Genomic DNA, 111,460 nt, shown 5'->3' with positions numbered 1-111,460 from the left:
AAAGCCTGAGAGCTGACTCTTAGCTTTTTCACTCAAGGCTAGCCACAGTACCACTTCTAGCTTTTTGCTGGCTAATTGGAGATAAGAGACTATGAACTTTCCTTCCCAGGCTGGGTTTGAACCACAGTCCTTAGAACTCTGCCTCCTGAGTAGTTAGGATTATAGTCATGAACCACAGGTGCCTGACCAAGTTGATTTTATTTTAGAAGATTTTTTAAAAAGTGGAAATGCTAAAATGCATTTGTAGAGTCCAGTAGGAGAATGTTGGCTGGAGAGTAAGATTTGGGAGTTACTAGCATATGGGGAATGGAGCAATGAGAAGGTTTCTCATCCAAAGTGCTGCTGCCATTTCAAGCCAGATCACTCTTTGTGGAGAAGCCCCCTCTGTCCACTGGATAACATTCAGCTACATGTTGGGCTCTACCCAGTTGATGCCAGGAGCAGCTCTCTCTCCCCCTCTGTAACAATCTCAAAGGCATCTAGGCAGTGGCAAAACCACACCAGATGAGAACCACCATTGTTGGTCATTTGGAAGGATTAAAAAAGGATTAGGTCTCTCAACTTTTTGAAGTACATTCTCAGCGCATTCAAACATAAAATATCTTCATCTTTCTTCTTGCACTTTAAATTTATCTTAAATTTCAAAACCGATTTGTCAAATTATACTATAGTACCTTTTCTCTCTCTTCCTGGGCTGATACACTCTACATATAAACAATCATTTCTAGCATAGGAGGTACACAGAAGACAGAAAGCTGAATAAACCTAAGTATTTGGTGGGTAAGGAAGATTGAGAAGGGAATAACTAGAGTCTTAGAAGGGTGGCAAGAGGGGAACTCTGAAAAGTCATTTATTAATTAATTTATTATTATTATTATTTTTTTTTGGTCAGTAATGGAGCTTGAACTCTGGGCCTGGGCACTGTCCCTTAGCTCTTCACCTCAAGGCTAGTGCCCTACCACTTGAGCCATAGCACCACTTCCAGCTTTTTTTCTGCTTATATGGTGCTGAGGAATCGAACCCAGGGCCTCATGCTTGTGAGGCAAGCACTCTACCACTGAGCCAACTTCCCAACCCTGAAAAGTCTTTTTTTTTTTTGTCGGTCGTGGGGCTTGAACTCTGGGCTTGGGCGCTGTCCCTCAGCTCAAGGTGAGCGCTCTACCACTTGAGCTACAGTGCCACTTCTGGTTTTCTGGTGGTTTATTGGAGATAGGAGTCTCACGGTCTCTCCTGCCCGGGCTGGCTTTGAACCACGATCCTCAGATCTCAGCTTCCTGAGTAGTTAGGATTCCAGGTGTTAGCCACCAGCGCCCGGCTCTGAAAAGTCTTTTATATATATGTATTTTGTTGTGAAAGTACTGTACAAAGGAGTTACCCTGAAAAGTCTTGATGAGACAGATGATAGAAAATATGTGCCTTTTGTCTCTTCGAGCTTGCCTTACCTCACGTAACATGATTCATTCTAGGTGCATCTATTTTCCTGAAAATGACATAATATTATTCTTTCTAATGGATAAGTAAAATTCCATTGTATATAAATACCACATGTATCACATGTATTAATCCATTTATCCATTGTAGGCCATCTAGGCTGTTTCCACAACTTGGCTATTGTAAATAGTGTAGCAAGGAACATAGATATTCAAAGTTTTTTTTTTTTTTTACTATTTCCTGACTTTCCCAGGAATGAGTGGCATGGCTGGGTCATAGGACAGTTCTATGTTCAGTTTTTTAAGAAAACTTCAGACTGTCATCAGGCTACTAGTTTACATTCCTACCAACAGTGCAATAGGGCTCCTTTCTCCCCATATTTCTATCAACATTTGTGGTTGTTCGATTTCTCACTATTGGTCAATCTGGCTGGGGTGAAATGGAGTCTCAGAGTTGTTTTTATTTGCATTTCATTTATGGCCAGGAATGTAGAACATTTCCTCAAGTGTTTATTTGCCATTCTGACTTCTGAGAGGTCTCTCTTTAAGCTTTTTTGCCCATTTATTGATTGTCTTAATAATTTGGAGGGAGATTAATTTCTTGATCTCCTTGCATATTTTGGGTTTTAGAGCTTTATCAGATGTATTGCTGGTAAAGATCTTCTCCCAGTCTTCTGGATGTCTTTCTAGTTTAGTAACTATGTCTTTTGCTGTGCAGAAACTTTTTATTTGGATGTAATCCCATTTGTCGAATCTTTTTGCTATTTGCTGTGCCTTTGGGATTCTTTTCCAAAAGTTCCTGCCTATGTCTGTAATTTCTATTTCTCTTACTCCCTCTTGAAGTCGTTTCAAAATTCAGGTCTGATGTTGAGATCGCTCATCTACTTTGAGTTGATATTTATGCAACAAACAGGGATCCATTTTTAGTTTTCATACAGATGCCCAGTTTTCCCAAGACCAATTATTGAAGAGGCTATCTTTTCCCACCATCTATTTTTGGCTCCTTTGTCAAAGATCAGATAACTGTAAGTATATGGCTTTATTTCTTGGTCTTCTAATCTGTTCCATTGAGCTTTGGGCCTTTACTAAGCTGTTTTTGTCATTACAGCTCTGTACTAGACTTTGAGCTCTGGGATTATAATATCACCAGCACTGTTTTTGTTTATTTGTTGTTGTTGTTGTTGTTGGTTTTGGATTTTTTTGGCCTTGGATTAAAAAAAAATCTTCAGAGGCTGGGGAGGTGGTTCAGTGGTAGAGTGCTTGCCTTGCATGCATGAGGCTGTGGGTTCGATTCCTCAGCATCACATAAACAGAAAAAAGCTGGAAGTGGCTCTGTGGCTCAAGTGGTAGAGTGCTAGCCTTGAGCTGAAGAGTTGAGGGACAATGCCCAGGCCCAGAGTTTAGGCCCATGACCGACCAAAAAAAAAAATCTTCAAAATTCTTTTTCAGTTAATTATCTGGACTATTTTGTTACAGCAATGGAAAGCTGACTGGCATATGTCCCTCCAGTGATCCAAATAACCTAGCTTTCCTTTTTTTTATTGTGAAAATACTGTACAAAGGGGTTACAATTAAATGGGTAAGATAATGAGCACATTTCTTATCAAGCATTGTAGCCTCCTCCTTTGTTTCCCCTTCCCATCCCTTCCCCTCTCCCCCATCCCCCCCACCAAAGTTGTAAAGTTCATTTTTCGACATAATGACTTTTACATATCATTGTTGCAGTGGGTCCTCCTGTATCCCTGTTTTAACAATTTGTTTTTTCCCTTCCCCTCCACATATATCAACATCATATATAGTGAAAGCAGGGGTTATACCATAGGGTAGGGACATACAAGGCAACAAAGACATAATCTTATAAATATATTAGAAACCATCGTAAGAAAGATCTCTTTTTTTTTTTTGTCAGTCGTAGGGCCTGAGCTCTTGGCCTGGAAGCTGTCCCTGAACAATTCTGCTCAAGGCTCATGCTCTACCACTTGAGCCATAGCGCCACTTCTAGATTTCTGGTGTTTTTTTTTTTTTTTAATTGTGATTAAGTGATTACATAATTTCCGGAATTTCACAGTATTGTGGAATAATGATGTTCATTTAAAGTCACAAGTTCATTCTAACTTTCCTGGAGCAAATTGTCTATCACAGTCTGTAACATATAATGGTGTACACATGCTATACACCATACATGTGATCAGCAGCATGGGGATATTTAGTAGTGGTTCGACCAGATGAGTAGGAGTTCTTTGTTTCTTAAGTCCTGTTAGTTTTGTCGTATCACCTAACATTTTGGATTTAGCATCCACTTATCAGGGAGACCATTACCATTTGTCTCTTCGTTCTTGACTTACCTCGCTCAACATTATTCCTTCTAGCTCCATCCATTTCCCTGCAAATGCCATTATTTTCTCATTTCTAATGGCTGCATAAAATATTCCATTGTGTATAGATACCACAATTTTTGGATCCATTCATCTGTGGTGGGGCATCTGAGTTGTTTCCATATCCCAGCTATTATGAACAGTGCTGCAATAAACATGGAGGTACATGTGTCCTTGTATATTGCTTCCTGTTGTTCAGGGTAGATGCCTAGAAGTGGTATGGCTGGGTCATAAGGGAGGTCAATCTTTAGCTTTATGAGGACACTCCAGACTGCTTTCCAAAGTGGTTGTGTAAGTGTACATTCCCACCAGCAGTGTAATAGGGTTCCTCTTTCTCTGCATCCCCTCCTGCATTTGTCATTGGCTGACTTTAGGATGTGGCCCATTCTGACTGGGGTAAGGTGGTATCTCAGGGTTGTCTTTATTTGCATTTCCTTCACAACCAGGGATGGTGAACATTTCCTCATGTGTTTCTTTGCCATTTTTATTTCTTCATCTGAGAAGTCCCTCTGTAGTTCCCTTGCCCATTTAGTAATTGGTTTGTTAGGTTTGGGAGGGATTAGTTTCTTGAGTTCCCTGTTTATACTGGATGTTAACCCCTTGTCTGATATTTGCTGGTAAATACTTTTTCACAATTAGTTGGTTGTCTTTCTAGCTTGGTTGCTATAACTTTAGCTGTGCAGAAGCTTTTTATTTTAAGGTAGTCCCATTTGTCGAGTCTCTCTCCAATTTGTTGTGACCCTGGGACTCTGTTCAGGAAGTTCCATCCTGTGCCTATAAGTTCAAGTGTCTCTCCTACTCTGTCCTGCAGTAGTTTCAGAGATTCAGGTTTAATGTTAAGGCCTTTAATCCATTTTGAGTTGATGTTGGTGCATGGTGATAGGCTGAGGTCCACTTTTAGTTTTCTGCATGTGGCCTCCCAGTTTTCCCAGCACCAGTGGTTGAAGAGGCTGTGTTTCTTCCACTGTATGTTTTTGGATCCTTTGTCAAATATCAGCTGACTGTAGGCATGAGTTTTTAATTTCTGGATCTTCTATTCTTTTCCTTTGGTCTTTGGGTCTGTTTTTGTGCCAGTACCATGCTGTCTTTGTTATTATAGCTCTATAGTAGAGTTTGAAGTTCGACATAGATATCCCTCCCATGTTGTCTTTATTCCCTAGAATTGTTTTGTCTGTTCTAGGTCTTTTGTTGTTCCATATGAATTTTTGGACTGTTTTCTGTATTTCAGTGATGTACGTCATTGGGATTTTAATAGGAATTGCATTGAATTTGTATATTAATTTTGGCAGTATTACCATTTTCACTATATTAAGTCTGCCTGTCCAAGAGCATTGGAGGTCTTTCCATTTCCTAGTGTCTTCTGCAATTTCTTTCTTTAACTTTTTTTTTTTTTTTTTTGGTCCAGTTGTGGCACCTGAACTCTGGGCCTGTGTGCTGTCCCTCAGCTCTTCAGCTCAAGGCTAACGCTGTACCACTTGAGCCACAGCGCCACTTCTGGCTTTTTTCTTTTTGCTTATGTGGTGCTGGGGAATCGAACCCAGGCCTCATGCATTGCAAGGCAAGCGCTCTACCACTGAGCCACCTTCCCAGTCCCTCTTTAACTTTTTATAGTTTTCATTAAATAGTTCTCTTAGGTTAATTCCTAAATATTTTATTTTTTCGGTGGTTATTGTGAATGGGGTTGCTCCCTTTATTTCCCTCTCTTCTTGTACACTGTCAGTGTACAGGAAGGCAACGGATTTTTGTGGGTTGATTTTGTATCCTGCTACTTTGCCGAAGTGACTTATGATTTCTAAGAGTTTGGGGATGGAGTTTTTGGGATCATTAAGGTATAGTATCATGTCATCTGCAAAAAGGGATAGTTTAACTTCTTCCTTCCGTATGCAGATCCCTTTAATGTCTTTTTCTTGCCTTATTGCATTGGCTAAGGGTTCCAGGACTATATTGAAGAGGAGTGGAAACAGTGGGCATCCTTGCCTTGTTCCTGATTTTAGGAGGATTGGTTGTAGCTTTTCCCCATTAAGTATAATATTGGCTATTGGTCTGTCATAAATGGCTTTTATTGTTTTAAGAAATGTTCCTTCTATTCCTATTTTCCCCAGAGCTTTTAGCATGAATGAATGTTGAATTTTATCAAAGGCCTTTTCTGCATCTGTGGCAATAATCATGTGATTCTTGACCTTGGATCTGTTGATGCGTTGGATTACATTTATTGACTTACATATGTTAAACCATCCATGCATCTCTGGGATGAAGCCTACCTGGTCATAGTGTATGATTTTTTTAAATGTGTTTCTGGATTCTGTTAGCTAAAATCTTGTTAAGGATCTTTGCATCTGTATTCATCAAGGAAATTGGCCTGTAATTCTCTTTTTTGGTTGGGTCTTTGCCTGGTTTGGGGATGAGTGTGATATTGGCTTTGTAGAATGTGTTTGGGATATCTCCCTCCTTCTCTGTTTCTCTGAAGAGCTTGAGGAGTATGGGTATTAGTTCTTCTTTAAAAGTCTTGTAGAATTCTGCTGTGAATCCATCTGGTCCTGGGCTTTTTATTTGTTGGAAGACTTCTGATTGCTTCCTGTATCTCGCTGTAGGATATTGGCTTATTTAATTGATTTACTTCGTCTTTGCTCAGTTTGGGCAACTTGTATTTCTCTCAAAATACATCCATTTCTGCCAGGTTTTCTTCCTTTAGAGAGTATAACTTTTGAAAGTAGTCCGTTAAGATTGTTTGGATATCTTGGGTAGGTGTTGTGATGTTTCCGGTGGCATCCCTAATCCTATTAATATGGGTTTCCTCTCTTCTTTTTTTAATTAATCTTGCCAATGGTCCATCAATTTTATTTATTTTTTCAAAGAATCAGCTTTTTGTTTGGTTAATTTTGGCTATAATTTTCTGATTTTCTAATTGATTAATCTCTGCTCTTAATTTGGTTATCTGGGTCCATCTAGTAACTTTAGGTTCCATTTTTTCTTGTTTTTCTAGCTGTTTTAATTGCAACATGAGATTATTTACTTGGTCTGTCTCTATTTTCTTGATGGGGGCACTGAGGGCAATAAATTTGTCCCTCTGGACTGCTTTTGCTGTGTCCCACAAGTTTCTTTGTGAGGTGTTTTCATTTTCATTGAGTTGTAGGAAATTTTTTATTTCTTCTTTGATCTCTTCTGTTACCCAAGCATTGCTAAGAAGTGTGCTGTTCAATTTCCATGTATTAGAGAAATTTCTGCGGTATGCTTTGTTATTGAGAACTAGCACTTGATTCCACTGTGGTCAGATAGAATACAGGGGATTATGTCGATCCCTTTGTATTTGCTTAAGTTCCTTGCATGAACTATGATATGGTCTATTTTGAAGAAAGTCCCATGAGTTGCTGAGAAGAATGTGTACTGTGTTGTTTTAGGGTGAAATACTTGGTAGATGTCAGTTAATTCCACTTGAAGTATGGCCTCACTTAATTTGGTAGCTTCTTTGCCAATCCTTTGGTTGGTAGATCTGTCCTTTGGTGAGATTGGGGTGTTAAGGTCTCCTAGTATTATCGTATTGGGACCTATTTTATTCTGTAAGTTTGAGAGTATTTGCTTAACTTATCTGGGTGCACCAATGTTTGGGGAATATAAGTTGATGATGGTAATAGCCTCCTCTTGGATTGTTCCCTGTATTAATATGTAGTGTCCGTCATCTTTATTTTTATAACTGTAGCCCCCAAGGTCATTCTTGTATGTCCTCCTGTGCTGGATCTTTATCAGAGTAAACTCTTCTCCTGGGACCTCTACTGGGCGGTGGCAGAGGAGAGAGGTAAAGGGGAAGGAAGAGATGCTAGCCAGGGAGGGAGTCATTCTGTTCTTTTGCACAAAATAACTCTTCTGAGGGTCTAGATTGATAACCTGAGGCCCCTTAGAGGAACTTTTCATAAGGTGAATTACCAGCAACATAACTTCATATGTGCAACTTACTCAACTGCTATAATCAGAGCAGAGTTCCTTATTTATTATAGTCTAGTCATTTTTAGAATCTGTCCTACCCTAAGAATCTGCCAATCAGTGTGCAAGGAGAAATGAATGAGAACTTCAAAATGAATGAATGACAATTTATTGACAAAATTTGTTTCAGACAGACCCTAGATTTTTTCCATATGCTTTGGGATCTTTGCTGTCAGCCCTTCTGCTCTGGAATGTATGATTAATGAGCTTCTGCTCTTGATCCTTTGGTTTTTGTTTTTGTTTTCCATTGATGCCATTCTTTTAACTTCCTGGCTCAGCATCTGTTTATGGTGGCAAGCTTTCTCTTTGGCCCCACCTTTCTGTGTGTCATCCAAAGAACAGTTTGGCCAGGTATGGCCCAAGATCTTAGCTTCTCCTACTCGCAATGAGATCTCAGCTCCCTATATTCCCAACAGACTGTGAAAGACTGGACACTCTCATTTTAGGAATTGCCACGGAAGAGAAAGTAGAATCTGCAGTCTTCCCTGAGTAAAACTGGAAATGAGATAAATCTTTAGACATGTAACAACTTGGAGGCTAGAGACAGGAAGAGTTCTTTTATGGTTGTTGTCTTTTTGGGTCATGGCATGTGGCAACACACCCAGCTCCCTCTCTCCATATTGTGGTGCTGAGGATACAACCTAGGGCCTTTCATATTGCTAGGCAAATGCTCTACCACTGAGCTACCTCAGCTCTCCAGGAAGAATTCTTAAATATTGACAAAACAAAAAGATATATCTATGGAATGGAAGAGAGAGTCAAGAAATAAAGTATTTTTGACAATAAACTATTGTCAACTGGTTTTTGACAAAGAAGAAAACAATACAATGGAGAAAAGATAGATGACTTTTCAAAAATATGACAAAAGAAGAGCCAGTACCAGTGGCTTAGGCCTGTAATTCTAGCTACCTAGGAGGTTGAGCTCTGAGGTTCATGGTTGGAGGCCAGCCTAGGTAGGAAAGTCTGTGAGACTATTATCTCCAATTAAGCACCAAAAAACAAAAACAAAAACCCACAAGTGGATCTGTGGCTCAAGTGGTAGAGTTTTAGCCTTGAAAAGAAAAGCTCAGAGAGAGTACCCAGGCCCTGAGTTCAAGTCCCAGAACAGATACCAACCCCCCCCCCCAAACCCAGAAACCAAAACCCTAAAACAAAACCCCAGAACAACAACAACAAAAAAAAACCCGCTAGAACAACTGGACATCCATATGTAGAAAAATGAATCTAGACACTTTGGTTATACCCTTCAAAAAATTTAACTCAAGATTGTGTCAGATTAGATATCAAAATACAAAGCTATATGACTCCTAAGAGATAGCATAGAAAAACAGGAATAATGATACCTGTTTAGATCTAACACTAGAGGTACAATCTAGGAAAGAAACAAGCTACAGCTCATTAAAATGAAAACTTCTTTTTGTGCCAGTTCTGGGGCTTGAACTCAGGACCTAGGTACTGTCCATGAGCCTTTGTGATGTAGGCTAGTACTCTACCACTTAGGCCTCAGCTCCATTTCCAGCTTTTTAGTGGTAAATTAGGGATAATATTCTCATGGACTTTCCTGTCCAGGCTGGCTTCAAACCATGATCTTCAGAATTCAGCTAGAATTATAGGCAGGAACCACTAGCATCAGGCCCATCATTCCTTTTCTAACTGAAATCTTTAGAGATAAATATCCTTTTTTTTTTTGTCTAAATCCCTCACTCACATGACAGGTCTTGGCTTCCTTAGACCTTTCCTCCTTCCACATTAACTCTTTCTCCTTTCATCAATCTCTTCTCTTTGCTGCTGTTCTGAAGAAAAAAGACTAACAAAAGATTAACATTCTGGGACTAATGATCCACAAAGCATGAAACATTTGCATTCTAAAAGGTAGATAGAGATAACAACTGAGTTCCTTGGAAGAACTTTCCCAGATAGCTGTGGCTTAGATCTAGTTGTATTCCTCAACCCAAGCTATCCTTAATGCAATTATTCTTCCTTTTTTCTTTGCCTTCCTTCCCAGACAGACTACTTCTCTGGGATCAGCAGTTGTATATAATATCTGTGGGTGGTCTAGGTCACAGTGGCTGTCTCAGGAAATCCTAGAGAGGACAGAGAAAGTAATCACAAAGATCCATGGAAAGGGGTAGCTGGGGTATTAAATCTAGCCAAGCAAAGTAGAGAGGAAAAAAGTGTACTCCAAATTAAGTGGCTGCAATCTGAGTGTCTAGAGTTGGAATCATGTAAGTTTATAACACTTATCTACCCCTATTATCTATAAAGACTAATCCCTACTAGAAGCCTCTAAGTAGACTTTTCTAGTCTTTAATAATAATAATATTAATATAATATACATAATAATATTAATATTAAGAATAATACAAAACAGTTTAGCAGGTTCTGAATAAAACTTTATTCAAGGATTTTTACACTTAATCTTTACAAAGCTCTATAAAGGTGACTACGAATGCAATCTGCATTTAACAGCCAAAGCAACAGAGCTTAGAAAAGAGGACAACTAGTTAGTAGTTCATGTTTGTAATCCTCGCTACTCAGAAGACTGAGATCTATGAGGATTATGGTTGGAAGCTGTTAGGTTTTTAAAAAGAGGTAGCCGAGTAAGAACAGCACCATGCATGTGGTATTCAGGTAAGGGGTAGCTTTATTTAGTAGACCTGCTGGGACCAGGCAAAGTTGGCACTCCACGCGGCTGGCAAAAGAGAGCATCTGGCCCTGGGTTAGGCCTTATATAGGGCAGGGGCGGGGAAAGGTGTGTCCAGGTAAAGGGAAGTGGGACCAGGTAAAAGGTGGGACCAGGTGGGAGAAAGGTGTGGCCACATCAGATTCAGATGTGACCTCAGCGGATGCAGATGTGACCTCTTCCAGGTGTCCCAGATGCCTAGGTAAGGCAGGTCAGCTCACCATCCAGGAATGGACCTTACAGAAGCCAGCAAGATGATACTGTCTTGGGCTTTCCTTTTTCTACCAAATAAAGAATTGTAAAGCCAGAAAAGTAGGCACAGAATCAAAATTGATTGGAAAGTAAGAGTAAAGTGCCAGGGATAGTGAGGAAAGCTTCTTAGTTATTAGCAGGTTGGAACAAGGACCTATCCATGACTCCTGACTGGGAGGGCTGCCTTATGTTGTCAGAGGTCTGGTCCACTCACTTCCCAGGTAAGGAGAATAAGAGGAGGAGAAGGAGAGTACAGACTTCTTGGTATAAGACAAGAAGAAGTGGGGCCCAGAAATTGGTAGCCCAATGTAGGCTTGTTGGGGTTTTCTTTCATAGCCTGTTTAGTGAGTTTCAGCTGCTCTGTTATCTGGTTGGGTCACTATCCCCCTCTCCCCAAAGGAAGGAGTGCCTGTCCCCTGGCTGTGATGAATAAATGAAAGCAGAGCCTTGTCTATTTTTCATATACAAATCCCTTACTGTTACAAATGGTTCTGTTCTTGCAATATCCAAAATTTCAAGCATACACTATTGTGCAGCTACTTCAACTTGTTTCTATAAGAATCTTCTATTGACTATCTAAAAAACTCCAGCATAAAAGAACTAGCCACCATATAAGGAATGAGAGTTTGCAGAGGAGGCAGACAGACTGAACTGGTTTTGGAGGGATTTACAGAATAGTAATTAAGTATAGCAGCAAGAACAGGGCATCCCCATGATTTGGACCAAAGAAAAAGTGCTTATATACTGTTCCTGGAAAGGTTATTTTATCCAAGCCTGAATGTACCTGTTTAATCTCAATATCAAAGATATCGGACTTGTCCTTGGTGCTTATTGCACCAAGGTCTATTTGTAAGGTCTGAACAGGGACACCTTCCTTCCTCTTGGCTAAGTTTCTGCCCAGTATCTGTTACCTAGGTAACTGGCAGACCTGGAAGCAGTCACCTTCCCCCCTCCTGCAAAGTTACATCCTGGGCCACCTTTGGTCAAAAGCCTCCCATCTGACCTTAGGGGGGTCCTAGACCCTGAGGTCACATCCAGATCCAGTGTGGCCACACCTTTTCCCCACTGGCCACACCTCTTCCTGTCCCTGGCCTTCCCCCCCCCACTTCCTTTTCAGCCATGCTTCTCCACCATGTATGGTGGGGGCAGCAGTTCAATAAATAAACTTCTTTTCCTGCCTGAATAGCACGTGGTATTCTCCTCATTGGGTACCTAATGAAACCTACCTATTTATCTTACATATGGTGCCGTGACTTGGATAGGGTTTTTGAGTTGGAAATGTTAGAATTTCCTAACCACCGAACTGTGAACCGAACTGCCTTGAGACACCACGCGAAACTTTTCACCAATACAATTGCTGGCCTTCACATCCACATCCACACCACTTCTCTACTCTGGTGAGTGAAACTACTCTCTATGGCTCTCTGTTGCTCAGTCTCTGTTCAGATGTGGCTGTCATGCCAGAGAGCTCCTATGGCCTTTAGCTGAAAGGCCAGTCACCTCTGAAGCCGAGGACACTTGGTTTTGGCGTTTGGCCATTTCTCTCTAGAGAGCTCTGGGGGAAGTTGGGACGCCACTTCTGCCTGGTCAGCTCTCCACTCACCAGACTGACTCCCCTACTCATTTAATGGGGTGCTGTGAGTCACGGCCGAGCCATGAAACCCCTTTGAAATGCCTCCTGCGCTCCCTGGAAAGCCAGAGTGCCTAATTTTTATGCCATTCTCAGATGTAGACAGTTTTTGCTACTGCAATGGTCAATGGTCAGAAGTCTGTTTATTTCAGGCTCTCTTTGCGCTCTCTCTCTCTGCCAATCATGTCTAACTTTCCCTATCTCTCCCTTTCTCTTTTCTACAACATTTTTGTAAGGTCCGCTCCTGGATGGTGAGCAGACTCCACCCTCCTCGCAGCAAAGTCTCCACCCAGTACCTGCGTTACCTAGGCAACTGAGACACCTGGAAGAGGTCACATCTGCATCCGCTGAGGTCACATCTGAATTTGATGTGGCCACACCTTTCTCCGCCCATACCCTACATAAGGCCTAGCCCAGGCCCAGACGCTCTCTTTTTCTCACTCTGTTCATTTCTAGCTCTTGCTCTTGCTCTTGCTCTTCTTTTCTAGCTCTCTCTCTGCTCTAGCTCTCTCTTTCCTCTCTCTTTCCCAGCCACGTGGAGTGCCAACCTTGCCTGGTCCCAGCAGGTCTACTGAATAAACCTACCCCTTACCTGAATACCACGTGCGTGCTGCAGTTCTTACTCAGCCACCTCTTTTTAAAAACCTAACATAAATGGTGCCGTGACTCGGATAAAGGCTTATAGTCAGGAAAGCTGGGATTTCTGTTTTTTTCCTCTTTTTTCTTTTTTTGTTCTTCCCTTTTTGCTCTGAGGAATACCCACAGTTCTGACGGCCTTTTGCGAACCAGTCTGTCTGCAGCGGAATCAGCGCATCGATACCATTGCTGCCTTCGCATCCACGTCCACACCACTTCTCTACTCTGGTGAGTGAAACTACCCTACGGCTCTCTGTTACTCAGTCTCTGTCCAGACGTGGTGCCACGCCAGAGAGCTCCTACGGCCTTTAGCTGAAAGGCCGGTCACCTCTGAAGCCGAGGACGCTTGGTTTTGGGGGCTTGGCCATTTCTCTCTAGAGGGCTCTGAGGGAAGTCGGGACGCCGCTTCTGCCTGGTCAGCTCTCCTTCACTCACCAGACTGACTCTACTCATTTAATGGGGTGCTACGAATCACACCTGAGCCGTGAAACCCCTTTGAAATGTCTCCTGCGCTCCCTGGAAAGCCAGAGAGCCTCATTTTTATGCCATTCTCAGAAGTACAGTTTTTGCTACTGCAATGGTAAATGATCAGAAGTCTGTTTACTTTCGGGCTCTCTTTGCTCTCTCTCTGCCGTTCATGTCCAACTTTCCCTATCTCTCCCTTTCTCTTTTCTACATTTTGGCTTGTGCCCTGAAGAGTGCGACGCAGGCTGGGTCCCAGGGACCCCCCTCTAGGTTCCCTCTCAAAGGCTAGCCAATGTAGGCTTGATCTATTTGTTCAGGCTTTCTTTGCATTTTTTCAGAAATTCGCCATCTTGAGTTCACCATCTTGGCCACATGGTAGGTTAAGGGTTTGGCCCCATCTGACCCTTAACCTTCCACTAAGTTTACTACTCCATCTATTCTAAGGTGCCTTGCTAACAAGTTGCTCTTTTCACAGGCCCTGGTAACGGAGGCCCAACCATCTGATATGCTTTGTTAGCAAAGATGTCTAAATGTTGTCGAAATTTTAGGTTTTGAGTTTTGCCTTTTTTGTTTTGTGTTGTATATTCTACTACTGACTACATGGTTCTAAAATACTGGGCATATCTATGCTAAAATTCTCATCACATCTAATGAGTTTTGTTACTTCAGAGTATTTGTTGGTCAATTCTTGATAAGAACCAGGTAAGCGCTACTTATTCTACTTGATCTCCTTGTTGCTTTAATTGGAAATAATAAAGGGCTTTTGTGGCAAAGATTTCGGTTCAAAGCCAGCCCAGGCTGAAAAATCCCTAAGACTCCATCTCCCAACTAACCTGCAAAGAGCCAGGCTGGAAGCATGGCTCAAGACTCTTATCTCTAACCAGCCAAATACTGGAAGTGCTATTGTAACTCAATGTGGTAGAGCACTAGCCTTGAGCAGAAGTGCTCAGGGACAGTGCCCAGGCCTTGAGTTCAAACCTCCTTGAATATTAGTGGTACTGTAACTCAAAGTGGTTCAGTGCTAGCCTTGAGCAGAAGTGCTCAGGGACAGTACCCAGGCCTTGAGTTCAAATCTTGAATACCAACTGGGACAAGCCATCCCAGCAACGAGCACCTAGACTCAGCCAGTCTGGGGAACAAGGGAACGTGGAGAAGAGTAAGAGGAGATAATGTCACATCAGTAACTTTGTGCCTGCCCTTTCAAAATTAACCAGAGCCGGGAGGTCAGTGGAAGTAAGAAGCCTACCCAGCCAATGTCTATACCTGTCTACCTATTAATGGAACAGGAATTTATATTCTTGCCTTTGTCCCCTGACTTCTCTACCTAGTCGCCAGATGTCAGAAGTATCTAGGGACATTTCTACCAACATTTTCAGCCCCAAGTCCTTCCTCTTGTCATTTATTTGCTGCTTAGTATTTTTTTTTCCAGCCCCTCAATGCTCATGAGACTTCTCCAGACTTCACCTAAGGACTCACACCACCAAGGGACAGCTGCTGCTCACTGCCTTCTCAGGGAGGAGACCAAATTCCAGCCTTTTACCCCTATTGTCGACGCCCCTTTTCAGCAGGAAGTAGCCAGAGAGAATCCTCGCCTTATTTCATGATTATTAAAAGGCTGGAATGTAAGGTCCGCTCCTGGATGGTGAGCAGACTCCACCCTCCTCGCAGCAAAGTCTCCACCCAGTACCTGCGTTACCTAGGCAACTGAGACACCTGGAAGAGGTCACATCTGCATCCGCTGAGGTCACATCTGAATTTGATGTGGCCACACCTTTCTCCGCCCATACCCTACATAAGGCCTAGCCCAGGCCCAGATGCTCTCTTTTTCTCACTCTGTTCTTTTCTAGCTCTTGCTCTTGCTCTTCTTTTCTAGCTCTCTCTCTGCTCTAGCTCTTTCCTCTCTCTTTCCCAGCCACGTGGAGTGCCAACCTTGCCTGGTCCCAGCAGGTCTACTGAATAAACCTACCCCTTACCTGAATACCACGTGAGTGCTGCAGTTCTTACTCAGCTACCTCTTTTTAAAAACCTAACAATTTTGGCTTGTGCCCTGAAGAATGCAATGCAGGCTGGGTCCCAGGGACCCCCCCCCCCCCAGGTTCCCTCTCAAAGGCTAGCCATTCTAGGTTTGAAAATGGTCAGAGTTTCCATTAGTTTAGGTTTTCTTGGCGTTTTTTTTTTTCAGAAATTTGCCATCTTGAGTTTGCCATCTTGGCCATGTGCTGGGTTAAGGATTGGGTCTCATCTGACTCTTAACCTTCCACCAAGCTTACTACTCCACCTACTTCTGCAGCCTCCCCAGTGAGGCCTCCTGTGTTTTGTGGCCTCCCCCATGAAGTGTCCCCTCTTGCGGCCTCCCTTGCAAGGTACCCCCTCTGTGACTTCCCCTGAGAGGGTCCCCCTCTCAGGCCTCTCCTGCAAGGACCCCTCCCCTGTGGGACTCCTTCTCTGCCTTTGTAGTGGGGGTAGAACCTGAAGCTCCATGTGTGTTAGAAGCAATGGACCCTCACTGTCAAAATCTTTAGCTTTCTCTAGCATTGACCAAGTGGCAGATGTGCCATCTTGGCATCATGGGAGTTCAGCTGCTATTTCGTGCTAACTCGATTTCGCATCAACCTCAACTTGATTCTGTGTGTGCACCCCTATAATTGTATATGTGTGTCTGTGTAAACTTGTTATCTGGCATTGTAATGAAGTTATTTGGCTTAAATTGTCTGAGATTCCTGAAGTTTGCTCAGTTTGGATTTGTAGTTCAGTGCCAGCCAGTCTACATGCAGTCCAAATACAGTCCATCTCTTTCTTTTTTTTTTTTTTTTTTGTCGGTCGTGAGGCTTGAACTCTGGGCCTGGGCGCTGTCCCTCAGCTCTTCAGCTCAAGGCGAGCGCTCTACCACTTGAGCTACAGCGCCACTTCCGGTTTTCTGGTGGTTTATTGGAGATAGGAGTCTCACGGTCTCTCCTGCCCGGGCTGGCTTTGAACCGCGATCCTCAGATCTCAGCCTCCTGAGTAGCTAGGATTACAGGCGTGAGCCACCAGCGCCCGGCCAGTCCATCTCTTTCAACCTGGAAAACAGGCCTTACTCCTGCCTAGACCATCCTGACTACCTACACCTTGGTAAAAGTAGATTGGAGTCTCGCTTGGCTCCATCACACACAGCTGATTTCCTGGTGAAAGATTGCTTTGGATTTGTAAAAGCTAAGGCTCTTTCTGTAACTTTGGTTATAAGGACCAGGTGAGCTCTATTTATTCTATTTGATCTCCTTGTTGCTTTAATTGGAAATAACAAAGGGTTTTTGTGGCAAAGATTGCAGTTCAAAGCCAGCCCAGGCCAAAAAATCCCTAAGACTCCATCTCCCAGCTAACCTGCAAAGAACCAGGCTGGAAGCCTGGCTCAAGACTCTTACCTCTAATTAACCAGCATACACTGCAAGTGTAACTCAATGTGGTAGAGCACTAGCTTTGAGCATAAGTGCTCAGGGACGTGCCCAGGCCTTGAGTTCAAACCTCCTTGAATACCAACTGGGACAAGCCATTCCATCAATGAGCACCTAGACTCAGCCAGTCTGGGGAACAAGGGACCATGGAGAGGAGTAAGAGGACATGATGTCACATCAGTAACTTTGTGCCTGCCCTTTCAAAATTAACCAGAGCTGGGAGGTCAATAGAAGTAAGAAGCCTGCCCATCTAATGTCCATACCGGTCTACCTACTAACTGGACAGGAATTTATATTCTTGCCTTTGTTACCTGACTTGTCCTCTACCCAGTCGCCAGATGTCAGAAGTAGCTAGGGACATTTCTAACCAACATTTTCAGCCCCAAGTCCTTCCTCTTGCCATTTATTTGCTCTCTAGTATTTTTTTTTCAGTCCCTTCAATGCCTTGTGAGACTTCTCCAAACTTTGTCCAAGAGACTTCATGTGAGACTCCTCCAGACTTCATCTAATGATGAAGTGACAACTGCTGCTTGCTGCCTTCTCCCAGAGGGGACCACATCCCAGCCAAAAAAGAAATGTATTTATGGGCTGGGAAGGTGGCTCAGTGGTAGAGCACTTGCCTTAGATGCATGAGGCCCTGGGTTCGATTCCTCAGCACCACATAAGCAAAAAGAAAAAAGCCAGAAGTGGCGCTGTGGCTCAAGTGGTAGAGCGCTAGCCTTGAGCTGAAGAGCTGAGGGACAGTGCCCAGGCCCAGAGTTCAGGCCCCACGACCGGACCCCCCCCCCCCCAAAAAAAAAGACCAATCCAGGACTTCGTCCATTCATGTACTGACATTTACTAGGAATTTTGATTTCTTAGTAGGCTAACTATATATTGTCCTTACACTTTCATTTCTAATGATATTCAAAAAGTGTGTGTGTGTGTGTGTGTGTGTGTGTGTGTGTGTATGTGCTGGCACTAGGGCTTGAACTCAGGACCTGGGCTCTGTCCTGGAAGGTCCGCTCCTTGAGGGTGAGCAGACTCCACCCTTCTAACAAAGTGTCCGCCCAGTACCTGCATTACCTAGGCAACCCACACACCTGGAAGAGGTCACATCCGCATCCACTGATGTCACATCAGGATCTGATGTGGCCACACCTTTCTCCCACCTGGTCCCACTTCCTCTTACCTGGTCCCACCTCCCTTTACCTGGCCACACCTTTCCCTGCCCCTACCCTAGATAAGGCCTAGCTCAGGGCCAGATGTCCTCTTTGTTAGCAGCATGGAGTGCCAGCCGGTCTACTGAACAAACCTGCCCCTTACCTGAATACCATGTGCGTGGTGCTGTTCTTACTCAACCTCTTCTTTAAAAACCTAACCCGTCCCTCCTTACCTTTTTCTGCTCAAGGTTAACAGTCTACCACTTAAGCCATAGTTCTACCTGCAGCCTTTTGCTGGTTAATTGGAGCTTGGAGTCTAAAGGACTTTCCTGCCCATACTGGCTTCAAACTATGATCCTCAGATTTCAGTCTCCTTTTTTTTTCTTTTTTTCTTTTTTTTTTTGCCTGTCGTGGGGCTTGAACTCTGGGCTTGGGCATTGTCCTTGTGCTCTTCAGTTCAAGGCGAGCGCTCTACCGCTTGAGCCACAGCACCACTTCTGGTCTTCTGGTTTTCTAGCAGTTTATTGGAGATAAGAGTCTCACGAACTTTCCTGCCCGGACTGGCTTTGAACCGCGATCCTCAGATCTCAGCCTCCTGCAGCCTCCTGAGTAGCTAGGATTACAAGCATGAGCCACCAGCACCCAGCTGTAACCAGAGGGGTTACAAGTACATGGGCAAGATAATGAGTACATTTCTTTTTTTTTTCTTTTCTTTTTTTCTGTTGGGTCCGGTCATGGGGCCTGAACTCTGGACCTGGGCGCTGTCCCTCAGCTCTTCAGCTCAAGGCTAGTGTTCTACCACTTGAGCCACAGCGCCATTTCTGGCTTTTTTTTTCCTGCTTATGTGGTGCTGAGGAATCAAACCCCAGGGCCTCATGCATACAAGGCAAGTGCTCTACCACTGAGCCACCTTCCCAGCCCCAATGAGTACATTTCTTATCAAGCATTGTTGCCTCCTCCTTTGTTTCCCCCTCCCATCCCTTCCCATCTTCCCCCCTCTGCCCCCAGCTTACAAATTTTGATGTGAATATATTGCCCTCTTATTACTGGCAAAAACTAGACAACTGGACAAGGGATAGGAGGGGCTTGTGGTTGGTAAGATGGTATCAATAGTAGAAGTCTGTGCTGTTGAAAGTTTCTGAAGACCACAGAGTATAAGTTTTACAATGTCATTTCCTTGAGTAAAACAGCTTGCTTCCTGAAAGGGCACTTGGGAAAGAGGCCCCAGGAGAAGATTCAAGACAGATCCCAGAATAGCTTATGCTCTGGAGATGTTGAGATTGAGCAGAAGTTGGTGAGGATGATGACAGAAAGTAAGGATAAAAAACCCTAGCATTTATGTTGTATGTCTATTTTGTAGTAAGTACTTTGTTAGCACTCACAGTCTTTTCTTTTTTTTAATTCAGGGCCTCTAGCTCTCTCTCTCTTGGCTGGTGTTCTACTACTTGAGCCACACATCCACTTTCATCTTTTATTTTACAAGAAAAAACCCTCACATACAGTGGTCCTCAACCAGGGTTAATTTTCCCCTCTTTAACATTCCCCTCTGGGGAACGTTTGCCAATATCTGCAGGAATTTGTGTTTTTCACAATGAAGGATATCACTGACATTTAAAGGATAGAGGCAAGGGATGCCCCAGAGCCCATGATTTTCATCATGGCATGGTGGTAAAAAGAGCAATATGAAAATAAAGATTCAGAAATCAATAAAACGTATTGAGATACTCATTAAATTAATGAATACATAAAACAAGAAATAGAGGAAAATAATGAGGATAAACGTGGTCACTTTAATGCTGCTCTGGCATAGATCCTTGCTTTTGTTCCACAAGTGTGCTAGAGATTGTGATAATAGGAAATCATATGACAGTGGGTAGTTTCAAGCTCCTTTGCTCAGTTTTAGGAGGAGTCAGATTCCAGTGACAGCTCTCCAAATGCAAATAGTAATAGCCAGGCACTGGTGGCTCACACTTGTAATCCAAGCTACTCAGGGGGCTGAGATTTGAGAAGCTGTAAGACTCTTATTTCCAATTAACACCAACAATACACAGAAGTAGAGCTGTGGGTCAAATGGTGAAAAAGCTAAGGGACAGTGCCAAACCCTGAGTTCAGGACCTAGTACCTGCATGAGAGACAGAGACAGAGACAAAGAGTGAGAGGGAGAGAGGGGGAGAGAGAGAGAGAGAGAGAGAGAGAGAGAGAGAGAGAGGAGGTACCAGAAGATTGCCAGTGCACCAACCTCCATCATTTTTTCCTTTCTTTCTTTCTTTCTTTCTTTCTTTCTTTCTTTCTTTCTTTCTTTCTTTCTTTCTTTCTTTCCTTCCTTCCTTCCTTCTTTCTTTCTTTTCTTCTTTCTTTCTTTCTTTCTTTCTTCCTTTCTTTCTTTCTGATGGAGATGGAGGTCAGAATTGCTGAACTGAGTTTAGGTGATCATTCCCTCTTTCTACCAGAGGTTTAGGTCAACTATGGTCCCAAAAGAAGAAGAGGGAAGTTGCTTTCCAGTGTCTAAAATTTCAATGATTTGAGTTGAGCCTCATAGATGAGAAGCCCTGAATTTTCTAGGCAGGAACATGATGAAAGGAAAGAGGGTAGAAAGGGAGGAGCCTATAATTAAACAGACCTTTTCACTTCCTCATTTGGACTCCAGAATTTCTCCTCTGAGTTGACTCTGCCAAGTCTGGACAGAAGCCTGTGCCTGTGAGCATCTAGAGCCACATCGCTTCAGGGGTGAATCCCAGCATTTCTATCTCTACTTGCCATTGAGAGTGACTGGGCTGTTTGCAAGCCCTTGCAGATTTGGGATCACATGCTACTGTGGACAGCTGTGTTATTCCTGGGTGAGTCAGGACCCCCTGTGAGGAGTATGGAAACCTGGGTTGAGGTCCAACTTGGGTGGGGATGAGGGTCACTTGGGAAGACTGTCAAGAAAATATCAGGAGTGTTGTGCATGTTGATAGACTGACAGTTCTGCTGGCCTTCAAAACTCAAGGTTGGTAGAATTTGTTGGTTATGCTTTCTTTGGCTGGGCATTCAGGAACTCAGTACTCTGCCACTCTTCATTCCCACCCCCAAACACCAGGACCTGCTCAGAGGAAAATCTAGTGATCTAAGTTGGAGTAATAAACAAGTGGCCAGAATGTTTCCCTTTGATGATTCATGTGGGCATAATTTTACGTAAGATAGCTACTTCTGCTCCAGACAAAGATGTACTTCAGGGGGTGGCATTTACCATTCTCTGTGCCCCCCCAAGCCACAATGCAGCATCTTTATGTGTAAGGAGATTCTTCTGGGTAGAAGCACAGAAGGGTCTGGATCTTGTAGGGATCTGAGGCTCAGAGAATTTACATACTTGGACAATTCTGTAGCTGTCAATTGCAGGACCACAGAAATCACTTGCTACACCCACACCCCCATTCACTGGTCACGGGTCTAACTAGTGACAAAGGCAGGGTCTTTAATTTTCTAGTTAAGTTCTCAGCTGGATAGTTGGAAGAGACTGGAGGCGATCCCTACTATCAGAATCCTGGGACTTTGAGTGTGCCTCTCAAAGCAAGAAATATGAGCTCTGGGGGATCTTTTCCCTTAATACTGGATTGACATGTTGCTATTAGAGGCAGAGGTAAGGAGCAGGAAGATTTCCCTATGTGTGGGTTGAAGTAGAATAGAGTGTAAAGTGGATTGATCTGCCTCAGTTTTCATGTGGAAAGGCTCAGCCCTAGAGAGGTGATGTGCGTCTCTGTGGATGCCAATAGTGCTATCACTGTCATCTGGGCAAGACTCCTAAGTTCTGCTGTTTACTAAATCTCCAGGAATCTATCCCATTTCCCCCCTCCTATATTTAAGTCTTCACCACTTCACCACTGGAATTTGGGGTGTGTGTGTGTGTGTGTGTTGATGGTACTATAGTTTGAATTCAGGGTTAGGCAGACAGGTGCTTTACTGCTTGAGCCATGACTCCATCCATGATTGCATCTTCCTTCCTTCCTTCCTTCCTTCCTTCCTTCCTTCCTTCCTCCCTCCCTCCCTCCCTCCCTCCCTCCCTTCCTTCCTTCCTTTCTTTCTCCATTTTTATATGTGTTGGCAACAGGGTTTGAACTCAGGGCCTTGTGCTCTTGCTTACTTGCACTCTACTACTTGAGTTGGACCTCCAGTTTGGCATTTTGTTGGTCAATTGGAGATAGAATCTCATAGACTTTTCTGGTGGGTTAGCTTCGAACTAAGAGTAGGTAGGATTATAAGCATGAACCAACAATGCCTGGTTCTGATTGTCTTGATTGCTCCTGACTCCCTCTGTGTCCACTATGCACACCAAAGCCAGGGTGTTTTCAAGTAGAACTGTGCTGAGTTACTGTACATCATAAATTCTTCTGGGACAAGTCCACTGCCTACTGAAAAAACTCCAGTTCTCCCCTTCTAACCATGTTCTCAACACATCAACAATGAATCTTTATAATCAGACAGGGCATATACTATGTTTTGTTTTTAACATCTCTGCTTCTGTTTATGCTAAAGGTATTTTAGCACAGTGTCTTTGTTTCTGTATATTCTACCATGTCTTAAACCTTAAGCAAGCTCTATTGCAAGGCACTGTTCTAGAACTTGAGAATTTATCAGTGAACACATAGATGGTTTCTTTAACCTAAAACACAAGATCTTTATTTACTTCACAGTGAGAACACTAGGTGTAAAATAATTAGTTCTTACTACTATTTGTGGTTTTTTTTGTTTTTTTTTTTGGGTCTGGTCATGGGGCCTGAACTCTGGGCCTGGGCGCTGTCCCTCAGCTCTTCAGCTCAAGGCTATCACTCTACCACTTGAGCCACAGCACCACTTTGGGGTTTGTTCTTTTTGCTTATGTGGTGCTGAGGAATCAAACCCAGGGCCTCAGGCATGCAAGGCAAGTGCTCTACCACTGAGCCATCTTTCCGGCATTACTACTATTTGTTAAATGTGATAGTACATGATTGGTAATGTCTCTCCTTTCCTCATCTCTTTCTTTTATTTTTAATTTTTTGTCTTCTTTATCCTCTTCACCCACTTTCCCACTGAGCTGTCCCTCTTCCCATTTCTACTCCCATTGTTTGCTATTATTGTGTCTATATCAATAACCCAAAGCTATTTCCTTGCTTACTCTATATACTTACATATTTCTGCCTGTTGGTTGAACAGCTCCAAGTTGCCAGCTCAGAAACAACATGTATTAAAAATCTAACTTATTATCTTTCCCTTACAAATGTTCTTGTCCTTATAATATTTGTATTTTCATGGGTGCAGTCACCTTTTTCCTATTAATACAGATACCTGAGAAAAAGCATGGAGAAAACAGATGCATTTCATATAGAGAGCAGGGCAAAGAAGTTAAGGGGATTGTGATGAGGTGGTTATAATGGATCATTGAATCCAAGCCAAGAGTGGCCAAAACTGGTAAGCAGATGAAATGGAAAAAGACGAAGCTGTGACCGAAGAATGAGCTGTTTGATTTTGTGACTTTAGTTAGTATGGTTTTGGTGATGATAAACATGAAAATGTGTGACTTAAGTTGTAGCAAAGAAAATTCACTGGAATTGGGTGCATGTGACTCACATATATAATCTTAATTACTCAGATTTAAGTATTGTGGTTTGAGGCAAGCCCTGGCAGGAAAATCGATGAGACTCTCATATCCAATTAATCACCAAAAAAGCTGGAAACAGAGCAGTGGCTCAAATGGTAGCGTGCTAGTCTTGAGCACAAAAAACTCAGGGACATCACCCAAGCCCTGAGTTTTAGCCCCAGGACTAGTGTAGGAAGAAAGTAAAAAAGTAAGAGAGGGGAGAGTGGGAAGGATGGAAGGAAGAAAGGAAGACAGGACGAAAGAAAGCAAGCTCAATGGAGATGAGCAGGTCAAGGAAGGAAGCAGCTGGATGCTGGACAGATCATTCACATGTATTCCGGATCACTGTAGTCATCTTTTTCTTAACTAATCTATGATACTTCCCTTGTTCTAAATTATTCTGACATGGCACTTTCAATCCAGTATGAACATCTTAAGTGACTTCCCACTATTCTTAAAATAAATTTTATTTTTGTCCATTGTGGGGTTTGAACTCAGGGCCTGGGCACTGTCCCTGAGCTCTTTTGCTCAAGCCTAGTGTTGTACCACTTTGAGCCATAGTTCCACTTCCAATTTTTGAGTGGTTAATTGGAGATGAGGGTCTCAGGGGGACTTTCCTGCCCTGGGTAGCTCTGAATGATGATCCTCAGATCTCAGCCGCCTGAGTAGCTAGGATTACAAGTGTAAGCCACTGGCTCTCAGATCACTTCCCAATATTCATTGGACAAAAGAGCAAACATAAAATTTAAATATATTTAAAATTTATCATATGTCAGATAGAACAAAAGTGCCTATGTATAGTATCTCACTTATTCCTTGCTCCAACCACATCAAGTGGGCATTGCTGTCATCATATTTATAAGCAAAGGAAACTGAAGCGGAGAAGTTAAGCAGCGTCTGCAAGGTCGCTTAGCAATGGTGAATCAGCGTTTAATTAAATTCTGTTCTCCTATGCGCATTCCCATCATTCAGCTTGAGGAGCCCTTCAGTTTTCAACTTTGCTCCTAATTACTTTGCTTTACCAAAGGTCAGCAATCAGAAGACAAAAACTGGGCTGCCATTTGCTGGGAATATTGAATGCCTGCCAGCCCTTCCCATGAATATCTCTTCCAACTCTGCCAAAGTTTTATCAGACCTTGAAGCTTCATGATAAACACTCTCTCCATGGGGTTTCCTCTTTACCACCCTAAACTTTGCCAAACATGGGATCCTAGGATCTTTTTCTCCTCTGAACCTCCAAGACTGTCTCTCTTATGTAAGATGGCATGTTTATTTATCTATATTGTTAGACTGTTGGGTAGAGACTTGCAGCTTTTGCTTTAGGATTGCCAATAGGAAGTTGATGCAGCTTTGATGATTAAAGTTGGATTGTAAAAGGACAGATTTGCCTAAGTGTACTGGTGAGATGTGGTAGTATCAGGACTAGAATCTTGCTCTACAAACTTCCAGATCAACATTCTCTATAGTGTCTCCTAATCATTCTTTGTTCTTATTCTAATTTTCTTTCTTTTTGTTTTGTTTTTTGAGCAAGCCTTGAGGCTTGAACTCAGAGCCTGTCCCTGAGCTTTTTTGATCAAGGTTAGTACTCTACCATGTGAGCCACAGCTCCATTTTTGTGTGTGTGTGTGTGGTTAATTGGAGATAAGGAGTTTCACAGACTTTCCTGCCTAGGCTGAACCGTGATCTCAGATCTCAGTCCCCTGAATAGTCAGGATTATAGGCATGAGCCACCAGCATCTGGCCCTGCCATACTTTTGTCCCTGAAAATATACACAGATTTGGGAGACTTTTGACACTTTCTCTGCCCTAATATAAGAGAAAATCTACCAACAGCCACACATAACACGAACATATACATCTAAGGAACTGCTTTGATTCTTTGGCCAATTAAAGTGCCTATACATCTTCACCCTTTTGATTAGCTTTCCTGGGTCTTCCTGCCTTACACTTAGCCTTTTTGCAGTCCCCTGTTCCTATCAGATTTGCCTTATAACAAAAATCTGGGGCTGGGAAGGTGGCTCAGTGGTAGAATGCTTGCCTCGCATGCATGAGGCCCTGGGTTCAATTCTTCAGCACCACTAAGCAGAAAAAACCAGAAGTGGGTGCTGTGGCTCAAGTGGTAGAGCACTAGCCTTGAGCTGAAGAGCTGAGGGACAGTGCCCAGGCCCAGAGTTCAGACCCCACGATCGACTAAAACAACAAACAAACAAAAATCTGGAAGACCTAAATATCAAGAAATAGAGATGTGAAGTAAACCATAGGAGAACCAAATAATGGAATAGAATGTAGGTGTTAAAACTGACAATATAGAAGCTGGGAAGGTGGCTCAGTGGTAGAGTGCTTGCCTTGCATGCCTGAGGCCCTGGGTTTGATTTCTCAGCACCACATAAACAGAAAAAGCTGGAAGTGGTGCTATGGCTCAAGTGGTAGAGTGCTAGGAGTTCAGGCCCCATGACTGACAAAAACAAAAACATAAACAAAAAAACCCAAACAACTACAAAATCCTGATAATATAGGCTGGAAGTATGTTCAAATAGTAGAGTGCCTGTCTAGTAAGTATGAGGCCCTGAGTTCAATCCTGAGTACTATCCTCCTCAAAAGAAAAAGGCATAGAAAAACAGATTAATATACTAAAGAATGTTTGTATGGTACAAAAGATATTTTCCATCCTGATTAAATTGGTACAGTATAGACTCTTTGCCAGTTGTTTATGTCTGTGTTTAAACATTATGTGAATATATTTTCATGGAGAAAGTCCAACAGGACATATGCCAAGATGGTATTATTTTTGTCACATGTATTTTCTATTTTTCTATAAGGATCTCTCATGTATCTTGTCCTCCCAAAAGACAAAATCTTGTTCTCAGGATAGACATAAGAAAAATCTAGAGTTCTATTAGGGAACTTTCCAGGAGTATTTTAATTTTAATCAGTCAAAGGTGTTAGGCCAAATGAAAGTGTCACAACACAGATGTAATAAAGTTTTTTTGTTTTTTGTTTTGGTTAGCCATGAGGCTTGAACTTAGAGACTGGGGGCTGTCCCCAAGCTCTTTTTTGTTCAAAGCTAGCACTCTACCACTTTGAGCCATAGTGCCACTTCTGGTTTTCTGGTGGTTAATTGTAGGTAAGAGAAACTCAGACTTTCCTGCTAGGCTGACTTTGAACCTTGATCCTCAGCTCTTAGCCATCTGAGTAGCTAGGATTACAGGGGTGGGCCTCTGGCACCTGGCTGGAAGAGAGTTTTATATTATTTTATTTTCTTCTGTTAGTGGGAAGGAATTCTGAGCACATTTGAAAATGATCTCTTCCAGATAGTCCAAGGGAATTGTATTTGGGTGAGAGCTGGGACATGAGTAAGGGGACTGTGAGTCTGGGCAAGTATGTCTCAGTATGAGGATCAGGCCCAGGTTAATCTTTGTTTTTTTTGTGTTTCAGCTCTAGTAGCCGGCACACCTGGTAAGTACTGTACCTATATCCTCTCCTTTCTCCATCTCTCATCTCCCTCCTCTCCCAGTGTCCTTTCTGGAGATGATGTGAATGTACCAGTATCAAAGCTCAGTACTAGCAAGGGGTCATTGCTCCCATAAGATCCCCTGCTCCTTTTCCTCCTTCCCAGGAAGGCAGGTGGAGAGTAGTCATAGTGCACAGGTACTTCAAACTTTCTGGTTCTGTTATGGTGAGATGTTACTAGCCTTCTCCCGCCCCCCCCCCCCCCCACACACAGGAGCATTCTGACTTTTCTTAATTGCCTTTCACTGTAGATAAAACCAAGAGCTTCTAAAAAGGTGTCACATGTATTTTCTATTTTTCTATAAGATTTTTCATGTATCTTGTCCTCCCAAAAGACAAAATCTTGTTCTCAGGATAGTTGTAAGAAAAAAATCTAGAGTGAGGATAGAGTAGTAGAATTAGAAAGAAGGGGAGAATAGAGAGAGGGTAGTTAACAGACATATAGACATACAGTTAAATAGTAGGAATATAACTTCTAATGTCCTGTAGCACAGAAAAGTAAATGTAACTGACAACAATTACTCATACAGTTGAAAATAGCTAATAGAGAGGGTTTCAGTGTTCCTAGCACCAATAAATAATATTTGATGTGATAGATAGATCTGTCAGTTCCTTTATTCTGATCATTATACAATAGGTATTGATGTCTTACTGCTCTCCATAAAGACATATAGCTAAGTGTCAGTTTTAGAAAAATTATTTGAAAACAATAAGTACTTCCTCTCTCCAAAGAATGTCTAAACATATAAAAATTACATGATCTTGTTAGATAAATAAATCCTCCACTTTTTGCATAGGGCTGAGGGCTTCAAGGCCTGTTCTCCTGACTGGGCTATCCCATAACCCTACAGCAGCTTTGGCAGTGTGAGCTTTGCCAGCACTTCTGTGTCCATTCATTCTTCCTCCACCCCCAAGACTGGCTCCTCACCTTTTCTCCATCATTTCTTAACCTTCGGAGGCCACAGAGGCTCCGTTATGCTTGGGTGTGAGGACAGGCATCTGACCTCCTTTGTAAGAGATAACGAATGACATTAGATATGAACAGAAACTTGATATCTAATTCCCATGCCTGACATTTCCACCATATGCCTCCACTTACCTTCTCTGGGAGAGTTTACCGACTAGTGACCAAACACATTAACTTACAAATGAATTTAGAAAAGGAGAAGGGAAGAGAGAAAGATATTGAACTGCTAGAATATACTTACTTATCAAGGTAGATATATATAGTTCTGTGAGTTTCCTGTGCTATCTCCCCCTTTGTTTTCTTTGTCTTGTCCTGCTAAGGATCAGTTATATCTCCTGGAAGTTCCCTGTGCCCTTGTGGTAGGATGTATAAGGCAGAAATCCACCTCAGTTGAAAAAGTGTTTTGGACCTGGTTACAATCTTAGTGTCCCAAGTAAGAACATAGATACTTCTTTGTCAGAAATTCTTAGCCTTCTTAGGCTCTTGAGTTTTTCTCTTCTCACATAGACTTCTCTCTCTGACCCTTTCAACAGATCTCCCCAAGGCTGTGATGAGACTTGAACCCCCATGGATCCAAGTGCTCCAGGAAGACAATGTGACACTAACCTGCCAGGGGTCCCACAACCCTGGGAACCACTCCACACAATGGTTCCACAATGGGAAATCCATCCCAGCCCAGGTCCAGCCCAACTACAACTTTAAAGCCAAGAGAAATGACAGTGGGGAGTACAGGTGCCAGATGAGCCAGACCAGCCTCAGTGACCCTGTGCATCTGGTTGTGATAGCCGGTAAGTAGAGGGGTGCCCAGGAAGGGGCTGGGAGGCCAGCAGGGGACAAATGTGATTACAAGGCACAGGTTTGCCTGTTCTTGGCAAGCCTAGTCCTGAGCTGCTAGAAGTGCTTTTCCTCATGCATTGCCCTTTTCACTCATTCCTTTGCTTAGTGTATGAGTTGGTGATGGGGGGGGGGGGGGTCTGTGCAAATTCCTAAGAAATACCTCAGTGCATGTGAATGGTTATTCTTGCTTCAGCCCTGATTGAGCAAGAAGGTTCTAAGGCAACAGACAGGCAGCTGAGTGTGAGAGAAAAGGAAGTCCCCATTTCACAGAAGCCCGTTCACGTTCATGTAGAGCCAAAACACACAGAGTGACCATAACTGAAGTTCAGTCCTGTAAGCAGCCAACCATGTAAATACGATGAATTCATTTACTCCTTCTCGGTTGGTTCCCTTGCCTGCTTCCCAGGGATAGTAACGCCTTCCTCACTCACTGAGCTCTGGGAAGAAGTGACATTTCCCTAACCTTTATATCCCTTCTCCACACTCAGTGCTGGGTGTCCTGCTCTGTCTTTTTCCATCATCCTGTAGGCAGTTTGGATTGAAAATTGTGTCTCATCCATTTCTGTATTTGCAGCACCTGAGGCAATGCAGGACTTTGTAAATGTTTGCTGAACACATCAACAATTTTACAAAGTTCCTGTTAAAATAATAGACTCTCCATAAAGAAGAGCTGTCATGTGACTATGATGACTACTGTTGTAGCTCTTCACTTACTCCCCTCCCCTCAGATTTCCTTCAAAACTATACAGCCAGCTAATGATTTACCTCTGACTGCTGATATTTATCAAGAAAACCAACATTTATTGGAGGTTCAAGCCTTCCCAACATACATCTTTGTTGGGTCCCCCGACAGAGCCTTTCCTGGGTGAGACCAAAGTTCTCCTTCCCCACCTCCAGGAGTGGACTTATCTCAGGGTTTCTAGTGTCCTTCCTGACAGGACAGGCTGCGGCTGCCTTCTCCCAGGAGTGGAAAGAGAAGATGAGCAAGTCCTGAATACCTGAGATGTGCCTGGAGCTATTGTAGATGGATGGTCTTATCATTCCCATCTTCACAGATGAAGCAGCTGAAGACTAGAAAATGTTAAAATTCCTTCCCCATGATTTCAGAGTACATAAATGAGTGGAGCCAGAATTAGGGCTCAAAACTGTTTGATTCCGAACTTAAGTTCTTTCTCTGCACATGAGGTCCCACCAATAAGGATAGTCGAGGTCTCAGAGTGAGCCAAAAGACTTTGAGGGGGGTCTGTGTCCTTTCCTGTCTTTCAGACTGGCTGCTGCTTCAGACCCCTCAACTGGTGTTCCAGGAGGGGGACACCATTGTGATGAGGTGCCACAGCTGGAAAGACAGCTTTCTGAACAAGATCACTTTCTACCAGAATGGGACATCCAAGAAGTTCTCCCATTTCAGTGGCAACTTCTCCATCCCCAATGCCAATCTTAGTCACAGTGGTGATTACTACTGCACAGGAAATATAGGAAGGATGTCCTATTCATCCAAGTCTGTGGCCATCACTGTCCAAAGTAAGTGAATTGTGTCAAGATGTAAGGAGGGAAGAAGTTGAATGAGAAATATCACCACAGCAATAGTGGGCATCGCAGCAAAGAAGAGCATTTTAGAGGCCTTGCCAAGTATTGATTAGTGGGCAGAACTAGGGGCCAGAGCTCAGATCATTCAGTTTTCATGTGATGGGTGCATAGGCTGTTCACTTAGAAATGCAGGCTTAAACTAAACACATTGGTAAAACAGAGCTTCCTCGTTAGTGCAGAGGGTTCCCTTAGGTCCTGTACAGTCCTAAGAGTTGAGGTTTGCCTTGTTTGTTCTCATGTCTCATGTTCACTCAGGAAGGCCTAGCAGATTCTGGCTAGTACCAATACCTCAAACTATAGGAGGTATTAGTCTTACCCTCTCTGCTAGAGCATCACCCCTCTGCTCCTACATACCCATCAATGTGCATTCATTAATTTGGTGGAGACATTTGGCTATGGGGGAGGCACAAGTTCAGCCACTTAAGCTTTGCACAGATGCTGCTGCAGGATGAAGTGAGTATTACATTTGTGAACAATCCAGATTACAGAGCAGCTCCAGGTGACAAGAACAAGGGCATGGAATTGGAGGAGGTGGGATAGTGGAAGTGAGACTATTACTAACCTCATATGTCTTCCCTAGGGCCTGAGTCAAGTGACTCAGTGGTGATGGTGATTGTGGCTGTGGTCACTGGGATTGTTGTAGCAGTCATTGTTGTTGCCATAGCAATTTTGAGCTACCTCAAGCGAAAACAGAAAGCAGGTTTGTGGCTTGTTTTTGACTCCTGTTGTTATCAAATCCTATTTGGCTGAGGCCCTAGCCTCGGATTTGCTAGAAGCCTTATCTTTGGACTGCAGCATATTTAACATTTGATATAGTTCCACCACTCATTTATTGACTCATTTATTAACTAATCCATTCAATAAGACTTGAACTAACTTGCTTATATGTCAGGCACTGTTATAGACACTGTAAGTGATAGTAAGATAAATGAGTCTAGTTTCTGCCCCCTTAGAGTTCTCAGCATTGTTAGAAAGATAGAAGTTTAAAAAAAAGAAAAAGAATTAACCAGCCCTTAAGAGGTTGGAGGCATGGCTTCGTTGGCAAATCGCCAATGAGCAACGTGTCAGGTACTGAGTCTGAGCCTCTGTCTCACAAAAAAGAAAAGAAAGACAGAAGTAAAAGCATATAATTATATTATGGGATACAAGCAATGGTAGAGAAATGAAAGGCTGTGATAATGATAAACAAGAGGCTTCATAATACAGTTGTATCAGTCAGTTTTCTGTCACTATAACAAAATACTTCTGATAATCAGCTTGTAAAGAGAAAGTCTTTTTTTTGGGGGGGGGGGTGTCTGGTCATGGGGCCTGAACTCTGGGCCTGGGCGCTGTCCCTCAGCTCTTCAGCTCAAGGCTAGCACTCTACCACTTGAGCCACAGCGCCACTTCCGGGTTTTTCTGTTTGCTTATGTGGTGCTGAGGAATCGAACCCAGGGCCTCATGCATGCAAGGCAAGCGCTCTACCACTGAGCCACCTTCCCAGCCCCAAGAGAAAAGTCTTATGGGGATCTGTTTATGATTGGTTGGCCCTGTTGCTATGGCCTTATGACAAGGTAGCATATACTGATGGGATCAGAGAACTAGGCAAAATTGCTCATCTTATTGCCAAGAACCAAAGAGAACAAGGAAGTAACAAGAAGTCCCAACAGTTCCCTTCAAGAACAAACCTCAGCTGGACCCTGCCACATAAGATTGCACAACCTTCCGATACTATCACCCTGGTGACCAAGTGTCTCACACATGGGCCTTTAGGGCATACTCAAACTAGGGCACCAAACTAGGGTACTCAGCCTGTCCTGGACCAGATAAAGTTTCATGGGGAAGATGTATAGTGCAGTGATTGAAACACACGTAGAGCCAGACTTCCTAGATTCAAATCTCAGCTCATAATTTATATGACTTGGATGAGTTCCTCAACCTCTCTGTGCCCCAGTTTCCTCATCTGGAAAATAGGGACACTTACCAGGGTTGTTATGACAATGAATAGAGCTGAAGTTCTTATTCAGTCCCTAGTAAATAATAAACAGCCCACAAATACGAGCTGTTGGCACTGTGGATTAGGTAGCCGTTAACTAGGCAAAGAAGGCTGACAGAACATTCCAGATGCATGAATCAAGGCATGGAAGTGAGAAATGTTATATATAGGATGGGAATTGAGGAAGAGAAAAGAGAGTGCCATGGGCCACTGAGAAAGAGAGAATAATTTTCTTGTTTCTCTCCCTCCCTCCTTTCTGTTCCCTCCCTCCCTGCCTCCCTCCCTCCCTCCCTTCCTACCTCCCTTCCTTCCTCCCTCCTCTCTCCCTTCCTTCCTTCCTTCCTTCCTTCCTTCCTTCCTTCCTTCCTCTCTCTCTCTCTCTCTCTCTCTCTCTCTCTCTCTCTCTCTCTCTCTCTCTCTCTCTCTCTTTCTTTCTTTCTTTGGATGCTGGGTCTTAAACTCAGGGCCTGGGTGCTATCCCTGAGATTCTTTTTTGTCCAAAACTAGCACTCTACCACTTGAACCATAGTTCCACTTCTGGATTTTGGGTGGTTAATTGAAGAGTCACAAAATTTTCTGCCCTGGCTGGCTTTGAACTAGGATCCTCATACCTCTGCTTCCTGGGTAGCTAGGATTTATAGTTGTGAGCCACTGGTACCTGGCAAATAATACTGTTAATATCTCACAAAACATGTTGCAATTGGTTGAGAGATAGGAACTCAGTTATTGATAATAAATAGTGAGAGTTTGGAATACCGAGAGAAAGAGGTTACACTTTTAGAAGGCAGAACAGCCTAAGAAATGGAGTGGCCTTTCTGACTGTCCTAGAAGTCCCATGGGTTAGCTGTCTTATGTCTCTCTGGACCAGCCCTTTAATACACTATAGTGGTTTCTGGGCTAGCGAGTTGGGAAATGGAGAGGAGAGAAAACGTCTGTGGGAGTGAAGGGTCTGAGGGTTGGAATTTAATCCTACCCTTCCACCCGGAAGAGTCAGGCCCAAGCTGTCATCCTATTAACCTCCTATGTGCCCCTCACAGTTCTCTCAGGAAGTATTGAGCACAGGGAAATGGGAGAGACCCTCCCTGAGGAACCAGGTAAGTACAGTGTTCCTTCTGGGACTCTGTGCTGTCCTGCCTATGGCTACTGATGAGCCAGCAAGAAGCAGCTTGTGTGCATTCTGCTGGAGCACAGGAGAGGGAGGGGGCAGAGGGAGGAAGGCAGGGGCTCAAAGTGCTTGGTCAGTTCTGAGTCTAACTCCTGGGCCTGAGGAGATGAGGAAAAGGAACATTGGTTCCAGATAGAGAGGGGCAGGCTGCATCCAGATTTCTGGGACAGACCCTTCTGGGAATCTGGATAATTCCAGAGTAGAAAATCCGAGATATTTGGATCTTTCTGCAGAGATTTCACAGAACTGGCAAAGGATAGAGGTTAGAAATTGTGAGATGGAGGTTAATAGGAATAAGGAGGCTGGAGCCTGAGAAGAAGATAGGAGGAAGCCTGGAAAAAAAACCTGCTAGATTTGATGAGGAATCTGCTCCTGTGTAGGGACAGATATAGATGTGATACAGCTCAGCATTACCTCTCTCTCTCTCTCTCTCTCTCTCTCTCTGTGTGTGTGTGTGTGTGTGTGTGTGTGTGTGTGTGTACTAGACTTGAACTGAGGGTCTCAGGCTCAAGGCTGGTGTTTTACCACTGAGTCACATTTTCTGTTTCAGCTTTTTGCTAGTTAATTAGAGATAAAAGTCTCTTGGATTTGTCTTCCCCTGCTGGCTTCCAACCACAATCCTCAGATCTCAGCCTCTTGAGTAGTTAGGATTATAAACATGAGCTACAAGTGCCCAGTCTATAAAACTTCTGAGTCTTTATAACTTTGACATTTTGAGAGCCAGTGCGTACTTAAATCTCTGCCACTTAATGATTCCACTACCTCCCAACACTACCAATCCTTCCAAGTGGAATTATATAAAAGGGGCAGCAGTATTCCAGGCAACCTCCTAACTGAAGTTAAAAGCAGCACAAGAGAAACTGAAGTTTTTTCTTGGGCCTTCTGTGGCAGCAGATACAGGCAGCAAAGTAAGGTCCTTAAGATTCCACCTCAGACCGCTGGAGTATGACTCAGAGCCAAGCCAACAGATTTGAGAGCTTTAGCAAAAATATATTACTCACCTATCTGCTCTCCTAGCAAAGTCTGTATATCTTGGCCAGGCCATGTGGTGATATGAAGCTGGGTAAGCAACTGGGATCAAACCAGATGTTGAAAAAGTTCAAACACATGGGCTGGGAAGGTGGCTCAGTGGTAGAGCGCTTGCCTTGCATGCCTGAGGCCCTGAGTTCAATTCCTCAGCACCACATAAGCAAAAAGAAAAAACCCGGAAGTGGCGCTGTGGCTCAAGTGGTAGAGTGCTAGCCTTGAGCTGAAGAGCTGAGGGACAGTGCCCAGGCTCAGAGTTCAGGCCCCACGACCAGACCCAAAAAAGAAAAAAAAAAAAAGAAAAGAAAAAGTTCAAACACAACTGGGCTTACCACAGAATCCACGTGGTTTTGTCCACACGGGCATAAATGCAACCATTTATTTCACACGGCACTTATGCAATTAGGCACAAGAACTGGTAGTTTCCCTGAAAGGCACAGAGAATTGCTAGGATTGTTGAGGAGAGTAATAAAAGGGGAATTCTGAGCATGAAATGTTGAAGAATTTGGAACATGGCAAATAGGGGCTCTTTGTGTCCAAGAAAAGGGAAGAGACCAGGGGCGTTGCCTCAGATTTTCCTCTGACTTTTGGAGAAATGCTGATTCACAGATCCTGACACTTCTTTTCATACTGGCAAAGTGAAGTTATGGCAAAACCATGAAGAAATTTAGTGTGTTTTGGATTTTTATGAAAGAAAATACTGTCTCCCTCTTTTTCCTCTCTTCTCCCTCGTTCTTCCCTCTGCTCTTTCTCTCCTTTTCCTTCTCCTCTCCTCTTCCCCCTTTCCCTCCCCTCCTCTCCTTTCCTTTTCTTTCTTTCCCTCCCTTTTATCTTCTATTTTCTGTTCTTCCTGACTTTCCCTTCCATCTTCTATTTTACATTCTCCTCTTTCCTCACTATTTCTTTCATTTTAATACCAAGGAATACCCAATTCTACAGAGTTCTAAGGATTTACATTTGGTCCATGTGAAAATGACTATTGGTCTTCTTTCCCTGGAATCTGTGGCACAAATCTGGACTTTATTTCATTCTGACACAGAACATCTCCCACTGATACCTCAGATCCTCAAATCTGCCTGATTTGCTTCTAGGAAAGCTTTTGCATAAAAGGGGGTGGCACACATGACTGTCTGTTTTTTGCCAAAGTGGCCAACGGGAAAAGCTAGGTCTAAGATGGCTAGGTTAGAGGATGGAGGCCATATTGCCTTAGCATTTAGCCTGCAGGCCTAAGTTGGGTTGGACAGTCTTTGCTGCAGGTATAGTTTGAGCTTTGATTTTACAGCCGCCACAGCAGCACAAGCAAACCCTCTTCTCTATCAGTACTCTGGCTGATGCTCATTCTTTTTTTTTTTGTCCCCAGTCAATCCCATTGATTGTGAGGAAACTTCCAAAAGAGAGGTGAGTGGTTTTACTCAGCTCCTTTCCCCTCTCCTCCTCTTCCTTCCCTGTTACCTTATTTTCCAAGGCCTCTCTATGGATCTCATTGCACATCTCTGCTCTCTCTAGAATGGAAATTCCATCACCTATTCACTCCTCAAGCACCCGGAAGCTCCAGAGGAAGGAACAGAGCCTGCTTATGAGAACCACAATTAGTCTCTCTCTCTCTCTCCCCTCTATCCCTTTCTGCCCCTTTCTCTTTCTCTCCCTCTCTCTCTCCCACTCTCTCGCTCTCGCTTTTACACTAGCTTTTGCTCTCTCACTCTTTCTCTCTTTCTGTCTCTAAGAAAATCAATGAGGTGAGGGTCAAATGTCTTCTGTCATCAACTGTCCTTGGAGCAGTCAAGTGGATGCTGCAGTTACAAAGGAAAAGAACTTCCAGAGTTGCCAATGTGAATCCTGAAACAAAGAGACAATACTGTCCCTACTGGTTGACTTCAGCCTTTGCCTACATAGGCATCAAGGCTCTTTTGTTACAAATCCACACCACTAATAAAACTAATACACTTACTGTTATTAAGAGGTGTAGCAAGGTGGGGAATACTTCTGTCACAAGTTACTTGAGCACCATTATTTAAGTATATATTATTGCAGAAATGATAAAACAGACTAACAATAAACCAACATGGTCAAAGTGATTATTTCAGGACAATGGAATTATCAGTGATGTTTCATTTTCTTATTTTTCTATGAAGATCATAGATGACTTTTATCATAAAATAATATGAAAACAACATTCTGTTTATCAGGTGAGGGGTACATTGGTTGGAGCGTAGACTGAGCTCTCTGGGGTCTGTTTTTTGGTCAATGATAACTATCTTGGGAAGGTAGTAATGGATAGGGTGTGGGGAAGAAGAGTGATGAGGACTTGGAGTATCAGGTGAACATTCTCTCCAAATTGAGCACTTTTCTCTTCTTTTTTTGGGTGGGGTCCGGTTGTGGGGCCTGAACTCTGGGCCTGGGCGCTGTCCCTCAGCTCTTCAGCTCAAGGCTAGCGCTCTACCACTTGAGTCACAGCGCCACTTCCGGGTTTTTTCTTTTTTGCTTATGTGGTGCTGAGGAATCGAACCCAGGGCCTCATGCATGCAAGGCAAGCGCTCTACCACTAAGCCAACTCCCCAGCCCCTGAGCACTTTTCTTCTATGAACTGGTATTCTATTCTTTTCTTTTCTTTTTAGTGTAGATCCTGGGGCTTGAACTCAGCCTGGGTGTTGTCCCTGAGCTTTTGTGCTCAAGGATAGCACTCTACCATGTAAGCCACATTTCGACATCTGGCTTTTTAGATGGTTAATTAGAGAGAAGAGTTTCTTCCTCAGGCTGGCTTTAAACTACTATCCTCAGATCTCAACCTCTTGAGTAGCTAGGATTACAGACATGAGTCACTGGTACCAGCTGAACTGGTATTGTTCCATGCCTTCTTTTTTTTCCTCCTATGGTAATCAAAATGATCATTTTGCTTTATTATGTCAGACTTTAGATGAGTGTCTGTGAGGAATGTTTTCTGCTTCCAGAGGATATGATCTCAGAGAAGCCATTCAAGACAGGTTAAAATAGGACTTCTGGCTTAGTTGGGGAGCAGGTCTAGTGAATGCCCTTGAGTTGGCTTCATCTCAGATCATTGTGAAACATTTTTTTATTTTTTTATTGTGAAAATACTGTACAGAGGGGTTACAATTACATGGGCAAGATAATGAGTACATTTCTTATCAAGCAATGTAGCCTCCTCCATTTGAAACATTTTTTGCATTCAGGAATTTTTAGCTTTTTTTGTTGAGATGTGCCCATAGATTTCTATGATACTTGTTATGGCTGTACAATCAGATATGCATATATGCTATAAGCATATATGAAGAAGGGATATTATTTGCATTTATTGGATTATCAAAGGCTTTCACAGCTTGTCCTTTTTAATTTCTTGTTCATATAAAATACTTCGACTATTCTATAGTTATAGTATATGTTTCTTGATTTAAAAATTGTTTAGCAGCAACTTCTCTCCTTATATGTAGATCATTTTACTGCACTAATGAAATACTGTTTTATAAAGCTACAATGTAGATGAGCAGAGAAGAAAACATTAGGTCACCCATGATGCACAAACCAGAAATAATGAAGGCTAACATTTATCAATCCACATTCCTGTGTGGTAATTGCTCACATTATATACTTTTATGTGCTCATAAAACACTTGGGCAGGCAGGTGTTGGTGTCTCATACCTGTAATCCTAGCTACTCAGGAGGCTGAGATCTGAGGATCAAGGTTTGAAGCCAGCCTAGGCATGAAAATCTATGAGACCCTTATCTCCAATTAGCCACCTGAAAATCAGAAATGGAACTGTAGCTCTAAGTGGTAGAATGCTAACCTTGAACAAAAAAGCTCAGGAACAGTGCCTATGACTGACAAAAACAACACAACAACAACAACAAAACCCACACTTGGGCAAAATTCACACTAATTGTAACCATATTGTTGAATTACTTTGTGTTATTCAGTAAGATTTGACGTATGGGTTATATTGAGTTTTCCAAAGTTAGAGCTCTTCATTTGTTTAGATAATAGAAATATTTATAGTGTATGAACTTGGTGCCTTTTTTGCAATAGATCTTTGACACTTATTTTTATTTCCTATCATTATTGACATGGTTAGGATTGGTGTGTGCGCAGCGTGCACCCACTCACACGCGAGCATGTGCACATCCACCCACATGTGTGCACTAGTGCTGGGACTTGAACTCAGGGCCTTCAGCTTAATCTTGACTTTCTTGCTCACAGATAGCTCTCTACTACTGGAGCCACATCTGCACCTGTGGTTTTTGCTGGTTAACTGGAGATCGATTCTTGCAGACTTTTTTTTTTTTTTTTTTGCCAAGGGCTGACTTAACTTTAATCCTCCAGGTCTCAGCCTTTTAAGTAGCTAGGATTATAGGCATAAGCCACCAGGGCCCATCTTATCTATTCTGTTTGAAGTCAATTTTGAAAGTTAGACATTTTATTTGTATGTCACTGCTGAATTTTCTTTTCTCTTTTTTTTTTTGGTATATATGTGCTCCTGCTTACATTCTCCCTTTTATTTTTAGTTTTGGGGGTTTGTTTATTTTACCAAGATGATTTAACTTGGAAATAACAGGAAACTCTGATTCAAATTGGCTTAAGCAACAAGGAAATATATTATCTCAGATAACAAAAAGTACAAAGACAGAGTGTCCCATTGTATTATAATATTGAGCCCATTTTCCTGCAATTCTCTAGGCACTGCCCTTGGGCTAGCAAGATGATGATAGCAAATTTTTTTGAAATAATTTTTTATTGTTGTAAAGGTGATATACAGAGGAGTTACAGTTACGTAAGTCAGATCAAGAGTACATTTCTTTTTGGACAATGTTACCCCTTCCCTTGAGCTCAGTGATAGCAGTCCTCAGAATTATATCAAGATAGCTAGTAAAAAAGGGGGCTAGTTTTTTCTTTTACCTGTCTCTTGAGAGTAAGGAAATTTTTCTTAGTATTCTTTCCATTCCTGAATCACTCACTAAAAAAGAGACTTAAGATGACCATAACTTACTCAGCATAGTCATGTCAAGGTGAAATGACTATTGAGAATGAACCACTTTATTCTAATCAGACTTACTATTTTATTGCTAATAAGCAAATAAAATATTATTGGTCTTATCATAAGCTTTTGGTTTATTGATCAAGTACTCTGCCTTTGTTTTCAAACAAACATGTTTTAAATATATATTTGTCTTTGGTCCAGATATGTGTTGTGTTTCTACCTTATTTAGATTTACTAATCATTATTTCTAAACTTCCTGTTTTCAAATAAATTTACAAAGGGCTTGAACCTTTTCCTTCTATTTCTGTTTTGGACATATGAGTTAGATGTTGTTGATTTGAATTTCTTTCTCTTCTTTCTTTCTTTTCTTTTTTTTTTTGTCAGATTAGCTAAGGGTTTAACAATCTTACTAATTTTTTGAAAGAATCAGCTTGTTTCATTGAATAGGTTTTTTGTTTGTTTTGGGGGTTTTTTTTGCTTCTATTAGATTAATTTCTGCCCTGATTTTTTTTTTTAACTATTTTTCTCAGTCTACTAGTTGTGGGTTTGATTTACTCTTCTTTTCTAGAAGATTTAGTTGCACTATAAGTTCATTTATTTGAGTACTTTAAAAAATGTAGACATTAGAGTTCTGGAATTTCCCCTCAACTCTGCTTTTGCTGTATTCTAGAATTCTGGTAGGAATGTCACATTCATTAGATTTTGTTATATACTCCTATCCATGTTGTTTTTAGACAGTTTACTACTTTAGTTTTATTTTCTTAATCCAATATTTACTTAGAGGGATTTTTTTGTTGCATTTATTTTGTCTTCAAGGAACATGGGCACTAAGTGGTTTTCTACTTTTTATTGCACATCAGTTGGTAAATATGGCCTGTATGAAGTAAGAGTGTGTGTGTGTGTGTGTGTGTGTGTGTGTGTGTAAGAATGTAAGTATATGTATGTCAAGACTGTGCTTGTATTTGTGTGTATGTATGTAGGTTCTAGATCTGTTTTGGTATGTGTCCCATGGCACTTAAAAACAATGTGTATTCTTGACTGAGGCTTGAACTCAAGATCTGGGATTTGTTCCTAAGCATCTTTGGTCAAGGCTAGCACTCTACCAGTTGAGCCACAGCTCTACTTCTGACTTTTTGGTGGTTAATTGGAAATAAGAGCCTCACAAACTTTTCTGCCCAGGATGGTTCTGAACCACATCCTCAGATATCAGCCTCCTGAGTAGCTAGGCTTACAGGTGTAAGCCACAGGTCTAGTCATTCTATCAGTTTTTGAGTATAGCTTTGAGTCTTCCAACTGTAGTTGTGGATTGGTCAAAATCTCTCTTTAGTTACATAACTTTTGCTCCACCTATTTTGCAGCCCTATTGTTTGATGAATTAAAAATTAGGGTGTTGTTTTTGGTGGACGGGCTTTTTAAAAATCATTACAAAAAGTGTCTTCTTATCTCAGGCACTTGTCTAGGCTGTGGCTGTCTACTTTATGTTTCTATAGGTGGTTGTATCTCAGTATTTTCTGGTGCTATTGCTAATATAGAAGTGTTTATTATCTAAGTGTTTCCAGTCAAACTAGGCTACATCCTTCCTTCTTGGTTCTTTGGCTAGAAAGAGCTGGCTTTTGCTTCCTTTTTTTGTTTGTTTGTTTGTTAAATTTGTACCTTTGGCATTTCTTGGTTGCTGGATTATATGTATGGATGCCTGGTGTGTGTGTGTGTGTGTGTGTGTGTGTGTGTGTGTGTGTGTGTGTGTGTGTGTGTGTGTGGGCACATCTTGAGGCTTGAATTCAGGGCCTGGGTACTCTCCCTGAGCTTTTTATCCCCCCCTCCCCCAAAGGCTGGTATTCTACCACTTGAGCCATTTGTGTGTGTGTGTGTGTGTGTGTGTGAGTGTGTGTGAGTGTGTGTGGTTAATTGGAGATAAGACTTGTCTGAACTTTCCTTCCCTGGATGGCTTTAACTGCAGTCCTCAGCTTCTTGAGTTGCTAGGATTACAGATATAAGCCACTGGAGTCTGGCCTTAAATTTAATTTTTATAAGGGTGACCTAGGCTTTTTTTTTTTGCTCTTCTGTAGCGTTTTTTTTTCTTTCTGTTTGTGGGGCTTGAACTCTTGGCTTGGGTGCTGTTCCTGCGCTCTTCAGCTCAAGGTAAGCACTCTACCACTTGAGCCACAGTGCCACTTCCAGTTTTCTAGTGCTTTATTGGAGATAAGAGTCTCATAGACTTTCCTGCCCAGGCTGGCTTTGAACCACGATCCTCAGATCTCAGTCTCCTGAGTAGCTAGGATTACAGGAGTGAGCCACCAGTGCCTGGTGCTCTTCTGAAGCTTCTAAGTTTATCATACTGCTTTGGCTGTAAGGCTTCTTGCCTTATTGCCTTCCCTCCCCCTCCTCCTCTTCTGCCACCCCCCCCCACACACACACACATAATCAACCACCCTTGGACTCCCTGGGGCCACTTGCACCAAACATATCATTTTCGTATAATGGAAAATTTATTCTAAATGCTTATTTTAGATTGAGGAAGATCTATCACTCATGCCCACAATGTTGAAGCAGCTGCCCTGATCTGTGGGTTTGCACAGATGAATGGTAACCCAGTCCCTGACTCTGCCTTTAAGTAAGACTGCCTGCCCCCATTTCTGATGGCTTGTCTCATATCCTCCTAAGAGCCTGCTGGGTGCAATGACAGGAGATGGGGTAGAGTGAGGCCCCTGTGAGAAAAGTCACAGGACCTCAGTATGACTCAAACAGGCTGCAGGAGCTTAAGATTGTTTCTGTACTTTCCCTATTGCCCTTATTCCCAGGTCTCCTCTAGTTTCTCAAGCTATATGATACCTCCTGTCTCTAATTTCTTCAGGATCATTGGCTTGAGCTTTGCTCATGAGCATGTACCTTGGCCTTTCTGCTGGGGCCTCTGGAAACTCATTTTCTTTCTTTTTTTAGCTTTTATCTTTTCCAGAGGATTCTTTCTGATCTGTATTCATATTCCCACTGAGATTGTTCTTTCTTTCTTTTTCTCCCCTCCACACCCCATCCTACGGCTTGTACTCAAGGCCTGGGCACTATCTCTGAGCTTCTTTTGCTCAAGGCTCGAACACTTGAGCCACAGAGACACTTCTGGCTTTTTTCTGGGTAGGTTATTGGAGATATGAGGCTCACAGACTTTCCTTCCTGGGCTGGCTTTGAACTGTGATCCTCAGATCTCAGCCTCCCGAGTAGCTAGCATTACAGGCATGAGCCATCAGCACCCGGCTTTTTCTTTTCTTTTTAAAATGCTGGTACTGGGACTCAGGGCTTCCAGGTCTTGCTTGCCTTTTTTTTTGCTCAAGGTTGATGCATGATCACTTTGGTCTTTTTTCTGTTTTTTGTTTTGTTTTTCCTTGATGGTAATTTCACTATGTAGCCCAGGTTGGGCTCTAACTCTTGATCCTCCTGTCTCCACCTTCCAAATGATAGGACTACAGGTGTTCACCACTATGCCTAGCTCTCTGAGGGATCTTTTTGAACAGCTGAGAATGCTAGCATTTCATCCCCAACCATAAGGATGCAGATGGCACTAGTACCAACCTAGCCAAATCTGATTGATAAAAGCCAATCACAAACGATGCCAGGTGCATGGAGATAAAACAGTTAGATTTACTTCCTCTTTTCTAATTTGAGAGGTTTCATATTGAAGAAAATCAGTGTGTTGGGGTTGCAAGAGACTTACATGTGGTTGCCATGAAGCCAATTTGTGTCCTTACATCCTGGGTCTTCTACATTTTGCTGTCTATACTCTGGGCAGCCCAGATGTTGCCATGTAAGTAATGTTTGAATGTTAGCATGTTAATGGTGCTATGTCTGACTTTTGGAAAAGACCTAAAGGACTTTGACCTTATCCTATCTGAGGTGGGATTTTCAAAAAGGCATATATAAAAGAGTCTGGTGCAGGAATGAATGGCTCTTGCTGAATGTTAAAATTTTCAGATCTTTTCTATCCTAAAAGTACCTTTAGCCAGCCTTCTTTAGCTACAATTTCTACTCTTTCATGATATGGTTTCTATCCTCTTCTCTCCCCTCCCTTCCCTTCTTTTTCCTTTCCTGCACTTTTATATCAAGTCTCTTCAGCTCTGCTATTTCTCTCTAAGCCTCACAACTTATGTGCTAATGAATCTCTATAACCTACAACTACATGTCAGATTCTTTCCTGTGCCCAAGGTTTTTTCTTTTCTTTTTTTCCTTTTTTTTTGGTGGGGGAAGGGGGGTCCGGTAGTGGGGCCTGAACTCTGGGCCTAGGTGCTATACCTCAGCTCTTCAGCTCAAGGCTAGCGCTCTACCACTTGAGCCACAGCGCCACTTCCGGCATTTTTTCTTTTTGCTTATGTGGTGCTGGGGAATCGAACCCAGGGCCTCATGCATGCAAGGCAAGTGCTCTACTACTGAGCCACCTTCCCAGCCCCAAGGTTTTTTTCTTATATTGCTACTTCCACCTGAAATGCTACCTCACTCTATGACCTAGATGCGCTTCTGGGCTCATCTAGGACAGCCTCCATGGGCTTTTCTTCCACAAACCTTTGAACTCTCAGTTCTGCCCCAATGATTGCCTATGTTACCTCTTATTTTCATGTTCTCTCTCATGATGAAATAATCTCTTCATATGTCTGTATATTCCACTGAACTGACAGATATTTGTGGGCAAGCTTAATGGTTTTGGGTTTTGTTTTGTGGCAAGAACTGCAGACATGAAATCAGATGCCCTGTGGGGTTTGTGTGTGTGTGTGTGTGTGTGTGAGTGTGTGTGTGTGGCGGGGGCAGGGGGTGGGGGGGGAGGGCGGAGGGGGATTGTGGGGCTTTTAACTCAGGGCCTGAGTGCTGTCTCTGAGCCTCTTCATGCTCAAAGCTAGAGCTCTACCACTTGAGCCACCGCACCACTTCCGGTTTTGAGTGGAGATAAGAGTCTCATGGGGACTTTTCTGCCTGGGCTGGCTTTGAACCATGATCCTTAGATCTCAACCTCCTGAGTAGTTAGGATTACAGGTATGAGCCACCAGTGCCCAGCTGCTCTGGCTTTAAGCCCCTTTTTTAGTTACTAACTCTACATTATTGACAGTCACTTTTTTTTTTTTTTTTTTTTTTTTTATTTTTTTATTGTAAAGCTACTATACAGAGGGTCACAGTTACATGAGTGAGGTTATGAGTACACTTCCTCTTGAACATTGTTACCCCCTCCATTGTTTTCCCCCTACCATCCCCTCCCTCCCTCCCTTCCCCGAGGTTCTTTTTTTTTTTTTTTTTTTTTTTGATTGTGATTAAATGATTACATAATTTCAAAGTCACAAGTTCATTCTAACTTCCCTGGAGCAAATTGTCTACCACAGTCTGTAATATATAACAGTGTTCACATGTTATATACCATATTTGTGATCAGCAGCATGAGGATATTTAGTAGTGGTTCAACCAGATGAGCGGGAGTTCTTTGTTTCTTAAGTCCTGTTAGTTTTGTCGTATCACTAACCTTTTGGATTTAGCATCCACTTATGAGGGAGACCATGTACCGTTTGTCTCTTCGTTCTTGGCTTACCTCGCTCAACATGATTCCTTCTAGCTCCATCCATTTCCCTGCAAATGCCATTATTTTGTCATTTCTAATGGCTGCATAATATTCCATTGTGTATAGATACCACAATTTTTGGATCCATTCATCTGTGGTGGGGCACCTAGGTTGTTTCCATATCCTAGCTATTGCGAACAGTGCTGCAATAAACATGGAGGTGCACGTGTCCTTGTATATTGGTTCCTGTTGTTCAGGGTAGATGCCTAGAAGTGTTATGACTGGGTCGTAAGGGAGGTCAATCTTTAGCTTTCTAAGGACCCTCCAGACTGCTTTCCAAAGTGGTTGTATAAGTGTACATTCCCACCAGCAGTGTAATAGGGTTCCTCTTTCTCCACATCCCCTCCAGCATTTGTCGTTGGCTGATTTGTGGATGTGGGACATTCTGACTGGGGTAAGGTGGTATCTCAGGGTTGTCTTTATTTGCATTTCCTTCACCACCAGGGATGATGAACATTTCCTCATGTGTTTCTTTGCCATTTTTATTTCTTCATTTGAGAAGTCCCTCTTTAGTTCCCTTGCCCATTTAGTAATTGGTTTGTTAGGTTTGGGAGGGATTAGTTTCTTGAGTTCCCTGTATATACAGGATGTTAACCCCTTGTCTGATATATTGCTGGTAAATATTTTTTCCCAATTAGTTGGTTGTCTTTCTAGCTTAGTTGCGATAGATTTAGCTGTGCAGAAGCTTTTTATTTTAAGGTAGTCCCATTTGTCGAGTCTCTCTCCAACTTGTTGTGACCCTGGGACTCTGTTCAGGAAGTTCCTTCCTGTGCCTATTAGTTCAAGTGTCTCTCCTACTCTGTCCTGCAGTAGTTTCAGAGATTCAGGTTTAATGTTAAGGTCTTTAATCCATTTTGAGTTGATGTTGGTGCATGGTGATAGGCTGGGGTCCACTTTTAGTTTTCTGCATGTGGCTGCCCAGTTTTCCCAGCACCAGCGGTTGAAGAGGCTGTGTTTCTTCCATTGTATGTCTTTGGCTCCTTTGTCGAATATCAGCTGGCTGTAGGCCTGTGGATTTATATCTGGATCTTCTATTCTGTTCCATTGGTCTTCGGGTCTGTTTTTGTGCCAGTACCATGCTGTCTTTGTGATTATAGCTCTGTAGTAGAGTTTGAAGTTCGGCATGGATAGCCCTCCCATATTGTCTTTATCCCCTAGAATTGTTTTGGCTATTCTAGGTCTTTTGTTGTTCCATATAAATTTTTGGACTGTTTTCTGTATTTCAGTGATGTACGTCATTGGGATTTTAATAGGAATTGCATTGAATTTGTATATTAATTTTGGAAGTATCACCATCTTTACTATATTAAGTCGGCCTATCCAGGAGCATGGGAGGTCTTTCCATTTCCTAGTGTCTTCTGCAATTTCTTTCTTTAACTTTTTATAGTTCTCATTAAATAGTTCTTTTACATCTTTGGTTAGGTTAATTCCTAAATATTTTATTTTTTGGGAGGTTATTGTGAATGGGGTTGCTCCCTTTATTTCCCTCTCTTCCTGTGCGTTATCAGTGTATAGGAAGGCAACTGATTTTTGTGGGTTTATTTTGTATCCTGCTATTTTGCCGAAGTGACTTATGATTTCTAAAAGTTTGGGGATGGAGTTTTTGGGATCGTGGAGGTATAGTATCATGTCGTCTGCAAAAAGGGATAGTTTCACTTCTTCTTTCCCTATGCGGATCCCTTTAATGTCTTTTTCTTGCCTTATTGCCCTGGCTAAGGGTTCTAGGACTATGTTGAAGAGGAGTGGAGACAGTGGACATCCTTGCCTTGTTCCTGTTTTTAGGAGGATTGGTTGTAGCTTTTCCCCATTAAGTATAATATTGGCTATTGGTCTGTCATAAATGGCTTTTATTGTTTTTAGAAATGTTCCTTCTATTCCTATTTTCTCCAGAGCTTTTAGCATGAATGAATGTTGAATTTTATCAAAGGCCTTTTCTGCATCTGTGGCGATAATCATGTGATTCTTGACCTTGGCTCTGTTGATATGCTGGATTACATTTATTGACTTACGTATGTTAAACCATCCCTGTGTCTCTGGGATGAAGCCTACCTGATCATAGTGTATTATTTTTTTTATGTGTTTCTGGATTCTGTTAGCTAGAATCTTGTTAAGGATCTTTGCATCTGTGTTCATCAAGGAGATTGGCCTGTAATTCTCCTTTTTGGTTGGGTCTTTGCCTGGTTTGGGGATGAGTGTGATATTGGCTTCGTAGAATGAGTTTGGGATAGCTCCCTCCTTCTCTGTTTCTCTGAAGAGCTTGAGGAGTATGGGTATTAGTTCTTCTTTAAAGGTCTTATAGAATTCTGCTGTGAATCCATCTGGTCCTGGGCTTTTTTTTGTTGGAAGACTTTTGATAGCTTCCTGTATCTCATTATAGGATATTGGCTTATTTAATTGGTTAACTTCTTCTTTGCTCAGTTTGGGCAACTTGTATTTCTCTAAAAATGCATCCATTTCCGCCAGATTTTCTTCCTTTAGAGAGTATAGCTTTTGAAAGTAGTCTGTTAGAATTGTTTGGATATCTTGGGTACGTGTTGTGATGTTTCCCGTGGCATCCCTAATCCTATTAATATGGGTTTCCTCTCTTCTTTTTTTAATTAATCTTGCCAACGGGCCATCAATTTTGTTTATTTTTTCAAAGAACCAGCTTTTTGTTTGGTTTATTTTGGTTATGGTTTTCTGATTTTCTAATTGGTTAATCTCTGCTCTCAATTTGGTTATCTGGCTTCGTCTAGTAGCTTTAGGTCCCATTTTTTCTTGTTTTTCTAGCTGTTTTAGTTGCAACATGAGATTATTTACTTGGTCTGTCTCCATTCTCTTGATGTGGGCACTGAGGGCAATAAATTTGCCCCTCAGGACTGCTTTTGCTGTGTCCCACAAGTTTCTTTGTGAGGTGTTTTCATTTTCATTGAGTTCTAGGAAATGCTTTATTTCTTCTCTGATCTCTTCTGTTACCCAGGCCTTGTTAAGGAGTGTGCTGTTCAATTTCCATGTATTAGAGAAATTTCTGCGGTATGCTTTGTTATTGAGAGCTAGCTTGATTCCACTGTGGTCAGATAGGATACAGGGGATTATGTCGATCCCTTTGTATTTGCTTAAGTTCCTTGAATGAACTATGATATGGTCTATTTTGGAGAAAGTTCCATGAGCTGCTGAGAAGAATGTGTACTGTGTTGTTTTAGGGTGAAATACTCGGTAGATGTCAGTTAATTCCGCTTGAAGTATGGCCTCACTTAATTCGGTAGCCTCTTTGCCAATCCTCTGGTTGGTAGACCTGTCCTTTGGTGAGAGTGGGGTGTTAAAGTCTCCTAGTATTATCGTATTGGGATCTATTTTATTCTGTAAGTTTGAGAGCATTTGTTTAACATATCTGGGTGCACCGATATTTGGGGCATATAAGTTGATGATGGTTATATCCTCCTCTTGGATTGTTCCCTTTATTAATATGTAATGTCCGTCCTTGTCTTTCTGTACTGATTTTAATGAAAAGTTTATTTTGTCAGATATCAGGATAGCTACACCTGCTTTCTTATTGGGGGAATTTGATTGGTAGATCCTTTTCCACCCCTTCACTCTGAGTTTGTTTGTATGTTTGGCTGAGAGGTGGGTCTCCTGAAGGCAACAGATGGATGGGTCTTGTTTTCTGATCCAGTCCTCAGTTCGTTTTCTTTTAATTGGCGAATTCAGCCCATTTATATTAAGAGAAAGTATAGAGAGATGCATTGTTGTCCCTGCCATTCCGTTTTCCTAAGTTTTTCTTCTTTCCTTTCCTCCTGTGCTTGCTCAGTTAGACTTTGAGTAATGCCTGTTTGGGGCAGGTCCCAGTTCCTGGTTGCTTTCTTCAGGTTGTGTCCCCCCTCTTAGAATTCTTTGTAATGCTGGCTTAATGTTTATGTATTCATTTAGTTTTTCTTTGCTATTAAAAGTTTTCAGTTCTCCATCGAATGTGAATGCTAGCTTTGCCGGGTATATCAGTCTGGGTTGGCAGTTATTGGCTCTCAGGGCTCGTATGGTGCTTTCCCAGGCTTTTCTTGCATTCATTGTTTGTGTGGAGAGATCTGCAGTGATTCTAATTTTTTTCCCGTTGTAGTATAGCTCCTTCTTCATTTTTGCTGCATGCAGGATTGTTTCCTTATTATTCAGATCCATCATTGTTACTATTATGTGCCTAGAAGTGTTTCTCCTGGGATCTTGCTTGTTGGGTGTTCGATAAGCTTTTGTGATGTAGTTAAGATGGTCGTTTTTGAGGTGGGGAAAATTTTCATTGACTATCTTGTTAAATAGGTGTTGCATTCCCTTGCTCTGGAATTCCTCACCTTCGTCCACTCCGATTATGCGAAGGTTAAATTTTTTAGCATTATCTGCTTGCTCTTGAATTTCCCTTTGGTTTAATTTGAGTGATTTTTCCATATCTGTCACTTTTTGGTCCAGTTGGTGTATTCTGTCTTCTGTATCTGACACTCTACCTTCCATTTCATTCACTCTGTTGACCGTGGCTTCTATTGTGGTTTGCATGGTGGAAATGGATCCCTTTATGGATTCAATGTTGGTTCTCAGAGTACTGATCTCACCTCTCAATGAGGTGATATCAGTATGCATTACCTCTAATTTGGCGTTTATCTCACTTCTTACTGAGGTTTGTGCAGCTTCTATTTTTGCATCCAATTTTTGTTTGATATCCTGTATATCTTTTGATAGTTCATCCTTGTGCTCTTTCAATTTCTGATCCATTTCTCGCTTTATTTCTTGAGTCATTGCCTCCAGCAACCCTTGGATGTAGTTTTTGTCTTCCATTCCTGCTTTGCTCCCACTGGGGCTCTCCCCTGCGTGGCTGCTGGCTTTTGAGGTGAGCTTGCTGTCCTGGGTAGTGGTAAACCTTGTGATTTTTCTCTGTGATTTTCGCATGGGGGTTCAGGAGACTGCTCTTCAATCTTGTTTTGGTGTGTCTGTCTTTGCTTGGTTGCTGATTCTCTATTGGTAGAGAGAGTCTGTGTCTGATCTGGATTCTGTTGGGAGCCTATTTCCAGCTGCTATTCACTTAGGATTCTCAGCTCTCTGCTGTAGCAATTCCCGCCTTTGGAAGGGTTGAGCAGCCTAGACTGCTTGTGTTTGCTCCTGCGGGTGCTCTTGGGAAGATCAGATGCTCTGGATGCACTCTCCCAAATACTGGAGTCTGCTATGGGCTCCTGATGTGTTTTTGTTTGTTTGTTTTGGGCTGGTTGTGGGCTTGAACTCTAGGTTTGGGTGCTGTCCCTCAGCTCTTCAGCTCAGGGCTGGCACCCTACCATTTGAGCCACAGCCCCACTTCTGACCCTTTTTGCTTTGTTCAGGCGCCGGTCCCCTGGCCTGGTTCCGGCCCCAGCCTGGAGCGCGCTCGTTAGGCCTGTGCTAATGTGTATACCACCTTGGTTATGCAGCCTGGAGGACACAGTTCAAATTTCTTCTACTGTTGGTAGTCTTGACCCAGGGGCACTGTTCCTGGCTTGAGCATTTAAGCTCCCTTCCCGGGGCGCTCTTGCTCTGGCCTGGCCAGCAGAGTGTGCTCCACCGGCTGGTGGGGCTCTCGAACAGTTCCCAGTTTTAGTGGGTCCTGTGGTCCGGGTGTTGGGGTAGGGAGTCTAGGTCAGGGTCTGGGGATTCCCTCCAGCTCTGGTCTCCCTTGATGGATTCCCTGTCCCCTGATGGGTACTCACCCTGTAGGTCGTCAGTTGTTGTTGCAGTCGGTCAGTTGTTGTTGCAGTCCGAGTTCAGTTGGGGTGGTTGCGGGCTGGGTTGGGCGGCCCCCCGCCGGGTCGTTGCGATCGCGATTGGGCGGGTGGTCTGCGGACAGGTCCCTTCGTGGCGCTGCTGGTGCCGGGCGGCTTTGGCGGGATGGAGCCTCTCCGCTCCGGTGGAGAGTGATGGGTGGGGTGGGATCCTCCTGGAGACTCCCGGCTGGTAGGTTTCTCTGTTCCTGGCGATCCGCTGTTCTGCAATCCGGTACCTGGTGATCTGCAAGCAGCCCCCTGTGTCTCTGTGGCTCCGGCAGCCCCTGCCGGGCCGGCTGGCCGGCGGCTTGGCGCACTGCCGCGCGGCCAGTAAAGGTTGGGGGAGGGGTCTTCGCTCTTCTCTGTTCTGAAATTCTTCTTTTCCTCTCTTTCTTTTTTTGTTATTTTCCACCTCTGGTTTTTCTCTGAGTGTTCGTCTTTTTGTTGTTGTCGGTCTCTTGGGGAGATTAAAGGTTGGAACTCGAACTCTCTTTTTGGTTGGAGAGAGCTGTGGCGTTTCCCTACTGCCCCGTCGCCATCTTGAGAACTCCCCCCCTGACAGTCACTTTTAATATCTCTAAATTTAGTTTTTTTCCCTTGTAAAATGAATGATAACACTTACCAATAAGGCTTATTGAGTGAAAATGCCTGTATCCAACAAAGTTATATGTAATATATATGTGCGGAATATATATGAATGTATGTGGGTGCATGTATATATTAATTTATTTTGTTTATGGTGCTGAGAGTTGAACTTCTGGTTGGTATTGAACATGCTAGGCAAGTGCTCTGATGAATGCCTCCAGCCATATTTTTATTTTTATTTGTGTGCTGTCCTTGAGCTTGAACTCAGGCCCTGGGAACTGTCCCAGAGCTTTGGTGCTTATGGCTAGTGCTCTATCACTTGAACCACAGTTCCACTTCCGGGTTTTTTTGGGGGAGGTGGTTAATTAGAGTTAAGAGTCTCATGGACTTTCTTGCTCTGGCTGGCTTCAAACCAGGATCCTCAGCTCTTGGCCTTCTGAAAACTAGGATCACAAGCATGAGCCACCAGTGTCCACCACTCTAGTTTCATTTTATTTTATTTTATTTTATTATTGTAAAGATACTATACAGAGGGTTACAGTTACATGAGTGAGGTAATGAGTACACTTCCTCTTGAACATTGTTACCCCCTCCATTGTTTTCCCCCTACCATCCCCTCCCTCCCTCCCTTCTCCGAGGTTTTTTTTTTTTTTTGATTGTGATTAAGTGATTACATAATTTCAAAGTCACATGTTCATTCTAACTTTCCTGGAGCAAATTGTCTATCACAGTCTGTGATATATAACAGTGTACACATGTTATACACCATACATGTGATCAGCAGCATGGGGATATTTAGTAGTGGTTCAACCAGATGAGCGGGAGTTCTTTGTTTCTTAAGTCCTGTTAGTTTTGTCGTATCACCTAACCTTTTGGATTTAGCATCCACTTATCAGGGAGACCATGTACCGTTTGTCTCTTCGTTCTTGGCTTACCTCGCTCAACATGATTCCTTCTAGCTCCATCCATTTCCCTGCAAATGCCATTATTTTGTCATTTCTAATGGCTGTATAATATTTCATTGTGTATAGATACCACAATTTTTGGATCCATTCATCTGTGGTGGGGCATCTAGGTTGTTTCCATATCCTAGCTATTGCGAACAGTGCTGCAATAAACATGGAAGTGCACGTGTCCTTGTATATTGGTTCCTGTTGTTCAGGGTAGATGCCTAGAAGTGGTATGACTGGGTCGTAAGGGAGGTCAATCTTTCTAGTTTCATTTTAAAAAGCAAAAACTGAGAGAAGGCTGAGTTTAGTTGAGTGACAGTAGAGGAATTGAAAATATTAGCAGAGTAATGAAGAGGGGATATGAGGGAATTTTTTAAAATAATTTTTTATTGAGATTGATTACATAAATTTCACAAATTTCACAGTATTGTGGGATAGTGATACTTAGTTAAAGTGACAAGATATGAGAGAATTTTAAGAAAGCATTTGGTATGGTATGGTAGGAACTGGGAAGCAGAGTTAAGCACAGGAACTTACCAAATCAAAGAAGAATCCAGGGCCACTGGAAATGGAAGGAAACAAAGGTAAGTGGGACAGAAGAGGATGGAGTAAAAGTGAAGTATACATGGATGGCCATATGGCTGCAAGAGGGAGAGCGGGATAAAAGGGGAACAAGGAGTGGTCACAGAGAAGCCAGAAATGTTATTTAATTTGCTCTGGTCAATTATAGACATTCTTTTTTTTTGGTTGGTCGTGGGGCTTGAACTCTGGGCTTGGGCACTATCCCTCAGCTCTTCAGTTCAAGGCGAGCTCTCTACCACTTGAGCTACAGCGCCACTTCCGGTTTTCTGGAGATAGGAGTCTCACGGTCTCTCCTGCCCGGGCTGGCTTTGAACTGCGATCCTCAGATCTCAGCCTCCTGAGTAGCTAGGATTACAGGCGTGAGCCACCAGCGCCCGGCTAGTGGTTTACTGGAGATAAGAGTCTCACAGACTTTCCTTGCCTGGGCTGGCTTTGAACCATGATCCTCAGATATCAGCCTCCTGAGTCGCTAGGATTATAGGTGTGAGTCACCAGCGCCGGGCTTATAGACATTCTTATCTCCAACTAGCCAGCAAAATGCTGGAGTGGAGATGTAGCTCTCATTGTAGTCTTAAGTTCCTTGGTATGGCATACACACATAAAAAAACAAATAAGGTAGAGAACATATTGGAAATTGCTGGCTGGGTTTGTGGCTGTCTTTGGCCTCTGTTTTTCTTCAATAACAACTGGATGCCATTCTCTGTCCAACCTCTTCCCTCAACCACATTTCTTATACAGCATCTGGAAACAATGAACCAAGGTCCAGACTATCCTTCTGAAGATCCCTAGGGGTTTTCTTGTAAAGGAATCCTTGGTATCTTCCTATTCTCACTCTGAAAAGAATGGTTCTGGACTGGGAAGATAGCTCAGTGGTAGAGTGCTTGCCTTGCATGCATGAGGTCCTGGGTTTGATTCCTCAGTGCCACATAAGCAGAAAAAGCCAGAAGTGGTGATGTGGCTCAAGTGGTAGAGTGCTAGCCTTGAGCTGAAGAGCTGAGGGACAGCGCCTAGACAGAGTTGAGGCCCAACGACTGACCAGAAAAAAAAAAAAGAATGGTTCTCCTGGGAGAGGGGAGGAACCCTTGTGAAAGGCCATTTCCTCCTCTCACCTTTCTCTAAGTTTCAACATCATTTTCTGGTTCTTCCTGGACCATGCCTCTTCAGCTGCCAGTTTTGAGACCACTCTGAAATGTGAAGAAACTGTCAGTACCAGAGAGAGCAGCTGTCACCCTGATGATGAGACGACCCACCCAAGGAAAGCTGGCTACACTTTCAGTGAACCCTTTCATCTGATTGTGTCCTATGGTGAGGTTCTGGGAAGACCTGCCTAGTATCTAAAAGCCCTCCTTAGCCCCACAGCTCACTAGGAAAGTGCCCTTCAGGAAGTTGTCCATGAGTGGAGTTAATTTCTTCCCCAGCTTCAGGCCCCAGAAGTCAAGATGTCCTCAGTTCTAGGCCCTAGAGAATTTATTCCACATTCCTCACCAAGTCAGTCATGGAGGTAGGAGACAGGCTAAGGAAATGTGGTGAGAAACTCAAAACTCTAGCTTCCAGCTGGAAGCAAAGAATTATTTCATAGTTACAGATAAGTCTTGGAGTAGAGGGGGAGACAGAAGAAGGTCTTTGTCATTGCTTGGGAAAGTTCAAGAGACAGGGACCACTGAGATAGGTAATTTAGAGGCAGGAATTAGCAGGATGTTGGTGGCTCATGTCTGTAATCCTCGCTGAGTACTCAGAAGGCTGGCACATGATTCATAGTCCGCCCTGCCAGAATAGTCCCTGAGACTCTCATCTTCAATTAACCAGCCAAAAGGTAGCAGTGGAGGTATGGATCAAGTGGTAGAGCTCCAGCCTTGAGTAAGTGCAGCAAGATCAAGAGACCCTGAGTTCAAGCCCTAGTACAGACAAACAGACACACCCACACATACCCACATACCCCCCCACAACACCCCAAGGGGGAATTATCTGGACCTTCAAAGTTTAGGGGAGCCTGTTGTGTACGTGACTGGAGGGCTCCAAAGGAGAGCACCGATGACATTCAGCTCTTGCTCTGGGCTACAGACTGGCTGATCCTCCAAGGTCCAGCTGCACCCATATTTGAAGGAGACCCATTGGTTCTTCGCTGCCAGGCCTGGCAAGACTGGCCATTGACTGAGGTCACCTTCTACCGAGATGGCTCAGCCCTGGCTCTACCTGGACCTAACAAGGAATTCTCCATTGCTTTGGTGCAAGAGGCAGACAGTGGGTACTACCACTGTAGTGGCATCTTCAGAAGCTCGGCTCTAGGGAACCCAGAAACAGCATCCACTGTGGCTATCACAGTCCAAGGTGAGAACTAGAAGCAGCTTTGTGACTGCAGAATTGACAGATGAGGGAAGTGGAAATTGTCTTTCCTTGACCTAGAGGTGGAAAAATCATTGAAGCCTGAAGGAGAGGGTGCTGGCAAATGCCCAGGTTGGGTTTCAGGAGGGGTAAAGTCTCAGCAAGGCCTTTTCAGGCCATTTAGCTCCACTCAGAGTCTAGTGTGTTGTGTCTACCACCCAGATTTCTACTGCCTGATATTTACACATTGGGTATCTAGTTATTAAGTTTAAATAGAACCTTTCTAACAGAGCCCATTTCTGATGAAAATGAGAGAGGCCGTGTGACAAGGGGTACCTTGCCTTCCTTTCATGGATCTATCTAAGATATGGCTGACCTCTTCTCCCCTGGCTTCTTTCCCCTAGAACTGTTTCCAGCCCCAGTTCTCACAGCCTTGCTCTCTGCTGAGCCCCAAGAGGGAGGTCCAGTGACCCTAAGCTGTCAGACAAAGCTGTCCCCACAGAGGTCAGCTGCCCATCACCTCTTGTACTCCTTCTACAAGGATGGAAGGATACTTCGCAGCAGGGGCCTCTCCTCAGAATTCCAGATCCCCACAGCTTCAGTAGAGCACTCTGGGTCCTACTGGTGTGAGGCAGCCACTGATGATGGCCAAGTCTGGAAACACAGCCCAGAGTTGGAGATAAGGGTACAGGGTAAGTTAATGTGTATGTGTCTGGTGTGTGTGTATGTGTGTGTGTGTGTGTGTGTGTGTGTGTGTGTGTGTGTGTGTGTGAAAATGAGGAGAGGGAACAGGATAACTAGATCTATCAGCTAGAGTTTGGAGTAAATAGGTAAAGAAGAGACACAGGAGAGCAGGAACAGACCAGAGTCCCCAGTGATGGAAGAGATCACAGAGAATATCTCCTTTAGGCCAACTTCACTTGAACCAACCCCACAAGTAATACCATCCTGAAAAGGAGGTGGCTCAGGGACTAGCACAGATGCTCCCCAAAAGCTCAAGGCTGGTACAAGGATGAGGAATTAGACATTTCATATACTAGATACCACAACCATGCTTCAGAGAATACGAGCCTACTTGAGAAAAGGAGAAACTGGTTAATAGTAATTGCTGTCTAATCATGAAGCCTCATCTCTAAAGATTGTCAAATACAGATAGCCAAGTTTCAGATTAAAATTTATTTATTTATTTATTTATTTTTTGGTCGGTCGTGGGGCTTGAACTCTGGGCCTGGGCGCTGTCCCTCAGCTCTTCAGCTCAAGGCAAGTGCTCTACCACTTGAGCTACAGCGCCACTTCCGGTTTTCTGGTGGTTTATTGGAGATAGGAGTCTCACGGTCTCTCCTGCCCAGGCTGGCTTTGAACCGCGATCCTCAGATCTCAGCCTGAGTAGCTAGGATTACAGGCATGAGCCACCAGCGCCCGGCTCAGATTAAAATTTAGATAAGAAGAGACACTATAGTCCATAAGTCCCTGTTGCCATTGAACCCTACAATCACTTCCAGATTATAGGAAAGAGTGATGAAGACAGGTGTCAGAGTTACACTTTACTCTTAGGTATGCCTCCTGTTCTATAATCTAGGTCCCTCCAGCTCTACCACATCCTCTACCTGGAATCCAGCTCCTCAGAAACAAGCTGCTCCAGCAACATCTCCAAAGAAGCCCTCTGAGCCTCTACCTCCACTGCCTACCTCCACTTCTGAGCACGCAGGCTTCTCCTCTCCAGACCCTCATCTGCATCACCAAATGCGCATTCTTCTCAAACACATGCAAGATGTAAGGGTTCTCCTTGGTCACATGGTCATGGAGCTAAGGGATTTGTCTAGATCCCTGAAGTCTGGGATCACAAAGGCTCCTGACAAATAAAAGTACACTATTCACCCACAATGTGGCTCAATCATTCCCAATACCAGCTGTTGTTGTCCTGAGCATCAACACTGTTTTATATGTCCCAGCATTTTGTTAGAATAATGGAGATGGGCAAATATAAATAAATATGTATAGAGTGATCATGGAAGTTCAGCTGTAATCGTGCATTCTTTTTAACTTGGCAATGTAAATCTGCTCTCTTTAGATAAGGAATTTCCTTCTGTTGCCCATAGAATTTAAAAAAAGCAGTGGAGGTGTATTTAGTAAGCTAGTATCTACTGTAGGCAACTTCTCCCCACCCCCAGAAGACATTTAGTATTGTCCCCTGGACATTTTGTCCTTACCAGGGTGAGGGGGTTGTGTGCTATTAGCATTCAGTAGTTCAAGACATTTATCAACCAAGGATGTTGTTGTCTGTTCTATATGACAGGGCAGCCCTTTCCTACAACAGAAGATTTTCTGTCCCAAAATGTCTGTGGTGCTAAAATTGCAGCAACCTCAGCCTAATGAAAACCAGGTGTACCACTGGGAGTTTCTTCACATTTAAATTAGTCTTCCCTTCCCATATTCTTTAGCAAGTCATGCATTACATGGTAGCATTTGGTTGGTCATATGATCTGAATGTTTTTGTCTCCCCAAAATTCATATGTTGATTCCTAACCCTGGATGATGGTATTAGGAAGTGAGACTTTGTGGAGATGATTAGGCATGAGGACAGTGTTATTCTGATCAGTGATAGTGTTCTTAGAAAAGAAACCACACAAAACTGGCTTGTTCTTCTGCCATGTAAGCATACAGCTAGAAAGTATTCTTGATGAATCAGAAACTGAGCCCTTGCCAGATACAGAATCTGTTGGATCATCTTAATTTTAGACTTCTTAAGCTCTAGATCTGTGAAAATAAATTTCTGTTCTGCTGTTAATAAGCTACTTTCTGCCCAAGTTAGCCTGGAAACTCCATCCTCCCAGCCCCTGACTTCCTAGGAGCTGGGATGACAGACATGAGCTGCCTGCTAGTTCATAGTATCTTTTCAGCAGCTACAAAAGAATAGAGCAGTTGGCCTCTGCTACATGATCAAATTTAGGCCAACTGTGTTGGTGAAAGCCTGTAGTTCTAACACTGACAGGACTGAGAAAGGAGGATCACTTGAGCCTAGGAATTTGAGACCAACTTGGCAAGATAGTAAAACCTCATATGAAAAATAGTTCACCTAACAATATTTGCTGAATTTCTTTAAATAGTAAAGAAATGGAGAATTAAAATTCAGGTGTGTCTGGAGGAATTTTAGAAGGAAGAAAAGATCCACTTGGGGAAAATTTAGGGGAGATTCTAGATGAACTGGGCAGGTCTTGAAACAGCACAATGAAATAGTGTGCTCTGGACTCTTTAGGAACCTTTTAAAATTATTGTTATTAATTTACTTTTTTGTTATTATAGAGGTTATGTACAGAGGGATTACAATTACATGAGTCAGATAATGAGTTCATTTCCTTTCATACAGTGTCTTCTGTTCCCTCATTCTTTCCCAGACCCTCCCCCACATCTCTACCCATGAGTTGTATAGTGCACTTTCAGCAGTGTCCAGTGAGTTCCACTGCTGCACTTTTTCACCCTTTTCCCCTAGAGTTCTGTACCCTCCCCCCAACCCTTCCAAAGATATACATGTGAATACACCATACATATGGTAAAGAATCATCAAAAAATAAAAAAAACTAAGCTGGGTGCCAGTGGCTCACACCTGTAATCCTAGCCACTCAAGGAGGTTGAGATCTGAGGATCGCGGTTCAAAGCCAGCCCAAGCAATAAACCACCAGAAAACTGGAAGTGGTCCTGTGGAATAAGTGGTAAAAAAGCTGAAAAGAAGAACTGAAAAGCTAAGGGACAGCACCCAAGCCCAGAGTTCAAGCCCCACAACCAACAAAACAAACAAAAAACCCTAAAAATTAAAAAAATAGAAAACAAAACAAGAAAAGACAGGTCTATTGTTTCCATATAATAGAGTTCATTTTGATATATATGTTATTTTATATAAATATGAAGAGGCACTTAGGCATTGTGCCTCTGTATTTCTCTCCTATGACTATCCTCTTTTGGTCTCACTGTGTGTATCTAGAATCCTGTATAATTTGTCATATCCTAGTGTGTTTTAGATCTAATTTCCACATATCAGAGAGAACATGCATCATTTGTCTCTCTGAGCTTGGCTTACCTCACTTCACATGACTTGCTCTAGTTCCATCTAGTTCCTAGCAAATGACATTATGTTATTCTTTCTAATGGCTGTGTAAAATTCCATTGTTTTTAGGTACCACACTATTTTGGATCCACTCATCTATTGTGGAGCATCTGGGTTGTTTTCATATCTTGGCTGTTGTGAATAGTTCAGCAGTCTTTAGAAACTTTCCTATTGTGTTGTAAAGAACAAATTCTGAGCCCTGTCTATTAATGAACTCTGAGGCTAGTTCTCGAGATTTCCAAGGATGACAACTGCATAGCACACGAGTAGTGTAGTCAGATATCTTCTGGGATCTAGTAACAGACTGAAATATATGCTCTGGCAAAGAGAAGTAAAAATAGAGTTCATTTATTCAGGGAATAAAGGGAAGCTAACAGCTGTTTTACATTATTATGACCTGGTACAGAAGTCAGACCACTGGAGCAGGCCATGGCTGGTATGGGGAGCTTTACACTGATCTTAAGTTGCAGGGTCAGGCAAGATGCCAAGAAGCACGGGAGCAGTGCTTGGCATGGGCACTACTAAAGTAGACTTTTAATCATCTCTGCTCCCACATCTAGTTTTCTTTCTACCCTATTCCTGGGTATTCTGTCTAATACTTCCCCATTTTTTTAGACCTACATGTTTACCTCCTTATTTATTTATTATTATTATTATTTTATCAAAACCTGCTTCTGGGGGTTAGGGATATAGCTTAGTAGTTAGTGCTTGCTTAGAATGTGCAAGATTCTGAATTTGATTCTGAGCACCAGAGGTGGTAGAACTCCCAACCTAGGATCTGAAGTAGCCAGTATAATGCAAATGACCTGCCCTATTTCTTTCTTTGGCAGGGGGGAGGAGGACGGGGGGGGGGGGGGGGGGGGGGGGGCGGGGGGGGGACGGGGGGAGCGGGGGGGGGGGGGGGGTGTCCGGTCATGGGGCCTGAACTCTGGGCCTGGGCACTGTCCCTCAGCTCTTCAGCTCAAGGCTAGCGCTCTACCACTTGAGCCACAGCGCCACTCCCGGCTTTTTTCTTTTTTGCTTATGTGGTGCTGAGGAATCGAACCCAAGGCCTCATGCATGCAAGGCAAGCGCTCTACCACTGAGCCACCTTCCCAGCCCCCTGCCCTGTTTCTTTAAGGTACATTTACATTTTCAACATAATATAGCACAGTAAGCTAAACTAGGAGAGAATTAATTGCCAGAGTAGAACTTTGACTATTAACAAAAGAGAGTATGGGATCTTGCTCAGAGTTGACCATGTCTGATAATTGATCTCCTTCCTATCAGAGTTCCAAGGGAAAGAGGTGTCCTTGTTTTCTAAACAGCCACTGGTGAGGACAGGAGAGAGCCCAAAGAGACATAGTATCTCCTTGGAAAATTCATTAACTATTTACATTGAAATTCAGGTTCCTCATTGCTCAAGGGTGGTCACATGGCTTAGAGAGAACACAAGCCTGAACTGAGAAACTTCTGAAGCACTGAGACACCAAGGTCTCTGCCAGGTCAGGAGTCCTGGGGACTGGAGTATGGTTGCAGGGGTGACTTTCAGGGACCCAGGAAGGAAAGAAGCAAGAAACAAGTGAAGAGAGGGGCCACCAGGTAAGATCACTGGGGTGAATAGGAAACAAGCCCCACGACCGACAAAAAAAAAAAAGAGGAAAGAACTTTTCTAATTTCTGAAGGTTTAAGGTTTCAGGAAGAGAAGAAAAGAAAACACATTGTACTTCTGTCTTTGACTGGGGAATGGACAGCAAGATATGGAAGGATGGTTGGTGAATCATGCCTGTCTTACTCATTTTGGGAAGATGTGAGCTCTGGTGCACGGTCCTCAACATTGACCTTTTTAGGCCATGCACTAAAATTTGTCATCAGAAATAAGGCCCCAGGAGACCTTTTGGTCTACCATTGAGATTTATTGCTGGGCACTGGTGGCACATGCTTTTAATCCTAGCTACTCAGGAGGCTGAGATCTGAGAGTCATAGTTCAAAGACAGCCCATGCAGACTCTTTTTTTTGGGGGGGGGGGGTCCGGTCGTTAGGCCTGAACTCTGGGCCTGGGCGCTGTCCCTCAACTCTTCAGCTCAAGGCTAGCACTCTACCATTTGAGCCACAGCGCCATTCCGGCTTTTTTCTTTTTGCTTATGTGGTGCTGAGGAATCGAACTCAGAGCCTCATGCATGCAAGGCAAGCGCTCTACCACTGAGCCACCTTCCCAGCCCCCATGCAGACTCTTATCTGCAGTTAACCAGCAAAAAGCTGAAAGTAAGGGCATGGTTCAAGTGGTAGAGTACTAGTCTTGAGTGAAAAAGCCAAGTGAGAGCATATGGCCCTGAGATCAAGCCTCAGTAACAGGGGGAGGACAAAAAAGATCTGTTGGCTGATTGGGAGGGGGATGGAGTAAAAATGGAATGCTGTTGGGAGCTGGCAGGGTCACCTGAAGGAATCTTGGGTTCTTAATGGGTCTCTTACCTTATAAGAGGTACAATCTCTGCAGCCCTGTCTATAGGACTCAGAGCTAGAGAAGGTCGATTGGATGGATCCTGATGTCTGGGTTGGGAGGGGAGAAGGGAGGGGACAAAAACACATTCATACCATCTCTTGCTTTCACTAATCCATCATCTTCAGGAACTAGGAATGGATGGGAGAAGCAGCAAGGTCCCTTAGTAGCCAGTGGTCAGCCACTGGCCACCATCTATCTCTTTGTCCCCATCCCAAGCCAGTGCATTTCCATCCTTCTGCAGCTACTGCAGGCAGATTCATCATGTGGATAATTGCAGCGCTCCTGCTCCTGGGTAAGTTCTCCATGAGGTGTTGTCAGTGTTGGTGGTGGTTACAGCAGCAGCAACAGCAGCAGCAGCAGCAGCAGCAGGAGGATTTGGGTGGTAGAGAGTAGGATGAGGCAGGTATTGGGAGTCAGAGAGGTAGGTACCAAATACCTTATTATTTATTTTGGCAGTGTGAAGAGAAGGGGGTTTCCTCAGACTGGATGGGGCAGAAGGAAAAGAGGCGTTGATACCATTCTGTTTTTCCTGTGCTCGAGCCTCTTTGTCCTCCATCTTTTTTTCTTTCTTGCTTTGCAGTTCCAAGCAGAGGGCAAGCTGGTGAGTTTTATGCATCCTTCATTCCATATAACTCTCATTCCAACATCCCTTCCAGTGACTTGCTTGTGTAACTGCTCATTCCTGGGCTGTTCTGAGATGGTATCTCTTCCCACTCTTGCTCAATCTCTGGATCTAGGGTTGCTCATGGGCACTCAGGAATGGGTGCTGTCTGAGGGTTATAGGCCAATGATTGTGGTCTCCTCTCCTGCAGGGATGGGTCAGTATATGGGCTGAGTCCAGGAAATGAGTTTCCTAAGATTTGCCAATCTCAGGCCACATCTTTGGACACCTCATCTTCCTCTTTCCCTCACTTGCCCTCCACTCCCCGCCCTGCCCACCCTCAGCTACTCTGGAGAAGCCTATACTTTCTCTACACCCACCTTGGACCACAATCTTCAAGGGAGAGCGTGTAACTTTACGGTGTGATGGATACCACCCTCTGCTCCTGGAGCTCCGGCCCATCAGCACACTGTGGTATTTGGGCCATGCCCTCTTGCCCTCTCACAAGAAGAGTATCGAGGTGCAGACACCAGGAGTGTATCGATGCCAGACACGGGGAGCACCTGTCAGTGACCCTATCCATCTCTCTGTATCCAATGGTAAGTGGTCTGAACATGGAGGAAGAGAAAGCATACACCTTTTCTGGTGTAGTGGCCCTCCTATGGGGGAGGACGTTGGGCCATTCTATAGGGGCAGAAATGATGGCCACATGGAGGACTATCTTGAGTTTCTGGAGTAGGCAGGGGCCTGCCTGGCACTATGTGAAAGATGTAATAAGGCTTACCTAGACTCTAAGGTCCCTCTTGCCTTGCTACCATTTTGTTAGAAAAATAAACATTCCAGCTTCTCAAATCAGCTCAGAGAAGGTGAGCTGGGATGCTGGATAGAGAATTTGGAGAGGGAGGGGAAAAGAACAAAGCAAACCAGGAAAGGCATGGGTTCCTAGGTTGGTTGAACAAAAGAAGTCACTATTCTTCTTCCTCCTCCTCCTCCTCCTCCTCCTCCTCCTCCTCCTCCTCCTCCTCCTCCTCCTCCTCCTTCTCCTCCTCACAAATAGTACTGAAGTTTGAATTCAGGGCATATGTTTGCTAGACCAGGGTTCTACTACTAGAGCCATAACCCCAGTCCCCACCCTCCCTTTTTGAGACAGGGTATATAGCCCCATGATGACCTTGAGCTCCCTATCATCTTGTCCAAGCCCTCCCAGTGCTGGGATTACAAATGTGTGCCATCATATTGGGTTATGAGTTATTCTTGGTTGACAGTGTGACACTGATTTACACATCAGTGTCTATAATAGGAAAGTAGGGACAATAATATGTATTTCTGGCTGTTGTAAGGATTAAATATGAATTATGATTCTATTAATGAAAAAAACCTGACTAAGCTGGGTGCTTAATCAATTTTTATTACAGGCATGTAAATAAATATAAGCACATAGGAGTTGATTGAGAAACTGACTCTTGAGAAGTTTCAAGACAGAAAAAAAAGAAAAATAAAGAGTTTGTTCATGCAAGTATAGGATTGGTTACTGCACTGGGAATAATTATATAATTGTAGCCTGGCAGGCTGCAATTTATATCAGAAGTAAGGGATATTACACATTCAATGTTCAAATTAGCACTTACATTTCATGGTTATATTCATACTCTGAGGTTTCCTTTTTGAGAATTGTTGTTGACAGAAATAATATAGACCTAATATAGCATAGCAATTGTGGCTTGTTTCTTGCAGAGGTATTTTTCATTGTATGATACCTAAAAGGCAATTCCTACATGCTTGGATTATTACATGTTAGTTATAATAATAGTGATTGGGTAAATCTGGGATTCTGTAGGTGATACGTAAGGCAGTCCTAAGGATGTCAGGCTAGTTTTTCTTCAGAAATTTAGGTATAGTCCAGGTGGTATCACGCCCGTAATCCTAGCTACTCAGGAGGCTGAGAGCTGAGGATTTTGGTTCAAAGGCTGCTGAAAGTCCTTAAGACTCTTGCCTCCAATTAAATAGCTAGAGGTGATAGAATGCCAGCTTCGGCTTAAATAGCTAAGGGAAAAGTGTTCATGCCCTGAATTCAAGCCTCAGTACACACACACACACACACACACACAATTAAAGTCTGAACTTAGACATGCAGGACAAAGAGGCCTCAGTTGGTAACAGGAAGGTCTTGGCTGAGAAAATAGGTACAAAGGCCCTGGGCTCAGAGCCCCCTCTCCCAGCAGTTCAGAGTCAACGGTAAGAAAGGTTAGGCGTGGGACAGAAAGGACCATTAAGCAGGTGCTGGACAGATAAGCAAGGGCAGGCTTTCCCAAGTCCTGTAGTCATAATTAGAAGTGAGACTGGTTTGAGACCGGAACAAAGTCTGGAGTATCTTTGCCTCTCCATTGCTAAGGAAAGACTGGCCTTTCTCCCCATTCTGAGCCTTATGTGTAATGAGGTGAGGCTCTCTTATGCCAACCACCTCTGGTGGGGAGGGAAGGGAGAGCATCTATGCAGGGCAGGGGTGAAGGGTGTTGGGAGGAAACAGGCTGAGAATGGGAGATCATATCTGCTCCTGTCTGTTGTAGACTGGCTGATCCTGCAGGTGCCCTATGCTGCGGTGTTCGAGGGAGAACCGCTGATCATGCGGTGCCGGGGCTGGTACGACAAGGTCGTCTACAAACTTCACTACTACCACGATGGCCAGGCCGTGCGCTACTTCCACTCTAGTACTAACTACACGGTGTTGCAGGCCCGCGCCAGCGACAGTGGGCGTTACCAGTGCTCTGGCACCATGCGCATCCCGGTGGAGAGCGCGCCCATGTTCTCTGCCAAGGTGGCAGTGACCGTGCAAGGTGGGGGAGGTCGGGGTGTGTGTCGGGGAGGGGGGGAGACACAAATGAGCACTGAGAAAATCTTGGAGAGGGTTAGACAGGAAAAGGAGTAGGGTTTCGAGCAGCTGCTACTTAGTCAATTGTCTACTTGGCCATGGACACTTAAACACAGCCTGCTTGCTTGTACACTGATGTCCTCCTCCTCCCACCCGCCAGCACGGTTTTCTTTCTGAGGGGCTGGGGACTCCCTGTAGGTGTAAGTTCTGGACACAGCCCCAGACAGAAGGGCGGCACCTCCTAAGTGTCCCAGGAAACAGGCGTAGCGTTTTCCTTTGAGACTGTCAGTTGAGGTGTAACAAGAGGCCTCGGACTGTCCACTAGTCTTCTTCTCCAACCCTTTACTTGGTCTCCGGGTCAGCGAGGGGACCTGGGATGGGGGAAGGAAAGGGAAAAGTCTCGGGGTGGTGGGTGCCGTGGACAGGAAGATCCTAGTTCCTCCCCACGCGTGGACTCAATGTGCACCGGGGCCTGTGGCCTACCCTCTCCGCAGAGCTGTTCCGTGCGCCGGTGCTGCGGATGCTGGGCGCGCAAGAGGCACGTGGTGCGCCCCACAGCGCAGTGGTCTTGCGCTGCGAGACTCGCCTGCACCCGCAGAAGCGCGACACCCCGCTACACTTCGCCTTCTACAAGTACAGCCGCCCAGTGCGCCGCTTCGACTGGGGCGCGGAGTACACGGTCCCCGAGCCCGAGGTCGAAGAGCTCGAATCCTACTGGTGCGAGGCATCTACAGTCACCCGTAGCGTCCGGAAACGCAGCCCGTGGCTGCAGCTCCCCGGGCGGGGTGAGTGGCGGCAAGTGCTCCGAGATGGCCCCGAACCTCTGTGGGCACCCTCCAGGTCCTGCCGCTGGCCCTTTGGATCGCCCCCATGCCAGTCTTGTTCTCCAGTCCCTCGCTCCCCCTTCCCCCACCACCCCATCTCTCCAATTTCCGATCTCCCCTCCCCCCTCCCCAACACACACACCTTTCTCCTCCACCGCCCCAGCCTCCCCGCCAATCCCAGAGTTGGGGCAATGATTGTAGCCACGCCTTATTCCGGGATTGCATTCACAGGCAACCTGGATGATGCGTTCACCACCGCCTCGGCCCCACAGGCTGCAGTCTTGGCACCGGGTGACAAACCACTCTCCTTCAGAAAGCCCCTGGTGTCCAGATCGGTCCCGCCCGTCACCTCTGTCCCCAACACCACCTCGGCGGGGCTGCAGCCCCCGGTCCCCCGCGTGCCCACCTCGGGGCCGGCCGCCTGCGCCCCGCCCGCGCCCTTGGAGCAATCGGCGGGCGCTCAGACACCCAGCGTGGACCTTCTGCTCCGAGAAATGCAGCTGCTTAAAAGGCTTTTGAACCGGGTAGTCCTAGAATTAAAGGAGCCCCCGGGTCTCCCAGAGCTCAGCGGCACACCTGAGACCCCCAGCTCCCACTACGCAGAGAACCTAGCGACCCCAAGGCCCACTCCTGTGGGGAACTGAGGAGGACGTTTCTGGTCCTTTCTTTGGAGTCTGTCCTTGCTCACACGCAGAGCTTTCATGGTGATCACTGTTGACGCTCTCCCCCACTCCCCTGTGGCTTTTAAAGAAGCGTCCATAAATTGTGGTAATCTATGGAGTGTGGTAAACATCAATTCCAACATTACACAGCAGTCTGTAACAATAAGCCGCCGGCGCCGCCTCCCCCTCCCCCTCCCCTCCCCTTACCTTCCCCCCCTTCTTTTCTTCTTCTTGGTCTATTTTTATCTATTTTTTCTCCCAGGATTCCGTAGGAAAGTATAAAACTGCTATTTGTTACTTTGCGGTTTACCCTTAGAAATGAATTTAATCGTCTTTAGCTTTTCATAGGAGCCTAGCAAGTACTTATTTCAAGACAGGCACTGTTTATGTAATTAAGCTCATTGATACTACTGCACACTTTAGAACATTTTAGGTGAAGTTTTAATCATTCACGGTAAGTTTACTCTCTGTTAACGTAAAAGAGATTTTTCAGTCCTAGTACTAATGAGTTCATGTCCTCAGAATCCTGGATTCTATTTTGTTTCAGGCAGGGCAGTTCTCCCATTCCTGGCTATTAAAGGTCAGAGTTCTGGCTCAGGCTCAGACACCATGGCTGCTCCTAGCTAGCCACATTCATGGGCTCCAGGACCAGCGGGCAGGCTAGTCAAACTAATCTCAACAAAATTTAAATAAGCAATTTGCACTGAGAAATCCTTTTGAGTTGTTTGAACTCACTCAGGGCCTTGCTTATCTAGGATGGCACTCTACCACTTGAAACACACCTACAGCCTTACTTTTTGCTGGGCCCACCCAGGCTGGCCTCAGCTTACAGACTGTTCCAGATCTTAGCCTCCTAAGTGGCTAGGATTACAGGTGTGAGCCACCAGCACCTAGCATTGAATTCTCATTTTTAGAAGCTGCTGCCATCTCCTCCCCGCCCCCCTTTTTCTCCTTTTTCTTTTCAGAGCTGAGGACCAAATTCAGGGTCTGCTTGCACTTACTAGGCACTTGCACTTGCTCCCGCATTGAGCTAAAGTCCCCAAACCCAGCTTTTTTCTCCTTTAAAATCATTCTTACGCTAATCTAGGTAAACACATGTGCAGATTAATATCCCATCCTGCAAATAAACTTTACTGGCAGATAATGACAAAAAAAAAATAAGAGGTTGGTTTTAACTCCAATTTCAGGAATTACCTTTCCCCTCCCCTCCCCCCAAAGACCAATTTTCTTGGACCTTCCATCTGCCTACTGGAGCCATAGGCTCTCTACAGAGCTGGTATGACCTATTTTCAGGAGTCTCATTGTCTTTAAGTCCTGCTCTTCTTAAGTTTTGCTATTAAGACTTAAAACTAATAACAACTATGCCCTCCCAACCTTTTACTTCCACTTGACAGTCACACTTGATTTTTCATGTCTTTCTGGGTAGCTAAACAGAATAACATCAACAGTCTTCACAAGTATTGTTCTTCCTGTATTGTTACGAAGTCACTGTAATTATAAAGGAAAAAAAGGCAGGGGTATGCTAGAACAACAGTGCAACATGGTAAGTGCAACGGGGTAAGTATTCTATGAACACCAGAGGAATTCCAAAAAGAAAGCTGAACCTTGATGCAAAGGTATCCCCATGCAGAGAAACAAAAGACTTTGGAGTGTTTGAGGAGCTGCAAATCACTAGGGAATTATGTGTGGAGGAGGTGACGGAAAAGAATATGGGGAAGTAGAAAGGGATCAGAACATCATGTCCTAAGTACTTCAGCCTGCTGAAGATTTCAAGTAGGTATTTGTATTTTTTTTTAATTTAATTTTATTTGTGAACATACTGTACAGAGGGGTTACAATTACATGGGCAGGATAATGTGTACATTTCTTACCAAGCATTGCAGCCTCCTCCTTTGGTTTACCCTTCGCATCCCTTCCCAGCCTCCCCCCTCCCCCCCAATCCCAATCCTTCTCCTTCCCCGCTCCCCCCCCCCCCCCCCCCCCCCCCCCCCCGCACAGATGTTGTAAAGCTCGTTTTGGACATGACAACTTGTACTTCTCATTGTTGCAACAGGTCCACCTGTATCCTTAAACAACTGGTTTTTCCCCCCATCTCCTCCACAAGTTATACTGACATCAAATATAGTGAAAGCAGGGGTTATACTGTGGGGGAGGGACATACAAAGCAACAAAGAGATAATCTTATAAATGCGTTAGAAACACATGCATGAAAGAAAAAAAAAACATTAAAATACATATCTAAGGGTTCATTTTCCTGACATCACATTATCTGACCTTTTCCGCTTGACTCATACATATACTAGATATTGCAAATAAGGGAAACCATGGGACCTATGTTTCTTTGGGCCTGGCTTACTTCACTTAATATAATTTTTTCCAAGTTTTTCCATTTCCTAACAAATGGGGCAATGTCATTCTTTCTGATGGAGGCATAGAATTCCATTGTGTATATATACCACATTTTCTTGATCCATTCATCTACTGAGGGGCATCTGGGTTGGTTCCATATCTTAGCTTTGGTAAATAATGCTGCAATAAACATTGTTATGCTGGTAGCTTTAGTGTGGTCTTGTTTGTAAACATTTGGGTAAATGCCCAAAAGTGGGATTGCTGGGTCATAGGGGAGTTCTATGTGAAGTCTTTTGAGGAACCTCCATACTGCTTTCCAAAGTGGTTGAACAAGTTTACATTCCCACCAACAATGAAGTAAGGTTCCTTTCTGTCCACATCCCCTCCAGCATCTGTTGTTGTTAGAGTTCTTGATTTTTGCCGTTCTAACTGGGGTGAGGTGATATCTCAATGTTGTTTTGATTTGCATTTCTTTTATGGCTAGGGATGTTGAACATTTCTTCATGTGTCTATTGGTCATCCTTCTTTCTTCTTCAGAGAAGTTTCTCTTTAAGTCTTTCGCCCACTTATTTATTGGGTAAGTTGTTTCTTTGAGGATTTGTTGTTGGGGGGTTTAATTTTTTGAGTTCCAAGTACATTTTAGATATGAGACCCTTGTCGGTTGTATGGCTAGTAAAGATCTTCTCCCAATCCGTGGGCTTTCTATTGATCTTGCTAGCTATGTTATTTGCCCTGCAGAAGCTCTGCAACTTTATGCAATCCCATTTGTCCAACCTTTCTTTGATTTGTTGTGTTTCCGGGTCTCTATTCAGAAAATTTCGGCCTGAGCCAAGGAGACCTAGGGTTTCTCCTATTCCATCCTGTAATGTTTTCAGAGTGTCTGCTTTGACTTCAAGGTCTTTGATCCATTTGGAGTTGATTCTGGTGCAGGGTGATATATAAGGATCTAGCTTTAGTTTTCTACATGTAGTTAACCAATTTTGCCAGCACCATTTACTGAAGAGGCTGTCTTTCTTCCATTGTATTGTTTTAGCTCCCTTATCGAAGATTAGATGGCTATAGGTCTGTAGGTTCATTTCTGGGTTTTGAATTCTATTCCATTGGTCCTGAGGTCTGTTCTTATGCCAATACCAAGCTGTTTTGATTACTATGGCTTTATAGTAGAGTTTGAAATTTGGTATTGATATTCCTCCAGCAGTGTTCTTTCCGTTGAGGAGTGTTTTAGTATTTGTATTTTTTACATGAGAACATCAATAAATCTTACTAGAGCAGTTGCAAGTGCACAAATAGGAAGGATGAATCAAATAAATTGATATAAGTAGACAGTTAATTCTAGGTTAATATACTAGGAACTGGTCTAAAAGTGTCTCTGACTTTGGTTTCCAGTCCTGGCATGAAGGCTCATCTAACTGTCAGAACTGTCTTTCAACCTTCCCTGGTTAACTGCACTCTATTCCAGGGCCTATGCTCTTTCTCCTTTTCAATTTGATCTCCCTAAGTTCTCTGTCTTCTCTGATCTAATAGAAAGTGACTAGTACTAATGCTGGGAGATTTAATAATCAGAATATCCCAAACCACTTTGAAAAGTTAGTTGAGCTGGGTGCCGGTGGCTCACGCCTGTAATCCTAGCTACTCAGGAGGCTGAGATCTGAGGATTGTGGTTCAAAGCCAGCCCAAACAGGAAAGTCCATGAGACTCTTATCTCCAACAAACTATAGAAAACTGGAAGTGGTGCTGTGGCTTAAGCGGTAGAGCACTCACCTTGAGCTAAGAGCTGAGGGATAGCGCCCAAGCTCAGAGTTCAAGTCCCACGACCGACCAAAAAAAAAAGAAGTTAGTTGACTATTTTTATTTTGTGTGTGTGTGTGTGTGTGTGTGTGTGTGTGTGTGTGTGTTGATACTGGGGCTTAATCTCAGGGCCTCAGACTCTTGATTAGCTTATTCATTCAAGGTTGGTGCTCTACTACTCAAACCATGCCCCCAGTTCCAATGTTTTCCTAGTTAATTGGAGATAAGAGTCTCTTGGATTTATCTGGCTAGTCTGGCTTTGAACAGTGATCCTCAGATCTCAGCCTCCTGAGTAGCTAGGATTACAGGCATGAATAGGCATGGCTGGAACCAATTCTTAAGATTCTAGACTCCCATATCTTAGCTTCTCTAAGAAGCCCAAACCAGATTTTGGATGCTCAGGAATGTCATTGCCATGAAAGTTTGTTTACCAAAAATCCTCAGATACTTGCTGAATAAAAATGCACTTGGTATGGCCTTGTTGACCATTATCTCAACTTTATTCTCTGGAGAGGTTCCAGAGAAACTGTTATTACTTTATCACTTGAGGGGAGGGAGAATAAATTAGTCACTGTTGCATAGCGGTTCATAGCTTTTGGCTGTTCTCTTCCTTTGGAGCAGTTTTACCTTTTACCACAGATGATAAGAAGGCATTAGCCATCTGAAGGACAACTGCCCCTTTGTCATAGATGCTTATAGGTAAATTCTATCCTCCCTAGAAGTGATAATAAAATGGCTCCAGGTGGGTATGGCTCAGATCAAAAGGTACAGATTTAAAGTGTGTGTGAAGGGAAGGGGGCTGGGTGTCCAGCTTTTATTAAATTCGTGGCCCCAGCAAAAGAAGCTTTTAGTTACTTCCTACAAAGCCAGAGGGCCAGTTTCAAAGAAGCCTTACCCTACTTCTTGGCTCGTGCTTGGGGTTTCTTAAAAAATGCACCTTTTTTATTCAATGTTTTTTTTCTCCAAGGGCTTTCAACTCTTTTCTAACCAGTTATTCCTTTTCCATCCTGTCTTTTCTAAACACCCTCTCAGTGGCTCTGGATTTGATTTAAAATATAAGATCTAGAACTGACTACCATTCCTCAGATAGTTTGCCTAGAGAGAATAAAGCAGGAAGGCGAGTTTTTATTTTTATTCTGTAAAATTAAGCACTTCTACTTGTGACAGGATGTCAAAAGTGATATTTCAAGATATTATAGACACAAAATTCTCAAGCAGCTCATCACATGCAGAATTTTCAGAGGAAATGCTTGAAGATCTGTTCCTTGGCTTTTCGACCCTCAAATCACAAGGAGATAAAAAGGAAGGGTGATGCAGGATATGAAGAGAAAAGAGGATTTGTAAAGTGATCTCTGCTACAATTCTCTCTCATAGTGGGGAAGTGTAGGACGCTCTTTCTCAAGTCTAATGAGGAAAATGACCATGGATGCATTCAGAGAGTTCAGAAATGTGTCCCCTGATGCTAGAGAAAATGGAAGGAATGGAATTTAGCCTTAAGAGAACTAAAGTAAGATGTAGTGTGGGATAGAAGAGCTAGCACCACAGAATATCCTGAAGACATGTGTGTTATATTTACATGGTCACAAAAGATAACAAACTGGCATGGAGTTGCCTTGGTTCCTGTACAATGAAACCACCAAGAGGGCTAAACAAAATCACCAAAAAGCTGAATTTGCATCTGGATTCGTAGGGGCTGAGAGACAATGTGCAAAGCAACATCTAGAAAATAGATGATCGTCCTTGAGCATGGTACTATGAAAAGGCAATTTCCAAAAGTGGACATCTTCACAAAATCCACAAGTATCCATGGGAAAGTAGTTGGCATTAGCCACTAGTCAACTTCAGAGAAGAGAGAGGGACCTGCCTACCCAAATATGAACTTTTGGTTCCTTTACCTATTAGCTTCCCTCTCTGCCATCTCTTTTACTTTGGCCTCTATGAAAAGCAAAGGAAATAGATGCCAGTGAAAGGAGAGGAGGAGATGGGATAGTGAAGAGGGGAATAAATTGAACTTGTTTTACATGGATTAGGAGAGAAAAAAAAACGGTGTATTTTGATCATGCCATAAATTGTATTTCCAAAGTACAAATTACTCACTTAAGTTGATTTGTTTATGTCTGTGTTTCCTGGGGCTTGAAGTTAGGGCCTGGGCATTGTCCCTGAGATTTTTTTTATTTTTATTTTTTGTGAACATACTGTACAGAGGGGTTACAATTACATGGGCAAGATAATGAGTACATTTCTTATCAAGCATTGTAGCCTCCTCCTTTGTTTACCCTTCACATCCCTTCCCAGCCTCCTCCCGCCCCCCCAACCCCCCCCCCCCCCACCAAAGTTGTAAAGTTCGTTTTTGACATGACAACTTGTACTTCTAGTTGCATCGGGTCCACCTGTATCCTTAAATGACTTGTTTTTCCCCATCTCCTCCACAAATTATACCGACATCAAATATAGTGAAAGCAGGGGTTATACTGTGGGGGAGTGTCCCTGAGATTTTTGTGCTCAAGTCTAGTAGTCTATCATTTGGACCACATATCCACTTCTCGTTTTTTGGTAGTTAATTGGAGATGAGTATCTAGGGATATCCTTCCAGGACTGGCTTTGATCCTCAGATCTCAACCCCTGAATAGAGAGGGTTACAGGCATAAGCGACCTGAACTTGGTTTAGGTTGATATTTTAAACAGAGCTTCTTTAATACATAAAGATTTTATTTGAACGAGTCATATTGTGTTGAAAAATGTTAAACTCTGCTTTCAGTTTACACTTCCCATCTAGTTATAAATGTAGCCACTGTTTAACAATTTGCCACAGACCCTTCCTGGTCTTTAAAAAAAATTATTGCTACATTAATCAAGATTCAGTCTCAGAGAACAGAATTCATTCTAGCTGGATTAAGTAGGAAGGGATTTCTTACACATTATTCAATAATTTACAGAAGGATCTAGTGGAAGGAAGAAACAAACTCTAGTTTGAATGTTCAGCAAAGCTCTCTAATATCAGTCCATCAAGAGAGTTTTCTCCTCTTTTGTGGTCGGAAACAGACTGGAATCACACAGCCACTATTATCATTAGAAAACAGACGTATGTATAAAAGTGCTGCTGTGGTTGCACACCAGGATTATACCCTGTCTGCTGTGGTCCAAGAAATGAAAGCATATACCCTGCCTCTTAATACTACTATAGAGTGAGAACCTGGACACTAGGTCTCAGCCATTGTTGAGTTTTGCTATTGGAAAAACCAACAGATTCTTCAATCACATTTCTAAAATCATTATAAGCTACAGAAATATGCCTTCCATTTGTTTGGCCAGGACTTCTAAATGGGCTGATATAGGTTATACCTAGTATAAGTGTCTTTTACTTTTCTAGGCCTGCATCTCAGAAAGGCACTTGAAAAGGAACAAGGGGGTGTTGAAAATAAAGGGGGGCTGGGAAGGTGGCTCAGTGGTAGAGTGCTTGCATTGCAAGCCAGAGGCCCTGGGTTCGATTCCTCAGCACCACATAAGCAAAAAGCAAAAAGCCGGAAGTGGCGCTGTGGCTCAGTGGTAGAGCGCTAGCCTTGAGCTGAAGAGCTCTGGGCGCCCAGGCCCAGAGTTCAGGCCTCACGACCAGACCCAAAAAAAAAAAAAAAAAAAAAGAAAAGAAAGGGCCACATTCTAGAAATTTTCTGCTCGGAATGACTTAGAGATATAGTTCAACTTGTTAAATTTAGAGAAATGGAAACAGACTCTGAGAGATTAAATGACTTGTTGGTGATGGGATAAAAGGAAAACTCAGATCTTTTACATAGAGTTTAGGTCGCCTGAGGAGATACTACAGAAGTTAATAACATTGCCCAGCCTGTCATTGAGTTTATAACCTTGGGAGAAATTGTTTTTCATCTAAGGCACACCTACTTCCTTGCTTTCCAATTTATATTTATAGACTACCTTTTAAGGATCAAAATGTAAACTCACATTTATCTCTTGAATTATGTCGTTATTAACTTAATAAGACAATATTGTAGTCCCTCTGAGGTGGAACATATATGAATTAGGTAAGCATATATTACTGCTCTAATCCAAAACACTCAAAAAGTTCGCTGGGCACTAGTGGCTCACATCTGTAATCTTAGCTATTCAAAAGACTGAGCTTTGAGGATTACCATTCAAAGCCAGCCTGGGCAGTAAGGTCTGTGAGACTTTTATCTCCAATTAAACACCAAAAAGCTGGAAGTGTCACTGTGGCTCAAGTAGTACAATGCGTGCCTTGAGCTGAAGAGCTCAGGGACACCACCTATGTCCAGAGTTCAAGCCCCACAAGAATAATAACAAAAAGATAGGAAGAGCCGGCGCAGGTGGCTCTTGCTTGTAATCCTAGCTACTCAGGAGGCTGAGATCTGAGGATCATGGTTCAAAGCCAGCCCAGGCAGGAAAGACCTTGAGACTCCTATCTCCAATAAACCACTAGAAAACCGGAAGTGGCGCTGTAGCTCAAGCAGTAGGGCACTCGCCTTGAGCTGAAGAGCTGAGGGACAGCGCCCGGGCCCAGAGTTCAAGCCCCACGACCAAAAAAAAAAAAAAAGAAAGAAAGAAAGAAAGAGAAAGAATTTAGGGGCTGTTTAACTAGAAAATTGTTTCTTGATCACCATTGATCTATGTCACACCTTTGGGTACAATTGTTGAATATATTACCAACCCATTTTATTTTCTTAATATCCAGCTCATAATTTTCTTCCTTGTCCACAAGGATAACTGTCCAAAAGCCCAGATAAATAGCCTTGGGCGCACTCTAAAGATATGTGTGAGTATTCTTCCCTGCTGTCTACTAACCCTGACGAAAACAAAACAAAGCAAACCAAAAAGCTATAGGACAAGACTGCTTGGTAAGCGGATGCTGGCACCTAGTGGACACTGCTTCTTTCCACTAGTATTTACAAGCCATTCCAGTGTTCATATATGCTCTAGAGCATTATCTTACAAATGCAGAAGTACGTGGAGCTAGTCCTGGAGCTCTAGTAAGGTCCTCTTCTTGAGATCTTCCTTTGATAGAGACTACAGCTTTGAGCACATACTGTGTGGGCTGATGTAGCCAGTGTGGCTGAATTTTGGAGGTCATATAACTGGTTAATACATTCTTAGTTTTGATGTAGACAATACCTCTGACTTGTAGGTTATGATAATAGTTGCCAGGTGGACCCTTAGATGACTAACTTTTCACTTGGGCATGTGGATGTCTTATGGGTGGTATGAAAAGTCATGACATTTTCATCTTAATATTGTATCTGTCCCACTTGTTAGTGTAACGGAGGGCAGCAGGTGGAGGGGCGGGGAGCAGGGCAGAAACAATCCACCACGGACACCAGAGTCAGGAGTAGGGAGCTTTATTAGAGTGCAGCGAACTGACCAGCCAGGGACACAGCACAGTTACAGGAGCTGTAACTGTGACTCCCAAACCAATGATAAGGCTTAGTTTATAAAGGCATGAACTGCGAAGCAAGTCGGGGTTGTATTTTCCAGAAACATAATGAAGTATGCCCCTGTATCCTTGAAGCCGGGGGATTGTTACATTGATAGTTACAGGAGAATCATTACAAAGATAGCTACAGGCGAATACACAATGCTCACACGGAGGCATCTGCACCCTTGAAGCAGGAGGCAATCATGGGGTGGATGCACAACTCTCACAGCAGACACCATTCTAATTAGGCAGGGTATGAGATAGGGCTGAAGTATGTGTGAAATATGTTCTAAGGTGTCCCTTTACAGCCTCTCTGTTTTTAGTAAAGGGTCAATTTCCTTGTTTAGTTTTCTCACACAGTCTAAGGCCTTGACAGTCTAGGAGACCCTTCCCCCCTACATTAGTATAACCTTTGAGGCAAAATCTACTCAATTCTTCATGCTGATCATTGAAAATAAAACTATAATAAAGGGTTAACTTGATATAGATTTCCAGAATCTATCTTTTTCCTTGTAAAGATAACTATGAGCAACCATGGTCATGAAAGGAGTAAATAGAAGGGCCACGTAAGCCTGTAACAAGTAGATTACTCAACTGGCACAAGAATCAAAACATCACTTAAAAAAAAGAATCAAAACATCTTTTGAGACCATGTCAAAGGCCAATGGAAAATTAATAGACTTTCACCCACTCCAACAAACCAACATAAGCTTTTCTTTCTCTTTTCACTCAGACAACATTCTGACTTCTCCCTTGATCAGGGCTGACTTTCTTTAGTTCAAGCTGAAGTCCCAGTAAGGCCTTGTCTGTATATCACATTTGGTTAGTCTCATTATCACCTCCTATGCTAAAATGTTACTCTTTGGTAACAACTGGAATGCAAAAGAAGCCCCAAGGGTTGAGACATTGAATAAGGAAGCCTCTGGTTACTTTCTGAATTTCATTTGCTTGAGGAAGTGTGGAAAGACAGGGTCTCTGAAAAATGCAATCCAGCAAATCTAGACACAGAACAGGGAACATCTGTAGTCTCCCTTGTCCACTCATCTGATTTTCTGTTTAATAGTTTCTCTTTGAGCCAGATAGGGAACTGAGAACATGACCTAAGTATCATTAACCAGTTCCTGCTCCAGAACTTCTCGGAAGGACAAACAGCTAGATGTGATGAGTTTGCAACTGCTGGATGGTGGTTGGGAATGCTGTGTGTAAGGCAAGGAAAGGTGTCATTGCACAATGAGGTGCTTCTATTCTGAACAGAATCTTGAAGTAAGTGCCTTTCTATGGAAGGATGACACATCTTTCCAACAACATTGACCTCTAAATTACTCATTGAAACTGGAGATGTGATTGTAGTAAGGGAGATGGTTAAGATCCCATCATCCTTAATTTTCATGGACTGGTTTCATGAAGTGATTCATCTTTTCACCAACTTATCCAAATCATCAGTCATTTCTTCCAGGTGCTCCATCTTGGCTCTAGCCATTCTTGTTCCATATTCTCTTTGAACTCCTGCTGCTGCTGTGGAATAGTGTGTTGCTAATTAATTCTTACTACAACATTGTCCTTATTTTGTAGAGGAAGGAACTGAGACTTAGAGAAATCAAATGACTTTCTTAAAGACTGTGATAATAACTGGATCTTGCATGGCTAGATGCAGCCTGGGATTCAGGACAGTTTTTGTTTGTTTGTTTGTTTGTTTTGACCTTTAGACCATGTCCTTTTCAAGACAATGCTAAATCTGAATGACTCACTTTCTAGGTATCCACCTACTATCACAAAAAAGAAACAAATATCTTTTCTATTACCTATTTATATTTTATTCAGCTTTTTTATTTTAGAATCTCAAAGTTCATACCATGCATTTCTCTTATAATTGTCCTAGATCTTTTATATTAATAAGAGCACAACTGCAAAAATCAACAACCATTTACTGATACCACAGTGAGTGCCAACAATGGTAGAAACAGAATGAGGAATTTTTCTCTGGAGCATGATAGAGCAGTGAAGGGACTTAAAAGAAGATATTTCCAGGGCTGGGGAGTTGGCTCAGTGGTAGAGCGCTTGCCTTGCATGCATGAGGCCCTGGGTTTGGTTCCTCAGCACCACATAAGCAGAAGAAAGAAAAAAAGCCGGAAGTGGCACTGTGGCTCAAGTGGTAGAGTGCTAGCCTTGAGCTGAAGAGCTGAGGGACAGAGTTCAGGCCCCATGACTGGACCAAAAAAAAAAAAAAAAAGAAATTTCCCTGTCCATTACTTGGCCGAGATATACACTTAAGGCAAATAGTTTCTTCCTTCACTTCTTCCCTCCTCCCTCTCTCTCTCCCCTCCTTCCTTCCTTCCTTCCATCCTTCCTCCATCCCTCCTTCTCCCTCCCTCCCTCTTTCTTTCGTTCTTTCTTTCTTTGTCATGAGGCTTGAACTCAAGGCCTGTCCCTGAGCTCTTTTACTCAGGGCTAGCACTCTACCACGTTGAGCCACAGCTCTACTTCTGATTTTTGAGTGGTTGATTGGCAATGAGTCTCATGGACTTTTCTCCCTGGGCTGTCATCAAGCCATGATCCTCAGGTCTCAGCACCTGAGTAGCTAGGATTACAGGTATGAGCCATTGGCACCTGGCTCTATGGCAAATATTCCTGAAATGATAATTATATGTCACAGTGTGACTATGTTCTAGAAACAAACCCAAATTTAAGAAACACCAGAAGAGTGAGCATGTCATGGTAGAATGGATAAGGTCTTCCCTCAGCTTTCCAGTTTCTGTGCAAACTCACACGTCCTTGAGGTCCTCTCATGAAAAGCATTTCAGGGTGTTTCATAAAAAGGAGAGTATCACAAGGTGACAGTTTTAACAAAACTATATTTTAGCAAGACAGGATTACAGTAAGGAGAAATAGAAACAGAGAAACATCCTGTTCCCCATGCAGGATATTGGAATTAAAGACTCAAAAATGTTGGGCCCCATCTGTAGCTCTTACACTTTCTGAGCTGTAAGAATATAGTGATCATATCAGCTAGCAGTTCTGAGTCTTTAGATAATTCTTTTGAGAGGGAGAGGTCCATCCAAACAGAAGTAACTTTCAGGACTTCCTTTTGCCGGTCTACTCATTCTTGAAGGCTTCCATTTTATCATTTAGATACTTAGTAGCTAGGATTACAGGCATGGAGTCACCAGCTCCTGACATCTCCTAATCTTTTTTTTTTAATTGTGAAAATACTGTACAGAGGGGTTACAATTACATGGGCAAGATAATGAGTACATTTCTTATCAAGCATTGTAGCCTCCTCCTTTGTTTCCCCTTCCCATCCCTTCCCATCCTCCTCCCGCCTCTCCACCCAATACTCCCCCCTCCTCCCCCACCAAAGTTGTAAAGTTCATTTTTGACAATCTCCTAATCTTTTAACTTAACTTTAAAAAGAAGATTTAATGGAGGGAACTGATTTGCCTTTTCAGTTTACTTCTTATCTTTAACTTCTGATTCTGGCTCTTTTGATATTTTCTAAAATTAATTTTAATTTCCAAGCCAGAATAATCATAGCTGGAGATCTGTAAAGTCAAGGCTCAGTGTCAGCCTGCACAGAAAAGTCAGGGAGACTTAATTTCAATTACCCAACAAATGCCAGCCATGCACAATAAAGCTAGAAAGCTGAGTAAGAGATGAGGTCCTGACTTTGAGCTCTGTCTCCTCATCTATCTATCCTCTCTCAAGAAAGCTGAGTGATGGGTATAATCATGAGGTCAGTTGTGTCACATAAACTTAAAGCATACGTGATAATTTATTGACAGGATGCATCAAGATCCCACTCTTCTTCACATTCTTCTTTGAGCTTACATTTTACTTTTCTTGCAGGCTGGCATATTTTCATTCCCATAATAAAGAAGTTATGTGGAGTGGGGGGTGGGGAATGTGAGGAGGGAGATATATTTTTCTTTTTATTTTTTGGGTCCAGTCGTAGGCCTGAACTCTGGGCCTGGGCGCTGTCCCTCAGCTCTTCACCTCAAGGCTAGCACTCTACCACTTGAGCCAAGCGCCACTTCCAGCTTTTCTTTTTCTTCTGCTTATGTGGTGCTGAGGAATCTAACTCAGGGCCTCATGCATGCAAGGCAAGCGCTCTACCACTGAGCCACCTTCCCAGCCCATGGGAGATATATTTTCAAAACAGCAAATGGCGCTATCTAGTGGTTCAAAGCACAAATTAGCCAATATTAAAGATCAGGAATTTATGCCTGCTAATGTTTAGCCATGTTCTGTGAATGTTCAACAGCTATTCAGATAAGTCTCCTTTCCTTATTTTTGCAAAAGATTACAGTCACTTTATGGAGTGAAGAAAGTAAGCTCAACCAGGCACCAGTACCTCAGGCCTGTAATCCTTGTTACTCAAGAGACTGAGATATGAGGCTTAAGGTTCAAAGCCAGTTGGGGGGTAGGGGGAGCATACAAATCAGAGAAACTCTCATCTACAATTAACTAGCAAAAATGCTGGGACTGGAGGCATGATTCAAGTGGTGGAGCTCAAACCATGAGCAGAAAAACGCCAAGCCTTTTGCTCAAGACCTTGAGGTCAAGTCCCAACACTGGCACAAATAAAAGTAAGAAAGAGTGGTATCATGTTTATCATGTAAACCTGGCTCACAGAAACAATCACCATGAACAGTTTTAATAGTTATGTAACAGTATCAACAGTTTTATGTAAATCTCAGTATTTTCATTTAATGTGCATATATGTATTTATTAAAATAAATGGATCCAGATTTTTTTTCTCATGCCAGTTCTGGAGCTTGAACTCAGGTATTGGACATTGTCCTAAGATCTTTTTTCCTCAAAGTTAGCATCCTACCACTTCATCCACAGCTCTAGTTCTGGCTTTTTGGTGGTTAATTGAAGATAAGAGTCACAGAATTTTCTGCCCCGGCTGGCTTGGAACCATGATCCTTTGAACTCAGCCTCCTGAGTAGCTAGGATTACAGGTACGAGCCACCAGTGCCTGGCTATACTTGCTATGTAAGACTGATTTTTTTAATCACATAGGTAGAATGGATGTAGGTAGAGTAAGACTTCCTTATTCTTCCTTCATACTTGCATAAAATATCGAGTGGATAAAACTACTCTTTCAACCAATCTATTACTTGTGATTACAGTGTTTTAGTTTTTCACTGTTAAGGATAACAAAAGCTGTATTGATGACCACCAAGATCATATGGTTTTTTTTTTAATTCTCCCAGCAACAATGTGTGACGTAAATATTTCTCAAAAGGAAGCCTCCTTAAGTTTGGTGTTCATGGATTTTATTGGGGGCTAGTCAGATGGGCATGTGTAACTACCCTTAAGTGCTTGGTCTTCAACCACTCTGAGGTCAAACTGATACAGCATTGCTATATAAAACATAAAACCTACCTTTATCCATAGTCAAATTGATTTAGTATAGCCCAGGGAGATGGCCTAGGGCTAGTTGCCCAGTCTACAGGCCTTTCTTTTTTTTTTTTTTAAATTTTATTTTATTTTATTTGAGAACATACTGTACAGAGGGGTTACAATTACATGGGCAGGATAATGCATACATTTCTTACCAAGCATTGCAGCGTCCTCCTTTGTTTACCCTTCACCTCCCTTCCCAGCCTCCCCCCTCCCCCCCACCCAATCCTTCCCCTACAGGCCTTTCTTTGGAATGTTCAAGGCTTGAGAAACCAGTCTTCAGTCTTCTTCTACTGATTTATGTTTATTATTTTATGTATATATATGTATATGTATGCATTATGTATTATGTATTTTGGTGCCATACTAGGGCTTGATCTCAGGACCTCTGGCTCTTGCTTAGCTTTTTTGCTTAAGACATAATACTTGACAAACACCTCTACTTCCAGATTTTTGATGGCTTATTGGAGATAAGTGTCTGGGGATTTTTCTACTAGACTGGCTTCAAACTACCATTTGTGATCCTCAGATCTCACCTTCCTGAGCAGCTATGATTACAGGTCTGAGCCACCAGTGCCCAGCTGTTACTTCCTACCAATTACAGATTTAGTACTTCTCTATCTTTCTCTTCTTATAGATAAGATTTATTAAGATATTTTTGGACTAGAGGCATGGTTCAAGTGGTAGAATATCTGCCTACCAAGCTCAAGGCCCTGAGTTCAAATCTTAGTGCTGACAAAAAAGATACCATATTCAGTTATAGAATTAGCCTCCCTTAACTTCTTGATAGCATCCAATCTAGAGCAAAGCCAAGCTTCATTAAACCCTGTCTAAAATAAGCACCTAATAAGAAAGCCCAATCCTCCTAACAAGTCTTACTGTGATGCCCTGAATTCTCCTTTGTTTTCAGGGTTGAGTAAGAAAGCTAGACTGTTGTAGTACAGGTCAGAATCCAGGCGATCTTTGGCTGGAAGACATTGACATTCAATAGGAGTTAATACCTTCAGAATAAGTCTTAATGGCCAGGCACTGGTGGCTCATTCCTGTAATTCTAGCTACTCAGGAGACTGAGATCTGAGGGTCACAAAGCCAGCCTGATCAGGAAAGACTGTGAGACTCTTATCTCCAATTAACTACCGGAAAACAGGAAGTGAAGCTATGGCTCAAAGTGGTAGAGTGCTACCCTTGAACAAAAAGGAGCTATAGGGTAGTGCCTGGGCTCTGAGTTCAAGCCCTATGATGCCCCTCCCCCCCCCCAAAATCATCCCAATTAAAAGTGGGGTGGGGAAAATAGTCAAAAGAGGAAAAATTAAAATTTAATCACTAAAAAAGTTCTACTTCAAATGCATGAAATAATGCCACTGAGTTGGTGGGATCCTCATTTCAAATCTGAGTTCAGTTGCTCCTGAGGCCTTTTCCCTGAAACTTTTCTTTCTTTTTGTTTTTTGTTATGAGGGGCCTGGGGGCTTGAACTCAGGGCCTAGATGCTGACTCTGAGACCCCCACCTTTTTTTTTGAAAGATTATTATAAGTTTTATTGGAGGGGCCATATCTCCCTGGGAGAGGGAGCACATGGCGTCTGCCCCTATCCAATGGCAGGTAGGTCTGGGGGGAGAAAGTGAGGGCAGAAGTGAGCAAACTAGGTCTGGGCAGAAGAGGGAGTGGCCAGCTGCATGGCGAAAACTCTAGGGTAGGGAGGAGCTCAGGTCTCAGTGTAGCTGAGGAACAAAAGTGGAGATAATACTAACAGGCCAGACATGCCATAAAAATTCTTTTTAGAGGAACTCAGAAATCTTCCGAAGTCAGTCTTTATCTTGTCTTCTGTCTGAATGTTTTCTGTATTCCAGGGATCGATCCATCTGGAACAGTGTAGATAATGAGGAGTGGATGCACTTGATAACCTATGCACTACTTTGCCTGCACCGGCAGACTCCAGCTCATGGCCTGGGCCGCCACTGTGGCCAAGTCCTCCGCCTCCTCTGCTGGCCTGTGCTGCCTTGGCTGCGCGCTACACCTTCTCTTCTGCTTCACCCAGGTGGCTGCCACCATCTTCTTGGGCTGGAACGTCCACCATATCCCCGGTGAGGACCAGCAGGCCTGGCACAGCCAACAGGACTTCTCCAGGCAGCGTGGAGAGCGGAGCCAGGGCTTGCAGGGTGTCCAGCAAAAGGTGCAGTCTCTGCAAGCCACATTTGGACCTTCCAGTCCATCTTGAGAAGCTCCCAGCATAAGCAGGACCTCACGGAGAAGGTGTCTAAGCAAGGAGAGAGTGAGATCACCTGCATCTGTGAAATCCTACAGAAGCTGCCAAACAAGGTCCTCTACCTCTTGGACAACATCCATGTGGCCAAAGATGCCCGCGAGTGTGCCTTCACGCCCCTGGAGAACACGGTGGAGGAGCCGCTGACAGAGCTCACCAAGTCCATCAACGACAACATCGCCATCTTCACCCAAGTCCAGAAGAGGAGCCAGGAGGAAATTAACATCAGGGTAAAGGTTGCCTCTTTGGAAGAATACAAGGAGTACAAACAGGAGCTGAAGGCCCTAAAGGAAGAGGTGGAGGAGATACAGACCTATGTGAAGTCTAGGAACATGGGAGGCCCTGAGGGACTAGCTGCAAACCAGAGTCAGACATCTACACAGAGGTGTGGGAACTGGTGAGACTCAAGCAGGAGCAGCAGGTGTTCCAGGAGGCGGCAGACACCTTCCTACAAGCCTTTTCGGAAAAACTCCTCCAATCCAAAGTAGTCCGCCTCCCACCTCCCACCTCCCCCAGTAGATCAGAAGGCTGGAAGAAGAGCTATGCCAGCTGAAGGCCGAGGCCCAGGGGCCCCAGGAAGATGTGATTTCTGAAGCTTCGATGCCTTAGATGCACTCCAGAAGAAAAATCAGGGACTGGACTCCAGGCTCCAGAGTGTAGAGGATGGAGTCCATTCAATTCAGGTGGTTCTCTGTGCTTCAGACCCAGAGCCTAGAATCACTCCTGTCTAAGAGCCTGGAGCATGAACAGCGCCAGGGACGCCTGAAAGCCCGGGGTCCTTCCCCAGGGTGGACAAGGACACGCTGGCTGGCACGTGAGGATCCTGGGGGAGGCCCAGCTGGCTCTCTATAGTGACATGGAGGACCTGAAGAGAAGTGTGGGTGAACTACCCAGCACCATGGAGTCTCTTCAGAAGGTGCAGGAGCAGGTTCACACGCTGCTCAGCTAGGACCAGGCCCAGGCCGCCTGGTCTGCCTCCTCAGGAGTTCCTGGTCAACCTTGCTTCTCTAGACAACCTAAAATCCTCAGTGAGTTAAGTGGGATTGGGCTTGAAGACGCTCAGGACTGCTGTGGACAGTTTGGTCACTTACTTGGTCGGAATTGAAACCATCGAGAATCAGCCAAGGGTTTGTAAGATGACCTGAGGAATGATCTAGATACATTGGCTCTAACCTTAGCTGTAATTATTCCCGCTGCCCACGTGGTCCTCCTGTGGCGCTGCTGAGTCGCCCACGGGGAAGGGGGGCGGGGAAGAAGAGGTGGCGGGGCACAGGAGAGGGATGTTCTAGCCCACCTCCCCTCTGTGGTAGAAGCTCGCAGCTGTCTGGCTTCCTGCGCTGCCATGTTGGAAGCTCCGGGCCCAAGCGATGGCTTGGACCGTGGGAACGCGGGCGCCAGTGGGGCCAGCTACTCCGGACAGATGCTGCAGGTGCGGCCCGGGCTGTATCTGGGTGGAGCGGCGGCCGTTGCGGAGCCAGCTCGCCTGAGGGAGGCCGGCATCACCGCCTTGCTGACGGTGGACTCGGAGCCCCGTTTCCCGGCGGGGGCGGGGTTCGAGGGTCTCCGCAGCCTCTTCGTACCGGCGCTGGACCAACCCGAGACCGACCTGCTCAGCCACCTGGACCGGTGCGTGGCCTTCATCGGCCAGGCCCGTGCCGAGGGCCGTGGAGTGTTGGTGCACTGGTGAGTGTTCACCGTGTCTCCCTCCGGCCTGCCCCAGTCCACCCCCAGCGGCCGAGGCCTCAGGGAGAGGACGAGGGGCAGGCATAGCTGCAGACCCTTTTGTGCCTCAGAGAGGAGGGGTCCGGAGGCGCAACCCTGAGTCATGCGTTGTCCCTGTAGCAACAGATTAGGGGAAAAAATGTTATTAAAAAAATACGGCCGTGCGCTGGTGCCTCACGCCTAAAATCCTAGCTACTCAAGAGGCCGAGATCCGAGGATCACGGTTCAAAGACAGCCTGGGCCGGAAAGTCGGTGGGACTCTTATCTCCGGTAAACCACTCACAAAACCGGAAGTGGCGCTGTGGCTCAAGCGCTAGCCTTGAGCTGAAGAGCTGAGGGACAGTGCCCAGGCCCAGAGTTCAGAAAGTCCCACAACTGACCGCCCCCCCCCCCCCCCAAAAAATACACATTTGCAGTCCTAGCTACCCTGGAGGCTGAGATCTTGAGGATCACAGATGGAAGTCAGCAGGCAGAAAAGTTAAAGAGATTCCTATCTCCAGTTAACCACTGGGGGAAAAAAGTTTAACCCCCATGACTGTCTCACACACACACACTGGAAATAGAGTTCACCACTTCCCAGGACCGACACACACTGTCAGGCACCCGCACCAAAGTCTCTGCATTCTAAAGGGTTTATAGAGACACTCCTATGATTATAGAGCTGATCAGATGTTGGGTCTGCTGGAGCCATTACCAAAACTTAGACATTTTTACAGTGACTTTTTAAAAATGAATTTTATTGTTATAAAGGTGAAAGACAGGTAAATGAATAAACATAAAGAAAAAAAACAGCAACAAAGAAAAATACCTTGTTTCCATTTCTTGGAGTTCATTTCAATAAATATTATTTTATATGATCAGATGCACATAGATATTGTGCCTTTTTGTTCCTCTCTTAAGAATATCCTCCTTTAGTCTCATCGTGTGTGAATATACAGTGATTATTTTGAGCAGGTTATACGTTCACATTATTCAGAATTGAAAAGAAATAAAGAAATGAAATAGTTTTTGTGTACATTGGTAGTATTTCAGATGCAGTGGATTTATTGAAATAGAATGTAGAAATGCAGTAGACCTGAACTTTACCATAAATCAGGGGCTGGAGTTTGTCTTTTTTTTTTTTTTAATTATTGCTATTTGCCATTTTATTTTGAAGGTCTGTTTTTCAGTCATGCAGGAGTCAGTCGAAGTGTAGCTGTAGTGACTGCTTTTATGATGAAGACTGACCAACTTAGCTTTGAAAAAGCCTATGAAAACCTCCAAACTATTAAACCAGAAGCTAGGTGAGTATTTTGTTCTAGTAATAATCTTACCTTTTTTTTTTTTTCTTTTTGTCAGTCATGGGTTTGGGCCTGGGTGCTGTCCCTGAGCTCTTCAGCTCAAGGCAAGTGCTCTACCACTCGAGCCACAGTGCCACTTCCGGCTTTCTGGTGGTTAATTGGAGCTAAGAGCCTAATGGACTTTCCTGCCTGGCCTGTCTTTGAACCGTGATCCTCAGATCTCAGCTTCCTAAGTAGCTAGGATAACAGGCATGAGTCACTGGCTCCAGGCATGTAATGGGGTTCTATTTAAGAAATTTAGCTGAGTGCGGATGGCTTACACTAGTAATACTAGTAATCTTAGCTCAGAAGGCTGAGATCTGAGGATGGTGATTTGAAGCCAGCCCTGGCAGGAAGATCCATGAGACTCTACCTGCAATTAGCCATCAAAAAGCCATAAGTGGAGCTATGGTTCAAGTGATAGAGTACTAGACTTGAGCAAAAATGCTCTGGAGCAGCACTCAGGCCCTGAGTAAACCCCAAACGGGCACCAAAAAAAAAGAGAAACTTGACCTTTATATTTGTTGGTTATTACAGGATGAATGAGGGGTTTGAGCAGCAGCTGAAGTTATACCACGTGATGGGAAATGAGGTGGATACTTCTAGTGCTATTTATAAGCAATATCGTTTGCAAAAGGTTACAGAGAAGTATCCAGGTAATAATAATTGTTGGTTTATATTGGGCTCTTTTTTTTTTGTTGTTAACTAATTTTTTTTTTGGTTAACTAATTTTTTAACCTTCAACTGGTTGTAAATTTAACATATTCACTATGTATCCAGTGCTTCTTGACCACAGTCATCCTTTCCATCATGTTCCCCATTCCCTAGAACAGACCCTTTTTAGATATAATTTATGAGGACATTAACTATGTCATCTCACTTTTCTAGCAATCCTGTGAGATACATCTGTTGTTGGTTTTCTTTCTTTCTTTCTTTCTTTTTTTGTTTGTTTTTTAACTGGTTTAGGCATTATAAAGGGCAAGGCTGGGATTTGAAATTAGGCAGTCTGGCCTAGAACTCAAGATTTACTGTTTTCCTACCTCATCCTCATTTTCTGATACAGGCTTTTTAATTTATTTTTATGTTTTTTGCTTAAGTCTTGAGTTTAGCACTTGTTGCCTCAGTTTGGCATTTGAATTTTGTCTGAAAATGCAGAATGCTGATTTTGGCAAATGGATACATTTTAATTATGTCTTGTAGAATTGCAGAATTTACCTCAAGAACTCTTTGCTGTTGACCCAACCACCATTTCACAAGGATTAAAAGATGAAATTCTCTATAAATGTAGAAAGTGCAGGTAAAATATTTATTCTTTTCTTTGGAGAATTTGTTTCAGCAGCTGAAAAATATGTTTTCTTTTTTGTTTTTGTAGGAAGAGTTAAATTGAATACTATAGAAATTTCAAAATAAAATTTATTGTTGAGAAGAATTCAGATTCTTAAAAGTAAAAAGAAGTTAGGCACTGGTGACTCACACCTGCAATCCTAGATACTCAGGAGGTTGACATCTGAGGATTGTGATTTGAATCCAGCCAGGCAGGAAAGTTTGTGAGACTTTTAACTCCAATTAAACACCAGAAAGCCAGACGTGGAGCTGTGGCTCAAAGTGATAAGAGTGCTAGCCCTGAGTGAAAAAGCTCAGGGACAGTGCCCAGGCTCTTTAAAGCCCCATGACTACCAAAAAAAGTAAAAGTAGCTGGGCATGGGTGGCTCATGCTTATAATCTGACCTGAAGAGGCTGTTATCTGAGGATTGCAATTCTGAAGACAGCTTGGGCAGGAAAATCCATTAACCTAATTAACCATCAAAATTAGTAGAGTTGTGACTGAAGTGGTAGAGTGCTAGCTTTGAGTGGAAAAAGCTCAGAGACAGTGCCCAAGACCATCAAAACAAACAAACACAAAAAAACAACAACAAAAGTAATCATCATCAGATTATATTGATTATTGAAAATTTAGCATAATCATTATTTTTTTAAGAAATAATGCAGATTTCATGCTGCTTCTTTTTTTTTTTAGATTTCATGCTTTAAAAAAAAATCTTTTTAGAAGTTATAAATGTTTTTATCTGTTTGGGGGTTGTAGGCGATCTTTATTCCGAAGTTCAAGTATTTTGGATCATAATGAAGGAAGTGGACCTATAGCCTTTGCCCACAAGAGAACACCGTCTTTCATGCTTACCACAGGGACTCAGTCTCAGTGTACATCTTATTTCATTGAACCTGTACAGTGGATGGAATCTACTTTGTTGGGAGTGATAGATGGACAGGTGAGAACATTTTATTTTCTAGAATTACATTGTATCATGTATATTTAGTTTTTTTGCATTTTGCAAATTTTTTCAACAGTAGTTTACTGCATTTTAACTCCTTTCTTTCTGAAGATTATACTTTTCTAGTACAGGTAAGGCTGCAACAAATGAATTTTTTTTTTCTTTTTTTTGAGTCCAGTCGTGGGGCCTGAACTCTGGGCCTGGGCGCTGTCCCTCAGCTCTTCAGCTCAAGGCTAATGCTCTACCACTTGAGCCATAGCACCACTTCTGGCTTTTTTGTTTTTGCTTATGTGGTGCTGAGGAATCAAACCCAGGGCCTCATGCATGCAAGGCAAGCACTCTACCACTGAGGCACCTTCCCAGCCCCCTAATTTTTTTCTTTTAGTTTTGGATGTTTGGAATGGAGCATGTAGTCTACCACTGCTGCCCCATCCCCCAAATAAAGTTTTGTTTTTTTTTTTTTTGCCAGTTTTGGGGCTTGAACTCAGGGCCTGGGTGCTTTCTTTGAGCTTCTCTGTGCTCAAGGGTAGTGCCCTAGCCCTTGAGACACAGTGGCACTTCCACTTTTTCTGATTATTGGAGATAAGAGTCTCATAGACTTTCCTGCATGGGCTGGCTTCAAACCGAAAACCTCAGATCTCAGCCTCCTGAGTAGCTAGCATTACAGGCATGAGCCACTGGCACCCAGCTAAAAGTATTTTTTTAAGACCAGCTGATTCACTAGGCACTGGTGACTCATGCTTGTAATATTTAGGAGTATGAGACCCGAAGATGGAGATTTGAAGCCAGTCTGGACAAAAAACTCTTTGAGATTCTTACCTCCAGTTAACCAGCAAAAGGCTGACAGTGAAGTTGTTTGCTAGGTTAATGCCACACCTCCAGCCTTGTTTTGTTATTCTTTGAGAAATGTTTCCTTATGTAATTTAGGTTAGCCTCAAACTTGTGATTCCCCTGCCTTATCCTTCCGTGATAAGGTCTTTATCACGACCCTTGGCTCAGTCTTACAAATTTGAGAAGTGGTATGGTTAACTGCAAAGTTTATAGTAGATACCTTATGAAACTTTTACTGCATTATCTCATTACAAGAATAAAATAGTTATATAAAATAGGGACAGCAAATAATATTTGTAATTTATACATGGAGAGCCTTAGTTGATGTATTTATTCAGAAGGTGTTACTATATATTCCAATCCACATGGCCAGATGAAGTTGCTTTTTTTTGGGCGGGGAGGGGGGAGGGGGGGTCTGTTCATGGGGCCTGAACTCTGGGCCTGGGTGCTGTTCCTAAGTTTCTTTTTTTTTTGGTCCAGTTGTGGGGCCGAACTCTGGGCCTGGGCGCTGTCCCTCAGCTCTTCAGCTCAAGGCTAGCGCCCTAACACTTGAGCCACAGCACCACTTCTGGCTTTTTTCTTTTTGCTTATGTGGTGCTGAGGAATTGAACCCAGGGCCTCAGGCATGCAAGGCAAGTGCTCTACCACTGAGCCACCTTCCCAGCCCCCTAAGTTTCTTTTACTCAAGGCTAGCGCCTCTACCACTTGAGCTACAACTCCACTTGGGTCTTTTTCAGTGACTCTACCACTTGAGCTATAACTCCACTTGGGGCTTTTTGGTGGTTCCTTGGATTTAAGAGCTGATAGATGTTCCTGCCCAGGCTGGCTTTGAATTGTGATCCTTAGATGTCAGCCTCCTAAATATCTAGGATTACAAGCATGAGCCACAAGCTCCTGGCTCCCACAGATTTCTTTAACTGACTCTCAAGCTTCAGCTTTTTCCCTTAACAATCTGGGATTTATTTGTTCCTCCTGAGTACAAAAATCTCTCTTGTGTAGTAATTATAGTTTATGATATATTTCAGCAAATTTGCAGTGCATTCTGTCTCACTGCTTAGATTGAAGATAGGAGCCATGTAGCCTATTTTTATATCTTGCATCATCAAAAATAGTTGTATATTTTGTATGAAACTGAATGGCTGAACTAACACATTTGCTTTATTTCAGCTACTTTGCCCAAAATGCAGTGCCAAGTTGGGTTCCTTCAACTGGTATGGTGAACAGTGCTCATGTGGCAGATGGATAACTCCTGCGTTCCAAATACACAAGAACAGAGTGGACGAAATGAAAACGCTGCCAGTTTTGGGATCACAAACAAGAAAAGTTTGAGCTGTGTCATTTTGGTGACTTGGAAAGAAACTTGTTGATTTGTTTATTATTCATGGCAGATAATCTATTTTTTTAAGCCAACATTACATTTGGAATGTGAGAAGACAAAATCCCTTGATGTGGAATGGAAACTATGCTTTTTTTTTTTAGCTTATTACAATGTTGGTGGACTATTTCACATGGAAAACAAAGCTTTTGGTTCATGTTTTGTTTGATTTGATATTAAAATCTTTTATAATCGAGATACTTTCTGTGCCTAATGTATTTTAATTAAAAACATTTTTTTTGTGTGCAATGTTGCAAGAGATTGAGCCCCATGGCTGTAAGCATGCTAGGCAAATGTTTTACCACTGAACTACCTCATCTACCTCTCTCCTCTCTTTCTCTCTCTCTTCTTGCTCTCTTTCTGTGTGTGTGTGTGTGTGTGTGTGTGTGTACATATATGTATCTTAATTAATTTTTTTTGGTACCAGTCCTGAGGTTTGAATTCCAGGGCCTGGTTGTTGTTCCAGAGTTTTTTCCCTCAAAGCTAGCACTCTACCACTTGAGCTACAATACTGCTTGTAGCTTTTTGGTGGATAATTGGAGATAAGAGTCTCATGGGGGGCTGGGAAGGTGGCTTAGTGGTAGAGTGCTTGCCTTGCATGCCTTAGGCCCTGGGTTTGATTCCTCAGCACCACATAAGCCAAAAGAAAAAAGCCAGAAGTGGCGCTGTGGCTCAAGTGGTAGAGTGCTAGCCTTGAGCTGAAGAGCTGAGGGATAGCGCCCAGGCCCAGAGTTCAGGCCCCATGACCGGACCCCCCCAAAAAAAAGAGTCTCATGGGCTTTTTTGGCTGGCTTTGAACCATAATCCTCAGATCTGAGCCTTCTGAGTAGCTTGAATTACAAGTAAGAGCCATTGGCACACTGGCTAGTTGGCTATATTTTGAAAATTGTTTCTCTTTTTAAAAAAATATTCCTGTACTAGGGTTTGAATTAGGGCTGGTGTTCCACCATAAGCCATACCTCCTGCCCTCTTTTCAAGGACATTACTAAACCTACATATATCTGGATTTTTCTTTGCAGGGTGAAGGAAAAACTATTAATAAAATACTGATTAACGTGGTTTTCCAGTTACTGTTGGAATCCCAGTTTTATTTATATATTTGGAAAAATGTTTGAGGTAGGTGTTTATAATGTTGGAAAGGGTAATATGTCTGGATTATGTATGTTTTATCTCTAGAAATTAAGATTTAGTTATTGTCAGAATTTGACCTGGCATTTGAACATTTACATGAAACCAGAATTAGCTAATAAAGATGGTATCTGTCATTAAGATATTTTGCTTTTTTTTTTTAAACAGGCTTGATTCACTTTATTATTTTTGTATAAAATTCTATGTTGTAGCCACAGCTGGAGCCTGGGTCCTCTGCAAGGAGACTGGTGAAGTGTGGGTTTTCACAAGATAATCAGTGAATTCCTGATAAGGAGATTTGGTGAATACTGTCTCTTTCCAGAGGTCAGGAGTAGGTAACTGTAGGTCTTAGAGATGTCAGCAAAGGTGGCTTTGGTGAAGTTCCCCAAAGTAGCAGTACAGCTCCTGGCTGAGGTGTAGCAGTCATTAATTCCAACCATCAGCAGCAGCTTCTTGGGGACAGGAGCTGACATAATTCCAGTGCCTCTGGTGACAGGAATGAGGCACACCAGCACAGAACCTCAGCGGCCTGTCACCTTGCATGGGATTGTGTGAAGCTTGCCCATCTTGTTACCCCAGTAACCTGGCTGCACAGGGACGATGGAGAGCTTGGCCAAGATGATGGCCCCCCGGATGGCAGTGGCAACCTCCTTGGCGCACTTAACCCCCAGACTAACATGGCCGTTGTAGTCGCCAATGGCTACAAATGTCTTGAACCTGGTATGCTGGCCAGCTCTAGTCTGCTTCTGTATGGGCATAATCTTCAACACCTCATCCTTCAGTGACGCCCCCAAGAAGTCAATCTCAGACTCCTCGATGGGCAGGGAGGAAAGACAGATCTCCAGAGATTTGATCTTCATGTCCTTAACCAGGCAGCCCAGTTTGGTGAAGGGGATCCATTCCTTGTCTTTGGCCTTGCCTCCACAAGCCCCGCGGCCGCCACCCCGGCCTATACCAGGGCTGCGATGGGACCTCGACCTCGGAGGCTGCTACTAAAGCCTCCACGGAAGCTGCCACGGCCTCCCAAGCCCGGGCCCCTGGCACCTCCGGGCCCTCCTGCTGCACTGGCTTCATCCGCCATTTGGTGTTTTCCCGGAGAAGGAGAAGAAGCTGTCCCTGAGCTTCTTTTGTTCAAGGCTAGCACTCTACCACTTGAGCCACAGCACCACTTCCTGGTTTTTCTTTTTATATAGTACTGAGGAATTGAACCCAGGGCTTCATGAATGCTAGGAAAGCACTCTACCACTAAGCTACATTCCCAGCCCACATTTTTCTTTTTATATTTCTCTATGTGAAATACCAGGATGGGGGTAATTTTAAAATAAAAATAAAATGTGACTACTGGTCATCTCTGCCTATTTAAAATTTTTTTATCTGTATGGGAGTATTAGGATTCTTGAGAAAACTTAGCCTTTGGAAACATACATTTTTCTTATGAGAACAAGTTCCTTTCATCTTAGCTTTCACAAAATCTCTGCTGTTTTTCTTCATTCTGTTATTCTCTAACATCATTAGAGAAATGTAAAAATGCCAAAATGGTGTTGTTTTAAAGAAATATAGCTGTTAAAAGATGGGTACTCATATAGTGTTCACCCAACATTACTTTTTATTTTACATAAAACTAAAAAAAAAAATCCAAAAAGAAATGTACTCACTACCTGACTTATGAAATAGTAACTCCTCTGTATACCTTAATACTAAAACTAAAATCCATAATAGTGCTAAATCTATGTATATACAAATATTCAAATGTAAAAATAAAAATGGACTAGAATGATTTATAGAATTCAAGTTGGAAGTTGCCCATATGGAAGAAGGGAAATGTAGGAGGAAGAAAAGAGGTCAACTTTATCTAATTTTTTTCTTTTTTTGGTTGGGGAGCTTGAACTCTGGGCCTGGGCACTGTCCCTCAGCTCGTTAGCTGAAGCTCTACCACTTGAGCCACAGCACTACTTCTGGTTTTCTGAGTGGTTTATTGGAAATAGGAGTCTCATGGATTTTCCTGCCTGGGCTGGCTTTGAACCTTGATCCTCAGGTCTCGGCCTCCTGAGTAGCTACGATTACAGGCCTGAGCCACTGATGCCCAACTATCTGTGATTTTTCTTTCTTTTTTTTTTTTTTGTGGGTCGTGGGGCTTGAACTCTGGGCCTGGACGCTGTCCCTCAGCTCTTCAGCTCAAGGCGAGCGCTCTACCACTTGAGCTACAGTGCCACTTCCGGTTTTCTGGTGGTTTATTGGAGATAGGAGACTCACGGTCTTTCCTGCCCGGGCTGGCTTTGAACTGCGATCCTCAGATCTCAGCCTCCTGAGTAGCTAGGATTACAGGCGTGAGCCACCAGCGCCCGGCTTATCTGTGATTTTTCTATACTAAAAAAATTGGAGATGAGGGCTGGAAAGATGGCTCAGTGGTAGAGTGCTTGCCTTGCATGCATGAGGCCCTGGGTTCGATTGCTTAGCACCACACAAGCAGAAAAAGCCAGAAGTGGTGCTGTGCATCAAGTGGTAGAGCGCTAGCCTTGAGCTGAAGAGCTGAGGGACAGCGCCCAGACCCAGAGTCCAGGCCCCATGACGGGCAAAAAAAAAAAAAAATTGGAGATGAAATGAAAAAGCTAGTTGTTCATGATGATGGACATCCAAAAGTTCCATATTGTACTTGATTTAAAAATGTTAAAACCCAACCAATAACCTTGAAAATTTGCTGTCATTCAATCATGATTTTTTAAATCATATTTTTATTATCTTTAAGAAGTTGTACAAATAAGTTAGCATTCAGCATATCTGTTTATGAATACAATGCATCTTGATACCTCCCAACCCCTCCAGTTTTCTTAATTTCGTAGGATATAAATAGAATATTATGACTGCATTTTCCAATCATGATTTTCTTCAAAAGATTTGCTGATTTCATCTTAGTTTTTATGTTTAAATTTTGAATTCGAGGGTAGGCCAGAATGAAAGTGTTTTTATCTATTTAAATTAAAACTTGCTGGTTATTCTGATGACAGAAGGAATCACATGTAATGAATATTTACCTGGCTTTGGTCTCCACTTCTCTCTCTCTCTCTTTTATCTATTTAAATAAAAACTTGCTGATTATTCTGATGACAGAAGGAATCACATGTAATGAATATCCACCTCCTCTCTCTCTGTCTCTCTTCTCTCTGTCTCTCTGTCTCTGTCTCTGTCTCTGTCTCTGTCTCTCTGTCTCTCTGTCTCTCTCTCTCTCTCTCTCTCTCTCTCTCTCTCTCTCTCTCTCTCTCTCTCATGCAATCAGTAGTAACATCCAAGCACGAGGAATTTGGAGGATTGTGGGAAACACGTCTGTTTAGTTTGTAACCATGGAAAAGATTTCCCTGGGTCCTAGAGAGCTTAGTGTTCTTTCGTGGTGGGGTATTTAAGTCTCCGGGAGCTGCTGACACCAGAACCAAAGAGAAAATGTAAATATGGTTCTTGAAACTATTTCATCAAAGCTAGTTTTCACATTGCCAGTCTGGGTTTGGGATGAATATACAAATTATTTTAAAGTTCGAGCCCTAATTTTTAGTAAATTAACAAAAAATAGGGCAGGCTTCCTTGTAGCTTTAGAAATTCATCTTCAGGATACATGGGCACGGAGGTTTAACTTTTATTTTTTATAAATATATCGGTATGTTGTTTAACCGGAGTGGCAACCAGGTGCTTCTCCCTTCTTTCCTCCCTTAAAACATCGGCGCAGAAAGTTCTGAAATTCCTCAGAGGAAGTGTTTACTCATCGGTCTACTTAGCTCAATTGCTGACGAGTCTCTCCAGATCCACTTGCAAAAGTCCCTCGCGCGCTAGAAGAACTTTGTCCATCTTCGGCCGCCGTCGCCTCCGCGTTACGCACTGTTGTGTCCGCTCTCCGCCACCGTCCCAGTTATTGCTCACGGAGTTCCTCCGCCGGGGAACTTGGGCGCTGCGGGGCTGGAGTGGCCGGCACGATGGAGTCGCCTTTCAGTCCTGGATTTCTTCACAGTCCAGATGAAGATTGGGGTGCGTGGTCTTTGCGAAGATTCCGGGGGGGGGCGGTTCGGGTCCGCGTCTGTCTGTGGGTTTCTCTGTCCTAACGTTCGCCCGCTGGTGGCGACAGGTGTGGCGAGCCTTAGGCCGGGCGCCAGCGCGGCCCGGGTTCGCGGGTTGGGGGTGCCGGGGCTGGGGGTGGTGGGGGAACCGTCCGGCCTCTGGCCTGGCCTCGGCGCCTCGGTGGCAGCCGGGTGGGATCTCAGCTGGAATGACTGTCGTTCGCTGCTGCCTTTTCCTGGGAAAGTACCAGGTGATCTCCCTCCCAACCCTCCCTCCGCCGCCTCTGTGACTGAGGGGCAGAGAGACGGGACCGGGGCGCGCGCGCGCGCACAGAAAGACACACACACAGAAACACAGACACACACACACACACACACACACACACAGAAAGACACGCACACACACACAGACACGCACACACACACACACACAGAAAGACACGCACACACACAGAAAGACACGCACACACACACACACACACACACACACAGAAAGACACGCACACACACAGAAAGACACGCACACACCAGAGATAATGTGGATGATATTTAGAAGAAAAAAAAGCCCTCCTCATCTCGCAGCTCAAATCTGATGTCCATATTGGCAGAGAAGGAAAGCACCCATGCACCAGAATACCTAGATCTAGCACTTACAAACGGATATAATCCTGAACAGCTCTGAATTTTCTTGTTAGAGATTATCTTGTCTGCTTTGATGATCATGTCGTGGATGACACGTTTGTCTTCTTGATATTTAAAGGAAACTTTTGTTCTACTCTTGGTTGTTACATATTCTAGTACTTTTTTTGGGCTGTATATGAATTTGGAATTCTGTAGCCCCCCTGAGTGGGCGGTTTAACGGAAGCAGCATCCACATACTCCTAAATTCCCAAAAGAAAAATGCCACTCATAGTTTTTTTTTTTTTAGCTCACTCGCTGAAGCTCAGTTTACTCACAGATCTAGTTAGCTCAGTTGCCTAATACATTCACCAGTTTTGGAATTTGGGCGGGGAAGGACTCAGAATGATAGTTATTATTTTTTTTTTCCTGAGATCATTCTTAGGAGCATGAGTGTAATCTCAAATGAACCAAAGTACTCATTTAATTTTCTAAAGGCATTCTGCCAATTGGAGTATGCCTCTAGCCTGGCTTTTTGCCGATTATCTTGGTGATGGAGTGTGATAGCATTTTCTTCTTAATTTTTTTTTTTTTGGGGGGGGGGGTCCGTCGTGAGGCCTGAACTCTGGGCCTGGGCGCTGACCCTCAGCTCTTCAGCTCAAGGTTAGCACTCTACCGCTTGAGCCACAGCGCCACTTCCGGCCTTTTCTGTTTATGTGGTGCTGAGGAATCGAACCCAGGGCCTCATGCATACAAGGCAAGCACTCTACCACTGAGCCACCTTCCCAGCCCAGCATTTTCTTCTTGAGCCGACTATGAACCCCAGTCCTTTGGATCTCAGCCTCTTGAGTAGCTAAGATTATCTGCGTGAGCATGGCAAGAATGTTACTTAAAAAAATTTTTTTTTTTAATGTACTGGGGCCTCATGCTTAAACAAACATTCTACTACTCTGGTTATGCCCCAGTCCTCATTGTACTTTTTTCATATGTACAAACCCCTCCCCCCCAACCCCACTCTAACAATATTCATCCTCATTTACCCTCTCCCAAAGTTACCACTGGAGCCTAATTACTTTTAAAAGTACACTTTTAGATCTACAGAATAATTGAGCAGATAATACATAATGGTGCCCGGCGCTGGTGGCTCATGCCTGTAATCCTAGCTACTCAGGAGGCTGAGATCTGATGATCGCCGTTCAAAGCCAGCTAGGGCAGAAAAGTCCATGAGACTCTTATCTCCAATAAACCACCAGAAAACCGGAAGTGCGCTGTAGCTCAAGTGGTAGAGTGCTCTCCTTGAGCTGAAGAGCTGAGGGACAGCGCTCAGGCCCAGAGTTCAAGCCCCACAACCGACAAAACAAACAAACAACTCAAAACAAAACATAATGGTTCCATGTATTACTTCCTATGTGGGTCAGTGTGTTTCTTCCTATTTCCCACAATCTGTTCTATTATACCATCTTGCATTAGTGTATCAGTGTGATATCTGTGTTACAATTGATGAGCTAGAATAGATACATTATTATTAACTGAAGGATGAACTTTAAATATTAATAGAAGGGTTTTGATGAATATAAAATTTTATGATTTTTTGACAGATGTATATTGACATGTGTATCATAGTATCAATATTTTCACTACCCTAAAGATTCCCTATGCTTTACCTGTTCACCCTTCCTCCCCTCCCACTGAGCTTTTCACTCTAGTTTTTGCCTTTTGCAGAGTGCCATATAGTTGGGATTTCTCCATGTCTTGTTTTAGCTGGGTAGTTTATTGATTTTTACTTTTTTGGTTCAAGACCAGAACTCAAATTCGGTACCTGATGCTTTTTCCCATTGGCTAGCATCTGCCAACTGAACCATGCCTCCAACACATTGATAATTTATTTTTTTTTCAAATTGAATAGTATTATATTGTGTGGATCTTCCATAGTACATTAGTCTTCTCAGGCTATCATAACAAAATGTTGTGAACTGGATAGTTTATACAATAGAAATTTAGCTCCTTAGTCAGGATGTCAGCATACTCATGTTTTGGTGATGACTCTCTTACTGGTTTGCAGACAATGTCTTCTTTCTGTGTCCTCACATGGCATTGACAGAAAAAGAATTATCCTCTTCTTATAAGGCCAAAGTCCTATCAGATTAGAGCCCTACCCTTTTGATGCCACTTAAGCTTTATCACTGCCTAACTACCTTATCTCTGGATACAGTCATTTTGGGGGTTATAGCTTCGCTATGTGTGTTTGGCAAATGTGAGGCAACAGTTCAGTCCATAACACACAATTTGCTTATGTTTGCCTAGTGTAAAAGATCTTGATTGTGTCTAAATTTTGGCAGTGATACATAAGGCTGCTACAAACATTTATGTACAGATTTTTGTGTGGATATAAACTATTAAATCATTTGAGTAAACACTAACCTGTATGATTGCTGGATAATAGAATAAGACTATTTAGGTTTATAAGAAACTGCCAAATTATCTTCTAAAATGGCTGTATCATTTTGCAGTCCCATCAGTAATGACTGAGTGCTATATTGTTGCTTGCTTGCATGGCATCTTCACTAGCATTGAGTGTTGCCAGTGTGTTGCAGTTTAGCTGTTCTAACGAGCGCGTAGTGATATTTATTCTTATTTTGCAGTTTAACAGTGACATCTTTTTTGAGCATCTTTCATATGCTTAGTTACTATCTCTATTTTCCCTCTCTTTTCTTCCTTCTTTGCTTTTGTGCAAAATAACCAAAAAATTAGATGTACATAAGATATATGTACATAAATATGCTTTCATATTTATAAAATATTCCAGAAGAATCCATGGGGAACTGCTCAAGGTGGAGATAAAATGGAAAAGCTTGCTTCTCTGAGAGTTCAGGAAAGTCTAAATTCTGGAATTCTGATTCAGAGGATGGAAGAGAAAGTGCTAGAAGTTTGAAGTCAGAAGAAATTGTATAAAACAATCATCAGAATGGAAAGTTACAAGACCAGGACTTAGCCAGTAGGTTTTAGAACTATTTTGGAGATAATCAGGGCTACCAGTTCCTCATGGATTCTTTTGGGATATTTTATAAATATGTATTTTATAACTATGAAAGCATATTTATGAACCCACCCTCATTTTTTTAAACCACAGAAAAGATCAGTATATGGATACCTATCTTTCTTTATATAAATGTGTCAACCACATCCTGTGGTATTCACTTAGTCTTTAAGTATCACCCGCACTTCCCTTTTTGCCACCTGAAACTGCTAAACAGGTAATATGAAACTCCTAAACACTTCACCATATATTTCCTAAGAACAAAGAAATGTTTATTTATTTATTTTTTGTCGGTTGTGAGGCTTGAACTCTGGGCTTGGGTGCTCTCCCTGTACTCTTTAGCTCAAGGCGAGTGCTCTACTGCTTGAGCCACAGCGCTACTTCCGGTCTAGTGGTTTATTGGAGATAAGAGTCTCACGGACTTTCCTGCCTGGGCTTTGAACCGTTATCCTCAGATCTCAGGCTCCTGAGTAGCTAGGATTACAGGCGTGAGCCACCCGTGCCCGGCAGAAATGCTTTTTTTTTTTTTGGGTCTGGTCGTGGGGCCTGAACTCTGGGACTGGGTGCTGTCCCTCAGCTCTTCAGCTCAAGGCTAGCGCTCTACCACTTGAGTCACAGCACCACTTCCGGCTTTTTTTCTTTTTGCTTATGTGGTGCTGAGGAATCGAACCCAGGGCCTCAGGCATGCAAGGCCAAGCGCTCTACCACTGAGCCACTTTCACAGCCCCAGAAATGCTTATTTTTAAAAAGCATAAATTCTTATATATTCTAAGTCAAATCAGTTCTTTCTCATCTTCTTGTATTAAATAGCCTTGTATCATTCAACAAGTCTCATTTTGAGAAGGGTGTCATAAAAACATTATAGAGTATACTTGCAAAACCTAGATTGTGTAGTCTATTATACATTTAAATTACATATTGCTCCCAGGGCCACAAGAAACAAATAGCATGAGATTTAAGTAAAGCACGGGAGAAAATGAGATGTGAGATGTAATATGTGTTTGTGTAACATGGCATGTTATTTTAGTTTTGACTCCTTGTATAAGGAGAAACTGCACTCTTTATTAAAATCAGGATTAAAAAGTATAGTTCTAACCTGGTAACAGTTGCTTTCAAGAATGATGTCTAGGTTATGCATAATTGCACGTCCTATATTTTGATAGGATTAGCAACTTAATAGATTTGCTTACATGAATATCATAAGGACCTGAGTAATTTTAAGATGTTATGCTGTGATGCCACTAGGTAATCAGGGTTCCCCCCCCCCCCCCCCCAGCTCTTTTATAATCTTATGGTACTACCTTTATCATGCTATATACTTAATGAAACATCCTTATGTGGTACAAGATTATACTTGTTTTTCTCTTCTGTTACTATAAGAATCCTGATGCCTAATAATATCCTTCCCCCCCCACCCCCCCCCCCCCCCCCCCCCCCCGTTACCAGAGTTTAGACGCAGGGTCTTGAGTTTGCTTTGCTTGTTTAGTGGGTCTAGCATACTATCATTTATTTGAGCCATGCCTCTTGTCATACTTCTAGTTTGCCATTTTGGATGTGGAGTCTCATGGACTCTGCCCAGGATGGCTTTATACCATGATCTTTTGGATCTCAGACTCCTGAGTATCTAGGATTACAGTTGGATCTCAGACTCCTAAGTATCTAGGATTACAGATGTATGCCATTGGCACCTAACTTTTTTTTTTTTTTTTAAATGAAGGTAATGGTATATATAGCTCAAGATGGTCTGGAAGTCTAGATGTTTCTGCTTGTACCTCTTTAGTGCTGAGATGACAGGCCGGCATGCCACCACACCTGTGTGGCCTTTCTTCCTTCCTTCCTTCCTTCTTTCTTTCTCTGTTGTGGGGCTTGAACTCTGGGCCTCAGCTCTTCAGCTCAAGGAGAGCGCTCTACCACTTGAGTTACAGCACCACTTCCAGTTTTCTGAGTGTTTATTGGAGATAAGAGTTTCACAGACTTTCCTGCCCAGGCTGGCTTTGAACCGAGAGATCCTCAGATCTCAGCCTTCTGAGTAGCTAGGATTACAGGCGTGAGCCAGCGGCGCCCAGCTTGGTCTTTGTTTCTTATAGTCTTGTTTAAGCTGCTTGAGTGAACATAGATTGAAAAAGGACAAGGCAGAACCAGGGAGACTAGAGGTTCCTATAGCAATCCCCATGAGTTACAATAATACAGATATAAGACAGGAGCTGGTGGCTCATATCTATAATCCTAGCTACTCATGAAGCTGAGATCTGAGGATCATTGTTCAAAGCCAGCCCAGGCAGGAAAGTCGGTTAGACTCAGAAAAAGCCAGAAGTGATGCCGTGGCTCAAGGGGTAGAGCATTAGCCTTGAGCAGAAGAAGCTCAGGGGCAGCTCCCAGGTCCTTAGTTCAAACTCCAGGACCAGAAAAAAATAGCATATATACACACACACACATATACATATATATATATAATGCATATGTATATATACATATATATATAACACAGATAGGCACATGTATATATGTGTGCAAATGTGACTATATATGCATATGTCTATATCTATATAAATATGCTCAGTGTGGTCTTGGACTCATGAGTTCAATTGCCCTTTAGCCTCCTGCTAAGGGAGAAGGATAATTTAAAAAAATTTTTTTTTAAATTTTGAAATAGTTTCACTAAAAGTTGTAAGAATCCTTGCATGCCCATTATTCAGATTCCTCAAATTTTAAATTATATTTTTCTGGGAGGGGAAGAGAAGGGAGGTGTATATTGAGCTATAATTTTTTTTTTATTGTTAAAAGGGTACAGTTTCATAGGTCAGATAATAGGTACATTTCTTTTTGAAAAATGTAACCCCTTTGCTCTCTCCCATCAATTATTCTTAAATACTACAGTGTATGTACTGCCTGCCTCCAGACAATAAAAACAAACCACAAAAAGAACCCCAAGGGTACTTTCCAGAATTGCTATAATATGTTTTACCACCCAGATTCACATTTGGTTAACTGTCTGAATGGTGACTCTTTTTCCTTTCTAGTGTAGAATCCTTCCTGTAAACACACATTGCTTTAATTTGTCATGTCTCATCAATGTCCTTCAATCTGGAATAGCTCCTTGATGGTCTTAAAGAGTACAAGTCTCTTGTTCTAGAAGGTTATCCTAAATCTCGATTTATTTGATGTTTCCTCATAGCCAGATTGTTTTTTTTTTTTTTTTGGGTCCGATTGTGGGGCCTGAACTCTGGGCCTGGGCACTGTCCCTCAGTTCTTCAGCTCAAGGCTAGCACTCTACCACTTGAGCCACAGCGCCACTTCCAGCTTTTTTCTTTTTTGCTTATGTGGTGCTGAGGAATTGAACCCAGGGCCTCATGCATGCAAGGCAAGCGCTCTACCACTAAGCCACCTTCCCAGCCCCAGCCAGATTGTTTTTGTCATCAGTGGCAGGAATGCCAGAGAGAGGATGCTGTGCTCTTCTCTGCACTTCATGTTTGGAGTTAACTGTGCATACCCATCCCTAGGTGACCGCTACTTTGATCACATGGCTATGGTTAGGTTAAGTTGCTGTCTGCCAGATTTTTTTTTCCACTGTAAATATATATTTAATATATTTATTAATATTTGAGGGGAGTTCATGAGAAATGACACCAATCATCTTGTTGTTATTAAACCTCTTCCTTCCCTCAGCTCTATCCTTATTAATTATTCTATCCTCTTATCAACTACTGCTCTAATAGTTGCCATCTGGGAATTCTTCAGTTTATATTTATTAATTTTCAAGTGATACTTGTACTGTATGAAAGAGATTCCCACTCCTCTTTCTCACTCCCACCCTTCCTTCCTATCATTGTGAACTCATTGATTTTTTTTTTTGTGTGTAATGAACTCTAATCTGACACTCTTTTTTATGCTCATATTTGAACCATTAGGAGATCATTTAAATCAGTGCCTTAGGTCCTTTGACATATTCTTACTATTTGCTGAGAATTTCCTTATTTTCTAATGTAATGAGGTTTTCTAGGCTATTTTGGGCCTTTTCTGCTTCAGTTCTAGAACTAGCTGTTTCTCCAAGGAGCTCTTTAGTGGACTTGTATTTAGCAGAGGATAATATTTGGATCCAGGCCCACTGTTTTCATTGCTACTGAGATATCATTATGAGTAAAAACTTCTCAGCAAACAGAACTAGAAAATGTTTGTGTGTATGCATATACAAACATCTGTAGCTGTTTTTCTCTTTGTGTGTATATATAACTTATTCTATGTAATTATGTAATTATTATATATATTATAATATGTAATTAGCCCTATCTAATCATTTGCTTACTCAATCAACATATTGTTAAATGTAATCATGCTTTTATCTACTCAGCTGTCTTTTCTGCCTGTCACTCTGTTCTTCCTCCCACTAATCCCATTTCATTGGTGACTAGGACATACTGCCACTTCCATGAGATAACTCTCTCCCCCACCATCTCAGTTCTTTGGATACCAGGCACATTGGTGAACATTACTGCACATAAAACCCCATTATCCTCATTACTATGCTACTCAGAAGTTGGTATCTTTACGTTGGAAGTGATAAGGAAAGGAAAGACAGAAAGAAAGAAAAAAGACTGTGAAGAAAGGTAGGAAGTCAGATACATATTTTGGGTGAAGAAATGACCGGATTTTCTGGCAGATAATTTTTTTTTTTTTTGTCGGTCATGGGGCTTGAACTCTGGGCTTGGGCGCTGTCCCTCAGCTGTTCAGCTCAAGGCGGGCGCTCTACCACCTGAGCTACAGCGCCACTTCCAGTTTTCTGGTGGTTTATTGGAGATAAGAGTCTCACAGCCTTTCCTGCCAGGCTGGCTTTGAACCATGATCCTCAGATCTCAGCCTCCTGAGTAGCTAGGATTACAGGCGTGAGCCACCAGCGCCCAGCTTGGCAGATAAATTTTTTGGGTGCATAAATGTCAGGATTTTCTGGCAGATGCACAGTAGAGAGTAAGGAAAGAAAGTAGACAGTGATGCCAAGGTTTTTGGTCTGAGCAATGGAGATGATTGACTTGTTATTAACTGACATGACTAAACTACAGGAGGTTTGGAACAAATGATGATAAGCTCAGTTTGGGATGTGTTAACTTTGAGGTACACTTTTTTTTTTTTTTTGGGTCCGGTTGTGGGGCCTGAACTCTGGGCCTGGGCACTGTCCCTCAGCTCTTCAGCTCAAGGCTAGTGCTCTACCACTTGAGCCCCAGCGCCACTCCTGGCTTTTTTCTTTTTGCTTATGTGGTGCTGAGGAATCGAACCCAGGGCCTCAGGCATGCAAAGCAAGCGCTCTACCACTGAGCCACCTTCCCAGCCCATCTTTGAGGTACACTTTTAACAGTCCAGAGGAAAGGCTTGTATTCAGTGTATTTTGATGTTATTGACTGGAGGTGCATATTTAGGAATATTTGGGATATAGATGCTATTTAAAATCAGGCAATGAGACTACAAAGGGAGTAAAATAGATAGAAAATTGATGCTGATTCTGAAACAATTTCATATTAGGGAGAGGAAGAACCATCTTCATTTTTGGTGAGGGGGAAGGAAAACCAGATGATTATTTGGAAGCTGAGTGAAGAAAATTCCCAACTGGGCTGTGTGCTGGTGGCTCACTCCAGTAATCCTAGCTACTCAGGAAGCTGAGATCTGAGGATCACATTTCAAACTCTGCCCAGGCAGGAAAGTCCCTGAGACTCTTATCTCCAATTAACCACCAGAAAACCAGAAGTTGCACAGTAGTTCAAGTGGCCTTGAGCTGAAGAGCTCAGGGACAGCACCCAGGTACAGAGTTCAAGCCCCGTGACTGACAAATAAATAAATAAAATTAAAGAAAATTCCCAACTAATATGAAAGGGCAAAACTGAATCCAGTGTTATTGGTAGGTCAAGTAGGATGAGGAATGTGAATTTACCATTGAATTTAGAGGTAGGAGGTCACTGGTAACATTAATAATGCTGTGTGTGTGTGTGTGTGTGTGTGTGTGTGTGTGTGTGTGTGTGTGTGTGTGTGTGTGTGTGTGTGTGTGTGTGTGTGTGTGTGTGTGTGTGTGTGTGTGTGTAGGTGAGAGCTTGATTGGAGCAGGTACAAGAAGGAATGGGAGATAAAAAAGAGAGACAGCAGATGTAGAAAACTCTTAAGCAGGAGCTGGGAAGGTGGCTCAGTGGTAGAGCACTTGCCTTACTTGCTCAAGGCCCTGGGTTTGATTCCTTAGCACCACATAAGCAAAAAGCCGGAAGTGGTGCTATGGCTCAAGTGGTAGAGTGCTAGCCTTGAGCTGAAGAGCTGAGGGACAGCGCCCAGGCCCAGAGTTCAGGCCCCACGACCGGACCCCCCCCCCCCAAAAAAAAAAAACCAAAAACTCTTAAGCAGTTTTAGATATATAGGCTGAAGTTTCATGTTTCATAGCCATAGCCATCTATGTTTTTTGACTCTGTAGCAGAGTTTAAGGTAACCTTTTCTGGAAGCTGTATTAATAATCTTACATCATTACTTAAATATACAGTTTTTTGCTCTGTACTATTTTGTTTTACGTTGGTAGAATGATTTTGTCATAGGCTAAGTTTATATATGATAGAGTGGTAGACGTTGATGAACGTGTAAGTGAGGAAGTCATTGAGCAGTGTCACTTGTAGAGAGTAAAAAGGACTACATAGATTGGAAAAACTTTAAAGCAATGAAGTTCTGAAAATGTTAGTAAAAACAAATTTTACAGATTGTGTGGGCAGTCTTCTTGGGCCTTGACCTTTCTTAACATTTGTAATCTAGATGATTAAAGAGTCTTTACTTGTCTGTATTTTTTCGTGATTTGTAAGAAAATTTCACTAGGAAAGCTTAATGTATACTTTGCTTGCTGAAATGAATTTAATAGTTTAGATGGGTGAGTCCTTTTCTTTTCTTTTTAAAAATGAGTGAGTCATGTATTGTTTGTATGAAAGTTTTTTTGTACTGTTAAGGCCTGGATGACAAACACATTACATTTGTGTTCTTTATTTTCCTCTCCTGTTATCATTGCTGGTCAACCACATTTCTTTTTTTGGTGCTGAACCTGGATGTATCATCGGAGTTGTTGTTACTATGTTTCAGAAATTTACCAGCAATAATTTCAACATGACATATTATATAAAACTAAAAATTCCTAGTGCAATGACTTACTTTAATAAAAATTGTGTGGAAAACAACACGTGAATTAGGAAGCAGATTTGGATTGATTGGTTACATTGCTCAAGTTTAGCAATAATCATAATGGCTAATGAGAAACCCCAATAGGGATTTCTTGTCAAATCATTAAATTGACAGTTGATTTCTTTTGTTTAAAGAGTCTATGTTGTTTGCTGAACTTGGTTATTTCACAGACACTGATGAGCTGCAACTGGATACAGCAAATGAGACTTATGTAAGTATTTAGTTGCACAGCAATAATGAATAAAGTGATGTTCAAAGTTTACCCTAATTACTTCAGGAAGCTTTCAGAATAACAGATTTTTGTTAGTAATTTAAGCTTAAATAACTTACATTAATTATGAAAAGTTAGTGGCCATTTTGTGGTCAATAAATGTAGGGCAAAAGAATTCATTTGGTCTTAGTGTCATTGGCCCCAAGGAAAAGCAGTGAGGGGTGACATTGATCAAGATGCATTGTATTCATAAATTGCTTTATTGAATAGCAACTCCTTTGTACAACTACTTACAGATAATAAAAAGTCAAATGCTCTGCATCCTGGTTTTTAATAGATTATTTTGCTGCATAAGGGAAATGGGGTGATATAAAAGGTTGAATATGAGCCATGGACCCAGTCAAGTAGAATTTACCACTTCCTTTTGGAAGGTTTTGCAAAGAACTCTGAAAATTAGAGATATACTTGTTTTTGATTGGTTAGAGGTTTGTTAGAGTTTTGTGTAAAGCTATTATTGTAATACTTTAAATCCTCAAAAGATAACTTAGTTGTTTTTTTTTTTTCCTTTTAAAAATTAGTACAGCTGGTGGCTCATGCTTGTATTCCTAGCTACTCAAGAGTCTGAGATCTGAGGATCACGGTTCAAAGCCAGCCTGGACAGGAAAGTCCCTGAAACTCTTATCTCCAATTAACCACCAGAAAATGGTGCTGCGGCTCAAATGGTAGAGCACTTGCTTTAAGATGAAGACCTCAGGGACAGTGCCAGGCCCACAGTGCAAACCCCATGACTGACAAAAATAAAAGAAAAAAAAATTAGTACATATGAGACAGATTGTCTAGCATTACAGTTCTGTGCTACCATGACTGGTCTGCTGTGCTTCAAATAACTGAACTGATTTACATATAGGCTTTTCACAATGGTTTCTCAAGGCAGTTGACTTAGAAAGTTCTTTTTTACTGGGTTTTTATTTATGCCAGATTATGTTTGTAGTTTGATTCTAGGATGTGCAAATTTGTTTTAATATTCTTTTGCTATTTTGAAACCTACAGGAAAATAATTTTGATCATCTTGGTTTTGATTTGGATTTGATGCCTTGGGAGTCAGATATTTGGGATATCAACAACCAGTTCTGTACAGGTAATTATATACTTCAATGATAAACATTTTAACTAAATTTATTTTATTTGATATTTAGTCATATTCCAAATTCTGTGTGGTTATTGTTCTACTTTGGTGGGCTCTAAGATTCCAGGGCCTATATATCCTACTTTCATCATGACAGTATATGTGTGTGTGTGTGTGTATACATATATATACACACATACACATACATGTATATCTATACACATATATACTGTATATAGATATATACATACATGTATATATGTGTATATAAACTTCTTGACAAAATGAATATAAAAATTTCAGTTATCGGGCTGGGAAGGTGGCTCAGTGGTAGAGCACATGCCTTGCATGCCAGAGGCCCTGGGTTCGATTCCTCAGCACCACATAAGCAAAAAGACAAAAGCCAGAAGTGGCGCTGTGGCTCAAGTGGTAGAGCGCTAGCCTTGAGCTGAAGAGCTGAGGGACAGCGCCCAGGCCCAGAGTTCAGGCCCCATGACCGGACCCGAAAAAAAAAAAAAATTCAGTTATCTTTTAGTATTATAATGAATAAATAATTCATTTTGAAAATAGAAAATATTGACTTTGAGCAGGGTGCTAGTGGCTCATTCCTGTAATCCTAGCTACTCCGGAGGCTGAGATATAAGGATTGTGGTTCGAAGCCAGTCCAGGCATGAAAGTTCATGAGACATAACCACCAGAAAACTGGAAGTGGCTCTGTGGCTCAAAGTGGAAGAGTGCTAGCCTGGAGTCAAAAAGCTCAGGGACAGCACCCAGGCCTGAGTTCAAGCCCCACGGCCAACAAAAATACTAATTTTGAATTATGAATAATGTCTGTGACACATTAGGCCATCTAGAAACCCAACAGAGCTTAGGGATCCAAAGGATGAAGCTGGGGTTAGCAGAACCTAGGAACTTGGTGAGAGGTCCCATGAATTTGGTGTTTTGGGACTGGGAAGGTGGCTCATTGGTAGAGAGCTTGCCTTGCATGCATGAGGCCCTCGGTTCGATTCCTAAGCACCACATAAGCAGAAAAAGCTGGAAGTGGCACTGTGTCTCAAGTGATAGAGCGCTAGCCTTGAACTGAAGAGCTAAGGGACAGCGCCTAGGCCCAGAGTTCAGGCCCCACAACCAGAAAAAAAAAATTTTTTTTTTGGTGTTTCATGAATTTGGTCCTGTTTGAGGAGGAGGCAAGGCTCTACTTGGCTAGTGTTAATGTCTTTATTGGAGTTTGCATACGCTCTATTATGAGGTTGGGTGTGCTGATAGAACTTGGAGCAGATTGCCACTGATGGATGAAGCTGACAGAATAATAAAGATATCTTTTTTCTACCTTCTAGCATCCTTCCAGTATCCCCTATTGTTAGCACCTAAGAGAAAGCCGCCTTGAAAATTCATTAATAATTTGTATTCCAGCATATAGGAGGTAGTCTTGGCTGACAGTGGATGAATAACCAGTACGTTTCCTAATCTGAATTACTTCCTACCATCCTTCATATTCTATATTTACTTATTTTGCTTGATTCCTGTATAGAATATGGATGCACAAGATCAGTGTTTTGATGTGATTCTAATCTCAGCCACTGAAAACAACTATCATTTTATTAGGTTCTCAGAATCTGTGGGTCAGGAATTTGAATTGGGTGTCCCAGGAATGGCTGGTTATCATGGAATGACTCCATGATGTCTGGACTTAAGTGATGGGAATTTTGAGAACTGGAATAGGTCAATATTTGGGACTGGAAACTGGAATAGCTCAACATTTGAGGGTTGGAATCATCTTGAAGTTTCTTTTTTTTTGGGGGGGGGGTCCGGTCGTGGGGCCTGAACTCTGGGCCTGGGTGCTATCCCTCAGCTCTTCAGCTCAAGGCTAGTGCTCTACCACTTGAGCCACAGTGACACTTCCGACTTTTTTCTTTTTGCTTATGTGGTGCTGAGGAATCGAACCCAGGGCCTCATGCATGCAAGGCAAGTACCCTACCACTGAGCCACCTTTCCAGCCCCATCTTGAAGTTTCTTTACATAGATGTGTGATGCTTGACCTCAGAACATTTGACGACTAGGGCCAATGCTAGGTTGTAGACACCTTGCTTTTCTCTGTGCCTTGACTTCCTCACTATGTGTTAATTTCAGGTAGACAGACATCAAAAGCTCCCAGTATAAGTGTTCCAGCTACAAAGCAGAGTCTGCATTTCTAGCCTTAGGTTTTACATAGCTTACTGCATTAATTGAAGGAGTCATAAGCCCACCTAAATTCCAAGTGAAGAGAAAAGTGGCAAAATAATTGGGGATGGTAGATATAAAAATATTGTGGTTTTGAAAACCAAGAGTTTACCACTTTTGTACTATTATACCTTAGGAATACTACCTGGGTT

General features: G+C 42.9%; 5 protein-coding genes and 2 pseudogenes across 8 annotated transcripts in view; 6 read left to right on the top strand and 1 right to left on the bottom strand.

Moving 5' to 3' along the window:
* Window positions 1-20,664: 20,664 nt before the first annotated feature.
* LOC122109326 (low affinity immunoglobulin gamma Fc region receptor II-like) lies at window positions 20,665-36,776 on the top strand. 2 transcript variants are annotated; one of them, XM_042681602.1, is made up of 8 exons: window positions 20,665-20,859; window positions 27,051-27,071; window positions 28,626-28,880; window positions 30,196-30,450; window positions 31,097-31,216; window positions 33,529-33,585; window positions 36,043-36,080; window positions 36,189-36,776. In XM_042681602.1, exons 1-8 carry the CDS (start codon window positions 20,829-20,831, stop codon window positions 36,273-36,275), a joined length of 864 nt encoding a protein of 287 aa, XP_042537536.1. In that variant the 5' UTR covers window positions 20,665-20,828; the 3' UTR covers window positions 36,276-36,776. The 2 variants fall into 2 exon arrangements, with proteins under 2 accessions (XP_042537536.1, XP_042537537.1); XM_042681603.1 differs by lacking the exon at window positions 33,529-33,585.
* Window positions 36,777-43,332: 6,556 nt separating this feature from the next.
* Window positions 43,333-57,454, top strand: Fcrla (Fc receptor like A). Of its 2 annotated transcripts, none has more exons than XM_042681828.1 (5): window positions 43,333-43,463; window positions 54,283-54,423; window positions 55,180-55,446; window positions 55,845-56,132; window positions 57,020-57,454. In XM_042681828.1, the coding sequence occupies exons 1-5, from the start codon at window positions 43,385-43,387 to the stop codon at window positions 57,301-57,303; spliced, it is 1,059 nt and encodes a 352-aa protein (XP_042537762.1). In that variant the 5' UTR covers window positions 43,333-43,384; the 3' UTR covers window positions 57,304-57,454. The 2 variants fall into 2 exon arrangements, with proteins under 2 accessions (XP_042537762.1, XP_042537761.1); XM_042681827.1 differs by having other exon boundaries at window positions 55,174-55,446.
* Window positions 57,455-62,268: 4,814 nt separating this feature from the next.
* On the top strand, window positions 62,269-66,962 carry Fcrlb (Fc receptor like B). The gene is made up of 6 exons (XM_042681409.1): window positions 62,269-62,316; window positions 62,605-62,625; window positions 62,970-63,224; window positions 65,193-65,459; window positions 65,989-66,279; window positions 66,550-66,962. The coding sequence occupies exons 1-6, from the start codon at window positions 62,286-62,288 to the stop codon at window positions 66,960-66,962; spliced, it is 1,278 nt and encodes a 425-aa protein (XP_042537343.1). The 5' UTR covers window positions 62,269-62,285.
* A 16,904-nt stretch (window positions 66,963-83,866) lies between these two features.
* On the top strand, window positions 83,867-85,448 carry LOC122109184 (annotated as a pseudogene).
* A 93-nt stretch (window positions 85,449-85,541) lies between these two features.
* Dusp12 (dual specificity phosphatase 12) lies at window positions 85,542-91,938 on the top strand. 2 transcript variants are annotated; one of them, XM_042681786.1, is made up of 6 exons: window positions 85,542-85,906; window positions 87,115-87,228; window positions 87,802-87,920; window positions 88,465-88,561; window positions 89,348-89,531; window positions 91,533-91,938. In XM_042681786.1, the coding sequence occupies exons 1-6, from the start codon at window positions 85,566-85,568 to the stop codon at window positions 91,692-91,694; spliced, it is 1,017 nt and encodes a 338-aa protein (XP_042537720.1). In that variant the 5' UTR covers window positions 85,542-85,565; the 3' UTR covers window positions 91,695-91,938. The 2 variants fall into 2 exon arrangements, with proteins under 2 accessions (XP_042537720.1, XP_042537722.1); XM_042681788.1 differs by lacking the exon at window positions 89,348-89,531.
* Window positions 91,939-93,042: 1,104 nt separating this feature from the next.
* On the bottom strand, window positions 93,043-93,969 carry LOC122109595 (annotated as a pseudogene).
* Window positions 93,970-96,206: 2,237 nt separating this feature from the next.
* Atf6 (activating transcription factor 6) overlaps window positions 96,207-111,460 on the top strand; it is a 179,272-nt gene continuing 164,018 nt past the window's right edge. Inside the window, exons 1-4 of the mRNA XM_042681408.1 lie at window positions 96,207-96,258; window positions 96,658-96,879; window positions 107,886-107,962; window positions 109,013-109,100. Of these exons, the coding sequence (XP_042537342.1) occupies window positions 96,207-96,258; window positions 96,658-96,879; window positions 107,886-107,962; window positions 109,013-109,100 (439 nt within the window). The remainder of the gene's footprint in view (window positions 96,259-96,657; window positions 96,880-107,885; window positions 107,963-109,012; window positions 109,101-111,460) is intronic.

The sequence above is a fragment of the Dipodomys spectabilis genome, unplaced genomic scaffold (assembly GCF_019054845.1).
Source record: "Dipodomys spectabilis isolate Male_0828 unplaced genomic scaffold, ASM1905484v1 ptg000069l, whole genome shotgun sequence".
NCBI classification, from domain to species: Eukaryota; Metazoa; Chordata; class Mammalia; order Rodentia; family Heteromyidae; genus Dipodomys; species Dipodomys spectabilis.
Note: the sequence above shows the minus strand (reverse complement) of the source record. Positions and strands in the feature narration are given on the sequence as shown.

What these genes read in the sequence shown, in the direction of transcription:
- LOC122109326 (XM_042681602.1), top strand. Translation starts at nt 20,829, where the DNA reads ATGCTACTGTGGACAGCTGTGTTATTCCTGG. An exon ending in CAAGCGAAAACAGAAAGCAG is followed by an intron (nt 31,217 to 33,528) that starts GTTTGTGGCTTG and finishes TGCCCCTCACAG; the next exon opens with TTCTCTCAGGAAGTATTGAG. An exon ending in AGGAAACTTCCAAAAGAGAG is followed by an intron (nt 36,081 to 36,188) that starts GTGAGTGGTTTT and finishes TGCTCTCTCTAG; the next exon opens with AATGGAAATTCCATCACCTA.
- Fcrla (XM_042681827.1), top strand. Translation starts at nt 43,385, where the DNA reads ATGAAGCCAATTTGTGTCCTTACATCCTGGGTCTTCTACATTTTGCTG. An exon ending in GGCAGCCCAGATGTTGCCAT is followed by an intron (nt 43,464 to 54,282) that starts GTAAGTAATGTT and finishes ATGCCTCTTCAG; the next exon opens with CTGCCAGTTTTGAGACCACT. An exon ending in TGTGGCTATCACAGTCCAAG is followed by an intron (nt 55,447 to 55,844) that starts GTGAGAACTAGA and finishes TCTTTCCCCTAG; the next exon opens with AACTGTTTCCAGCCCCAGTT.
- Fcrlb (XM_042681409.1), top strand. Translation starts at nt 62,286, where the DNA reads ATGTGGATAATTGCAGCGCTCCTGCTCCTGG. An exon ending in CCATCTCTCTGTATCCAATG is followed by an intron (nt 63,225 to 65,192) that starts GTAAGTGGTCTG and finishes TGTCTGTTGTAG; the next exon opens with ACTGGCTGATCCTGCAGGTG. An exon ending in GCTGCAGCTCCCCGGGCGGG is followed by an intron (nt 66,280 to 66,549) that starts GTGAGTGGCGGC and finishes TTGCATTCACAG; the next exon opens with GCAACCTGGATGATGCGTTC.
- Dusp12 (XM_042681786.1), top strand. Translation starts at nt 85,566, where the DNA reads ATGTTGGAAGCTCCGGGCCCAAGCGATGGCTTGGACCGTGGGAACGCG. An exon ending in CGTGGAGTGTTGGTGCACTG is followed by an intron (nt 85,907 to 87,114) that starts GTGAGTGTTCAC and finishes TCTGTTTTTCAG; the next exon opens with TCATGCAGGAGTCAGTCGAA. An exon ending in TATAAATGTAGAAAGTGCAG is followed by an intron (nt 88,562 to 89,347) that starts GTAAAATATTTA and finishes TGGGGGTTGTAG; the next exon opens with GCGATCTTTATTCCGAAGTT.